General features: G+C 38.4%; 4 protein-coding genes across 5 annotated transcripts; 3 read left to right on the top strand and 1 right to left on the bottom strand.

Annotated features, from left to right (window-relative positions):
- The first annotated feature begins 5,423 nt into the window (after positions 1-5,423).
- Positions 5,424-36,711, top strand: LOC140160538 (short coiled-coil protein-like). Its single transcript, XM_072183778.1, has 5 exons — positions 5,424-5,557; positions 10,532-10,614; positions 24,113-24,274; positions 27,074-27,212; positions 34,169-36,711. The coding sequence occupies exons 2-5, from the start codon at positions 10,533-10,535 to the stop codon at positions 34,200-34,202; spliced, it is 417 nt and encodes a 138-aa protein (XP_072039879.1). The 5' UTR covers positions 5,424-5,557; position 10,532; the 3' UTR covers positions 34,203-36,711.
- Positions 36,712-44,963: 8,252 nt separating this feature from the next.
- On the bottom strand, positions 44,964-64,991 carry LOC140160551 (protein unc-50 homolog B-like). 2 transcript variants are annotated; one of them, XM_072183794.1, is made up of 8 exons: positions 64,873-64,991; positions 61,968-62,177; positions 60,688-60,713; positions 59,046-59,111; positions 57,729-57,849; positions 55,453-55,592; positions 49,681-49,785; positions 44,964-47,742 (listed from the first exon to the last, which is right to left on the bottom strand). In XM_072183794.1, exons 2-8 carry the CDS (start codon positions 62,174-62,176, stop codon positions 47,585-47,587), a joined length of 825 nt encoding a protein of 274 aa, XP_072039895.1. In that variant the 5' UTR covers position 62,177; positions 64,873-64,991; the 3' UTR covers positions 44,964-47,584. The 2 variants fall into 2 exon arrangements, with proteins under 2 accessions (XP_072039895.1, XP_072039896.1); XM_072183795.1 differs by having other exon boundaries at positions 64,921-64,989.
- A 202-nt stretch (positions 64,992-65,193) lies between these two features.
- Positions 65,194-106,756, top strand: LOC140160537 (cytochrome c oxidase assembly factor 5-like). Its single transcript, XM_072183777.1, has 4 exons — positions 65,194-65,279; positions 104,594-104,774; positions 105,582-105,680; positions 106,641-106,756. The coding sequence occupies exons 2-4, from the start codon at positions 104,673-104,675 to the stop codon at positions 106,683-106,685; spliced, it is 246 nt and encodes an 81-aa protein (XP_072039878.1). The 5' UTR covers positions 65,194-65,279; positions 104,594-104,672; the 3' UTR covers positions 106,686-106,756.
- Positions 106,757-106,857: 101 nt separating this feature from the next.
- LOC140160536 (Golgi pH regulator-like) lies at positions 106,858-112,646 on the top strand. Its single transcript, XM_072183776.1, is given in 2 exon segments — positions 106,858-107,472; positions 107,475-112,646. Coding segments are annotated over 2 exon segments (1,368 nt in total). The 3' UTR covers positions 108,228-112,646.
- The last annotated feature ends 11,231 nt before the right edge of the window (positions 112,647-123,877 follow it).

The raw sequence follows: 123,877 nt of genomic DNA, 5'->3' as shown, positions 1-123,877 counted from the left end.
TTTAGTCAATTGCTACAAATGAGGTGTCAAAATATGCAGAAATAAACTCTGCTTCCAACGCATTTTTCAGATTTGTAATACAATTACCCGTTTTTGAATAATGGTCATTATTTAAGGGGGGCTAGTTACTTTTTTTGAGATGTTTACATAATTTTTGCAGGCTGACATACAATCCACAACTTGACCAAGTTCCCTCTTAACATTTTATAGTAAATTGAAAAAAAAAACATTTTACAAAATGTAATAATGTAAAAGGTATGTGTATCCTTATTTGTTTTACACATCTGGACCAATTTACAGCATCGCACATCATTGCATTCGATTACAATGGCTCATTACGTTAAAAAAACAGGCTGTTTTAAAAGTTGCACCGGAGTCAATAGGAATCAACATTCCTTAACAAATACATGAATAGGGCGTGGCCTACTGTATTGTTCGCAAGTTTACTCTTATGGACTCGGATGAAACTTTAAAATTGCCTCTTTTTAACATAATGAACCATAAATTGTGAGTGACTGAATGCAATGATGCATGGTGTTATAAATTTGTCCTAATGTGTACAACAAATAAGGCTACGCATTATGTGTAAAATATATTTTCGACTTATTTCCAAATTATTAGGGAGAACTTAGAAGCTGTGGATCGTATACTTCTTTACTCCCTGGAGGAGTTGAGAAAAATTACTATTTCATGTAAATATATCATTGATATGATTTATAATGACAATGTAATATAAAATATGATAATATCATGATCAAAATACTGCCATAAAAGGGCTCTTCCCATTGATATCCATACACCCCAATGGAAGACATGACCTTAATCTCCCACATAGTGGGTGATGATTTCAAATGAAGACACCCATTCAGGTAACCTCATTTGAAATTCACACTCCCTGTGTGAATGATTAAGGTCATGTCTTCCACAGGGGGTGTATGGATGTCAACTGGAATTACCCAATATGAACACAAATCTGCCAGCTTTATTAATAAGTGTTTACTGTACATTTAGATGTGTAGTAGACTATAAATAAAGTAAATGTAATTAACATACAAAAAAATAACGTGAATATAAAAATTATTTTATGAATACTACTTTATGAGATATCTAATTAATGTAATGAAGTTAAATATTCATAGACTCAACAAAATGGTGCATTACTTGAATGTAAATCTGTATATAGTTCTGTTCGTACAAGAAAGAACACATGATGGTCATTCATGTGCAGCAATATAAAAGTATACATGTACTTTTTTTTTTTTTTTGAATAAAACATGACCTCATATGATATCTATGAAATGTGGAGCTAGTTGTATTCATTTTGTACATCGGGGTAGCTGCCCCCTGTGTGAGAAATCTTGTCCTTCCCCCACCTCGATATTTAAGATTTTTAGGCCTTTTTAATAATTTTAGCCCATTTTGAGATTGTTAGGCCTTGTGTGAGAAGTATTGCCCTTCCCCCACCTCGATATTTAAGATTTGTAGGCCTTTTTAATAATTTTAGCCCATTTTGAGATTGTTAGGCCTTCTTTTAGCCCATTGTTGTTAATTTCCGTCAAATTTTGCCCACCTGCCCCCACCCCCAGAAAAAGTCCTGGCTACACTACTGTCTGGATCATATTCTTATGGAGGGGCGATGGAATCTAGTTTAAAAGGCACTATCGGTAATCATAGCAAAAGCATTTTATTTCATTTGTGGGAACAGCTTATAAATGAACAATGAGTTCAATTTCTTTATCAAAATAATTTGCTGTAATCAGGCCCGACGCAGTGTTTATTTCCACAGTTAACATTTGCATAGGAACCGCACAGTCCGAGGCAAGGTTCATTATTTGCATATTCATTGGTAATAATACTAGTAATAGTATATTATGTGTATGCGCATTATTCCATAATCAATAAGTTTGATAAACAAACACCTTTCTGGCAGAACAGTGGCGTGCGCAAATGGGGGCATCCCCCCCCCACACTTTTGTTGGTCATTCGGGGGAAAAATGTTAAAAACGTCAAATCACTCTCTAGGCAAATCGCTCTCTAGGTCTGATGAAAGATCATTCGTACCAATATAAAACACTTTATTCCACATTGTATTTGCGAAATTAAGGCTAATTTATTACGATAAATCAAATATATTGAAAGTGCTGAAACAAGAATGTATTTGGATTCAATTTTGGGTGATTCGCAGCTCGCGGTGAGTGGAAATTCGCTCACTAGAAATTGAGTTTGGGCGAGTGGTGGCAATCGAGAGTAACCACTCGCCTCAAACAGCAAGGCCTGGACTATGGGTCCAGAGATTGTGGGTTGACTGGGTGCGAGCCCTTGTAGAATTTTAATTCTAATCAATTTTTTTTTCATTTTGTTAAGAGGAAAACATAATCCAGCCTCATATACTTCAGTATAATTATTGTATGTATAATTATGTGATGCAAATGTTAATTATGGATAAAAATATTGTGGCTTTTTTGCTTGTGTGTTTCAAATTTGTAAAATAGGTCAAGTATTAATTTATTATAATTATTTATTTATCAAGTTTGCAACATGTGAGGAAAAGGCTCATGCACGCAAGACTAAAATTACTGAAAGCCAAACATGCAAGAAAAAATCCCTTGCACTCTATTCATCAATAAAACAGGGTTTTATTTGTTTTTAATTTCCTAAATTCTTTGAAAGTTTTCCCTTTATTTTATATAGAACTGATTAGCAGATTATAATTTAAATATGTGTCATTTGGCAAAAAAAAGATAATATTTATTTAGTTCCAAAAAGTTAGTGCCGTATTTTTCTGGAATCAGTAAAGTTTTCATTGACTTATTCATCAATTCACTTAAAATTGCTATTCTAACTGGTAATAAAAGTGAAATGCGTATATTTTTGCAATTTGAGTGGAAATGGACAAAAATTATTGTAGACACAAAATTGTAGGCCAAACCCCCCCCCCCCCCCACCCCCCGAAAATGTGTCGTTAAAATGACTAAAAATGGGGTAAACCATTGGCAAATGGGATAAAAACTTGGTTCCCCCCTCCCACTTCCCATGGCCAGTAGCGGCACCAGAAGTTTTGCGGGGCATGGCAAAGTGAATTTCAGGGGGGGGAATCAAATTTTGGGCAAATTGGCGCAAAAAATGGAAATTTTCGAAATTTTGGGCTTTCACTGAGGGCATCTGCAGTGGTGTGGCTAGGGCCTGATGTGACCTGGGGGCCAAATCGACCAATTCGTTGCCTCCTATATCGATTCTGCGCCCTCTCCAAGCAGCAAAAATCAAAATTTTCCTGTGCATTAGGGCCTACAGCATCAATTTGAAAGACCGTTTTAAGACAAAATTCAACTTGATTATAGGGAGTGTTCATTAATACCTTGGTAGGGGGCTGGTCTTCCTCAAATTTTTTGCTCGACAACTTTTTTGACCCCCCTTGATGGACCGCTAAACTTTTTTGACCCCCCATTATCGTATAATAAACATTATACGTAATAGGCCTAGTGTTGTTTCAAGTGGTGTGATATCTGGGTCACATGATCATTGAGGGAGGCAAATGTTTGAAACATTCCCGGTGGCAGACGATGGTGGACTACATTATTCAATGTGGCAACAGCCAAAAGCGTAAACAAAACAGACAATATGACGGCAACACTGCCTGCACGATGGACGCAATTATTTTTTCCCAAAGCCAAGATCCGTTTTTAGCTCTATTGGCCGGGTGGCCCCATTACAGAAAAAAAATGCACAAAATATATTTCCCAGTGCAATATATACATTTTCACATGAAAATAAATAATTTTAAATTCAAAGAAAAGAGAAGAAGAAAAAATTCTATTCATCGGCGGGGATGGGAATCGATCTCGGACCCTTTGCGTGGGGGCGAACTCCATAACCACTACACTACGTATACTCGCTGATACACGTGGGGAAATTTTCAGTATATATAGTAACATATCGTGCGTTATTCATACAAAAAAATTTAAAAAAAAAGTACTTACAATGAGGTTCACTTGCGAACCTCAACGGATTTAGACTGATAAAATAGTGCTTAATAACATACGTACAGTTTTGGAATAATTTGAGACATTTTTGTGTTTACGTGTAAAACCAATGACAACGTCAAAATTGAGCCAATCTTGGCCGGCCCCCCCTGCCCGGTGGGACAATTGCGCTTGAAATAGGCCTACAAGCACAAGGAAATTTTCATTTTATACTTAGGCCTAATTTAGATTTGTCCCAAATCAAGGTGTTTAAGGCCTATCTGATTTTACAGGGATAGGGCCTAAATGAAATAGAGGATTTATTTGGAGGTAGGCCTACATCAGCATAATTTGGATCAGTGGCTATTATGATAGTACAAGTGCCCCCCCCCCACCAAAGTATTTCTGAACACTCCCTTAGTAGTAGGCCTATTTGTGCAAATTATTTCAGGGCTGCCATTCTGTATCGTTTACCCCAGGTGCCACAACTCCTAACTACGCCACTGGACATAGGGGAGGGGGCAGTAGTTCACTGGGCGCATTTACCCCCGATGCCCTCCCCGTGGCTTCCCCCCCCCCTCACAAAAAAGCTGGCTACGCATACGCCCCTGCGGAATGATGTAGGCCCTACCGTATGTGAATTAAATTAGGCCTAGTTAAGCCATTTCATGAACCCAAACCTATGGAAACCAGTGTTTACTATAAAAAGAATTAGCTCACAAATTTAAATATTTTGCGTTATTTTTTATCATTGTTTAATATGTTTTCCATGAGAATAGCCTACACAACAATAACATTAAATTAACTTTGTGCAAGGCTCTGTGCATGCGTGATTGTAGGCCACGAAAACGCATGTTTTTTTACTTTCTTTCTTTCTTTCTTTCTCATCAATTTCTTTCTTTCCGATTTTTCTTTTTTTTTCTTTCTTTCTTTTCTTTCTTTCTTTCTTTCTTCAATTCTTTCTTTCCGGTGGCGTAGATTTCTTTTTGACATTGGGGGGATGAAGTTGGAAAAAATCTTGAAGTAGGCCTAGGCCTAGGCCTATAGTCAATCCAGCACCCTTTGGCGACAGAATTAGTTTATGATATAAATGCGTGCGAAGCGCACGAAATTTTTTGCTATTTTGAAGCTAAACTGATTAAATATGGTGTAAAAGTAGATTAAATGCGCGCGAAGCGCGCGAAAATTTGCACTTTTGGGGCTAAAATGGGCAAATAGGCCTATGAGGTTAATTTGGTCAGAAACCCAATATCAGGCGTCAACATTGGGGGGGGGATGATTGTATGCACCATCCCCCTGGCAAAATATTGGGGGATAAATCCCCATCCACCCCCCCCACCCCCGGATCTACGCCTATGTTTCTTTCTTTCTTTCTTTCTTTCCTTTTGAACTTGGAAGTTGCAGCAGACGACGTGAGTGACACACCCCCATTAAAGCGCATGCGCCAGTCAATATTTACCCACAATTCTTCTGGATGTCTACAAAATGGCTGTACTTCCTGTGTAAATTCTGACGAGTGATCTGCACGAATTTTCTTGAAATTTCTTGTTTCTGTGGAAAAGTTTCATTTAAGGATCCAAGGGGCTGTTAAATAACAGGTAAGGCGTCGTACTAAGTAAGTATTAATGAATCAAAATGTCCCTAATCAGTCTTTGAAAGCTTGACTAATGACGATATTGTGTGTTTTCATGTTTTGATCATTCGTATACACTGATAATAAAAAGTGATATATGCATGCATATGTACATGTGTACATGTATCGCAAAAAAGTGGGTGATTCATATTTGAATCATTATTGTTTACAATATACTATCTTATATATGTTGCAATCCAAGTGGAATGATTCAGAACAAAATTATATTTATTATATTAGCCATGTAAACATGTTAGCAAGACTGATAATGATGTGAATCTGAGTTCTGACTAAGTCTAAGAAGAAAGAACTTATCATTTTTTGTGATTGTAATGTTGTAGGTATGCCAGGTGAATTTAAATTTGCCATCAAACTGCATCATTTTATATATCAAATTAAAGCCCTTGAGTAAAGAAAGCCAAAACTGAAAACCTTTTTGTCATAGCACTTTCCGTGGCAAAGTTACCTCTTTTCAAAGATCGACTTTCATCAAAAAGATTCTGCTAAAATCGTTTTCTTTAAACTTCCGTGGTCCGGGTACGCGCTGGTGAATTGCGATCGCGTAGGTCGCCTACTACGCGCAGCGCCGGAGACCAATGGGTCAGCCGGCTTGTTGTCAAGTGCATTGATCAGCCAATCAGCGTGATTGTTTATTGCTTTTGCATTTACGCTCGTGTACGCGATACGCACAGGCACGACCACGGAAGTTTAAAGAAAACGATTTTAGTGCTAGCAAAATTCCCCAAAACAGCATTAGTACGGGGTTGTTTCTGACTTTCTAGATCTTAGTCTCATGATGACAGCAGCTTTTTTTAATGGAACTGCTATCAAAATCCCTCTAAAATTCCATGTGTGAGTGTCTCATCACCATAAAAAATCATATATTTGGGTCAAGTGAAGTATAGAAAACATATTTATGTAGGTTTCCTTGACCGACCTGTTCTTGAAAAAAATTGAAATTTCTATGTAAATATGTATTGTGTTTGGTCCCCGGTCTAGGCGAATTTCGCTGACTAGCAAATGTGTTAACTAAGGTTTGCCTGGCATACAGGTCTAATTGTTGTCAAGTTGATTTGAATTTTGATGATTGATTGTAAGTTTTACAGTTTTTGTCAAAGACAGAGAAAAACGGCACTTATTTACATTTTGTGAGCGTGCAGAGCGTATACACGGAAGTGGGGTTCTGATTGGCTGAATTAATCATCTGACGATAACAGCAACAGACCAATAACTCAGATTGTGCGTCAAATCATTGGTTGGCGCAGTGAACACAAAGCTCTGCGTATGTCTCTCATACATGTACGTTAACAGGGCGCTCACATCAATCTGAGCAAGGGACTGCCGTTCTTCTCTGAAACCACTGTCGTTCTTCTCTGAAACCTAGCGTAAACAAAGTCCAGTCATGACAGTAGGAAACGAGACCATGTCAGTTCTGAGTTCAAGAACACCATCGCGCAAGCGTATGGTCATTTTAGCGTATCCTACTATCGCTCAAGAACGCCACCACGCATGTGTATGACCCCTTTTAGGCAGCCCTCGAATTAACCCACGGCACCGACGGCATATTGCCGTGGGTGCCCACCCCCATTGCCGCAATGCCCTCAAAATATGTCCTTTACCGACGGCAGTCACTTGTCGTGCCCTAAATGAAGTTGCCGTGGTGCCCTAGCCGCCAGCCCTGCCCCTTCATTATAAAATCATTAACCAGTACTGGTTAAATCCCAGCAAAATTGTGGAAAATTAAATCGAAAACCAGCTATCAATCACAGTATACACAATAGTTTGTTGTGAATTAATATTCATTACCCCTCCGTAAGCTTACACATTCAACCAATCACATCGGCTTTTATACAAAATGTACATTATCTGGTTGCTAGAAATCTGACTTCATTTTCTCGATTGGTCAGAGAAATACCTTCAACGTACTATCGATCAATCAGAAACGCTGTTAAGTAACTAAGCTTCCTCGACCTCGTGTCGTGAACAAAATCTGAGTGCTGGGCAAATCAATTCTCTCGATTATCAAACATTGACTTCCCATTGCGAACCGATGGCGATACCCTTCCGGTATCGCTTATTATCTTGTACATGTGAGCCCATCTCTAGATATGTTTTGCACGAAATAGTTTTTATCCCGGCGAATTTGATCAATATTATTACCAAAGTTACAGCTGTTTCCAGTCAGTTTTGCAGCTCAGAACTAGGGATCGCAAAATTTAAGTAAATTAAACTGTTGATTTTTGATTGTTTTGTGTTATAAAGCAGGTTTAATTTTAAGCAATCAGGTTAGTTTTAGTGTAAAGTTGAGAGTCGAATTTTACTTTGGTGTCGAATTCAGCTGACGGTAATGCATCTATTCGCTTTTGAAAAATTGCCTTGGTGCCCTTCTCAAATTTTCAACAGTTGCCTTGATGCCCTTTTGATATATTACAAATTGCCGTGCTGCCTTGCATTTTCAGTGAAAATCCACGGCAATTATCAACTTGCCCTAAAAAAGTTGCTGTGCCCCTTCAGATCCTTAATTCGAGGGCTGCTTTTAGGTTACGTCTCGTATCCTGCTATCAAGGAAACCCATCACGAATTCACTCACCTTGCGATCCTACAGTACACCACCAGTTGAAATAAACTCAAAACTTCCTGAAAAAAGCTTTGTTATTCCTCAAACCAATACAAATGTACGTAAACTTCATTAAAAAATTGAAATCCTAGTATGACCCTTTAATCAAAAATTTTGTTTGAAAAACGTCAACAAAAAGTAAGATTTCTCACCCGCTATATCTAGCAGGCTGGTCTAAGAACTCCATCGCGCATGTATATGACTCATGAAAAGGGTCGAGTTCTAGACTGCTGCCCTCATTCGTCAACCATATTGTCACAACAAAGCATACAAGTACATGACATGTCCTGTCATATTTGAAATGGACAGGAGGCAGGGGTGGCGCTAAGTTGCGTTTTTGCGTGTACAGCGCTATTTTTTTAGTTTGGACGCAAAAAGAACCCTTTTCATAGAAGTACAGGGGCGCCCCGTTGACGCAACAAATTTGACCATAATAAATTTGTATTTCTGTGTTTTTGACTGGAAATACAAATTTATATGACACTCACTTCAGATAAAATGTCGTAAATAAACACTCCAAGAATTGTATGAACATCAATCTTTCTGAATACCGATCTGTTTAAACAGTGTGCAAGTAAAGGCTCTGTGAACAAAATAGTGTGACAATCCACAACTTCAGGGTGTCTGCCTTATGTAGAATGCCTGACGGAATACCTCTATGCATTTTTACTTTTTATTTATTAATTTCTCTGCATTTTTAAGCATGCAATGCCACTCGGTATAAAGAAAACCATCATTTGACTAAATATTCAAGTCATGCAGAGTAAAAATTTGAAGTTTTCTCAACACCTAAAAGTCAAAGTTGTATTTCTTACTTACTTACAACATGTACAGTAAGGTATAAATTAGCAATGAATTAGTGGCTCACATACGATCTTTGGGGAACTGAGTTCTGCACCGTTGACCAATGATTAACTTTACACAACATAGTCAAATTGTGTGATCAGAATTTTTCAGAATTTTTCAGTTTCTAAGGGTTTGAATTATTTTAGTTTTATAGGGTCAGGGTTAGGGTTTGGTTAACATGATGGTAGGGCTTTACATGTAGGAGGAGACGGCTGGAGTTAGGTTTAGGTCAGGACTTTGTTTTTGGTAAGGGGTGTTCTCACTGTTCTTCTGGCTATTCTGGCTATAAAAAGCTCCTAAAACAGGATTGCAAATAAAAAGCCTCGGGTTTTTGGTTTGCGCCCCCCACGTTTTGGATTTTCTGGGGGTTCAGAGGTTTTCAGAACCCCTGGTTTTAAAAGCTTGTGCTACCCCTGACAGGAGGACGGTAGGACTGAGGAGACATAATTTAAAGATTATGAGAAGTGATGAGAAGCAAAGACACACTTACATGTAGAAGAAATTGTTTCACCCAAAGGGTCGTAAATGCTTGGAATAGACTGCCAGCAAACGTAGTGCATGCTAAGTCTGCCAACTGCTTTAAAAACAGTATTGACACCTTCCTAGAGAACCATATTGACAAGTACGAATACAGGGAGAGCACCACCCTGGAGCAAATTACTTGCAGTCCACATTAATTTCTCTCTCTGTTGTAGTCAAGTAATGATGAAATTGGATGGGCGTTATAAGGCTTCACAGCCTTCCAATAGAGTGCCTAAGACGACAGGTAAATGCACAGTAAATTGGGTAGTGTACTAACTACTTAGAAGGCACTGCGACTGTAGACTAGTTCTTTTGCAGGTGGTTGTTTATTGCTTTCTTGAAGCAATTTTTTTTGCTTCACATCACAACAATTTCAGAATTTTGAAATCGTAGATTGGCCTTGCCGATCTTGGACTGGATCGGCCAACACTATTATGAACTGCTAACTGTATTTTAAACTCGACCACAAATGATCCTAGCACCTGGCTCTACATGTAGGCCACAGGGACTCTCCAAATCTGCAAAAAAACAAAAACAAAAGAAGAAACCAAGAGCAACAACAAATAAATCAGGCCCTCCCTACAATCCCGGCCATAAATAGTTCAAACACATACATGTGTCAAAGTAGGACTAGTTTGAAACCGTATAAACTGTTATACTTGACATTAAAATTTTGCTTTCTTTGGTGTGAAGTCTGAACCTTTCACTACTACTACAACCTCCCCTGCCCAACCAAAATTAATCAATGTTGGATGTTTCTAGGGGTGCATGACCCCTCCCCCCCCCAAAAAAAACCTACCAACATTGATCGGGGGAATGGGGGCATATTTGAAGTATCCATGTTGAATTGTTCGAACAATTATGACCGGGATTGTAGGCAATTAAAAAGTGAATGTCTTTTTTTGATGACAGTGCAAATTATAAACTCCAAACTGTTTTAATTTCTTCTTGTAGGATGAGTGCCGGAGCTTTATCACCAGCTACTCCAGGTTCAGACGACGGCATGGCTAGTGTACCATTGGGAGAGAGAGAAAATGGTAAGTTGATTTCAAATACAATAATTGATTTCATGTTAAAAAAGTACATAAGGCTAGCCTTAAGGTGGTACTACATGTACACCCCTGATAAATTTTATGACTAATTTTGCATTTTTCTCAAAAATAACTACACACTGGTAACAAAAGTTATGTATATTATAGGGGCAAGGAATCAATTACTTCACTGAAATTTCAGTGATTCAAGACAAATGGTTCATTTATGTTAAAAAATGAGGTACATTCTAGCGGTACCTCTTTTCTTATAAATAACGTACCGCTTGTCTTGAGTCACTGAAATTCCAGTGTAGTAACTGGATTCCTTGCCCCATAATATACATAACTTTTACCAGTGTGTTATTATTTATTGAGAAAATGCAAAAATAGTCACAAATTTATCAAGGGGTGTACATGTAGTACCACCTTTTAAAAGTGCTCTCAGATGAAGGGTTCAAATCTCATTGCAATTTGCAAACTCAGGCCGCTCATCTGAGATCAAATTGGTAAAGATTGTTAGCTTATCATCTGGGGAGGGGATTGAAGATTGACTAGATTTTGAAATTTGATGTTGTCATTGGTTTACCACGTAAACACAAAACTATGACAAATAATTCCAAAAGTGTATTGTATTATCAAGTAATATATTACTGCTGTGCATTCAATTAACTTAGACTTATTTTTTAATTCGTTCCTCAAACGCTAATAAATTGTTTTCATTGCCGCCTTCGCTCTTATTTGCGACCCCACACCCCGCCCGCCATTCTGAAATAGAAGCATTAAGCATAATGACAATACGTAGTGGAAATCCGAACTTCGGCGCAAGCGTGGGCAGACCCGCACGCTCACCCATGCTCAGGCACTATAAAGAACGGGCAGTAGGTACAGTTTTCCATACTTGAGACTAAATTAGTCATTTTATTATATTATTAATATTTGTGTATCTATTACAAAACTTTAACAATACAATATATATATATCTCTTCAGTACTACAATCCCAAATTTAGGGATACAGATTGCATTGATTTGAATGCATTTTGATATCATTAATAGATTATGACATGAAAACAAACTAACAAAGTATCAATTTTCATATTAAAAACACAAAACATCATGCAAATTTTTTTTTTAATTTTTAGGTCAACCATGAATGATCCTAGCATTTAGGTCTAGGTCCAGGGCAGTGCTGTACGGTGCAAAAACTGATTGAGGAGCCAATGGCGCCTAACTTTATCAATTCAGGCGCCCATCAATTTTGCTCACAAGTAAAAAAAAATGTTTTCCAGAATGCATATTCATAGGCATACATTCATACTATTAGATGGTACGGTATGTACACATTTTGCATTTGCTGGCGATTAAAAGCTTCAACAGTTGGTCGCCATTGAGCTCATAATCAATCTTCTCCTCCGTGATTTCATTTTGCTTCACAAATCCAACAGCTACCGCCGATTTAGATATAGTTGGGCTAAGAAAGGCATACACACATTGTTGATGATGTTTACTTCCAGAATGTTTATTTAGAGTTTCACGTTTGAACGATGTAGATCCTGACACCAAATCACTTCTGAATTCTGCCTGCTAATTTGGGATACGCCCGGCAGTATTTACAACCCATCGTGTCCTTGGCTTCATCATACTCCAACCAATCGAAGTCATCGGCCCATATTGGTTGGAAGGTTGAGCGGGTTGGGTAGAAGAATCTGCATTTCCCCCACTGCTTCCATCATCAGTTTCAACACGAACAACAGTATTTCCCGATTTGCCTCCAAACAAATCCAACAATGTCCGCTTCGTTGCCATTATTAAACTCCTACTCCTGATAAACTTTCAGCCTATCACACAACATAAATACACCAGCACACCCTCGATGTATTCACATGCAAAACACTCGACCGTACACTCTGCATTGGCTCACTGTGTAGCACATGTACACTTCACGATGTCAGCCTGTATAGCCACGTGCGTTGAATATTCATTGTGCATGTGAGTGACACAGCACGACATGCACAGGTGGTACAGTAGTGAGGCACAGCGCCGTTGTGCAGTGTACGTGCTGAACAGTACATGCTCGCGGGGTCACTGGGAATCCCGGGAATGATGAATATTAATGATTACCCCTACCCGGAAGTGTTGAACACTCGTGTTTACGAAAAAATATGTGCCAATTCACCCGAATGCCAGTCGATTTGTGTGTACAAAATGAGCATTCAATGGATACTTTATGGATCACTCATCATCACTGTATATTTTTTGTTTAGTCTGTGAGGTAAATATTGATTAGCCCTGGCGACTAACATGTGAAATGTTTAGTCGCCATTGGCGGTAAGAATTTGGCTTTTGGTCGCATGGGCAAAATGTTAGTTGCCAATGCGACCAATTTAGTCGCACCGTACAGCACTGGTCCAGGGACACTCCAAAACCAAAAAAAACACACTTAAATTTCGGGCACCCAGGGGTATTTCCTGCCCGGGTAATGTAATCTTGGGCAGGCCCGAAAATGCCAGCCTTAGTCTACACCTACAGAACGTAGTGCCACTTTGAACAATTCAAGGCATCTAGAATATGAAAGATGATTATCACCCGCTTTCAATCTGTATGTATTAACAGCTTTACAAAAGTTTAATGGACATCACGTCTGCATATACTAATTAATTCTTAAATAAATAAAATAAATTGATTATCTACAGGTATTGAGGTTACCTTATTCTGCTCACACCAACTCTCCCATGCGGAAAATGTTTTATCATATTATATTTTATAAGCAGTGCTAGATGCCCTGGAGGCTTTCAGAATCTCACTCAATGTCACCTTGTATTCTTTATCTAACTTCTTCATCTCTAACATTAAAAGAGAAAACAATACACAAACCCCATCTTTAACACCTTTTCAGTGCTTCACAGGCGAGATTGTACGATTTGATACATGAGATCTTTCCAATACTGAGATCATCCATCACATGTTTTTTCTGCCATTACCACTCGGCTCCTTGGCATTGCTATGCAGCTTCTCTACTACATGGTATATCAGCTTATTACCATGCGGTTAAGCTGTATTATCATTGCACCTCCTTACCGTGCAAAAAGTCTAATACAAAGCACTTCAGATTTTAGCAATGGGGGTCCAAAAATTGATTTCTTATTCCTCCCTTGCACAAACACTCCCTTGGGGTCTGAAAACTTCATGACGTACCGTACTTAACCAGTTTACTGAACGAGCTATACTGAGAAAAAAGTAGAGGCCAGAATGTTGCTGAAGGCCACGCCGGAATAACCAACGTACCTTCTGCATGACATGATCTTAAATGCCTCCCCGACAAGATAAGTGGAGGGAACTAGCCAATTGTTTTCGGCTCTCCAATCACACACAAATGCATCTACATGCTGAACGCCTGGGGTCCAATATTTTGAAATGAACTTTGGAAGCCTAGTATTAAGCTCATCGGCAAAGTGATCAACTGTATGTGGTCTCCATATATTGTCTATAAACTGGAAAAATTCTGATGAAACTCCCCAGTCATCCAAATCTATCTCTCAGCTGATTGCATCAGCGCGTGCATTTTGGACTCTAGGAACCCATTGTACTTCCAGACCAATGCAATGCTGCATATATACAAAACTCAAAAATATTCAAGCTTTTAACTGTAAGAGCTCTTCTACCATGCTACCTTTGTTCACTACTGAAACAACTCCTTTGTTCAGTAAATAGTTTCACTACTTTACCGGATAAGTTGGGTGCAAATGCTTGCAAAGATAAGAATACCGCCTTTAACTCTCTCCAAGTGGAGCTCTTCATTTGTTCATCAGAATCCCAATTCCGTTGTGTAATCATCTCACCAGAACACACGCTTGTTCAGACTCAGTACACGGTCGATCTTACCGCTTCCGATGTTGATTAAGATACTTCTTGCATCGATCCCGAGATGCGGAAAAACCAATAGTCATTTTGTCCCACATAAATGAATAAATAACAAAAAAACCCCGATCCCCCGAGTGGACTCACCCATCCGGTGACGTCACACACGATAATCATCCCTTATCCTCCTTGGTTTCTAGATGAGATAGACGTGTGGATTTTTCTTTACCAACGCTAAGTATCATTACGAACCAAAGGATTTAGATATACAGTTTGTTTGTTACACCTGAGGTAAAAACCAACCAGTATAGTACGCTAGGGAGATAGTTTTGACGACATTTTTCGACTAGAAAAGTGACAAAAACGATCCAAAAACTTAGCTTGTATGAGAGTTTCCGTTAGATACGGGACATATCGTTTTCAAAATGGCCGCCCTTAGGGCGCCATTTTATTTTTGTTCTCACGTAAAACAACTATAGCAGACTAGTAAGTTACAATAGATGTTTGTACAGTACTGTGTATACATGTATGGTGAGTGATTATCGCTATGTTTATTGTGTGCTCTATGGTTATATCTTTCTGTACGCGTCTGATGACGAGTTACTGCTAAGAGTTCGTGGGTTTCGAAGGACCAGCCTGACAAATCTATAGCAAAAGGTTTTCAGTTTTCATCCCTTTGTACATATATTTTTATACCATACCACTACATCAGCGACAGCCACTGTGCGTGTGGGTCTGTTTATTGGGCTTGAGCTTGTGTTCGGGGGTAGTGCTATACGCTCCCGATTACTACAATGTCCGGCCTTGTCAATCATGCCCTTCCTTGTGGCAGAGTGGGACCCGCATCCACTCTGCTACACCCACAGGGATTGCTCTAAATCGAATAAGTGTGCTTCTTTTTGCATAGGCTTATCGGACATTCACTTGAGGATTTAGAAAGTAGCGCTGCTTTGGGTCTTCGACACAGACAGAAGACGAAGACCAAGAAACAGAAGCCTACAGGTAAGATTGATATGGTAGGTACTAGCGCGGCCGGCAAGGGCCACGCTAAGGTAACCTCTGGGGCTCCGGTCCCGGCAAGCAGGCGGACCCTCCGGGACTGCTAAGCGAGCCCGAAGGCCTAGCAGCCAGCGAAAGCACTGACATAACGTCTAAGCTAGTAGCAGGCAGCAGGGCGGTACTTGCCCTAACAGGCGAGTACCAGTCTACCAGTGAGATCTCTAGCGAGTTTCTTGCAGGTGGACACCCGTCTATTGCTGGCGAACAGCGGGTCTAGCACCCGCTGAAGTAGCCGGCGACGGACAGTATGCCAAGGGTACCCGGGCTTGCCTGGGTTGAATCCTAGCATACAGCGTGCGAACGGACCTCCGGGCTTGCCTCGGCCGGTCTGTAGCACGCAGCGTGCCAGTGGAACCCGGGCTTGCCTGGGTTGATCCACGCACGCAGCACGCTTTCGTTCCCGCAAGGGCGAATGAAAACGTGCATGGGTTTAGCAGAGACGATACCGGGGCTAACGCTTCGGGTGTAGTCTTAGCAGAACCAACTGGGGTTGTCACACGGCAGCGTTCCCATGGCGGGACCGCCGAGTGATGCCCTGGGCCTTGGAATGGCTGCCGGCTGTCCTCCGGGACTGGCTAGCGGCTATATCGGGTTGGGCTCGCAGTCTCTCACGGGACAGCGACCCAAGTGCAAACGGTGGCAGCTACCGAGACGAGCTACGGCTCGACTTCAGTGGTAGCCACTATGCACGCGCCCATAGCTGCCGTGAGTGGTCCGCCACACACAGCGACCTTGGGCGAGGCTCAAGAGGTTAGGGTAGGTAGTTTGAACAGCCTGGCTGATCAACAACCCACTTATGTCCTCGAGAGCCAGCAGAGCGTGGGTGATCCATTACAGTTAATGGGTCGAGTGCCTCTTATGATCGATCACTATCTATTCAGCGGAGCATGGCTCCATTGATTGATACTGCCTATTCAGGTAGCGAGGTGACTGATCGAGGGTATACACGCTCAGCTACCCGTGATACTAGGCAAGCTCCTTCTAGCCAAGGGACAGCCAGTATAGCGGGTACCCATACACACGCAACTTGATCCTCTAGCGGGGAACGCTGTGAGGCATGGGTACAGTGGTGCGCAGCCGGGAGCCCTACCGGGCACCTACGCTACAACCACGCAGGTACCGCAGTACTGTCCTGGTTGCCACAGTCTCTGTGGCAACAGGGGGCGGAGGCGGTGCTGGTACTGCCGTTCCATGGGGTTTCCCTGGTGGCGGATCCTTTCAGGGTCAGCTACCGACAGGGTATCCCCGTGGTATCCGCCGCAGGGTGGTTTCTTCCACGGTCTAGCACCGTGGCAAGTGCCGCCTAGCGATGGGCAAGCAGTACCACCAGCTGTTACCCAGGCTGGGCGGCGAGTGGCTAACCCTGATACAGCTCAGGGTAGGCCGCACGCTGCTATGGCTAGGGCGACAGCAGCGAGAGCGGGCGGATCCCGGGGTGCGATGGCTAGCATCTCGGGGTCTGGCGGGAGTACTCCCTCTTCTGCTGGTGTTCGGTTGGCTAGCCACACGGTGGCGACACCTCCCTGTCCACCTTCAGATGCCCGTCGTCAGATCTCTTCCTCATCAGAGAGTGAGTCAGAGTCTGAAGGCGAGGGAAAGGAGTCGGAAGATGAAACCAGTAGCGACTCACAGTCTGATGAGGCTGTGCAGGTAGCTTCAGGTATCCTTCCCCGCTTCCCGTGAGGAACTCGCTAGCAATGGTCTGCCTGCGGACACCGCTGAGGTGATGAGCCGTGTGGCCCAAGGTTTGGGCCTGGCTGTTTCTCAGGAGGAGTCCGTTCAGGAGGACCAGGGCATCTTTTCAGTAGGATGCCCAGCTAGCTGCGTCCACACAAGGGTCGCCTGCACTTGCATTCCCCGGCGGACCTCAAGGGTAGGTTTCGTGGGGCTGTCAGGCTCGCTGGAGCTGCGACGCCGCGTGCGGGCACGCTGCCGCTGCGTGTGTCGCGGGAGGACTACGACACCTACCTCAGGGTCCCTGACATGGATCCAGACGTTGCCAAGCGCCTGCCGCTAGTGGCCAAGGCGCACGGGCCGTTCTCCCCCCAGTGGGAGGAGGAGCTAAAGCTCATCGATAAGCGAGCACGCCGCTTATCAGAGTCTCTAAGCGTCGCTACCACGCTTGCCGAGCACCTCGGTAGGAAGGTAGCGAACGACCACGGAACGGGCAACGTCGAACTCTTCCGCGAGGTTAATCTGTTAGCGGTGCTAACAGCTAACCTCAACGAGAGGTCTATGGGCCTAGCCCATAGGATGTCATCTCGCCGCCAGGAGAATGCCTGTCTGTCCCTCCAGTCAACTTATGGCTCCGACTTTGCTGAAGCAATGAAGAAGTCAGACTCGGTGGGACAGGGGCTACTCTTTGGACAGGCCTTTTGCGCTACGGTTGAGGACCGGGCAAAGAAGGCCACCAATGAGAGCACTCTGAAGAAGTCGGAGGCTGCCCTGACCAAGGGAAGGGCAGTAAGGCGAAGAAGAAGAACAACAAGCAGAAAACAACTAGGAGTGCGAAAGCGCAACTTCCGGCTACGGCAGGACGCCACACCACAGACTACACCCGAGCCCGAGGCTACTCCAGCACCTCCCAAAAAACTGGGAAGCGCAAGAGTAGTGCTGGATCGTATGGCAAGCCCCCAAGAAGAGCCGTTCTTCTAAGGGTGGCAAACCAGATCGGTCCTGAGGGCACGGGCGGTCGACAGTCCATGCCGGCAGGTTTTGGACTTCCCACAGGGATTCCCCTGTGGGCGGCCGCTGTGCATTACATGCCCAGAGATGGCATGCCATCTCACCGGGCGCCTGGGTATTGTCAGTGGTCAGTGGGGGTTACAGGCTGGAATTTACCAGCCACCCTCGTGCGCCTGCACGATTCAGAGGTCCACGGTAGTGCGCCAGACGGCCCCCAGCGTCGGGCACTACTGTCAGAGGTCACTCAGCTTCTCACGGCAAGCGATTGTCCCGGTCTACCCCCCTTTCACCAAGGGGTTTTGGAGCACTTTTTTCTGGCTCCAAAGAAGACCGGCGATTGAGGCCCATTCTGAACCTCAAGCCGTTGAACGAGTTCATCAGGCCCAAGAGGTTCAGAATGGAGACTCTCGCTTCGGTGCTAGCCTGCCCCATCAAGGGTATGTGGGCGGCATCGCTAGATCTCTCGGACGATATCTGCATGTTCCGATCGCACCTCAAGATCAGAGGTTTCTACGCTTCAAGGTACAGGGTCAAACTTACCAGTTTCGATGCCTGCCATTCGCTTGTCCACCTCCCCCAGAGTGTTTACACTCCTGGTCAGGGCGGTGGCAGCGTACATCTGAAGCGCAGGGGAGTCAACATGTGTTGCTGCCTGGACGATTGGTTCATTTACGGACGCACCCGCTGGAGACACAGTGTCTCGTGGAGTTAGTAGTCCGTGACGGTGCGGGACCTGGGATTTCTGATCAACGTCAAGAAATCCAATTTGGTCCCGACGCAGACACCACTATTCTTAGGGGCCCAGATCAACCTCAAGGAGGGGATCGCGGCGCCCTCACCCGAGAGGGTGACGAACATGGCGAGGTGTGCCCGACTCTTGGCCGAGTCAGAGGGGCACCCGCTGTGGCATGGATGAAGGTTTTGGGCCTTATGGCCAGTATGGTAGACCTCGTAACGTACTGCCGCTTTCACATGAGGCCTATACAACTACACCTTCTAGCCTTTTACAGGCCCAGTCGTCACCCAATATCCCTCGCGGTTCGATGTCGGAGATCGCGCGAGAGAACTCTGGTGGTGGACCCATCAGCCCAATTTGACTCAAGGTGTCAGGTTTCCTGCACCAGCGGTCGTCACGTAGTGACGACCGGCGCGCGTCAAAGCTGGGCTGGGGGGCCACATCCACGGGACTCAGTCTCGGGCCTATGGTCGGCCACGGAGACGGAGTTCCATATCAACCTTCTCGAACTTTGGGCAGTGGAGAGAACTCTCCAGCATTTCGAGAAGGTGATCGTGGGATCTCATATCGTTGTCCAAACAGACAACACAACCGTGGTGGCCTACCTCAACAGACAAGGGGCACCAGGTCACCACGGTTGTGCCTGCACGCACTACGCCTGATAGGGTGGTGCAAGGCCAGGCAGATTACGTTGAGAGCGATGCACATAGCGGGAGTCACCAACATCCTCGCGGACGATCTGTCACGAGGAAAGGTGTCGGGACCTACAGAATGGTCCCTTGCTCCGCAGGTCGCCCAGACGATCTTCGAGGTGATGTACCACCCCTCGATAGATTTGTTCGCATCTCATCGAAATCATCAGCTGCCGGTGTACTGCTCGAGGGTCGCAGACCCACAGGCATTCGCCGTGGACGCTCTGTCCGTGACTGGGAGGAATGACTGCTTACGCTTTCCCCGATCTCACTGCTCGCAAGGGTGGTGACCAAGATCGGGAGGGAGGATTGCAACGTCATTCTGATAGCACCGTTCTGGCCGAAACACCGGTGGTTTCGACCGATGGTGGATCTACTAGCGGCACAGCCGCGAGTACTCCCCGAGTTACCAAATCTACTCCGGATGCCCGGAGGAGAGGTACCAAGTCTACCACTAGAGCACCTGCAGTTAGCTGCATGGCCCTTATCAGGGAACGTCGCGGCGGAGGGAGGCTTTTCATCAGAAGCTGCTTCTCTCATCGCCGGGGGTAGCCGAGAGTCTACCCTCCGTACGTATAGTCAGCGTTTGGCTCCCTACTACGCATGGTGCGATGAGAGAAATACATCTCCCACTAGAGCCCCTGTGCCTCTAGTGGCAGATTTTCTGACAGAAAAGTTCAGGTCAGGACTTCAGCAGGCAACGATAGCCAACTACAAGTCAGCCATTCTCTCGATTCATCGGGATTTGAAGACGGGTCGACTATCAATTCAGATGGGTCCCTAAGTCTTCTTCTCGACGGTATGTTCAACGGCGCCCGCCGAAAGGAAGGTGGTCCCTCCATGGGACCTCAACACAGTCTTGGAGTATATTAAGGGTCCCCTTTTGAGCCCCTGTCAAAAGCAACCCTTAAATACGTCACTCTTAAGGCGGCCTTTCTTCTGGCGTTGGCTTCGGGACGGCGCTGCTCGGAGTTGCACGCAATCTCGAAGTCAGCCTCCGTATTTACTAACAACGGAGCGACGCTGTTTCTTCGCCCGGATTTCCTTGCAAAAAATGAGCGAAGTACATTCCGACACTCGCCCCTCTTCCTACCCAGTATTGGGCAGGGTTCGTCAATAGCCGAAGACAGGTTGTGGTGCCCGGTGAGGGCGCTACAGCACTACCTTGGCGAACACAAACCTTAAGAGGGGCTCATGACCGCTTATTTATCACCCACGCAGAACCGCACGGTCCAGCCGCTAAGCAGACTCTGGCACGGTGGCTGGTCCAGGTGTTGGTGGACTCGGGGCGGCAAAAGACGCTTCGCCCCAAGGCCCACTCAACCAGATCTATCTCATCATCGTGGGCCTACCATAGGGGGTCCCCATTGAAGAGATTTGTCAGGCTGTGTCCTGGAAGAACCTGTCGTCCTTTTCCACGGTTTACTACAAAAACGTAAACCAACGACCAGGCGATAAGTTCACCAGGGCTGTTCTTGGGAGATAACATGGTGGTTGGGTATCAGGTGTTTTATGGACAATCAGAATTCCAACATGGTAAGAACCAGTGTTTCTATTCTTAACCACTGCACTTTCAGTTCAGGGTTTTTGTCTGTTCACGTAGTCTTTCTGTTTCCGGCCGTGAGGGGGGAAATAGTTTGACCTCGCGATTACCATGCTACCCACTCCCGATCCTTATCAGATGCTGGCCAATCTTGTACCTCCATCCGTCGGTTACTTGCTAGATCGATCTTTCAGATGTTGATGCAAGAAGTATCTTAATCAACATCGAAGCGGTAAGATCGACCGGTGTACTGAGTCTAGTCCCAAACAAAAATGTTTGGTAGACTCATAACCGGTGCGATCTTACCTTTCCGATGTTGATTATCCCGACCCGCCGCCCCTACAAGTTTGGCCGAGTAGGGGCTGCCCAAGTCGGATAAGGATGATTATCGTGTGTGGCGTCACCGGATGGGTGAGTCCACTCGGGGATCGGGGTTTTTGTTATTTATTCATTTATGTGGGACAAAATGACTATTGGTTTTTTCCGCATCTCGGGATCGATGCAAGAAGTATCTTAATCAACATCGGAAAGGTAAGATCACACCGGTTATGAGTCTACCAAACATTTTTGTTTGGGACTATTTTCTGTACTCTCATTTTCCAGAACACTAACTCTTCTATCACTTTGCTTGTACTACTTACTCTATATGGTCCCAGTATACTGTAAAAATCTTGATTTCAGCTGTGAATTTGTGAAACCCCTCCTACAACTGGGCCAAGTGATATTATCTTGCCTGTTAGAGAGGCTAATTTACGAGCACAAACTAAAGGAAGCCATTTCTGCATGTCTTCTATAGAATTCAGAAGGTCTTTAATTCTCCTGTCTGTTATCTTTTAAAATAGAGCATTTGGCTGAATCCAATTCTAATCCCCACTTCCCCAGCCATGTCAGATATTGTGTTGGTTTCCAGACTGATAACAAAATTTCCGGCTGATATAAGATTATTCTTTACCGTCTCTGAGATCTTACCACAAAGCTCCTCTGAATGAGCCCTACACCAACCGTTATCTACATGTAGGTAGATAACTACATGTACGCCAGTGTTTTACTAAAGGTCTTATAAGCATTTCGTAAACAAAAAAGGTGCCGTTGAGAGGCCAAAGGGCATTACGAGGAATGAATAATATTTTGTACAATGGCCCGCTGACCATGCAAAACTAAGATACTTACAATGATCAGGATAAATTTCTATGTGATGGTATCCAGATTTCAGGTCAAACAAAAATAAGAAATCGCCTTTCTCTAAAAATGACACTGCTACTTTCCAGTCATCAAACTTAATCTTATCTTTCCATAGAAACTGATTTACATATCTTAGGTCTAAAATCAAACGTTTCTTACCAGAATTTTGAACCGAAACTGAGAGTGGGTTCACTTAGTTCTAAGGGAATTTCATTGCATTCTGATACCAAATCTTGAACTCCAAAAGTTCTGTAATAGCTTGAGAAACAAATTCAGAATTATGAGATGCTGATTTATTGTTAACACACATTCCGTGTGGAGTAGATATAATAAGAGGAAGTTTGTATCTGTTACTAATTATGTCTAATACAACTGGGTTTGCGCCAATATTCCTCTAAAAAAACCAATAGCTGCCTTTAATCTACCTTTTACGATAGGTTCATCATTACCTTGCTCATAGTCATAAAAATTCTCAACGAAAAAGTCCATTGTACCCAAAGTTCAAGTAAGTACCTCCTCGCCTTTTAATTTACCTTGAGACAAAATGTTACTTCCACTGATTGGTGGTGCCAGCATTATCTGCTTTTGTGGTGTTGAACCCTTGCTGTGCACAACCTCTCCTTCAATGTCCAGTTTTTCCGCAATTGAAGCAGATGTCTGTTTGTTTGGGACCATACCCCCATCTGGTTGAGGTGTTTGCTGAATACCCAGCATAATGTCTACGGTTGTATTGTAGGCCACGAGAAAGATCAGACCCAGTACTAGGACCATCCACTGGAAATGCCACGCCCTGCTGCTGACGCTTTGCTGGGGCCATATTGGTTTTGTTCGCCCGCTGCACTGCTCTTGCTTGGGCTTGTCTAATTCTTTTCTTATCATCAGAATCGCTTGCGAGCTCATCACTGAGGTGTCCACTGCAGCCCAACCTAATCAAACCATTGAAACAAAATTCAATAGAAAAAGAACACGCTTCAGCTTCTTAGCTGAATAACACTTGTTAATCGGGAACTATTGAAAACATAGTATTGATTGAATACATTATAACGCATGATCCAAACTGATCTGCGCTTGGCTTGAACCATTCTCATTCATAGTAAATTATATAATAATGATCAGTCATTCACATTAGACCATCTTAATTTAACAGTACGTCTCAAAGCCCTTCCCAAGTTAAAAACCTAATGTGGAATGCAGTTTTTAGAGGGTTTTTTTTTTACTTTAATTTTTTATAGTGGGACAAGCTTTTTAACAATAGACTGGTCACCTTTTCATCTCTCAAGGAGGTTTCACTGTGGTCAAGAATTTTATTGAGATTTATAATTTAGGCTATTTTGACCTCATGAGATTTTTGTGTGAATTTGACAAAACTGAATAGCGTACAAAAAGCTGGCAATTTTACTAATGTGCATGAGGGCTTTGATTTAGATGAACTATTAAATTAAGATGGCCTTATTGGTCAATAACATCGAGATGCTGTGATCAGATGGGGGCCTATAGATTCTTCTTGTGACTGACATTCAACACCTGATGTGTAAAATATCTTGATTTTTGTTGGTAACATAAATAATGCTTTCTTACTTAGATGTGTAGTGACCTGTCATTTGTCAAAAATATTTCCTCCCATGTTTTCACAACTGAATTATTAAGTTCAAGGAAAATTTTCTTCAATACCACCTTCTCCCCCCCACCCCGTGGAATTTTTTTTTTAATGATGCCATATAAATGTCGTAAAATGTTGATGTGCATTTCAGGTCAGGGTTTGGTGAGTGACATTAGACACACAGGTGGCAGTAATGGAGACTTGCCTAGTACATTAAGAGGTGGAGACTTTTCACCAGACGCAGACAGCGAAGATGCAGAGGAAAAAGCCAGGCTCATCTGTCAAGTACTAGAACTTCAAAATACACTAGATGGTAAGGAACGCTCACTTGGAGAATACCACTACTTATAGTAAGGACAGGGAAAATGTGTGATGTGCAAAAATGCTAAAAATTTCGCATTTTGGGTAAAATCATACATTTTAGGTCGGACCGCAAATTTTCCAAAAACCTGAAGTTTTCCCCAAAATCAAAGAATCTATAATGATCTGCAACTCAATCCATGTTAAAAAAGTATAGAAAATTAGCAGTCGGGCAATTTTAAAAAAAATGAAGCCATAAGTGGACATTTTGTCCAAAAATAGGATATTGATATATCAATCCATTTTGGGTGTTATTGTGAGCTTAGGATGTTAAATTGTGTGAAACAAGTTGAGGATCAGACAAAATCAGTCAGATTTTTTTTATTTTTTACAGATTTATAACAAAAAAAATAACATAAACTTGGTCTTGGTGTATCTTACAGAATGCATGTTTCTAAATGCTACTTTTTGGTTCCAGTATACCTATAAAGATTGTTTAACATAAAAAATGCTACCTCATTACAGCAACACCTATGAAAGTGAAAAAATACCACCAAATTGGCCAACACATGCCCTTTTTTAAACATTTGAGAATAAAAAGTTTTTGGTTTTCCAAATTGGCCAGTTTTTTAAGATTGTTAATAGTTTTTATCATCAGAGAGTGGTATTACCTAAATGTACTGAAAATTTGGAGTCTATATGACAATCGATGACAAAGTGGCGATCCATCAAAAAAGCATTTATGTATATTTCTACACATGGTGTTACACTCCTGACACTGTTATATTTATAAAAATATGAATTTATAAGAAGCACAAATCATTTCCCTTCAACAGTAAGGTAGTTATAATGACATTACACAAATTAGGAGTGTCTGTTCATACATAAAACTAAAAAATATGTTAACATTTAGATTTTTATGTGTTGTTTGTTACCATTCTCAGTTTAAATTGTGATGAACAGGTAGTATTTTTTGGGCAGGCAATACAACAATATGGTACTAGAGTGTTTGAAACTTGTTTTAAATATCACTCTTTGGAATACCAACATAAAAAAAACCAATATTGGGGTACATGTTATATTCTATGTTATGGGAAGGAAGATGCCAATAATTCAACCACTTTTGTTACACTCCTGACAGATAATGTTTACAGGCACAGTCTCAAGTTATGTAAGCAAAGAAACTTAAAATATGCCTCTAAAGTATTATAGATGGGTATATAGTATACATGCTAAAAGTATTTTGGTAAATACAATATGCCCATTTAATTCCATCTGAACATTTACTTCCAATATACTTTTGTTACACTCCTGACAGATAATGTTCAGTCAATGTAAGCAAACAAACTGAACATATGAAAGAATAATATCCAATTTAGTATATTGAATAAATATGAATTATATTTACAAGGCATCACCTGTATTATTATAGTCAGAATGTTCAATATTTTACATGCCTTTGTTCTTATTGTGATGAATCTTAGCACAATTGACAAAATGTGTTACACTCCTGACGCAACATTTTATGAAATGTATAATAAACATACCCAACCCAACACAATTGTATTTGTTATTATTAGTTTCTATATATCTTATACTATTATTAAAAAAATATTTTAAGTAATTAAATCTATAAAACAATTACTAAATTTAAGATAGAATGCCAATGTTACACTCCTGACATTTTTGGGTTCTCTCAGTAAAAGCTTCACTTCAACTGCAACAATGCAGATTATTAAAATCAGTTGGCTATTTATGATAGGTCAAAGGGATACTTATAAACATGCATGAAGAAAGAAATGTGTAACATTGTACCATATAATTTCCAATGATCATTTCTGCAACTAGTTGAGTTAGGCTTCAAATTTCAAAAAGTCATACTGTAATGTTATAAAAAATATTTTGAGGAACTTAAGCAACATAGATATCACTGGGATTAGTTTTGAATGAAAGTAGACCCTTTAGCCTTCCAAAATATACATCACATAGTTACATATACACCCTGATCTTTTGTACTAGCTCTCTGAAAACTTGCTGTTGATTTTCATTGCAAAAAAAAGTGTTACACTCCTGACAATTTTAGCATTATAATCGGCTGGTATTTTTTTCGACAAAACGCGAGGGCTAAAATCTTTTGTCACAAATAAATGACTATCTAAGCACACATTTTACAATCAGTGGGGTTTCTGGAAAGGACTTTATTTATGAAATAACAAGTAAAAAGTGAAGGGCTTCATTTTTTTTTAAATTGCCCAGTCGCAAAAATGTGCAAGAAATTATAGGAGAAAAACAGTAACATTTTTTAAAATTGCACATATTTGAACTTATTGGGGAGAAAAATCACGCATTTTGGTTTTTAAAAAAGGCGCAAATTGCACATTTGCAAAAACTGGCAGACGCAGACAGCGAAGATGCAGAGGAAATAGCGCATTTTCCCTATGCTTTAAAACTTATAGCATCCTCCTCCAGGAATCAGATGTTGCTTATTTCAATCGTTGGGAAGTTGATTCCTCTTAGGCCTAAAAAATATTGTTTGATCGGCGTACCCCGACTTAGCCTAAAATTAGGCCAATTTAGCCTTATATACATGATTTAAAAGTTTAAAAAATTGTTGTGTATTTCTATTTCTTAATATTATAACTCACCAAAGTGTAAAACCTCTGAATCAGGTGTCTGATTAATAAATTGAAAAAAAAATGATGACATTGGTAAAAAAGTGGTCATTTTTGCACCAAGTTCGTTCAGTTGCAGTTTAAATCCCAGGTGGTAACCCAGACTCTTGCTTCTTTTGTGTTTTTTTAATCCTTTACAGATTTATCAGTGAGAGTAGACAAAGTAAAGGAGGAGAATCTTAAGTTAAAATCAGAAAACCAAGTGCTTGGTCAGTACATCGAGAACCTTATGTCAGCCTCTAGTGTTTTCCAATCAACATCGCCCAAGAACAAGAAGAAGTATGTATATCAGTTTATCCTCAGTTGATAAGAATTTTTAATCTCATTGGTCAAACACCACTTGGATAAAAATCCGTATTACCTGCGTAGTCCTCATTAATATACAGGCAGGTAATATTTCCCATATTGGGCAATATCCTAAAACTCGCCCACATACTTCACGCGTGACATGGCTGCACTGTTACAAAGCAAGGAAGAAACTGGCCTACTTTTTAGTAAGATTATCAAACAAAATTCCTTTAGCAAAGTTTATGAACAAGTCGGAAGATTATAAAATTCCATGTTCACTAAAGGATAAAATTATTACCCCCTGTTTGTTCTCACAAAATACAGGAAAATATCTATGGTCTGTTGCCGTATTCCATTCAGCCTTTGGCTTCATAGAATATGGCACCAGACTGTAGATATTTTCCCATATTTCGTGAGCAACCAGGGGGTAACTAATAGTATGTCACTAGAATTTTGACACACATTTTTCGATCAAGTCATACATACTAGGGGTGGTTTTGTTGGAGCATTTAGGGGTACCATGTGTTACCCACTCCCACTGTGCTCCAGGGGAGGAACCAGCAAAACTGCTTTGCAGTTCTGTCTTTTCCTTTTAGGTTTATCATAGACCACCTAGATTCATTTGCTCCACAAACTTGTAGTTGACTTGTTTTTAGAGACTGGACTTCAAACTGTAAAGTCTTAAAAAAACTAAGCGAACAAACCAGTAACGTCCTTTAAACAAAGTACTTTCATTAGGAGACTGACCCCTTCCTCCTTTCCTGAAATACAAACTTGTGAATTTAAACCAGAAAGATCAACTTCGACCAATAATTTATTTATTTTTTATCAAAATTGTTTGAGCCCCTGTAATGAAAGGATTTTCATTTAAAGGACGTCATCAAACTTTTGGTTTGTTGTAAGGCTGGCATTTTCGGGCGGGCTAGCGGGTACCCGCCCGAGATTACATTACCCGGGCAGGAAATACATTGCCTGGGTACCCGAAATGTCCCTGGACCTAGACCTAAATGTTAGGATCATTCATGGTTGACCTAAAAAAAAAAAAATTCAAGATGTTTTGTATTTTAATATGAAAATTGATAATTTGTATTCATGTCATAGTCTAATAATGATTTCAAAATGCATTGAATTTGAATGCATTTTGAAATCATTAATAGAGTATGACATGAATACAAAGTATCAATTTTCATATTAAAAATACAAAACATCTTGACATTTTTTTTTTACATTTTTTTTTTTAGGTCAACCATGTTTGTTGCCTAAATACGATGCTAACAAGTTTCAATGCACCTTAACAGTTCATCTTTGCTTGCACAGCATCAGCACAAACAGTATATTGTGATGCAAGAGTAGTACTTTTTTCCCTTGATATTAAAAACCTGCACAAGCCGCCTCCACAGGCAACAGTTTGCTTGACATTCATCACATGCATACTGTTACCCACTTGAATACATATGCAGCATTCAGACACCCAAACAAAACTACAAAATGTTATTTTGAGCCATAGCTGTTTCAGTTTGCATATTATTATATAAGCACTTGGTATTTAAGATTGTTAACTCTTTTCAGTACATCTTATTTATGTTATATGCAGGGTTATAGCTAGCCCAAGTTGAGTGCCGGGTAATTTTACTATCCAATTAGAGCGCTGGCTCGGGGTACAGTCTTTTTAGTGAACACGAGTTATCTGGGAATAAGCTCTGGGGTATCACCCCTAATTTTTTATTTTTTTTTTTGCTCTTCTTATGATGAAAAATCATTTGCTAAAAAAAAAATTAAATTAAATTTTTTTTTTTTTTTAAATTTTTTTTTTGTGTGTGCCGGGCGGACAGCGCCAGTCCCGGGCAGGGCCGCCCACCGTAGCTATAACCCTGGTTATATGATTAGGAACTATACAAGTGTATATTAAAATTGAACAAGTTGGAAGTGATTTTATTGCAGTTTTATGAAAACATTGTTATCACATTATTTTCTCATATTTCTAACTTGTAGAGAGTAGCAAGATCATATTACTTGTTTTCTACAATATTATTCTCCTGAACGTACAAGAATATGCCAGTTTATTAAAGATTTTCTACCAGTTCAATCTACATGAGTGCAGCTGTAGTAAGTGTATGATTATCACTGTAAACATTTGGACTGAAAATAGGGATGCTATAATATTCTTAGCTTATATTTCACCAAATTATATGTAAGGCAACCAAAAAAAAATTTTACGGGCCAGACTGACTTAAGGTCCGTTCATACTACCACCGCATTTGCGATGCAGTGCTTTGCGATGCGGTGCGTTGCCGCACTGCATCGTACTGCAAACTACTGCATGCGATATCGCAATGAAGTTAAATACATTTTAACTTGGAAATGCGACAGGTTGCGTTGAGTTGCGGCAAAAGGTAATTGATATATCGGCATCGCAAAGCAACAATTATTTTTATTATTTTGCTAAAATCATGTATCAACCAAAGTTGATTTTGACTGATTTTTTTTTTCAAAATATGTTGCAAAACATTTTTGCCAAATGTTTCTAGCTTTTTGCGATGTTTTAGAATCATTTTAACCTTTAACAATGAAAAAAAATATCCTGACCAAAGCTACTTCAAAAAGTATGTCTGTCCATAAAACGGTTTTTTGGGGGTTTTTTGTCACCTAATCTAAAATATTTTTAAGTTGTTATCAAAACCACACAAAATCCTCTGAAAACTGTACATAGTTTAAATTGGATATGTAATTGTACAAGTTTAAATCATTCATGCATCTCGTAACAAGGCAAGTGGTTATCTGAACTGATGATTATTCTCTAGTCATATGTTGAATTAATTTGAGTAATAAATTGTAATTTTTAAGCAAGCAACCACCACCATCATCTAGATGGCACCGGTGGTGATGATGCGATGACTCGCAAGTGTCTGTTGGCATTTTGCCAAAGCAGTCCTCTCTATTGCAGTCAGGCAGACTGGATCGTGTAAATGAGGTGTTGCGAGTTCATGATTCATATGTATGACATATGGGCTAGCTAGCTAGTAGCTGGCTGGCTACAGAGTAAGCGAGCGCTAGAATCATGAGTTCAGACAAACATCCTCAGGAGGAGTTTGATGCACAACATCAATTGGTACTAGTAGGGCTTATAACACTTCATCTGTTTACATGGACAGCTTTTACTCCTTGACACATTGTGTTTACATTGACAGTAATGTTTTGCCCCTTCCTCGTATCTTGTCGTTTGAAGTGGAATGCCATCAAATCAATATGTCCATAATAATATTATCCCTTTTAACTTGATAAATAATTATTTTAAAATGAAATAAGTTTGGAAAGTACTTACTGTAAATTTCCTGATGCTGTATACTGATTTTGTTTAAATCTTGTAATACTAGTTTGATTGTTGCTTATTACCAGCAGGGGGGGGGGTACTCAAGTTTGATTTTGGTAGGGACGTGCCGCTGAGAATTTGACAGTGGACCCATTGATATACCAAAAGTCAAAATTTTCGGGGGAAATTTAACCCAAATTGTCTTAGTTTTTCAAATTTTCCCAATTTCTTTTTGGAAAATTTCGAAATTTTGGCTAGATTGAGGGAAAATTGGGTTATTTTTCAAAGAAATTGAAAATTTTTTGAAAAAAAGGACCCATTCATATACCAAAATTGGCTTAGAAAAAGGGGTCATTGATATACCAAAAGGCCGAAAATGTTACCCATATTAGCGGCATGTCCCTGTATTGTCATTTGTACTAAGTACCCCCCCCCCCCCTTGAGGCTTATTATTTCTGGTCAACAAAATTGTTGACCTACATGCATGTCACAGTGATGAAACGATACAATGTATGGAACATTTTTGCAGTAGGGTTCAGGTGGTATGCGCATGCACTCTCTAAATTCAGTATATTTCCATTGTCAACCGTGTAATTGAATGGGATTATTTTGAAATTTTAAAACGCTTGAAATATCACAAACAAATAGGCCTATGTTAATAAATAATAGAAATACAAGCTAAAACCGTTGGGGTTCGATAATGAACCCCACAAAACTAACTGAGTTTATGGAAAATGCCATACGGCCGATCAGTTTTGCCAGCTCTGCCGACCATCATGCCACTCGCCGCCTGGTAGGGTTGGTAATATAATGCTAGCCCACTTGATGTGCTATCAAATTGGACATTTTTGCGCTACATTTATTTCTGCGCTACATTTATTTTCACGCTACATTAATTTTTATATTCTTCTCCTTCCAAGCATCTGCTGTGAAAATTACAACATGCGAATATATGCCGGTTTTTTTAAGTCAGTGTAACTTAAGGTAGCTTAGAATTGCAAATTTTAAAAACTTGGGGAAATGGAGTAAAATGGTTAAAAATTGGCAAGATGTGAAAAATAAATCACACGAAAAATTCTATGTTTACAGTACTTTAAAATTCAGTACAGGTGTATGCATTCCCTCCTTGATATCCAGTACTTCAAACCAATATTCCTCATATTAAAAAATCTCCCTTCATTTATGTCCCCTTCCACAAAACCCCTAATGGATGCATCTGACGATTTACTAAGGTCTGCCCTTTGTGCCAATTTATTTTGTACTAGTAAAAATGTTCTTTTTGATACGGTACTGTTTGTTCAGTTAAATTCATGTTATTTAATAATTTTCTGTAACCACATTTATAATGGCGAAGCTGTCTCATTTACTTTGCAGTTAGAATCTTGTCTAGACACATCCTTTTGTTTTGATAATCACCATGTACATTGATACATTAATAGTGTGCATATGTTTAAGATGTGCAGCATCTTGGTTTTATGGAAACTCTCATGTCTAGACGCCTATATAGACTCAAATGCAATCCAATACGTGTTAGTATGATCAAGAAAAAGAGTAGTAGGGAAAAAATGATTATAAGATGTTTTTGCTACAGGTTGGTGCAAGTGACTCTATGGAATGTGCTGTATTAATTAAAATAAGTAACTCAGATGAGGGGACTTTATGTAAAATTGAATTGTACTGACTTTTTTTCACAGATATGCTAATCACCCATGTTGCATCATACAAACCCATATGTTTTTAAAACCAGGCATCTACAAAATTAATATATTTTTTGTAGCACAGGCCATGCACCATTTACGGTAAACATTGTGGCCCAGAAATACTGAATTAATACAATCAAAGTGTTGATAATAATATTAATTTGGTAGTTAAGTAGTATTTAGTAAAGTGCCTATTTTAAACCATTTCATAAAATTTTAATTTCTAACTAAAACATATCTAAGGTGTAAAGTGACCTGCATTGTATTATGCCAGTGATACTAAAAATAATTATTAATCTTTACCAAACTATAGCATTTGATAATTCAGTATCGAAGTTACGTAATGTTACTATGTCAACGGGATCACACGCTAGAGTAATGAACCACGATCGAATGATGATCACCACATAAAGTATATGGCACTCGAAGGCATACCAAAGTAGCGTGATCCGGTAACCAAGAGAATTACGTAACCACTTCGATGCTGAATTGCAAAAGGCACATAAATTTTTTATTACCTTGAGTTTGGATTTCTAGAAATGATCTCAATTCAATTATGTGGCATCATTATGACCATTGGTGTCTGTGGGACAAAGCACTGAAAAAATTGAGAAAAGTTATCCCAATTTGTGGCAAAATGGTAGCATGTAATGTGCAAAACTGATTTCTGCATGATATTAGGGTTTACATGTACAATAATGATAGCCATAGGCCACACTCAGCCAGGCACAGATGGTTTCAAATGGATTAAATCTATATTTAGAGTATGTGGTTGGTGCCGTATCTTTCACTGCTTTGGGAATTTGTGAGAAATCTGCATTGTAGTGAATAATTACAAGAACATAATTTCACTTTTACCATCATGTTTTTGTTTGATTGTGTTTGGTGCAAAATTGTAATGTTACTTAACTATTCTACACAAATCAAGACACACAAGATAGATTCCAGAACGTAAGCAGGTGGTTGTATTTTTTTTTTCATTTAGATGTCATAAATTCTATGCTTCTATACCATCTTCCCTTACACTTTTAAGCAAATAAAGTTGAGGTTCTGATGGAATATAAAAACAATCTCGGGAATCGGGATCCATCTCTCCGAGTTCAGGGATTGAGTTTTGAAAATAACAGGCGTGCTATAAATCACACTTCTGGAAATGTTATGGTGGGCTCTCAGGTGTGCTATTAAATTGCACTCTGTAAGAAGTTTAAAAATTGAGGTGTGCATTCACACTCGCAATCCTTAAACCTCAATCCATGGGTGTTCTAATGCAATTGTCTACACCATTTTGCAAAGACTATTGCACTGGCCAACCAATTGCATAAAATCATGACTATGTAGATTGATCGGCGAATGAGATGCTGATGATGTGATTCAATTAGCTAATCAGAACCCAACTTCATGTTCACGCCATAAACTGCCAAATCGGGCAATGCGAAAGATCTTTGCAAATAATGTGTAAATTTGATCTTGTGGCACATGCTCCATACTTTTGTAATATGTATTTTTAACTACCCATCATGTTTAAATTTGATGTACCATATTCGTTCCAATAAGCGCCCATGCCCCAATAAGCGCCCACCCAGTGTATTTTCAATTTGCTAAAGGGTGCCATTCATGTTGATGTGACAGATAGATGTCGATACAGTGAAATTGCTGCAGGACTACAAGTCCTTCGTAAACTTGTAATACATTTTCTGCATCAGAAAAGCTATTAGAATGTCTCAGAACCCTTTATAACATACGTAAATTTGTCTCTAATAAACGCCCTACAAAAAAAATAGGTAAACAAGGTAAAAAAATAAAAGCCCACCCAAAATGACTTTGTTAAGCGCCCTGGGCGCTTATTGGAATTAATACGGTACTCTAGTTCTCCTCAATTTTTGATAATACAGTCTGACCAAGGTTCATTTTTCATTTGTTTTCTTTGTTTCTTACAGATCGGGAGGCAAGGGTAAGAAATCCGACAAGTGATGATAGATAGACTGTCAAAGTTGCAGAACACTTAGATAGGCATTCATTTTACATTGATGATTTTATCATGGACAAGTTATTCACTGTTGCTGTCATGATATTTTTGAAGGCCAGCTTTCAGCCACTGCATTACACCTTCTCCAAATTTGCTATTTTATCATCGTCATCAAATGCCATTCTACAAGTGTGAACACAAGACTTTATAGTGTGATGCATAACCAACGTAGGTTTTATAAGTCTCCTGCGTGATGAGCTGTGTTAAACAAGAATCGTGAAACATTTTGTATCTAGTCGTCCGTCATTGCAAACCATCATCAAAGTCCATTTTCATATGTGATTATTGTGTAAGTAAGTGAGAAACAGTTACATGTGTGGTGCATTTTGCTGTGTAAAGTTGGATTGCTGTAACGACACAGATCAAGCTATGTGATGATTATAACCAGCTTTTTGAATACATGTGTGCTCAGTACTTTGCCCGTCTCGTCCAAGATGAAAATTTGTGGATTCAGTGAAATAAGGAACATATACTATCTATAAGAAAGTACAGACTTTGTTTCCCTATGAAATTATATTCGCTATCACAAAGGATATAAAATGGAATAGACTTGTAAAGAATAATTGTCGTCATAGTGCCAAGATGTAACATTGAGGCAATTAAAAAAAAAAAAAAAAACCTAGCATTCCAACTGGAACTTCAACTTCAGAATTTCTGATGACACTCTAATATATTTCATCAGAGAGAGGGAGAGTGCAAACTGCTTCAGGTCACCTTTCTGGCCATACAATGGATCACAGACATGTAAACTCTTGGATGGTTCACACTTTCAGGATTTTACCAGTCTGTGTTCAAGTCTATAGATCAGAAGACCTGATGTAGATTACAATTGCTGATGATATGGAGTGATATGCAAATTTTGAGCTATGAAAATTAATACATTGAGCTTAATTTCTACACAAAAATGCTTAAAAAATATGAAGAATTCAGGTGCAAAAACTGATATATCCCGTTTTAGGTCGTGCCATAGCTGCACTATTGGAACTTTCATGTAATAGTGGTGTTCAAGGTCACACACTTTGGTCAAAGGTCATTTGAGGTCAACTTTTAAAAAAGGCTGAAAATGAAAAATAAAGTCTCATATCTTCGGATGACCTATCTTGGAGCACCGTTCCCACTTTTTCTCAATTGTGAGATAGTGTCAAATTTATAGAAAATGATAAGAAAATATATGTGCTACTTCTTATTCTTTACCTTGGAATTTTAAAAGTAGGGTGTCAATTTAAGCCAGCATTATACCTGGCAGATGGTGGCCTTAAAAAGTTTGAAAATGGCATTTATCCGCATTTGCATCTGAAGACTTCATGTTACCATTAAATCACTGCACATTGATATCTTGTAATCTAGCTAATTGGATATTTGCAAGTGTTAAAAATGTCCTTCAAATTATTCTCTGACTTCAAAAGAACAGACTAAAATTAGTGTTGTACTCTAATTCAAATTATGTGTGTGTCGGTCAAAGCAAGTCAGTCAGCATATAAGACTAGGTCAGTGTGATATTTGGGACAGCAGGCTATCATTTCAGTAGGGTGGTTAAACAGCTAAGTTGTCTGTGTCAGATGTGTACCTTGAGTTATCCAAATTGAGAAGGTGGCATCAAGATTTTTTTATGAAATTAATCAAATTTTAAGTTGGGGTGGGAAGAGGACTGACATTATGTTCAAGCCATCAGATAAACATTTTGTTTAGATGTGCAATCATGGGAAATAGCTAACATTTTATTTTCAAGTATTTTTAATGTCCTTTTCAGCATGTAAAAAGCTGCTGTTTTTCTATATCCCTGCTATTGACACAAAGTGGTCTTCTAAGAAATAAATTATAATTAAGAGTTACTAATGATACTGTAAGAAAGAGATGTAGAGTACATGTAGTAGTAAGTCACTAAATCGTTGTATTATCTCACTTTTCGCTGAAGTTGTCTTTGTCATGACGGACGGTACCACTTTGTACGTACCAGTGGTGAGTTCTGTTTAGGATTACGGGACCGAATAAGTACTGTTAATTGTGGTGTGTATGCACACATGGAGTCTGAAGGAATGTTACACTGTACTTCTTTATGTACAAAGTATATATGCAAACACAGTTGTACATGTGCAGGTACAACATGCTTACATACATTTTGTACTTGTACAAAGTTTCAGCTGATGACAAAATTAAGGACATCGTGGTATGCTGGTCAAGGTCTTTTCCTTAAGGTGTAACAGTGTCCTGATTCAAAATCTCCATTAATATTGGACCATAAAAATCAACTAAAAGTCACTCTTCCTATGGCTCATCTTGTGAAAGGCTGTACAGATGAACCCCATTACAGTCAGTTCCAATCAGGTAACGTCCAATTGCCAGGTACACTTGCCTGACCTGTTAAGATGTCCCAACACGCTATCTACAGCGACCCTTTCACCCGGTCACTTGGTGTAGTTGATGTTTTCGTCAGGGTTATGGACCTGCTTGACACGCTATCTACAGCGACCCTTTCACCCGGTCAACTTGGTGTAGTTGATGTTTTCGTCAGGGTTATGCATGGACCTGCTTGACATATTTAAAAAAAAAAAAAAAAAATTAAATTAAAATAAAAAGGTGGTTTGAAGAGTGAGATGATACTGGTAATTTGTGGCATTTTAATGTAATAATTAGGTAGAAACCTATAATCGACATTAACCATTACTATTTTTATAGCTCCAAGCTGTTACATTAGGTGCAATAAATGTAGGTCCTTAGTTCAAAGCTAGCAATACCCAAATTTATATTGTGTACCATCTGTGACATTATAGCATAAAATGCTGTCGGGTGGTGTACTCTTGCAAATATGTAGACTATTGAGATCTAAATTACATAACAATGGAGATGCTGTGTCTTAGATAATCTATAAAAACACATGTATTTAAGCTTACTTACAACGATCTGAAGTTCACAGATCAGCTTTTATTTCACAGTAGCCAGGCTGAGGTTAGTATGTCATTTGTTAGCATTGAATGTATGAATGAAACATAACTGCATAATGATAGACTTTGGCTCACATCAAGTGTGGTAGAGCGCATTTTCGTAGTTGTACCACAAGCATGCCAACACACTGCCCTTGTATGTGTGCATGCATGATTCGATACTGCAACCAGCAAAGTGGGGACCACATCACTACCGAACTAGAGTGGAACCAAAGTTTAGAAAAGAAAAACTACCCAAACTTGCTTGTAGATTTCTAATTTGGAAGAGTTTTCTTTTGCAGTAGAAATCTCATTGCTTTTCATGCTTTTCTATATCTATGCAGTAAACTGTTACATATTACATTGTAACTCCTTTTTGTCTGGCTGATTGTTGCCTAAAAATATGAAATATTTACAAAATAAATGTCACTTTTTTGAACCTGTGTACACTGTACACGTAAATTTATTGCACAACCTTTCCCTTTGGATCCGGCAAAATTGCTAAGTAACTATCTTTGGAGGTAATTCAAAAACTGAATATATAAATATTTCATGGGTACGTATTTTGATTACATAATGCACAGGTTCAAAGCTGTATAATTACTATTGATGTAAATAATGTATTTTGCAAAAACTGAATGTGTTTGTAATATATCAAATTTTCATTTTATTTTCCAAAGGTGATTTTGAGTCATTATTTCAACCATTCCTTTTGTGGTTTCTTTGGGTCATCAACAAAATTTGGCTAAAATGTTGAATGCAACATAAATATGTATTACAATATTATTGTACACTCAAATACCATTTTGTATTAGTGTGAATTCATTCAGGTAACTGCATTTGAAATTTACACCCCTGTGTGGGAGATTGAAGTAATGTCTTCCATTGGAGGTGTATGGATTTCATTTGTAATTGCACTCTTTATGCTCCTAACTCAAAGTTGAGAAAGAAGAACAGTTGACAAATTAAAAGCTTGATGTCACATCAATTTCAAAAATATAGCCAAGGAATCTCAAATGAATGGGCTCCAATCAATATAACTAGTAATTTCTAGTGACTAAAATTTATCATCAAGAAAAGATTAAAGCAAACCAACTGATAGTTTTAATAATTTTTCCTGAATATTAATTACTATAAAAATGTTTTTTTTATTTTTTATCTGAAGGTTCCACGGTTCTTTTTGAAAAGGGTGATTTTTTTAAATGTTTGTTGGAAAAATTGCAATTGTTTTGATAAAATATTGATTTTCATGTAATAAAATGATGTTAACAATACTTCTGCATAGCACAAGATGAAAAGGAGATTGGTCACATGCACTTGCACATGAGCATTGCTCATGCATGACTTTACCTTACCGTAGGCCTAACTTGTAAACAAAAAGTTTGTATTGCCCCAAAGCTTCAAGGTCAGGGTCGGTCGGTCACTACTAATTTGCAAATTTTATGCCACATACGAAAATTCAAATTTGGGGAAGAAAAAAAATGTGTCCCTATTTTTTCAGGTAAGGGCAATGCAAATCTTTTTAGGCCCTACCTTTTCATATTTAGGGTGTACTAATCCGTCTTCAGTCTTTTGTCATTCAGAAGTGATGTTTACTGTTTAATAATATAAATATTTTTGACTTGAAATCGTAACCAAAAAATTACTTGTTAATATTATTATCATATATATACATATAGCAATCTATTTGTGTACACTATTAGCTAGTATCAGATGTTGTGATAGTTGAAACTTGTGCTAGGCCTGTAGATTACAGTATTACAGTGAAGGTAGTAAATATATGGGATAACAATTTGATTTTATAAAGTTGGGTCTTTTTCTATTGAGTTATAACATGTAAAACCATTTCCCCATTCATGATTATTAGCATCTCCCACTTTTGTTGAGAGAACGTAATTAATTTGACTATCTTTTATGATGAGCCATGATCATGTATTACTCTGTTTGCGGTTCATTCAAATGTGTAATATATAACATCATGTAGTTGTGTAACTTGGGGATAACTCTTAAAGAAACAGAGGATAAGCAAGTGGTATTGGCAAACCAGACTAAATATATTGTTGCACATGTGGCACACATTTGTGATGACAGTGTGTCTATGATCTCTGAAAAATCATGAAAACAATTTTAGTACTCACCTGAAAGATGGTAAGGTATTGACAATAATTTTTGTCGAGAGGTATAATATATTAGTTGAAAGCTGCGTCAAAATGATTGGTACCCATCAGTTTCCGAGTGAATATGGATACATATGCAATAAATTAGTAGCTTAATGGTATAACTGGTCATGAGCCACAAGTTCTGATCATTAAGAGTTTCCAATGTTACATTTAGTAGAAACCGACTTCATTAATCATACATCAGCGTTGGGCAGGAAAAATTGCCAATGTACTTGTGGCCCTTGAACATGTTAAAAGCAAAACTGCCAAGAGGTTACATAGGTTTAGCTTTAAACATGTTCAGGGGCCAATGAGGCATAGGTTTTTCCTGCCCAATGACATGTGAAACCAGAAAGGTACCAAGCATTTTTGACACATCTTGTATATATATCAGTATTCTCAATTTCTCATCACATAATGCTCCTATAGTGGGTCAATATTGCATTGGGGTGGTAGGTCTTGTTAACCCGTAATTAAATCTCAGTTTACGATTGGAGACATTTTCTGTCAATAATAATTGAAACAACGGAATGAAAAATTAAGACCATAGGCCTGTTTGATACTCAGCAGTAAAATTTTATTATACTGCATCTCATCTCAAGTTGAGAGTGTCATCATTACACAATTGCATCGCCAGCATGCGGAGGAAACAGCCCTTCTACATGCGTGCACAATTCAAAACTGCCACTGCAAAACACGCACATGGCATCACTCAACATGAGACAAGATGCACTATAGTTAGTGTAAATATGATTTGGTCTTTGAGCAGGTCTGCTGTTAGAGATATTCTGTGGCCTTTAACAGAGTACACAACAGGCTAAAAGATGTGCGCATAGGTGGGTCTCTGGTAGTGTGAGGATTTGGAATAAGACCCAAGTAAATAACAAATTTTGAGAGTGTGTATCTTAAATTTGCTGGGTGATGAAGAGATATGTTGCTATTGAAGTGGGAATTGTGCAATACAATATTTTTTTCAAACTTTTTTTATTAAATTTTGTTTGTGTAGCTATAGGTATTGATTTTTATGTTAAGTGTAGACATAGGTGTAGAGGTATTTATGTAGGAATATTATTTTTAACATTTTGTGTTATAAAATGCCACAATAGCAACACTTTAAGATTAATACATGTTACTTTTGAAGAACTGGTCATGTTAGCTAACTTGTTATAAGGTCTACTGTATTTCCTAGACAACCTTGTTATCCTGATTCAGATGTCATAAAATGTATCGTATAGTGTATACATTTTCCTCATAATTTCTTTCTTAATTTGTTTTTACCCCATATTTATTTGGTATCTGCTTAAACTTTTTTATTTATGTATATCAATATTATTTTGTACTTCATACTTGCATGGTGCTATATCATGATATTGCAAGAAACATTAACAATGAAAGTATTGGGCTATTCTATTTAAATCCACACTACCCCTGAGTATGAATTTCAGATGGAATGAACACATTAGGCAGCTCCATTTGAATGTCATACTCCCTCTGAGAAAGATTCAACCTGAATCTTCCACAGAGGGAGGGAGAGTTTCAATTGGAGCTGCCTAATGTGTTCATTCCATCTGAAATTCATACTCCCCCTGTGGAATATATTTCCAAAATCTTCCACAGGGAAGTGTGGATTTTAAATGGAATAGCCCAATTTTCCTGTAAGATATGACAATTCCAAATGAAGAGGGAATAAAGGAATCGACTGTGTAAAAGTCTATAACGTTCAGTAAAGTTGGGAAATTGGGAATGCTGTCAGTTATCTTTTAACCAACACTTGTCACATGTTTAAGTTTTCCTTAACGTCTTTGTCATCTATCAAAATGTTTTTAGCGGAAGATCATGCTTCCAAACTCACTCAGTTTGGAAATAACGCCATTATATGTGTTGTAAATTCCGCTGTCATATGTGTTGTGATTGTGCCTTGTCAACATCACGGAAATACACTCTCGTCAAATCATCAAAGGTTTACTGCAATTTACTAGACAAATATTGGCTCTATATTTGTGGTGTCATGTCGTAAGCATGGCTGTGTGAACGAAGCATCCTAAGTGAGTTAGAAAGCGTACTTCATTTTACAGGCATGAGAATTTTCAGGCATTTGCCTGAATGCAGGCCATTTTGTTGTCCAAATTTATGCATTTTTAAAAACATTCTCTTGCCTGATTTTAACAAAAAGATAATTTCAGCTTAACATTGTCAAAAGGCAACACAATATAAAAACTTACGGCTAACACAAGAACAAAAAGCAGTGTAGTATCACCCGATAGTGATATGCATAATGATGTGTATATTAAAAAATAACCAATTTAATGTTATGAATTGTACAAGAAGGTTATAAATGTACTGCCAGATTGTTCATTATTATTTATTCATGACTGGTTGGAAATTGCCATAGAATCACAATTGTATTAAACTTTGTATATAATATTTATTGAATTTCAAACCATGACTAGGAAAGTAGTTTTCCAGAAATTGTAAATGTACAATCAATCTTTCATATCAAATTAAACAACTTATTGGTTCATGATGCAATTCTGGACACATTCTAATTTTCCCAAATTATGATTAAAATGAGTAAAATGCATTTTGCCCTTAAAGAAGCACTTTGTGAGCCACAGCCTTATCCCCCAACTTAATCCAAAAAAGGATTTTTTATACCATGAGAAATCTAGGACTATGTAATGTTTGTTGACAGCCCGAAATTCCAACACATGGTGGGTGTGCTGTAATGTACTGTAAAAGTAGAAATTTTCGCGAGGTTTTTATTTTCGCGAATTTCGCGAGTGGACATAAAACCGCGAAAATAAAAACTCGTGAAAATAACCTTTTGTATTAGGTTTCTATTGTATCAATATCAAAACCGCGAAATTTAATTCTCGCACAATTGACAAAATCTTCAAAATCGCGAAAATATCTTCTCGCGAAAATATTGACGTTTACAGTAATCATGCGTATTTCGCAAATTCAATGTCTGAATCGTCTGAAATTTTAAAAATAAGCTTTTTTTTCATGGATACCCTAACCCTAACCCGCCAGGGACGTTTTGGCGACGGGAAGGGAAAGAATAAAGAGAGAAAACAAAGAAAGAAGTTGTTTGCTCGGGTGGGATTCGAACCCGAGACCCCTAGCATGCCAACCACTGGCTTGGCGACACTTTGCCACGGGTCTCGGGCTTCGCTGGCCTGCGAAACCGTGCCTATCACTTAGGGCAATTGCGTCATCACACCACATGGGATGCATGCACGGACAGTGCATATATCAAGTAGTATTTTGTAGTACTCATGCGTGTTAGAGTTAAAAAGAGGTTGCTAAAATCACAAAATCCCCCTTAAATGAAAGGCAAAACTTGAAATTTGTGATGTTATCGTTTTCCCTCTTTCAATCACTTTATGTCCTGAATTGTTCACTTAAATTAAAAATAAGGAAATTAAAAGAATGCATCACAACTATATTTGCTTATTTAACTAATTTCCTCACTTATACAAGGTAAGTGACACAAGGAGTGCTACCATAATTTTTGGTAGTGGTGTAATTTAAAGTTTGGAAACTAATCCTAATCATGAACTCCATATCATGAAATGTCAGTAGATGTAATCACAGTACAATAGATTTCTCAGTTTTGTAATCGTAGCTACTATTTATGTTGTACTTGTAGTCTATTAAACAGCTCCAATTGTTAACAATAAAATCATGGTATAAAACTATATAGATTTCTTTCATGTCAATCATTTGGTTGTGATTTGATATAGAGGTATAGAGCTTGTTCTGTGTGTTCATGCGTCGGACAGTATGCACTGGGCGCAGCTTGCCACGCCGCTGTTATCACGTACAACGCTGTGATTTTCACGCATGGAGATCGAACGGCCATCGCAGCGTGTACCCACAAGATGGCGGCATATGACGTCACGCTGACGGCCTCTAATAAGAAATTTCTAAATGTCAATTAGGGGAAAACAGGTTTCCACTGATAGTGGGAAAATGGGGATGAGGTTGTTGATCAGACCATCCTAATTCCTTCTTTATAGCATTTTTAGGTTAAAGGGATGTTTCTTCACAATTAATAGTCAAAGAAAGTACACATTTTTCATTACGATTGAAGTAACCAGTGGTAATAACTATGCATTTTAGATTACTGGGCTTACTTTTTATAAGTGGCAATATTTTACACCCTCTCCTGGATGCATCATTCCTTTGATAACATGACTAAAGATTTCAGACCGAGAAAGAAGGTATAGCGTGGTGTCATGGAAGTGATTAATGTGAAACAAGAGGAATTTTCACTCCATAGAGGAGATGATCTACGTCACAACTTGGTTCAGCGATTAAGAAGATAGCTCAGAGGTTTAACTCAACTGTGACTTACAAAATCAACAAACTTTTGCTGCCAGAAAAAGTCGGCCTGATGACTGATTTCTAAGTCCTGAACACAAGTATATTTAGGGGTCACTTTTCCTTCAAATTTGGTTTTGATGTCATGACAGTATGTGCAGCTGGAGAGGGAGGGTTCCCCATACCAAAAGCGCTTAACCCACCACTGCCCAGGATCAGATTTTGGAATCTAAACCCCGCATCCCACAAATTCCAAAATCAAGACCCCCACCTCCATATGTGTGTGTTCACTCCAAGGAATATACTGCAGGATGGACAAACCCAGGAATGTAATAAACACTTTTTTACTTTCCTTGTCAAATAAGTATTTATTTTACACAATGTACATTTTATTATACAGCATATAATAATAACAAATAATACATCTAAACATGTAGGTAATATTGCATCTACACTTATCAGCAATTTGTTCATAAACACGTTCCCAGTTTTCCAACTCATTACACACCAACAGCATTTGAAGAGACTACACCATTGTGAGTAACCACAAACCATTAACCATTACGGACAAACCTTGGTAGAATTAAGGACAGTTCAAGTCACATTGAGTGCATTTTGAGAAAAATGGCAAAGAAGATTGCTATATCCATGTAGTTTCAATGAAAACTGGTGGTTATATCCATGAAGTTTCAATGCTCTACCACATGATTTCACTTTCAAACTTTCACAGTGGGTGTAGATAACCCCCTTGTAGCAGAAACTGACACAAGCTCTATTTTTATGATTTTGTAACTTGATCACAGTTTAGGACTAGCATCCTCAATTAACCCGGGGGTACTCAGTACAAATGACCATACGGGGACGTGCATAAACATGGGTAGCATTTTCAGCCTTCTGGTATATCAATGACCCCTTTTTCAAAGCCTATTTTGGTATATGAATGGGTCCTTTTTTCAAAATTTTCTCAATTTTTTCAGAAAACAGCCCAATTTTTCCTTAATCTAGTAAAAATTTGTAAAAACTAAGACAATTTTGGGTAAATTCGGCCGAGAATTTTGACTTTTGGTATATCAATGGGTCCAAATTTTTTGAAAAATTGGTATATTTATGGGTCTACTTCCAAAATCTCAGTGGCACGTCCCTACCAAAACCAAACTTTTTTTTAGGTCAACCATGAATGATCCTAGCATTTAGGTCTAGGTCCACCGACACTACAAAACCGAAAAAAAAAAAAACTTTAAAAAAACTTTAAAAAATGCGCCGGTACCCGGTACAAAATTACCGAAAATGCCAGGCCTAGTAATTATATTAACATATTTCATGTATACACAAGAAAAAGTCAGATTTTGGCCATTTTTATAACAAATTTGTTGGAAATGTGAGCAAATATAAATTATGGATCAACCTGTTAGAAAAATAAATTAATTCTACTCAATGCAAATGCATCTGAAAGCACTGCTCGTAAGTGCACAGAGCGTGCATCTATGTAATTATCCACAATTAATACACTCCTTGCATTTGTCTAACATATGCTCTTATTGGTTCTCGCTGTCTAAGAGTGTATGAGAACATCTTTACACACAATTATTGACTTCATATTTTTAGAGTACAAAGATCTCCTTCACACTTCATCAAATTTAAATAATTTATTTGGGGACTCAATTATAATGCAAAAATAATTGTCACGTTTATGTCACATAAGTGATCAACTGACTACCATATATTTACAACTTCCCTGTGTAGTAAACAAAAGTCACAACCCCCACACTCACACCCACACACACTCCCCCCCCCCTAAGATTAAACAAACAGACAGAATAGATTCCAGGTGTGTTTAACCATCACACAACATTGAAAACAATGAGCACAAGCCTGTTTGACAGAATATTTTATACAAAGTACAAACTTTTAAATAAAAATATAAATGCTTCATATAAGGACTATGAAACTATGTATACATAACTTATTCTCTATGAATGCCAGTTGGTGACATGATATTTGCCCAAATTTACATAATATTAAAATTGTATGACATTTCTTCATCAAAATTGTGACCGTCCAGGTCGAAACGCTCGTAAAGTCGGCCCTGGTCAAATTTGTTTTCTTCCGTGTTTAGAAAATATATATCATAAGCTTTACAATGATATATCATTTGACTTCAAACGATATCCAGAAGCGGAGTTATAACTTGTTAAACTTTGCTCCTTCAGTAAAAAGGTACATTATTTTGGCACTACATTATTTCTTTAATTGGCGGTCACTTAAAATCATCCCCAACTGAACGAGGTTCAGGATTGTCCTCTCATTGTTAATTGTTGGTTAACCCACCACTTGAACAGGATTTAAGACTTAGCTTTTTACTAATGCTATACATAAGTATAAGCTTATTATCCTCTTCAACAACAGGATTAAAGATTGGTGTTTGACATGAGAAACATGAGAAACATGTCAGACAAATATTAGGGACATATGAATACAACCTCCATGCATATTTTGCACTGTAACTTGAAATACAATTTGCCGACTTTACGAGCAGTTTGAGATGGATGGTCACAATTAGTTGTTCATTCAGTACTACTCTTGCTATGCAATATATCCAACTAAAATGTGTCCCAAATGATTTGTTCCAAATAGCTTATTAATACTACAATAACCAAACATTCAATTTTGCTCTTGATCAAATTATCATTTACAGCATATCATTTTCATATGAGTCTTTTAAAGATTAAGCAGAGCTTGAAATAATTATTCTAAACAGATTACCATTAGATTCAATAACATCATTAATGAATAATAAAAAGTGACCGTTTGCAGAACCGATGTTGTTTATAGTAATTTTAGCATAGCATAGTCAATTACAACAACAACACATTGAAGTACCTGTTTCATGTTTGTATCTGTACAACGTCTACACATTAAATGCATGCGTGTTGAAGCTGCACCCATGAGAAAGTGCACTGACTTAACCTTACTTGGTGATCCCCTCAAGTCCCGGAGTGACATTCATGCTTTTTAGTGGTTGTGCCACAAGCATGCCGACAAGCCGACAAACTGACCAGCCTGTGTGCGTGTATGCTCTGCGCAATTTATAACTTTACACGCCCAATTCGATACTGTGACCATCAACATGTCACTACTGAACTTGAGGTGACCCAAAGTATATAGAGTACTACTATACTCTGATCAGCTCGTAATAGGCAGGACTCATAACATCGTGGATTGATACAGAATGGCGTACCTACGCGAACTGCGCTTTGCGTTTTGCGTGAATGACACACGCTTTTGTGAATTTACGTGTGCGTAAGTTGGAACTTTATTGACTCGCGCAGTAACAAAAACCAAATAATTCCCGCCTATTAAGAGCTGATCATAGTATATAGCGTATCAGCTTGTAGTGTCCAAGTGTGTAGTAGCTGATTTTACTTTTTCTACTTGCTTGTCTTCCATGGTAAGTGCCTCAGAAATAACAGACATGAATAAGTGAAAAGTGTATGCAAACCTGGTGAACCTTGATAGGAGTTTTGGCTTGCCTCTGAAAAACCACACACCCATTTGCGAAAAAACAGTAGTGAATGAGTGAGTGAACTGTACCTTTTGGCATTATGTCAACTATGATTGCATGTCATCATGTTCCAGCTAGAAACCCATACCTTAAGTAGCAACATCCTTGAATAATGGAGCATTTCCAGCAGCCGGCACGGTAATTATATTTCCTCTAGAAACGCATTCCTACCACATAAAATACCCAAATCCAGATGCTCCAAATTTAATCAAATCTTCATTATCACCAAAATCTCATCGGACTTTGAGATACATCCCCTCATCTATATAAATAAAAGTTGCTCTTCATCATCCACACAGTCACTGTCTGTTGTTAAAGATGAGTTTATTTACATCACACAGTCTCTATCTGTAGATGTGTTATTTACATGAATGTTCATGGAGTACCCTGTACTCATAAAAGCACATAACTTGTCTACTAATATTCCACTTGAAGATAACTGTGAACAAATAACAGGTGACTAGGACCAGAAAGGGTGGGTACAGTAGTATAATGGTACGTCTTAAGAACGGCAATGCTGCAGGAGAAAACAGACAAAAAGAATGGTGTGAAGTCAACACTTTTTATTATTTTTAAAAGATTTTGAGGCACAGATCTTAATTTTATAAGGATAAGCAGACTAGACTCAAGAACCCTACATTTAGAAATTAAAAGAAATCAGATATAAAAAAATTAATATTTTCAGCTGAATATCTTGACTTGATTAAAATTGAGGCTACACATGTACCACACTCAGCATTTATAAGTGCTTTTAAATGTGAATTTTGTAGTTAAAATTCATAGACGATTCCAAAATATCCACTATACTTGGATCAACCTATAAGTAGGGATAACCATCAAAATTTCATGTTGACCCTATTGCTACAAAAGATTGTTTTCTGAGTAGAACTAATCAACAGAAGTATTTTCGTGCTTACACTGTCAAAATCGGTCAAACACTTTTCAATTATGAATTATCAAAGTTTCCCATTCTGACCGGTCATTGGAGCGAAATAAAATGACAAGGTCCAAAAATAGCAGTTGGGAGCAAAATTGGCATAAGCATATATTTACCTTTATATATTTCTTTATTTTAACATATTTGCAAACATGAAACAAGCATATTGTGAAAGTATCAAAGGGTTTCTTATGAAATGGCACTTAACTAGTCACTGGCATAACTTATTTTTTCAAACCAAGGCATTGAAATCATGCATTTAGAGGACATTGCCAAAAATCATCCAAGATAGCCGATATGGCACAAAATCAAAATTGCACTAAGTAGGTGAACTTTTTTTTCACAACCAAGAATTTCAATGTTATTGGGTTTAATATGACCAATTAGTAGGTGTATGTAAACAAAATCTTAAGTTTTGAAGGTCATTGACTCATTCACAACAATAGAGATTATCCTCATCATGCTCATGTGTATTCCTGTAGTATTCCTCATTCAAACCAAAGTAGCACTCAATACATTATGAGTATCTTTGTTCAAACCAATTCAATGCTTGACCTCGGAGTTACCTGCATGACTATCGCGGGCTATTTTGAAACAGTTATGGTTGCACATTCAGGTACTTCTTTTGAAAGTCCTAAACAAGGTATAGCCAGCAGCAAGTTGTAGATGTTATAGGCCTAAATATAAGAAAACGCGTTTAGGGTTAAGATCAGGTGAACAATACATCGAATGAGCACGAAACTTCACATTTATGTTCAGAAAGGTGTCTTCTTAACATGATTTGAAAGGAATATAAAAATTCCAAAGGGAAGCTGGTGATTTAATTTGTAACTCGAGATCTACTTGTTCAATTTTTTAACCTTTTTACAGAGGGTATGATAGAGGTATTACTGGCAACTCTGCCAAATTACAGCTCAGTAGGCCACGTTTTTCACCTGATCTTACTGATTTGAATATTTTGTGCCATTCTTGAGCAGTGCTAAACTCAGCCACTGGCAATTAAGCGCACTGTGGCGATGGACCAATTTTGACTCGCACTTACAGAAAAACAAAATAAGTTATGTTGCTGTAATTTGCAAGATAGTTACAAAATATAATTGGCAGTAACTTCCCCAAATTTTACAGAAAAATATTGAAAAATAAAAGAATGAGATCAATTTAGAAATGTATGTGCAAGCAGTGCACAGTTGAGCTCCCTGCATGTCTATGGGAGTGTTCTAATCAAGTTGATGGTTCATTGGTCATCCCTACTATAAGTGAAAAGACATATTGTAGATTGACATAGAATGTCATGTAGACAGTAGGACACCACCTACCTTAAATGCCCTTTAGGAATTGTGTTTTTGGACAGCCATACCTATGTTTGTCCCTGGGTGAATGACACAAGTTGAGATATGCACATCCTTACATTATACATTTTGACTAATTTCAATACTATTAATAATAGGGAAACTTTTAAATATCAAAAAATGCAACAACTTGCTTTAAGGTATCAAAAACACACAAATTGCTACTTACCACTATAACCTAGAAAAGTAATATAGATGTAATAGCCTATAGCTAGTAACCACAGTGTGTTACCAAAGATACAAGCTGGATAGGAATCTTCATAATCTATCAATGCTGTACAAAGAAAGCATAATATACATTTTTAGAAGAAAAGTATACAAGATTGGGCAAGCATTTTGGACCGGTGAGCCACATATTTGCAAAGTTCACACAGTTTGATGGGTCACATACAGTGTTATTACCATAACCACACGGCTTTAAGCCCACCCCCTATTTTTCTAAACATTCTAGAAACATACACTGGTATAAGCCCAGTAATACTTTTGGCCTAGTTTTTAAATCAAATCAATGCCTTGCTCTCACATTTAAGAACAAATAAAAACAGATATCAGTTAAAGTTGACATTCAATATTTAAAACATCGACATAGATGATACAAATTACTGGTACATCAGGCATGAAAGTTAAACAAATTGGGAAAATTAATTATTTGTTTGTTTTTAAATTCAAGAACTAGCCACTCCCTGGTTATAAGCCCACCCCCATTTTTGGAGTGAAATTGGCAATCTACATGTGGGGAGGTGGGCTTATACCCAAGTGATTACGGTACTAGCCGATGTTTATATATTCAGGGTTTTTTGCAAGTCTTAGTAAAGGTTTTGTGGACCGCATTGGACATCATCAAAAGTTGCATTGAAAATTGTTCATGGCTGCTTGTGGCCCCTACGTAGGCCATTCCTGCAATACAGTCTGTCCACCTAGAAGTACAAACCAAATCTGTGGCATCAGGGGTTGATGCTTTGCGTCACATGCACTGCGTGTTAAAAAGGCGACGCTTAAAGAGCGTGGTGCGCCCAGCAATTACAAAATGCGCAGCAGTTGGCGCGCCAAAGAAGCATTTACACACGCATTGCACTGAAATAATTATTCTCATACCTCCAGTTTCTGAGGTCTATTTACTTTGTACTTCTATGTGGACAGACTGAAGAGCATTGCAGCACTGCCAGTGCTGAGTGATAGAGTTGTAGTAGAAACACAGTGGTTGATCAAAAAGATAATGGCCCCTGCTATTTTGGGGCTTTAAATTTTGTTATTTCAATTAGTGACCACATATCTGCCAAGATGACATTTGGTCACCACTTCTTCTTGGTATAGCTATAGACTTTGTACCAAGATTTGCTGAGGATGACCTGGGCCTCATGGAAGAACAGAGGATACCTTAAAGGGACCATTGAAAGAAAATATGATTTGGTATCAAAATAAAGCCCATAAAATATAGAATCAATATCTAAAACAATTGAAGAACTAACTATTTTAGAAATAAAAATACAATGAAAACATCGTACTCGATTTACCCCCTTCCGACGTTACATCGCGCGTCACTTATCAAAAGTAGAAAATTGGGCGCTTTCCGGATGACGTCATTGTGGTTACGCGTTTTGTGTTGCGTTGACATTTTGCCGGATAATTTGAAAACAGCGATCGCGATCTAAATATCAGATGCAATAATCATGGTAATACAACCACTTATAATTATTTAAAGGTCAAGTAAAAACAAAATTCCAGTTGATTGTCCACGTGTTATCAAAAAGAGGAAGTGGAGGGCCATTTTATTTATCATTTATTAGTTATTTTTTACAATGCAAATGGATCATTTAGGCCTATTATTCCCGGACATTATTACTAGTTGTGTAATTTGTAGAGGAGGATGATAGGATCGATGCTCTTGTTATTTGATGGTTCTCTGAGAGGATGATTAAAACAAAGCCCCTAAATTGATATGCTTATACTAGACAGAAGCAAATATAAACTATTGACAATATTATTAACTTTTGAAACATTAAAAAAAAGAAGTTTTCCCTTATAATAAAGAAAATAGCATTAAACATTTCATACTCCCTCAATTGCAATGCCATATGCGAAAGGAAGCGGGCGGGACGATGAATTGGGTTTTTTTTATCATCATCAAGCATGCAGCTTCTTATTTTACCGTAAATTCAATCCCGGTCAACATAACTAAGATATGATTCCGATGTAGGCCCTACATGGCATATATAAAACCATAAAACTAATTATGAGTATACCTATAGGCCTATGATATAGTGACGATGTTGAGGGGAATATCGCCAAGATTTGTCGCAACACATAAATTGCAGATGATGTGCCGGCGCGAGCACCTCCCATGGGTATTATTATTATAGGCCTATGTATTTTTTCCGTAGGACGTACATGTACCTACCTTAAAAAATATTCAAGAGATGATTATTTTTTCCAAAACCGGACAATTGGTATACAAAAGCTTTTTCTTCCATAAGTTAACTTTCAAAAGTGCTTATTTTCATACCCCAAACAATGCAAAGTAGGCCTATGCCCTTTTATTTTGCAAATTTATTCCCCTATAGGCCTACCATGTGTTATACGGGAGACTTGCCAATATTATTGGAGCCGTTGGCACTGGGGCAGTAGTTGAACGGCAGATGAAGAAGTTGGTTCAGAAGAACATGACATGCAAGCTGTTCTTGAAATAAATTACGAGGAGCGCCTACAAACATACATAGCCCTTCAAAAAGCCTATATGCTACAAACATAAAATGGGAAATATTATAGGCCTACAATTATTTTAATCCATGGATGGTTAGGACGGGTAGGCCTACATGTAGGCAATGCTGAAATTGATGTCAGTCATTTCTAAAACGAAATATCCAGCCAGGCGCTGTATTTTACAAGATTTACCCAATCAACATAAACTTTGTAACTGTAGGCCTACCTTTGATAAAAGCGCTCGGACACTTTGCACTTTCAAGTATCAGTGGGAGTTGAGATTGGATTAGGCCTATAAGCATTTCCATAACGTAAACTAAAGGCTGACAGTAAATATTGTTCATATGGTTGTTTCGAGTGACCTTTATATGTTCCTCTCGTGGTTCTTTATCTTCAAATTTGTTTCTCATTTTTCATAGGCTTTTAAAAATAAATAAAAATAAATTTCGGCTTTTATATAATAACGCCTTTTCCAAGATCTCGGAGGGTTCAAAGCGCTGTAATTTCGCTGCCATGTACAATCAGATCGCATCATCTATAGGCTGGATGCTGCCAAACTTGTCGCAAATCTAGCCGCACTTGGATTGTAACATCCACCGATTATCTTTTCAGCTCCCCAAATTTCATTGGGTGAAGGAAGTTTTTGATCACCAAACAACTAATCACCGATTTTTGAGAAGCAGGAGGAAACTGGAGATCCCGAAGAAAACCTGCGGGATCGAGATAAACCAAGTTCACATGAGTCTTTGGGCGCAAGCGCCAGGCTTGAAGTTGAACCGGGACCTCAGTAGTGATGCAAGGCGAGGAAACAGCCGCGCCAACTCGCTCTCCCGAGCCTGACTTTTGTTTTGAACCTGGTCCCATAAGTGTAGTGTCTCTACACGGAGCGACCTTTTAGAAACAAGTAACACACTTTAGCCAAACTTCGGAGTCAGGATCGGCTTGCGTTTTAGGCCTGGCCAGGCCCGTACGCAGGGGGGGGGTGCAGGGGTGCGACCGCACCTCCCCAAATTTGCAAAAGTATACAAAAAGTCTCAAAATTTAAGAATCAGGTTTTTTACGGTTTTTGGTCAAAAAAGGTCCAAATTTGGGGGGAAAGTCCACTTTTCACAAAATCGCACCCCCCCTTTTGGAAAAAAAGTCCACTTTTTCAAAATCCTGCGTACGGGCCTGGGCCTGGCGGTTAAGGCCGAAAATTAATGTTTTGGTTCTCGTCCCTCCTCCTCAATTTCTGGGATTTGTCAGATTTTTTTTTTAGATTTTTCAATTATTTTAGACTTTGGAATGATTGATGAATTTTTCATACATAGGCCTATAAATAAGGTTTATTAGAGAACAAGGACCACTTCCAAGTCTTTTTGTGGTAGGGCCTACTCAAGGGGGTTTATCCCTCAGAATCTCACATTTGAAAAAAAAAAATGTGTCATCGTTTCCTCGAGCACTGTTGGAAAAGACCGAAAACTGCAGACAATGCTGATTTTACACTGAAAAAAAACACCTCCCTCCATCATCAATTCATGAAAATCCTCTGGACGAGAACCAAAATATTAATTTTATACGGCCTAACCTAGGCCGCGCCCGGGAGTTAGGCTAATTAGGCCTAAAGAAATTAAGTCGCATGCCAACCCGAAATATCATTGCCTTCTCTTTCCTATCCTCACCAGATATTTCAGAGGAAATATAAGTAAAGAGTTGCTATATATATTATCAGAATGCCTCAGTCAAAACAAATGATACTCTCTTGCAAACGCCGAGCAGCTAGCACTGACAGCTTTGACTTTGTCAATATGAAGGCCTAGGCCTAACTTACTTACCGTATGTTTCCCGTTGTTGGCCAATTTTGTAGGCCTAGCTAGAATTTATATATAGGCCGATCATAGAAGTCATTGTAGCTTTGTAATTTATATTATAATATCCTTTTTAATATACTTGTTAGGCCTAAAAGGCACATAAAAGTTCATTGCTGTAAACACGTTCATGCGTTGGTTTAGGACCAAGTCTGGACTATGCAGTGTTGCCATGCAGCGGAAAGGATAACCACTTTGACGTCACAGGGGTTGCCACGTGTCTCTGCACATATGAATTGGGCGAAACAACGCGACATTGGGCGCTTTGTCTTTATTTGCTGATTTGAGGGTAAAATAAAGGAAAATTGCGTTTATCATTTTAGAAATTGATTCTATTTGTTATTAGCTTTATTTTGATACCAAATCATATTTTCTTTCAATGGTCCCTTTAAGGGGAGGCGATCGTTTGTGCATAATTATAGAGGGCCAGGGGATTCACTCTATCATTATAAAAAAATATTTGAAGAAATCAAAGAGCCCCAGGAATAAAAATTGTAGTTAAATTCATGCCAGACACAATTTCTTTTAATGACAAAAATTAGTTTTTGTAATCGATCAAAAACCAAACGTTTTATACCAATTTTGAATTTAGCCCGAATCCGTAAATATGGCACCTCTCGCCCTTTTTTTAGGTCAAGGCTGTTTTGACCATTATGCAGCGAACCATTGTTGAAGCTATTTCACATACATGTTCAAAACACTCTAGAGAAAGAATGTGGCCATATACTGCTGAAATATCTTTTGTTGATTTCGAATGATTAGGTCTTAACGTCGTAAATTCAAAGGTCAAATTCCTGAAATCAAAACAAAACATTGCGACACAGATATTCCCCAACTTATGAATTTCATCATCGTATCAGTGTCTTTATTATTTGTTTGAGGCATTTTACAAACGTTCGTGCTATTTATGCATAAAACGGCCAATCTATCTTTACAAAATGCATCATTTTTATGGAAACAAAAGGCTAAAGATAGCATTATGAGATTTATCTTTTATTATTACACTCGTCTGTTCATCTGCCTCCGTGGCCGAGCGGTAAATGACGCGTGGAATCGTTGGTTCGAGTCCCATCGAAGCCTGTGGAAACTTTTTTTTTTTTCTTCAAAATTCATGATTGCATTCCGAAATGAGTAACTTGTCGGTAAATCGTGTATCGTATCCTTAAAACATCCACTGAATGAGTAACCCAGGCAAAAGAAGAAATAAAATTTTTTTTTTAATTTAAATAAACAAACAAGAATACCTGTCTGCCAATCACCTACTACGTTCAGGATGATATTCTGGCAGATTTCTTCCAATGACTGCCCTTTAGTTGTAATTATTGGTAATCCCTAGCTTCTCCTCAATAATGAACAAACCATATTAATGTAGATTAAGACACAACAATACTTACGAATATAAAGTAATAACTGCACAACATGGAGTACAATAAGCAATGGGAAGAATGCATTGAGATGGACATCAAACGCAAACGCCCACTCTACTTGCTGACTTTGTTTGCTAGATTCCTGCATGTACTTATTGGAAATCAACCTGAAACAAATTCATATTCAGAAATATTTACAACAAAATTTTAGTCTGCTAAGAAAATGACTTCATTCTTGGTAATAAAGATACATTCATACATACTTCAGATATATCGACGTTTCTGATTGGATTTGGGCCCTTTTTTGCTGGTCATAAATTCCGTTTATGACCAGTACGCAGGGCATAAACAAGCTGTGTCACACAGCGTTGGAACCCAATTAACACGATCCACGATTTGCTAGTGTTGCGTACAGCGCATGTCACAGCGCCCATCTCACGCGGGCAAAAGATGACACGTTGACTCCGGCCGTTGACCTCATGAGCCGAGCTGCTTCCTGCAAGTAGGCCTACTCATTTTCTCCCAATTTTTGAAGGAAAATGGTATGGAAATGTTATTTAAACTTGTAAACCCTTATTATTTTCATTTGTAATGAATTGCTAACAATGTTCAGAATGTTGGGTATATGTATGAACGGGGTTCATTCATAGGATTTCGGGCATGATCGTTGATTTATAAACAGCGATCATGCCCTCAATCCTATGAATGAACCCCTAAATACTCTTCAGCAAGATACTTTTGCACGAATCAAATCTTCTTGACTCTTAACTAATTTGATACTTATGAAGCAGTGATTGAAATGGGGCAAAATGTTCAAGGCCTATTCAGGTTTTTAATTTATAGGCCCCACATTCGTTTTCATGGTCCCAAACTTTGTAACATTTTATAAGGATTTTAGACTTTCAAATCAACAACAGGTAATTCCATTAATTGATGATGATGAAGTCATGCAGCGTTGTCTACATGGCCTTACTGTTTTTGGTGACAAAATAGCTTATCACCAGGGCTGCAGGGATTTTCACAAAATTGTGAACTGAGCGCCCACCTTATTTCTAACACTCCTGGTGAGTACTTCCTTTCCTTACAGACCTGTAGTAATTGGCAATATTTCAAATATGTATTCCTCAAGAAATATTTTCACACAGCAATGTCATGCTGTACAGTTATTTCATATGTGCTACAGACCAACAGAATAAATTTCCCATGTTCCAATAATTTGAATTCATTCATCCACTGAATGACCAGAAAGTAGAAGGTGTGATTTAGAATTCTGTCTCAGAAAACTACACAACGGGGGTGACGATGGTATGAAATCTTTAGCAAAGCTAATTTGCTTTACCTCTGAAGAATTTTGTAAGATTGTTCAACGATATCAGAATTAACCCACCTGCATCTGAGAGCAATTGTAGGCATAGTTCAGTGTCAAATAACAAGTTTCTTGTACGGCAATAATTAATTATCTCTCAAAGGAAAAGCTCTCAGAATGAGCTATTCCATTTGAAATCCATACACCCCCTGTGGAAGACACGACTTTAATCTCCCACAAAGGGAGTGTGAATTTCAAATAGAGTCACTCATTTGTGACCGCACAGCTCGAATGAGCCGTAAATTCCCTAAATTGTATTCTGAGTTACAGTGTAAAATGTCTATGAAGGTCGTATTCATCGGTAACTTAAGCTGGCGCGACATCTTTCTCATTTTGATAGTCAAACACCAATCAATAATCTTATTGTTGAAGTGGATAATAAGCTTCTACCTTAAATGGCTATAGAATTTTTAATAGCGCTGGTCTTTGTTTGTTTTGGCTAAATCCTGTTCAAGTGGTGGGTTACCAGGCAAAGTATTTTGTATAGGTATGTATAACCAACAATTAACAATGAGAGAACTTTCTTAAACCTCGTTGACTTAGGGATGATTTGAAATGACCACTAATTATGACTGTTTGATATTTATTGCCAGCAATGTGGAAAAAGAGTCACATGTAGAAACGAAAGAAGCTACCATTTTGTTGAAGGAGCAAAGTTTAACACACCATAACCCCGCTTCTGGATATCATTTGAAGTCAAATGATATACCATTTTAAAGCTTATGATGTATATTTTCTAAACACAAAATAAAACAAAATTGACCGGGGAGGAATTTACGGCTCATTCACCGTGTCGGGTCACATTTAGATAACCCCTTTTGAAATTCACTCCCTGAGTCCCTGTGTAGGAGATTTAAGGTTATGTCTTCTACAGAGGGTGTACGGATTTCAACGGGAATAACCCAATGCACAATGAAACAGGGGGAACAAATCTTACCATAACGATGTTGCCATGATCAAGCCCACTCCAATGCAATCCACAAATACAACCCATAAGAGGAATTTCAGGAAACCAATGAAACCTAACCTCAGCACAATAGCAAAGCCAACTGATGAGGCTGCAAAAAAACAGGACCAAACAAACACAAATTGGTTAAAAATAGCAGCAAACTAATATTACAGAGTCATTCAATGTGCATGATCATAATACAGATTTATGTACTACAATTATACAGTGTGAACACAACACGCCCTCATCAGGAGGACTTGTTCAAACTTCTATCAACCTTTGATGTACGTCCTATCTTTTAATCGGACCATGATATTGTATTCTATTACCCCCACGACCCATTATTCAAAATCGCGCACTGTGATTTGTTGAAACGTGTCACGTGAGAGCCCATTATTCTGCAATAATGGGTCGAGCCCCGTAATACATTATACGCACAGCATTACGCTTGGTTGCGCATGCAATATTTCCGCACTATGCGCTGTCACTTACGCGTACTCGCTTAACCTTGAAGTAAACAACTTGAAATATTTGGGCAAAAAATGTGATATTTTCTCTTTAAATCGCACTATTTTGTGGTAATAGAATAGAAATAAAGGGTGCAGCATTATCCTTTACGAAAATAATGTATCCTCAGCAGTAAAATGTTTAAATAATGGGTTCGGCGCCTCACCCATTATTTACGCTTTTACTGCCTCGACACATTATTTTTAAGTGTAAAGGATAATGCATTACCCTTTATTTCTTAAATATGAAACAAAGCCATTGGTCACTGTTGAGCACTGGAGTGTGCTTTTAATTTCTATGGCCTGTTATGTTATCAAATTACAATCTACAACATTATAAATCTGATATACCAGAAGTTGTAGATTTAAGTTTGTTCCTAAAGTATGTAGGTTTCAGTTTTGTACCATTTAAGATTTCTATTTTGTAAAGCACTGTGTTCAACCATTAACTAGAAAGCCCTATATTATGTACATGTTATGGTCTATTTTGTTATACACCTGGGATGTGTTTCAAATTCAAGTTACGATGTATCATAACAATTGATACACAAGGATTTGTTAAAGGAACACATCGTTCATTACTTTACAGTGCGTTAACGATTCTGTGACACAAAGACGTTTTGACATTGTGAAGCATGTCTAGCTTGTAATTTGCCATTTTTATGCCAGAAATCATCACTAGTTTCTAAGCCTCTTAACCTTCAATTGGACACTAAAGAAGGCAACAAACTCTCTAAACTGTAAGAATATGAGTGTTTTTACACAATTTACAAGTAAGTTTTGTTAAATGTGCACTTACCACACAAACAAATACTGAGAAGAACTAAAAAAGCTGGATCATCTCTAGCCCACTGGTCTTTTGTATCTGAAATCAGAAAATTCACAAAAACAAATTGAACTCAAATTTCTCGGCCATATACTGCATCTTAAAGACGACGAGCCTGTGAAAGAATATGCCCTTTATATTCCACCACACGGGAAGAGGAAACTGGGACGGCCACACACACTGTACTTACAGTATGTCCAGCACCTCCTGGGAGACACTGAAGGGATGCTGCAGCCAAACAAAATTGTTTCGCTTTCCCAAGATCGCAATAGTTGGAGAAAGTTGATGATGATGATGATGAAATTGAACACATTTTAGCAAAATATTTCTCTTGTTGCTCAATTTTATCACACAGAGAATGTTTAGTTTTTAATGGGGCATTTAGAGATCCATAAAACTTGGACTACACTACTGTACATATGCTGTTATTTTTGCAAGTTTTATATTTTGGCCAGCTTTGTGAGTGGACGTGCAGGAGTGAAATTATCAACACCCAAAAATACAGTTTTTATCTAAAATTACCTTACACTCACATAAATTCCGCCAAATAAACAACCCGCACAATTTCCAAAAATCCCAAAATTGTGAAAAAGTATGCGCATGAAAATATCTGCATATACAGTATTCCTCTCATTGCCATTTTTTTGCACATTTAGGTCCGTATGGACAAAAGAGTTAGACCGGGTCGAAAGTTAGACCTGGTCTAAGTGGAATTTAGTCCCAGGAGAAAGTATATTTTCTTTTTCATTATTTTGTATTATTTTTGAAATTTGCATTTAAATCTTTAGAATTTGCTAGCTACTCTAGGAAGGAAATAAGAGAAAAGGATCACTCCTGATGGAACTAAATTCCATTTTGACCAGGTCTAATTTAGACCCGGTCTAACTCTTTGTGCATACGAACCTTAGAATGTTCACTAATATAGTAACTAACCCCTGCAATGAATAAGCTAAATATCGTCACTGGGCGGAAAAAACCTCATATGTGACTCCTCGCCACAACTGAGCCCGGATGTAGCCAATCATCATTTTTGAGATATTCAACCAAAATATTCTGCTTGAAATTAGCTTTAAAATGATGTATATCATGTCTATAGTACTTGACATTTAAGTAGTGAAAAATCAATAAAACAGTCAATAAATCCTTTCTTTCCTATTGTTTATTGTTAAGTTCAATGGAGCATATCTCAATAGTGGCACTGGCGACATCCGGGCTCAGTACTTGTACTCATGTACTTTTTGCCCTTGAACATGGATAAAGCAAACCATTCAATATAAAGTCTATACCTACAAGGCTTTATCCATGTTCAAGGGCCAAAAGTAAATATATGAGGTATTTCCTGCATTTACTTTTGGCCCTTGAACATGGATGAAGCAATCTCTTCAATATAAAGTCTACACTTACAAGGCTTTATCCATGTTCAAGGGCCAAAAATACATATGAGGTTTTTCCCGCCCAGTGACGATATTAGATCTTTCTTTGTAATAGAAAGGCCATGCATAAAAAACTACATGGATGTGATTCTGCAAAGACAAAACAGTTGATATTTCTTCTTTACTTTTGTCGATATTCCCAAGAAGTTACAAATATTAAGATTTAAAAAGTGCATACTTACATTTTCTGTAATGAAAATTTCTGTACCTGTTTCAAAGAAGTAGAATACAAGATATCATCACATTCTTGATCAATAATAAAATAAAACACAAATTTATTAAAATGTAGAAGTAAAATGCACTACAATACAAGACACCTTGCAGAATGACTGTAAAATTATATTTTAATTTACTTTCAAAAGGTGAAAAAATAACTTTACTGGCACTTTGTGGCATATGTTCTCATTTTCATTTTGGATCCTGAGCTTTCACTTCAGCCAACCAGATTTACAGATACACACATACTTTCATTCACATCTAGTCACTGGGATTTTACCTTATTATGCTAGTTCAAAATTAAAATGGCACATTTTTAGATAGTGAAAATTAATATTTTGTGAAACATAAATACAATCTAATTTTATCTTTTTTTTCTACTTTTGAATTCTTACAAAATAATCAACCAGTTGACTTCACAGCAAATTTCTTGCACCATCGCTAGCCATGACTGAACACTACCTACATGTGTAGAACCATTTTACAATTGCTACAGTTTGTCCACTCTGAAGTACAAAGTGACAATGCGCGCGTATACAGTGCGTAAACAGTGCGCAGTGCTGCGTCTCTGCTGCAGGTATGCGTGCCTTCAAAGTCGGCACAATGCGTGCGTCCGCGTCGGTACTTTGTACTTCAGAGTGGACTGACTGTATCTGCTTATGCATGCTGTAATTGCTAGTATGATTTAGGCTAGGCACGGAGTTTCGCCTTGTGATTTAAAAGCGGCAAAATCGCTGGCCACTTTTCAAAATCTTGCGAAAATCGCCAAAAATAGGTCAAAATGCGCTAAAATGCGTGATCCCATGTTATCAATGCAAAACACGAGAAAAACATCGGTAAAACCATGGCCTGTCAATCAATTCTGAACGACTTCGGTTCATTTCCAGTTTCTGGAAAAATAAAAAAATAAAGATGGCGACCATCACAAATCGTCGATCGAAATGTCGAAAGCAAGGGCAAATTTCCCCACATTATGCTTGGTTTAATGATCTTTATTTGTATTTTGATGTACATAAGTGAAATTAGAACCAATATTGCGTGAATTTTCTTGTAAATGCTGCCGATTTGGGGCATAAAATCGTAAGTTTTAACTTTAAGCTTATCGATGGGTCAAAATCGTGAACATTCTCGATGGAACCCAAAATGCGCTTTGGACACCCAAATGCGCGAAAATGTGCGCTTTTGCGCGAACCGCGCAAAACTCCGGTGCCTAATTTAGGCATTACAGGTACGGTAACCAACTTACACTTTTTGTGGCGCAAACAATAAATAAAACATCTGCCACATGGCAAACTCAAAGTCCATCTGCTGAAATTTGAAGATCCGTCGCATGAATTTCCTCCTCTTGGCTTGGGCGGTGTGTCTGTTCTCCAGCATTGGATTGGGACTGCTAGGCCTGGAATTATCAGGGCTGGTTGGTGGAGACACCTTATCTACTAATACATTGGATAACATCCTGTATTGAATTTGAAACAAAAGAATACAATATAATGCCATGTACATGTATTAGTCTTGATTCAAACCTGTATCTACCCAAAGCCAAATGTTACTGTGTGGTGCTGGGCACAAGTTATCAGTGACAGATTTTCTAGTGCTGGATGCATGAATCTGATCCGCAAATAGATTCATCAGGATTGTCTGATTGAAATTATTTACAAGGTTCTAAAACAAATCCAATAAAATAGGTGATGTTGACATACTAGTACCTCAATGACTTTCGTGCTGTCTGCACTTTCTCAAATTGAATGACCAGCATTAACATTTTTCGTCTGTTGCTGCCAATTGGTAGCTGACGTAGATGGCGCTGTTAGTAACTGGTCATATATGTGCGGAAGGAAGTAGTTGCCACAATCGCTGTTGAGTGTATTAGCCTGCCCCCTCAACTGATTTTGCTTAATCGCATCACATATGGGAAAATCTGGCCTTTCTACATAGCACCAATTTTCTCAAAAAGTAGACCTAAAATGTAGTCATGATTTTTATGCAGAATTTTATTCCGATTAAGATGATATCAAATAGACCTTCAGATTCGTGGCTGGTTGGGAGAATCTGACTGGATTCTCATAGGTTGCGCGAATCCACCGATTCAGTCTTGAGTTAGTGACCCTGTGCGTTCGAAGCATGCACCGCGAGTGCCTTAAACAGCGGGGCAGCCATGTACAGTCAATGCAGGCAGTGTAACAGCAGCTGTTTCGCCACGCGTGTAAACATTACCATATTCCCGATGGCAATACTTGGATGTCACCTTATGTTTATTATTTGATCTTTATTATTTGAACATCATTTTTCATTCGATGACTATGGGTACTTGCAAATATAGCAAAATTTTGTGCCAATTTTTGCATTTTTCTCAAAAATTTTAGCGCATTGGTGACAAGGAAGCAAGGTCTTAGCCAGCCATGCGTCCACCCATCTTTAAGACGGCCTAATCTAATTTTAGACGGGTGGATTTAATGGATTTTACTGATGTGATAGCTCTAAAACAGATGATTTTAAGGTTATATGAACTTGAGACTAATTCAGAGTGACATGTAAAGGCCAAATCAGGACATATTTGACCCTAGTGACCCTTCCATGGGTATAGACAAGTTGTTTTATATTTGAGGGTCAAATTTTGGTGTCTGCTTGGACGGGTGGTTTCTGATTTCTGGCTAAGACTCTGCTGTTGAAGGAAGATATATGTATATAGGGGCAAAGACTACAACTACTGCACTGGAAATTCAGCAGCTCAAGGCAAGTAGTTATTGATTTATTGATCAAATATTGGTTTTCCCTCATTTTTGACTATAACTCCACAACTTCTGTCTGTGCTGAAATAAAATTCCCACAATGCATCACGATCGCTAGATTGCAACTTCCGTTTGACCACAGCAACACACACAGTGGCCTGATATTGATCAAAACAAGTGATATTTCAGGTCATTGGAGCTCATGTTTGAGGCCCTAAAAATTCCAGAAGATGTTCAATTTTCGGTGAGTTGTTGATTTTTTCTCGTAGATTTAGATCTTAAACTACACATATCAACGTAAGATCATTCAGATCACTGGCTTTTTTTTGCTGTCCATCCATGGAAAGGCCGGTCACGGAATTCAGTGACTGGAGATTTTAACGTGGTTGACCCCAGAAATATGACACTTGGTCACGAAAAAGCGTGATAACATAAGAGAATCATGTATTTGTGTGACTTAAGGGGGTACTACACCCTGGCCAATTTTGTGCCAATTTTTACATTTTTCTCAAAAATTATAGCGCATTGGTGACAAGTAAGATATGTATATTTAATATACTAGCACCCTCTATCTTCTATCCACACAATAACTATTGTGTCGTCGTGGATAGTATAGATTTCTCGATCCAGTTTTGCCCGGTTTTTTAAGTTTGCCTTGCGAACTAAAAGGCCTAAAACGCGACCCCTATTTAGCACGTAAAGAAGGGTCATAATTTCGTGCAGAATAAATTTGCTTGAATCATTTGATTCTCGCAAATCAACTTCTAGTACAACAAGTCATACCTAGAATATTTTCTCAATTTGACTGCTTTTACTGTAAAATTTGCGTCAGTTCCCGATGTCATCATGATATGTGCGCCACGTTTTGAAGGCTCCGACTGCCGATTAATACATAGAGGAGAACAACTGGTAACCAGCGGACAGCGGTGCGGCACTGTGCAGTGCCGCTCTACTATTCAATTGCGTGGTGCATGGGTGACATGTATTTTCAATGTAAAATGCCTATACGGGAATACGGTGATCCACCCAACAAAAAAAATCACCGTATAGATCCCTGTACTAAATCAACTTCTGTGTAAACTACAATACAAACATGCAAACGTAACGTTTGCGTGAATTTGTGAATCAACTTGAATTCACACAATTCGCAAATCTGTTTGTAAACGAGAATATTTGCGAGAATCGATTCTCTGATTCACGACGAAATTCTGACCCTGGTAAAGATGGAAAGCTTTACTGTGGTAAAAAGTGGTATGTACCCTCAATGATAAACTACCGGTATAAACAACTTTCCATCACTGCATCAGCAGTGGAGTGGGAGTGTCATGCTTCCGAATTCTGCTACGCTAAATTTTTCGTACCTGTTTTCGCTAAAATAAAGATAGTTTGACAGTCAAATTTACCTTGCAAAACCACACTTACTTGAAAATATCTCGGTGAAACTCGAATTCAACAAATCTTTTCCAATACCTTATAATTTGTTGCAAAAACTGGCAGATTAATCGACGTAAACAGTCATTTCTATCGTCGTGTCCTTTAGCCTCGACTAACTCAATTAATATATGTAATATTGTATATAAACAATGTAAATTAAATTAGAAAAGTCTTTCTACAGCTGTATTTTTTACCAATATCAAATAAATTTATTTTTATTCAAAACGTTCATATATTTAAAAAAATAAGCAAAAAATGTCAAGTAGGAAACTTTGCCAAGCGAACGAGCTCAAATATTTTCCCATAGTTCCTCATTCAAAATGTCAGCGCCCATGGTTGCAAAAGCTTACATTGCCACGTCTGTGTAGTGCATGTAAGGCTAAGCGAGTATTTTGGTAAGCTTTCTCTTATATTGCATTAATTTTTTATTTCACTTTCCTCTGTCCTGATTTCATATCGTCCTCTGGCGCAACTGCCAAGAAATGTGATGTGAACAAATACTGAATGAACATGAAAAAATTTAATCATCCAAATTTTTTTTTTTTACTTGTGTACTCTGTATCTGTATCTGTGTGACTGTGTGGATACTAGACTGCGGAACTCAGTCCTCAATGATAGTCAGTCATTTATCTTTTGGTCGTTATATGACTATCATTTGAGGGACTGAGTTGTTATAATATATCTTCCGAGGTGCAATTTCAGACAATAGCTGGGGATTAGTGGGGCAGAGGTTATCTATTGAATCCTTTCATGACCAAGCATAGTCAAGTCTGCCAAGGACACTCGGTACAAATTGAAAGACCATCACAAAAGAATGCATGCATGTCAGGTCATCGACACCAATTTGGTGTTTGTTATGGGCTATTTCATTATAAATGACAACATTGAGTCCCAAAAGGGGTCAAAATTCAAACTCATTTATTTCATGCAAATTCATTATCATTTCAAAGTTCAGATGGTGTGTCAATAATTCTCAAAATATTAGAGCGTCAAACCCTCAGGAACCATTAAAAAAATTAAATTGAATTTTTGCTGTGTAAAACATACAGTACCTGACACGTGTAAGTGACCGCGTGCCACGCTTTTTTTGCCGTGTTATTTGCGTGTTGAAAATCCTTATTATAACACGCGTGTTGACAATAAGTGGTCTCAAACGTCTGTCCCGAGAATTCTCGGGTGTTTGGCATCCGGCCCCAAGCTACCGCGATCTCACGGTACAACACGCGATCTCACGGTAGAACACGCTTTAGTGATAATGTAGCTGCTGACGAAATTACCAAGTGTGAAGTGCTAATTTGCTATGTCAATAAACACTTAAAAAGTTTTCGATAACATGATTTACCCGTTTATATGTTTATCATCGCCGGTCACCGTCCATTGAAATGCACCAACCAATCATGAATCTTCCATTCATCAAAAAAGGCATACGCCGGTAATTTTTAGTGCCGATTCATATGCATGTATAAATGTTCAGTTTTTCACGCAGGGTATTGAATTATGATATTTAATTTCAATCATGTTCACTCGCTACCTTGGAGAAATTCATGTTATCTATATCTGAGTAGCCAGCGCTCACAGAGCTCAATGCTGTGCAAAACACGGACCGAAAGTCCTACACATTATTTTCGTATTTCACTCTTTTTAGTTTTAAATGATAGTTTAAAACAGTCAATTTAACCATATTATGAACATGATTCTGCGAAATTTAATTTTTTTTTTTCGTAACATAAAAAAGTATTTAAAATAACACGGGCAGTACGCATGCATGGACACCGTCAGTTCGGACTGATAGGAAGGGGGAGATCCCCCATACACGCAATAATCAAAGCGGTGCGTCATGTAAACCCGCATGAAAGTTCCTTTCAAACTATGATAACCAGTGCCAATGTAGAAAGCAAATAAGGAGCCTTTTAAAGTACCGTACTGACGCGAGCATACATGTAGTCCCGCCTTTTTTGGGCGAGAAATTACCGAGAATGGAGGGAGGATTTATGTGACACGAGGATTTGTAGAAACGAAATGACGATGACGGTTTTTGTGTTTGTTTATGATTTATGCATCTGACCCTGGATGGAAGATAAGTCGAAAGACAATAGATGGGTCGGGTGGGGTGTGCCTATTTCCGCACGTGGTCGCGGCAATAATCAACATTAGGGCATACGTCATCCGAGAATAAAGAGATGTAATTGGTTGGATCACTAGATGGAGCCTCTTACCTGCACGTGATCACTCCAGGCGGCGGATGACATGATCGAGCCGGCAACTCGTGAAACCGCCCGGCCGTATGGCATTTTCCATATACTCGGTTAGTTTTGTGGGGTTCATTATCGAACCCCAACGGTTTTAGCTTGTATTTATATTATTTATCAACATAGGCCTATTTGTTTGTGATATTTCAAGCGTTTTAAAATTTCAAAATAATCCCATTCAAATACACGGTTGACGATGAAAATTTACTGAATTTAGGGAATGCACGTCATACACCACCTGTGATCACTCGATGCACTCGATGTTGGGTCAGTTGAAGGGTAATCAGGGGTGTCCGCAGGGTCTTAGCCAGGATATCAAAGTTATCCGTCCATTTTTCCCCCATAGATCAAGGTCTGATCTGATTTCCCGCGAACAACTGCGATGTAGCCATTGCGGTCGTTAGTGACCCCCCCCACACACACACACCCGTGATTTTCCATGCTCTATCTATCTAGCTCTTGAATTCGATGTTGAAACGAAATCTTGGGCCAGATAAACTGCGTATTATGAGATCATCATGTTACCTTTTACAATATAGGTTTACGCAAATTGTATGTATTTATTCCAAAATGCATTTTTATTTTATATTGAACAGAGGAACGAGTAATAGCCTAGGCCTATACTTGACTGTGCATGCTTTTGTCGCTGCTTCATCATTTACATTGTACCTGATGGTGGATGCAGGAGCAAAACGCAATCGCATTGGTGGTGTTAAAAATAGCTCACAACTTCCGTGGGAACTTCCAACTTCAAGTTGCTTAAGACATAGGCCTTCAAAACATTCACGTAAGATTTTGCTGCATGCGCCCAAACTGGGCGTAAACATAACGTACTGCAAAAAACCTTTGTGGAAGGGGCGGATTTTTGGGTGTTTTGTGCCACACTCTGGAATGTCTAATGTTGCCGTTTCTGTGCCCTTCATCCCCGCCCAATGCACGAATGACGCTAATAATTTGGGCGTGATATGTAGTTACATATAGTCATGGCAGCACACACGTGAATCGCAGACCCCTGGTAAAATTTTTCACAGGAATCCCAGGGTCTATTTCATCAACGTTCGCGAAAAACAACAACAAAAAAACAAAAAACAGGACTGCATTGATAACGATGTTTGGGGGTTGGTTGACAAGGAGATTTTTGAGAAGCAGAGACACAACAATTTGTTGCATCATTTGTGAAAGCCTTTTTTTCCTTTGGTTGTGAAACTGCTCTCTTTCAGACGGCTTTAAAATTTTTGTATCCCGGGTTTTGTATCCGTCCACTTTTTTAATTACCCGTCTTGGGAAGTAAGTCTCCAAAGCAGCCAGTTTGGTTCCGCTCCCCCACCCCCACATGGAGGGAGTGTAACCAATAAACCAAACTGGCTCATGGAGACCGATGGACGTATCGCAGGCTAAGACCTTGGGTGGGGTGGGGGGGAGGGGTAATTATGATGGGGAATTAATAAGCAGGGATTAAAAATAGGGGCCTAAAAGAAATTGGACATAACATTTAATTATATAGACCTCAAAAGTTAGATTTTTTTTGATTTTTTTTTTTTTTTTTTTTGCATAGGCCTACTCGATTTCATAAGACCTCAAAGTCAAAAGGTGAAAATTGTTTTTGTTTCACCCTCCAACCCTCCCCCCAATGGGGCAGGCTACACCTCAAAAGACGGAAGACTGTGCATATAGTATAACGGCCTGCTTCCTCCTTCTTTTGGCAAAGAAAAAAGGGGCAGGTCATTAGACCTCAAACGTAAATGGCCTGCCCCATGGGGGGGGGGGGTTTGTTAATTGTTGTTGTTTTAATCCACGGAAGAAAAACTCGAACAAGTAAATAAACAAATACCTCAAACGTAAATGGCCTGCCCCATGGGGGGGGGGTGTTTGTTAATTGTTGTTGTTTTAATCCACGTAAGAAAAACTCGAACAAGTAAATAAACAAATACCGGGAGGAGGGGTCTTAAACATGGTGTACGGGATGTCCCACGCAGACTTTCGGATGCTGACTTGATCTGTACTATTACTGTGCCAAAATGCGCCCATTTGGCGCATTGGTCTTCGCTGAAAACCCAGCCATCGATATACCAAAATCGCTGTAAAGGTACCCCAAACCCGTGGCACATGTATTCCCGTATACCTTCAACCAGGAAGAGACCCCTAGCCCTCCCTCTGGAGGGGTATTATCTAGCTTTCTTTTAAATGTTATATTAAAAACAAAATGAAGCCTGGCCACTTGATATATTCTTTGAAACATTTTTACAATTTTACAAATGGGTTGTTGACTATACCCAATGACCCCCTTTTTGAAAAGTCATACCCGATGACCCCCCCCCCCTTTTTTTTAAGGCGGCTACCCAATGACGCCTCTTTTTGGTCGCGGCTACCCAATGACCCAAGTAAAGTGTTTGGATGCGTGCCGTTAGACCAATAGTAAAAATTAGAAATACTCGGAGACTCGTTTCTGATTAGAAAACATTAGCACAAACGTGTATATCTAACCACTGGGGCCCGAGCACTGATGAAGACCTCAGCATCGTTGGATTTAGATGTTTTTGCTGACTTCGAGCTTTTGCCATGTTCAAAGACTTGTCTGACACGGCGTTTATTTTATAGGCCTATTGGTCTAACGGCTCGCATCCAAACACTTTACTTGAACCACTTTTAGAAATGCATCATCAAAATGCCGCCACAAAATTCAAAATGCCGCCACAAAATAATGCGGAAACTTTCAAAGTATCTTATTTTAGCAAATTTGTATTGGAAATTTGAAACCAGAAATAGAATTTTGCTGCATTTTTTCAAAATTTTCTACCCAATGACCCTTTTTTGAAAAGTTATAGGCCTACGTGCAATGACCCTTAATACTAGTATTCAAAATGTTATAGTACCCAATGATCCCTTTTTCATTCTGTTGTACCCAATGACCCCCAAACAACGTTTACCCTACTTGACGGAATATCGTATTTAGTTGCCATGGTTGCAATGACAACAAGTGCATGAATGCGTGTGTTATGTCGGCAACCACAAAGCCCTTTGCAATGTTTTTATCATGTTGATGGTCTACTTTGGCTTTTATAGATTGACACGTGTTGCGTGCTCAGATCAAGACGGGTTTTTTTGTTGTTGTGGATTTGATAAAACAAGTTAACAATTTTCTTTCATCAGAAGTGAACTATCCAAAACCAAACCATTTTCAAACAAAATACAAACAAAATCAAACTATATTTGATAAATCAAAACAAAACACAGTGATAAAACAAAATTAAACATTTTACAAAACAATCATCTATCTGAGATGACTTTTAACCAAAATAAAATAAAATAAAATAAAATGGTAATCTTTCTTTGATAAGTTTAAATTGAACGAAAGCAAACGAAATAGTCTTCTTTCTTTGATAAGTATATATAGAATCAAACCCTGTTTTTCTTTGGACCAGAAAAAATAATTTAGTAAAGGTAAAGCTAAAAACAATTTCATAAATATCGTATTTTAAACAAATCTTTCTTTGATGAGTTTGAAGAGCATAAGAAAATATGAAATCGTTCATCTATCTTTGATGAGTTGCAACAAATATGAAACAGTTTGCCTTTTGTACATTTATCTTTACAGGCCTTCATTTTTGAGAATTGCAGGAGCTCTGTTAATCACTCTCCTGAGTTTACTAAGGTGCTCAACAAGGAGCTCAATCTTTTAATATCTGTATTATTATAGTCAGGGAGTGAAGGCAGTTTAGGTAGAATTAATTCCTCAATCGACGATTTTTTTATCAATGGATGCAGAGTATATTGTAGTATTGTATAACAAAAATCGACTAAAATCTACTTTGGGCAAATTTTTTTATAACCCCTTGAAAGTTGCACTTATTCTAACTTTGGGCAAGTTTAATTCGAAGACGTAAATCAAAATACAATTGCGAAGCGTAATTCGCACGCGACTATCGCGACGGCATTACGCTGCTGACACATGAGCGACAAATTTTGCGTATAGTGCGCATACACCGTTTACAGCTGACTCACATTTTATTTATTATCCTTCCGCTGACACACGGTTTGCAGCATAGTAAAGTTGATTGCAAATACCACTCACCTGTTTACGTTTGTTTTACCAACGAAATGCGTTTGTTAGTTGGAATCTTCAGCATAATTATTATTTCAAAGGTATGTATACAAATTACAACAGTATGTATTATTAGTCTAAATGATTATAGGCGCTGCGCTGCCTGCTTTATGGAATTATATATTAATCATTGATAATTTTAGATGCGTAGCCTATAGACGGTTCAAAATTGATAAGCTTTTAAAGACCCACAATTGTAATAAATAAGGCCAAGTAGGCCTATTGCTCGTCCGAGTTTTTAAAACAACAAAGAGGAAAGGTTGCTTTTTTTATTTCTTATTTTGATCGCAAAATCAGTGCAAATGCAAATAAACTTATTATACGCTGTTTCAGCGTATATGTCTGTAAAAAGGAAGAGGGTTTAGTTATTTTGTTGTTCTGAGAAGTAGGCCCCCGGGGGGAGGCCACAAAACCTTCCAAAAGTGTTCATTGCAAGACCTAAAAGAAACATCACAACTGAATTTCAAAATAATAAGCTTGGACTAAAATTGAAAAAATCTCAAAAAAGGAATCGGGCTGAGACGAGAAACACTACAATAGGCCTACCGATATATTTATTTAGGCCTGTGTATATTTAACCTACAAATTAAACAGTAAACCTCCATTGGGTCTATTTCAAACCATGTAGCAAGAACACGTACAAAATATGACAGCTATATAGTATGTTTTAGATGTACCGTATTTATTTATTTCTTACAGTGGATTTTGTGAAAACAAATAGGCAAGGTTTACATAGGCCTATTAAAAAAATAATATTTAAATATTGAAGCTTTTGATAATGTAGGCCTATTCAATTTTTCTCAAAAGGGATATTGACTAAATCGTAGCCTCGAGCATGTTTGAAATTTCTTAGTCAGAGAACAAAACAAAATCAAAACTAGCCAAAATAAAAAAAAGTACACCAAAACGTAATATTTTCTTGCATTAATAATGTTGTAGGCCTATTATCATTGATATATAAATACAGATGGTTTTAATGGAAATCTGTATTGGGAACATATGGGATTTGTCAAATATTTAATGTAGTTATAAACTCCTTATTCGATTTGTATTTTGTGTACCCTGAAGAAAATACAAAAATATAGCACAAGGGGCACGTTAAGCCTTTTGAGGATGGGGCATGTTCGCGCCATGTCTTCCCCGCGCGGAGTTCCCCGAAACTGGAGGGCGGACATGCCCCATCAGCGTATTATGCAAACTATTGATAATTATACCATTAAACAAGGTAAAACTACTGAAAAGCATGTTTTTTAAAGTTATGTGGTATCAGTATTACTCATACTACCGCTTATGTCCTAATCCATAATCTCCCCGAAGTTGTAAACATGATACGTTTAAACTCACTTTGGACCCCTACATTTTACCCTGACCCGACCCCTGCAACAAATTTAGTGACTCCCCAGAAGAGAATGAATGCCCTGTATACTCTTGCTAAATGTTTGCATTTAATATGTTATTGCTATGCAATGTTTAAACCTTGTTTTGTGATTAGGGTGAACTTACCCCTGGGCGAACCTGCCCCAATATGGGGGCAAGTTCGCCACTTTGCAAAACTTTTTTGTTTGCTCTACCCTGTTGCTATTGTAAGGCCTATAGTTCTGGGATTGTGGCCGTATATAGGCCAAGACATATGGCTTTCACATGGGCAAATCAGGTTATCCCTAAACCTTAAAATTGGCATCGCTAGGCTGGTCAGAAAAATATAGGGCTAACACTCCCGCTCTCCCTACTGCATGCAAATCCACGCCTAGTTTTTCAAATCATCTGCAACCGCCAATTCTATCATAAAGAAAAAAAGCGGAATAGAGGTCCTAATTATGATAGGCCTACTATAATAATCCCAGCAAACACAAAACGTTTTCGATATTATTCGCAAAAGGTTCGAAAAGGTTTATATAAAGCATACACTAGAAAAGGTAGGCCTATAAATCGTGTTCATAACCAATGGCGGCACCAGAAGAATCTGGTGTAGGCTATAGGCCTATATACTTTAAGATCTTTTTCACAAAGTCAGATAGGCCTACATTTTCTACGGAAAGAAATATAATTACATTATTGCCGGGCGTTCCTCCAGCTGTTAAGTTTGTTTTTGTTTAGACCCTAATCGTATGCACAAACAAGTTAGACCAGGTCTAAAGTTAGACCTGGTCTAAAGTGGAATTTAGTTCCATCAGGAATGGCCCTTTACTAGCTCGTATTTCTTTCCCCAAGGCGCGTCATATTGAGATACACAGTCATGACAGTAAAAATTTGACCATAAAGTACACGGTAAAATGCCCATAATCATGTAAAAATAGGCGTAGAGTAGAAATCACTTACGTCTTACGGTAAAATACCTGGCAATTTTGTTGGCAACAGTATACCGTTAAAATTACTGTTGTTTTACATTTAAACACAATATATTGGGACAATACGGCTGTTTACCCGGGCTGTTTACTACCGTATTTAAAAATCGAAAATGCAACACTTTACACACCCACCCACCCCAAAAAAATTTAAACAACTACATTCTAAACGGTACTAACATGCCTATTTTTAGTGAAATAGTATTTCATTTTTACGGTAAATAGCGTAAAGTGTACGGGAAAGTCCCGAAAAATAACGGTAATATTTTACAGTGTATAGGCCTACATACTGTTATCATTATACTAACAATGAATCGTGGTTACGTGACGTTTTAGGACCGTTTTATTCTTAGTTACGATATTAAAAGAATAACTAAAAGTAATTAAAAGTTTTACCTTTTATGGAACTCCCGTCATTTAAGGGCACACTATAACAGGTGACAATCACAGGGCAATTATAGCGAAATCAATGCAAGCCGTCAATCAATTACATGTCAATCAATTAGTCACCGACTTTGTGTGTTGTGTGCATGACGCGACGCTTTGGTTTAAATTCGGTTTTACGCAGTACGCAACGCCAATACGCTCACTTATAGCGCGCACGCAAATACAAAACGATAAGCGGACGCATTGACCATGTTTGCGAAAATGCGGCTTACAGTCGGAAACGTTCGTGATTTGTTCATTTTACTGAAAATAGTGATTTTCAAATGCCTGTAGATTTTTTTGCCCAGGGTGGATTTTGGCGATTTTGGATATGTGATTGAATATTTAAGGCCACGTCTACCAGTACAAAATTGTCGATTGAGGAATTAATTCCAGCAGACACCCTATCTAGGGCTCTCACTCCCTCACTATTAGAACGTACTCCTGAAATGTTGTTAGGAGCTCTCTGGTGCAATCGAGCCCCTCAAAAATTAAGGTCCGCTTTCTTCGTTGATTTAAAACAAACTATATAACACTATATTTTTTATTAAATTTTGAGTTGAACTTAGAAACAGAACATTCATCTTTCTTTGATGATTTTAAAACAAACTACAAATTTCATAATGAGTTTACTAAAAAAAGCGAATCATTCATCTTTCTTTTGACGAAAAGAAAGATGAATGATTCGCTTGTTTGTTTGTTTGATTAGCTCGTTTGTTTGTTTGTTTAAAAACACTTTATGCCATTTATTGGAATAAAACAATGTTTTAAGTTATTGCACCTTTTCACTTTGATTTTATCGTTTGTCTAAACGATCAGGTACGGTGAAATCAATGTATTTCAAGATTAACACTCGTATATACAATGGTTGATACCACCCCCCCCCCCTTAAAAGAAAAGAGGCATGTTACCAGTGAACATTTCAAAAATTAGAACTAGGACAATAAAATCTGAGCTAATCTGAAGAGATATCTACATTCTATTTATAATCGCACCTTCTACTGTAAATTGCGTGACGTTGGCATAAACACGCACTCAACGAGTACACGCGGTGACGGCCTTGTCATCCAATTTCACGGTGGCGGCCGCTCCATGCGTACGATGCTCTCACCGATTTTTGGAGATTTTCAAATATTTTAGACCTTTTTCCTATTTGCTTCCTTACTTTGTTTCTCACATTGTTCTGAAAAAAAAAACATGTACAGAAGGTATTGGTTATCATTTACAACAAATACATTGCAAACACCTTTTTGAAGCTAGGACTTTTGGGAAATAAAAAAACAGGGACCATACTTTTTTATGATCATGTTGACAAGTTTCTTTTTTAACAAATCTATTGGACAGATATTTCGGTGCTTGATTGTTTACAATTTTATGCATTGTAACTGCTTCGTTCATGTATAACTTTTCTTCAAGATTTTTCCAGTTTAAAACATTTAACGCTTCTGTACTTGACTCGACCTGTAATCATTTTTGCTGCTCTGTTTTGTAAGACTTGAAGTTTGTTACTATACGGGTTTTGTTACATTCTTTATTACTAAGGGTTTTGTTACATCTTCCCCAAACAACATTGCAATTGCAATAGTCAAAATTCATTACTCATATTCATTTATCTAATTGACACATGCATCTCTCTTTTTGGATGTTTTGGTGGCTCTGAAAAGAGCCGTTTGGTTAATAATAGTGGCTATTGCTTAAAAGTAGAGACATCTGCGAGCTCTTCTAACATATGGCCTATCTGGTTGCAGCTTTGCCTTCTTCTCCAAATCCTGTAGAAACTGCGTGGAGACCTCCCCATAACTGAGCGGTGCTACTTCATTCTGGAGATCGTCGAATCCTTCATCAAAGGGTACTAGTTGTATCGGCGGATGTTAACAGTGGCGAACCTGCCGTCACTTTTTAGGGGGGAGGGGGAAGGACTACGTGTGTATTATATCACAGTGAACTTTCAACAAAGATGAATTATTACCATGTTGTAATTTATCTTCTAATTAGCCTTGTACTTTTGCTATTCATAAACACGCGCATGTCTTATATCACAGAGAACTTTCCAGCTAAATGATTTCTTGATGTTGACATTGTATTGAAGAACCTGTCATTTCCTCAGTAGCCTCATATTATAGTCTTATAAGTCTTATAGGAATTTTGATGACAAGCTGTTGAATGGAGATAACAAGAGTTTGCCCCAGACTGGACCATTTTGACCTCTGGATAACGCACGCAAATAAGGTCTTTACTAGCAATTGGGAGGGGGTCGGACATAACCCCCCTCTTGATATTTTGAAAAGGGATGATACATGTAGACCATACCATCATCCCCCCCCATGATGAGGTCTTATGGGTTTCTGACCAACTCAATCCCATATTTGGTCATTTCGTTACTCTAAAAAACATGCTAGGACCTTGTAGCAAATGGGAGGGGTGGACATAACCCACTCCCCCTCTCGATATTTTGAAAAGGGATGATAGACCATGCCATCATCGCCCCCCCCAATGATGAGGTCTATTTATCATGTGTATGGGTTTCTGACCAACTCAATCCCATATTTCATTTATTTGGTCATTTCGTTATTCTAAAAAACATACTACTTACTAGGACCTTGTACCGAACGTTAATTCAAAACGTTTTATTGAGTAACATAATTATGCTGGGCTATATAAAGATCGTGAAATTTTTTTAAAATAATATTGAAAAATATTTTGTCAACACTTAGGGGTCTAAAAAACATCATGTTTATAATGTTTTGCGGTAAGTTTCCTAAAAAGTTTTTGGAATGCTATTTTCAGATCCGTTTTCTGCCAAACGTTTTGTGTTTGTGCGTGATACGATGTAACTGCGTGCCAAACAAAACTACATGTACTCATTGGCACAGCTAGCTAATGCTGCCATTTTATCGCGTTTACCATGTTTAGAGAATACGAAAGCACGCAAATCAATGTGGTTTCTTGTAGGAAATTCCTTCTATCGACGGGGCACCATCAAAGGGTACTAGTTGTATCGGCGGATGTTAACAGTGGCGAACCCTGCCGTCACTTTTTAGGGGGGAGGGGCAGGACTACGTGTGTATTATATCACAGTGAACTTTCAACAAAGATGAATTATTACCATTTTGGCATGTTGTAAAATTTCCTTTATAATTTTGACATTTTAACGAAGAATCATGTTGTAATTTATCTTCTAATTAGCCTTGTACTTTTGCTATTCATAAACACGCGCATGTGCATGTCTTATATCATAGAGAACTTTCAAACTAAATAATTTCTTGATGTTGACATTGTATTGAAGAACCTGTCATTTCCTCTGTAGCCTCATATTATTCTGTTATGATCTCAGAAGTAAACACGCAAGTCTTATAGGAATTTTGATGACAAGCTGTTGAATGGAGATAACAAGAGTTTGTCCCAGACTGGGCCATTTTGACCTCTGGATAACGCATACGCAAATAAGGTCTTTACCCGTGTTCTTTACTAGCAAATGGGGGGTCGGACATAACCCCCTCTTGATATTTTGAAAAGGGATGATACATGTAGACCATACCATCATCCCCCCCATGATGAGGTCTGTTTATGGGTTTCTGACCAACTCAATCCCATATTTGGTCATTTCGTTACTCTAATGCTAGGACCTATAGCTGCGTGCCAAACAAATCTACTCATTGGCACAGCTAGCTAATGCTGCCATTTTACCGCTTTTACCATGTTTAGAGAATACGAAAGCACGCAAATCAATGTGGTTTCTTGTAGGAAATTCCTTCTATCGACGGGGCACCATCAAAGGGTACTAGTTGTATCGGCGGATGTTAACAGTGGCGAACCCTGTCACTTTTTAGGGGGGAGGGGCAGGACTACGTGTGTATTATATCACAGTGAACTTTCAACAAAGATGAATTATTACCATGTTGGCATGTTGTAAAATTTCCTTTATAATTTTGACATTTTAACGAAGAATCATGTTGTAATTTATCTTCTAATTAGCCTTGTACTTTTGCTATTCATAAACACGCGCATGTGCATGTCTTATATCATAGAGAACTTTCAAACTAAATAATTTCTTGATATTGACATTGTATTGAAGAACCTGTCATTTCCTCTGTAGCCTCATATTATTCTGTTATGATCTCAGAAGTAAACACGCAAGTCTTATAGGAATTTTGATGACAAGCTGTTGAATGGAGATAACAAGAGTTTGTCCCAGACTGGGCCATTTTGACCTCTGGATAACGCATACGCAAATAAGGTCTTTACCCGTGTTCTTTACTAGCAAATGGGGGGGTCGGACATAACCCCCTCTTGATATTTTGAAAAGGGATGATACATGTAGACCATACCATCATCCCCCCATGATGAGGTCTGTTTATGGGTTTCTGACCAACTCAATCCCATATTTGGTCATTTCGTTACTCTAATGCTAGGACCTATAGCTGCGTGCCAAACAAATCTACTCATTGGCACAGCTAGCTAATGCTGCCATTTTACCGCTTTTACCATGTTTAGGGAATACGAACGCACGCAAATCAATGTGGTTTCTTGTAGGAAATTCCTTCTATCGACGGGCACCATCAAAGGGTACTAGTTGTATCGGCGGATGTTAACAGTGGCGAACCCTGTCACTTTTTAGGGGGGAGGGGCAGGACTACGTGTGTATTTATCACAGTGAACTTTCAACAAAGATGAATTATTACCATGTTGACATGTTGTAAAATTTCCTTTATAATTTTGACATTTTAACGAAGAACCATGTTGTAATTTATCTTCTAATTAGCCTTGTACTTTTGCTATTCATAAACACGCGCATGTGCATGTCTTATATCACAGAGAACTTTCAAACTAAATAATTTCTTGATGTTGACATTGTATTGAAGAACCTGTCATTTCCTCTGTAGCCTCATATTATTCTGTTATGATCTCAGAGAAGTAAACACGCAAGTCTTATAGGAATTTTGATGACAAGCTGTTGAATGGCGATAACAAGAGTTTGTTCCATGCAGACTGGGCCATTTTGACCTCTGGATAACGCATACGCAAATAAGGTCTTTACCCGTGTTCTTTACTAGCAAATGGGGGGGTCGGACATAACCCCCTCTTGATATTTTGAAAAGGGATGATACATGTAGACCATACCATCATCCCCCCCATGATGAGGTCTTATGGGTTTCTGACCAACTCAATCCCATATTTGGTCATTTCGTTACTCTAAAAAACATGCTAGGACCTGGTAGCTGCGTGCCAAACAAATCTACTAATTGGCACAGCTAGCTAATGCTGCCATTTTACCGCTTTTACCAGGTTTAGAGAATACGAAAGCACGCAAATCAATGTGGTTTCTTGTAGGAAATTCCTTTTATCGACGGGGCACCATCAAAGGGTACTAGTTGTATCGGCGGATGTTAACAGTGGCGAACCCTGCCGTCACTTTTTTAGGGGAGGGCAGGACTACGTGTGTATTATATCACAGTGAACTTTCAACAAAGATGAATTATTACCATGTTGACATGTTGTAAAATTTCCTTTATAATTTTGACATTTTAACGAAGAACCATGTTGTAATTTATCTTCTAATTAGCCTTGTACTTTTGCTATTCATAAACACGCGCATGTGCATGTCTTATATCACAGAGAACTTTCAAACTAAATAATTTCATGATGTTGACATTGTATTGAAGAACCTGTCATTTCCTCTGTAGCCTCATATTATTCTGTTATGATCTCAGAGAAGTAAACACGCAAGTCTTATAGGAATTTTGATGACAAGCTGTTGAATGGAGATAACAAGAGTTTGTTCCATGCAGACTGGGCCATTTTGACCTCTGGATAACGCACGCAAATAAGGTCTTTACCCCGTGTTCTTTACTAGCAAATGGGGGGGGGGGTCGGACATAACCCCCCTCTTGATATTTTGAAAAGGGATGATACATGTAGACCATACCATCATCCCTCCCCCCCCCCCCCATGATGAGGTCTGTTTATGGGTTTCTGACCAACTCAATCCCATATTTGGTCATTTAGTAAAAAAAAAAAACATGCTAGGACCTGGTAGCTGCGTGCCAAACAAATCTACTCATTGGCACAGCTAGCTAATGCTGCCATTTTACCGCTTTTACCAGGTTTAGAGAATACGAAAACACGCAAATCAATGTGGTTTCTTGTAGGAAATTCCTTTTATCGACGGGGCACCATCAAAGGGTACTAGTTGTATCGGCGGATGTTAACAGTGGCGAACCCTGCCGTCACTTTTTAGGGGGGAGGGGCAGGACTACGTGTGTATTATATCACAGTGAACTTTCAACAAAGATGAATTATTACCATGTTGACATGTTGTAAAATTTCCTTTATAATTTTGACATTTTAACGAAGAACCATGTTGTAATTTATCTTCTAATTAGCCTTGTACTTTTGCTATTCATAAACACGTGCATGTGCATGTCTTATATCACAGAGAACTTTCAAACTAAATAATTTCTTGATGTTGACATTGTATTGAAGAACCTGTCATTACACAGCCGTGACGTTAGTCACGGCTGTGTCTTTTTTCTTACAGGTTCTTTCTTCTTTCTTTCTGTCAACCATTACATTTGCTCTAGCACTCACACGCTTACATCGATTTTGACCTAACTTGGTCACAATAATCATTGACCCTGCCCCTACATGTCATATGAAACTTGCGGGGTCAAAGGTCACGCAGGGGTCACAGGGGTCAAAAACGTGATTTCAACTAAAAATGCATCTTCTCCCACAACTTACGTCGGACAGCAACCCCACTTGCACACATGTATTGCTATTACCCAGTGTCTATGTGGTGTACACAGATTTGGGGTCAAAAGGTCATTCAGGGTCACTTCCGGTATAAAACGAAAAACCTTCAAAATTTGTATTAGCTAAATAAAACATAGCACAGTAACGGTATGTTCACACATGAACTGCAGTTACCCAATGTATATGTGGTATTTTTTTATTTGGGGTCAAATCTCATTAAGGGGTCACTTCCGGTATAAAACGAAATACCTTTAAAATGCATCTTCTTCCACAGATTCTGTAGGACAGAGACGCCACTTGCACACATGCCTTGTTATTACCCAGTGTCTATGGGGTGTACACAGATTTGGGGTCAAAGGTCAATAAGGGGTCACTTCCGGTATAAAACGAAAAACCTTCAAAATTTTTTATTTGCTAAGAAAAACATAGGACAGTAACGGTATGTTCACACATGAATTGTGGTTACCCAGTTTATATGTGGTATTATTTTATTTGGGGTCAAAGGTCATTAAGGGGTCACTTCCGGTATAAAACGAAATACCTTTAAAATGCTTCTTCTTCCACAAATTACGTAGGACAGTGACGCCACTTGCACACATGCATTGTTATAACACAGTGTCTATATGGTGTACACACATTTGGGGTCAATGGTCAATAAGGGGTCACTTCCAGTATAAAACGATATACCTTCAAAATGTCCCTTCTGGCACAAAAAGCATAGCAAAGTGATGCCACGTGGACACGTGCATTGACATTAGCCAATGTCTATGGGGTTTTCATATATTTTGGGGTCAAAGGTGATTAAGGGGTCACCACACGGCTGTGTTCGTGGTCTTAGACCACAGCTAAGTCTAGTTTCCTCTGTAGCCTCATATGATTCTGTTATGATCTCAGAGAAGTAAACATGCAAGTCTTTTTTTTGTCATTGTGTTTTTATTGAAAAAAGCAAATCACAAACACATGATTGGAAAAAATTAGAACAAGTATACATAAATCATTAAACATCAATCAAATCACAAATTGACATCAAACATACACAAAAGTTCTGTGACCAAACATATCAGATTGAACCATGCGAACATACAAGATTTACCTGCCACCACAAAAGTGGGCCTACTTAAATTACATGTACATGTACAGGAAGAGCATGTAAAGGTGATTTATAAACAGTACATTACAACCAAAAAAAAAAAAAAAAAATCAACACTCCATTTACGCAAGTGTTGAGATAGTTTCCCTTTTTTCAAAGCAATTTGATACTCAATCTTCTTGAGCGCTCTGGAATAAAAATCGGGGTCAACAATTCACAACTTCCGTCACCAAATTACAAGTTGTGCCCCCCCCCCCTCTGTCCCGAAAACCTTGCTACGCCACTGTGTAGTAGACAAATTAACTAGACATTACATATTATTAGCCAGCAATATTGTTGGGAAACTGTGACAACGTGACTGCCTCAACCCCCCCCCCCCTAGACTATGCCATAGTCGAATTTTATTTAAAATATGTTATTATTAGTCATGATGAACCCATTTCGTTGAACTCAAAATTATACTGATGTTTATTAAAATTAAAGTATTCAATAGTAAAATGGTCATAAAGAGTTAAAATATCAGACGATTAGTGACAATAAAAGTAATTGAATGCAACATTATCTTGCATAATTATAACGGCTCGCTCAATCTACCAGTTTATTGATAGAGAACCCCGAAATTTCAAACAAACAGAGGGAGTAGGGTGACTGATCAGATGTGAAAATCTATCAATTGTGCACACATTAATTAAATCAGAGTTTTAAGCTTAAATACAATATCCAGAGTATGCACAATGGGCAAGTGGACTACAGGGTAGTCTACCCCCCCGTCATTAATATCATAAATCTGATACCCCAATAACAATCTGACCAATTAGGGCGCAGTATATGAATCGTGTAACACGTTTTAATGAAATAAAAATGATGAGGGGCTGTGCAATAATTTTGAGCCGGGGAGGGGGTAAAAGTTTTCAAAAATGCCCCCCTGCGCCTGCCAACAAATCTTTTCCCCCTCCTTAAAGATGCCAAAAATGTCGGGATCCCAATTTGAAAAAAAAAAAAAAACCAACTTTTTAAGAGCATTTTATTTTATTTAAAAGGCGCCCCACGAATGTGTGTCAACCCCCGGCTTGCCAAAAATCGCCCCACCCGGGTTTCCCTTCTTCTTCCGGCTGGCCAAAAAATTCTTACCCCTCCCCCCGGGCTCATTATTATTGCACAGTCCCTTATGTGAACTCGCTTCTCACAGGATTGTCCCGAACGGCTGTACACATTGACCACAAAGACCACCGCCCGGCGTTACCATGGTTACAACTCGATGCATGGTACCAGGGATGTGAGAGTAGACTCACATCCCTGATGTAAATAACATACTTGACCCGTTGATTACCTATCATCATGATCATAATTAATGGGGAGCGGTTGGGGACCATGTGCATGTAACCATGGTAACCAGACGGAACGGCGACAACACAGGTGTGCGTGTAAACATAGTTTTGATATTGACTTTTAAAATTCAATATCAAAATGTTTATCCGCATGCCGCAGTGACGGTATCGGGAATTGGGAGGGGAGCAGCAAGAGGGAGGGAAACAGATATTGGTATATAGGGGCTGGCATTTTCTTCGGAAGAGGGTAGGTCCCATATACTGGGGCTCATATTAACTTTTGAAAAAAAGGGGGGAGGGAGTCATAAATTGTTGATGGCCAAAATGTATAGGGAGTCACAAGATGACAATAGATAGTGTTTTAAGCATGTTTAGGGGTGGGGGGTGGGGGAGGTCATAAAATATTTGTTGTCAAATAGGGGTCGCAATTTTATTGGCGCCGACTTTTTATAAATTTGGACCCCCCCCCCCTTCCGATGAAAATGCCAGCCCCATAAACGTGCGGTGAAAAATTGTTGGAAAAGTTTCCTCTGCACCCCAATCTCCCCCTTTTTTTTTAGATTCTTGAGCTCTGCCCCCCCCCAAAAAAATCGGGTTCTGTTGGCAAAAAATATAGCAAGTCTGTGGCCATTCCCCCTCCGTCCGTTCCGATAAACTGGCTACACACCACTGTGTAGTACAACTAGATATTTTAATACTTAAAAATATTGGCCAGCATTATTAGTTGGGAAACAACGCGCCGGGCGCCTGCCTCCCCCTCCCCCGTCATTAGTATAAAGCATCAGGGAAGATGTAAGGAAGGAAACATGGAAGGCTAGTACTTCCATGGTATAGTAACATGCAGTGGCATAGATTTGTTTTTTACATGGGGGGGATGGGGTTGGAAAAAAGTATAGTGAATCAGCACCTTTTGGCAACAGAATAAGTTTATGGTACAAATGAAAAATGGTGCCCTATTAAAGCTAAACTGGTGAAAATACCCGTAAAAATATGGTGCAAAACTGTGGAATAATTTCAATCAATTGGGGGGGGGGGGAGGACACGTGCCCCTATGACGCGACGCCACTGGGAGGATGTATGGACCATCCCCCATGGCAAAATATTGGGAGGACATATCCCCACCCCGGGATCTACGCCTATGGTGGCATAGATTTCTAATGGGGAAAAATTCTTGGAAGTAAAGTGAATCCGAAAAATTCTTATCCCCACCCCCTCCCCGGCTCATAATTATTGCACAGCCCTAAATAGTGATATGAACTCGTTTCCCACACTGATTGGTTGAACGTCCCGGGTTGTAATGTATACCCATGATATACCAGACATCGACCACATCACCACAAAGACCACCGCCCGGCGTTACCATGGTTACAACTCCATGCTTGGTACATACGTGTACCACTGAATGGTATGGACATGGACCACAAAGACCACCGCCCGGCGTTATCATGGTTACAACTCCATGCATGGTACATACATGTACCAATGGTATGGACATGGACCACAAAGACCACCGCCCGGCGTTACCATGGTTACAACTCGATGCATGTACCAATGGTATGGGCTTGTTGGCAATATTCCAGAGAAAAGCAGCTGTTGCCATGTCATGGTGTGCTAAATACTAAATTGTACATGTACTGCAAGTGAGGCCTGGTGTACTGGTTCCCGGGGCATATTTCAAAATTCCAAGCCATTTTTGCGATGGATGTTTAAATCCGATGATGTACCGGCTGAACCCTGTGAATGATAGTGAACTGGGATTCCATGCGGGATCTATGTCAAGGCTAGCTGTGTTCATTGAATTGAATTTTCTAGTGTGGTCAGCCAGAATATTAGAGATGCGAACTTTTTGAAACAATATCAGCCCGAAAGGCTGCCTTCACCCTGATTTTCACAGATATCTCCGATAGGCTTCGAGTGAGGTTGAGAGAGATGGTGTTTCGGCTCATGGTAGGCATCAGGCAGGCGAGCTGCAGTGCAGGGAAATGTCCATGGATCGCGCAAGGGATCACTGAGCGTCCATGCATGGTCCATCCATCCATTTTTGGACAGGATATATATAATACCAAAGATAAAACTATGACTCGCCTACGTTTTAAAATGGAAATACGATGCAACATTCACTCTAGGGTCTATGCAAAATGGAAAAAATAAATTAATGACCCTATACCATCGGTGCGCATGTGTTGTCATGATGAGATGGAGAACAAGCATGACGTATCTGACAAGAAAATGCCGTCACGCGTCATCGGACGCTTGTAAAAAAATGTAGTGGGAACCCTAAAATGTGCCAAAAGTACGAAAAACACTGCTGAAATGTACAAAAATTATGTCTTGAAATGATTTAAAGCAATACAAGCAATATAAATCAGGTAAGAAATGTGCAAGATAGGCCTATAAAATGTACAAGTCTTGTGATAATATCTTGCACATAAGTATGCATATCAAAATACATTTACCTTCAACTTGATTCCCTTGATGTTTCAAGGTGATTTTTAAAGCGGGAAGACCTACACGATGTGTCAATCGAATATACAAATTACTTGTTCAACCTTCAAGGATCGAATCATCAATTGGACCTTTTAAGAAACTACTTTCATTTTTATTTAATTTTAGCATTCCTAGAGTGCAACGACTGAGTGGATATTCAACACGGCGAAAACCCAGGGCGAAAATATAGGCCTATCTAACGACCTGAAGAGTTTGGCTACCTGGCCAGCATCGGGCCGCTATCTAGGCTCGCTATAGCTCATCAGCTGGCCGGGGTTTCGCGGCCGGGTAGTGTCGATGTTTCCACGAGTCCCTGTATTGCCCATTTTTTCCACTATGCCTGATCTGGCTTATAATATAATTATTTCAGTATTATGTCGAAAAGGGGAACACTTGTGGTTTAAAAACAAAATTGGATAATTGCCCGCGTACCATTTATTTTTGACGAGGGGTTTTGAAGATCAAAACATGCACATATGAAATTATCAGTGCTTTCTATTGTGCATTCCACGTGAAATATCTGGGGCGTCGCGAGCACCCTGGCTATGCACGGTGTCAGGGGAGCTGAACTTGCGTAAAGCAAGCTTGACTTTGAAAGGCCGTCAACGCAAAAATAAAAGTTAAAATACACTTTTATGATGATTGGTTGTTTATTTCATCTATGGTGAGGGTTTAGTCAATTTTAGAGCTATACTTTAAATTTGAAATAAATAGGAGCGATTTTAAAATGCCGAGTTTTGGGGTATTTTCGGCCCGCCGCGTGCGGTGTGTGTATCTGTATCCCTGTTACTGTAAGTGAGTGTAAACACAAAGGGCAAGCAGTCGTTCAGTCCCAGTGTACTAGAGGCTTCGTTGAGTCTGTCTATCCCTGGTTGAGTTGACCATAATTACATTACGGTAATTACACAACAATTACGTTAATCGTCATCTTGTTTGGTTTTAAGTACATGCACTTAACAGAACAAACACAACGATATTGATTTTGAGACAAGAATTCACAACACGCTACAACACGATACACGACGCGATCACACGGAAGACCACGGGTAATTTGCAGAGTTGTATCTCCTCGACCGACATCATGCCTCCCAGGCGGATTACAACACGCATTCAACCGCGATCAGTAATTCCCACGCGGGAGTTTTGCGTGGAAAAATTCGCGGGGCACGCGTGTTTTGGTCACTTACACGCGTCAGGTACTGTAGCTGCCGTCTGGAGGGGACATTTTTTTAAACAATTTAATACACAACTTTGAAAGAGTATATGTAACCAACATTGGGTTCATACTTATTCATATTTAGTCTGTAATAATTGTTGTATGTTCCTTTACACTTCAGTGTCTTAAATATGCCAGTTTCAATATAAAACAATTAGTAAATTGATACTAATCCAGATAAATGGTGCAAAATTACTACATATTTTAAGGATAAACTTTATCTTCACATGAAAAATTCATGAAATAGTCATTTTGTCCTGCCCAATAGCTACACTGATGCATAAGTGAGTATTCTGCGTCAATCTGTTGTACTAGTCATGGAAAACCTAAAATAAAAGACCCCTCCTGTGTCATTTGTTCTGGATAGGACATTTTTTAACACATAATAAAGCATACTTAAACTTTAGAAATAGCTGCATCAATATTATTGCATCAATATTATTGCATAAAAGATCCCCAGCATTTAAAATCCACTACAAACAGGGTTAATATTCTGGTTAAATTAGGAATATTGCAATTTTTAGCTAACCAAGTTCAATGCAGAATAATATCATATGTGTTCTCAACAACTGGACAATAATTTGAACACTAAAGTGGTTTGTAAGCATAATTTGCAATAAAATGCAAAAATTTCTTGTGGGTTTGGCTCTTTGAAATTTTTATTTTTTAGTTTGTTTACCAATTCATGGAAATGACATAATTGTGCTGGAGAGGACATTTGTTAAATTGCAAACAGAATCGTGAATACAGGCTTGCAAAAATGCAACAAATACCAAATCATGTGCCACCTTGGTAGAAGGAAGACCACTCTTCCTCTACAAATTTCACATTCTATGATATAATCCTTCTTATTTCAACAATTAGTAATTAACTTCAGTTCTGGAGCATGTATGTACGTCATCCACCAGTGGAGCTCCTCGCCCCTCCATAGAACTTCCGGTAGTGGATGTTCTGCGCCGAGGCGCAGAGAATCCACTGTCGGAGTTGCTGCGCTCGGAAGTAAAATAATAGATTTTCGTATTATAATAACGGTGGATCATTGCTGGAACATCCACTGTCGGAGTTGATGCGCCCGGGCGCAGTCCCTTATATGTAACGGTGGATCATTGCTGCGCTCGGGCGCAGAACATCCACTGTCGGAGTAACTGCGCTCGGGAGTAAAATCATACATTTTTTTGTATTATAATAACGGTGGATCATTTCTGCGCTCGGGCGCAGAACATCCACTGTCGGAGTTGCTGCGCCCGGGCGCAGTCCCTTATATGTAACGGTGGATCATTGCTGCGCTCGGGCGCAGAGAATCCACTGTCGGAGTTGCTGCGCCGGAAGTAAAATAATAGATTTTCGATTATAATAAGCGGTGGATCATTGCTGCGCCGGGCGCAGAACATCCACTGTCGGAGTTGATGCGCCCGGGCGCAGGCCCTTATATGTAACGGTGGATCATTGCTGCGCTCGGCGCAGAACATCCACTGTTGGAGTAACTGCGCTCGGAAGCAATATAATACATTTTCTTATTATAATAACGGTCTTATTATAATAACGCTCGGGCGCAGAAAATCCACTGTCGGAGCTTCTGCGCTCGGAAGTCAAATAAATTATTTTATTATTTTATTAATAAAATACAATATGCATGCGTATAATAGCTAATATTTTCTTATTATATTAATAAAAATAATCAAAATAATAGATTTTCGTATTATAATAACGGTGGATCATTGCTGCGCTCGGGCGCAGACCATCCACTGTCGGAGTTGCTGCGCCCGGCGCAGTCCCTTATATGTAACGGTGGATCATTGCTGCGCCGGGCGCAGAACATCCACTGTTGGAGTAACTGCGCCGGAAGCAATATAATACATTTTCTTATTATAATAACGGTCTTATTATAATAACGCTCGGGCGCAGAAAATCCACTGTCGGAGCTTCTGCGCTCGGAAGTCAAATAAATTATTTTATTATTTTATTAATAAAATACAATATGCATGCGTATAATAGCTAATATTTTCTTATTATATTAATAAAAATAATCAAAATAATAGATTTTCGTATTATAATAACGGTGGATCATTGCTGCGCTCGGGCGCAGACCATCCACTGTCGGAGTTGCTGCGCCCGGGCGCAGTCCCTTATATGTAACGGTGGATCATTGCTGCGCTCGGGCGCAGAACATCCACTGTTGGAGTAACTGCGCTCGGAAGCAATATAATACATTTTCTTATTATAATAACGGTGGATCATTTCTGCGCTCATCCACTGTCGGAGTTGATGCGCTCGGAAGTGAATTATTTTCTTATTTTATTAATAAAATGCAATATGCATGCGTATAATAACTAATATTTTCTTATTATATTAATAAAAAATAATATGCATGCTTATAATAACTAAACTCCGAGAAGTTAATTGCTATTAGTATAACCGAATTGACAGCAAATAATATATTTTCTTATTATAATAACGGTGGATCATTTCTGCGCTCGGGCGCAGAACATCCATTGTTGAGTAACTGCGCTCGAAGTAAAATAATAGATTTTCTTATTAGGCCTATTATTTCTTATTAATAAATATACATGCGTATAATAACTAGTATTAGGCCTATTATAATAACTATAACTCCAAATTGACAGCAAAATAATGCATTTTCTTATTGAAATTACGGTGGATCATTGCTGCGCTTCGGGCGCAGAAAATCCACTGTCGAAGCTTCTAAGCTCGAAGTCAAATAAATTATTTTATAAAATAAAATACAATATGCATGCGTATAATAACTAATATTTTCTTATTATATTAATAACAAATAATCAAAACAATAGATTTTCGTATTATAATAACGGTGGATCATTGCTGCGCTCGGGCGCAGAACATCCACTGTCGGAGTTGCTGCGCCCGGGCGCAGTCCCTTATATGTAACGGTGGATCATTTCTCCACTGTCGGAGTAACTGCGCTTTCGAAGTAAAAAAAAAGAAGGAGTCTAGAGTCTAATATAATATAATATGTTTTTCTCATTTTACGTTTATTTTCTGTTTTCTTTCATCTACATTCTTTTCTTCTTTTGTCTTTTTTTTTCTTTCCCTTTTTTTTCCGTTCACGTTTCCTTGTCGGTACTTTTCATGTAACCGCAATTGCTCTCTCAGATAATTCCTATTCAAATATAATTCTGATTGACACATGACCACTTGCAATTCGGCCTTTGTTAGTCAACAGATAAGGGGCGCACTCATTAGATTCTCAGGGGGGCATGGGAGTTTGGGTCAGGCAGAATTTTTTTTTTTTTTACCGCCCGGGCGCGGAATTTTTTTTTTTGCCTCCAAGAGCACCAAATTTTTTTTTTTTCGCCGCCTTTGGCGGCGAAGTTATTTTTTTTCAATTTTAATGTACATTTTTATACAAAGTTGGGTGGGGGAAATTTTTTTTTTTACTCATCAGTGAGGCAAAGTTTTTGTTTTTTTTCTCACTAGTGGGCCAAGTTTTTTTTTTTTCTCACTAGTGGGCAAAGTTTTTTTTTTTCAAAAAACTCCCATGCCCCCCTGGAAATCTAATGGTGCGCCCCTAAGTAGGTGGATTCCCAAACAAGCGGAGGGGGTCCAAAAATTAGCATAAGCGAAGATCAATGTCAATTTTAAATCCACGGCAGAGGATAATTATGGGCCGTCATTTTGTGGTTAGAGATTAAAGGAACCGATAAACGTGGTTTCATGTCGCGGCAGCTAGGCTACACCAAGGCCTACGATATATAGACGAATAAGGAAATCACAAACGCTATTTTTTTATTATGTTAATAAAATATAATATGCATGCGTATAATAACTTAATTCCGAGAAGTTTATTGCTATTAGTATATTTATTTTATTTATTCATTGGAACATACACTTTTTTGTATCAGTGGCACACGCCTAACCAGCGATGCGTTCAAAAACAACAAATATACATTATATATAAACAAGAAACAAAATTATAACACAATTGAATATAGTCCTACATACAAAATTATGGCCTTAGTACGAAAATTAAGGGGTACTACACCCCTCGATAAATTTGTGTCTATTTTTGCATTTTTCTCACAAACTAATAACACACTGGTAACAAAATTAATGTATATTATAGGGGGAAAAAATTGGGGAAAAATCTTTCTTTTTTTTTTGTATTTTCTCAAATTTTGTATTTTCTCAAATTGCAAATTATTTACAGATTTCGGTGATATTTTTTGGGTTATTTCGTCGCGACCTTATCGGTTCCTTTTATCTATTAACCACAAAATAACGCCGCATAATTATCCCCATTGACATTTTTCTGAATGTTTTGTGTGCCGTGGATTAAAATTGACATTGATCTTCGGTTATGCTAATTTTAGACCCCCTCCGCTTGTTTGGGAATCCGATGGATTTAATACACCTACTTAAAAAGGCCGAATTGCAAGTGGTCATGTGTCAATCAGAATTATATTTGAATAGGAGTTATTTGCGGTTACATGAAAAGTACCGACAAGGAAACGTGAACGGAAAAAAAGGAAAGAAAAAAAAAAAAAAAAAACAAAAGAAGAAAAGAATGAAGAAGAAAGAAAACAGTAAAGAAATGAAACTTGTAAAAATTGCTTATATTCTTTGTAATTATTATTATAGTTATATTATTATAATTATTATTGGTATTAAAGTTGTCCTATATTTTGTGCAATGAGATGAGATAAACTATGAAACTCCGTTTAGTGGATTCTCACTTTGACAACAAACTTTTTTTTAAAGCGGCCTGGAATGTTCTTGACAATTATATTAGGAATAAACATGACAAAAAACCTCGAATACACACCAATATATTTGGAACAAGAAAATCAATATATACTTATTGTAATGATAATGTCAATACATTCGGAGTTATAGTTATTATACGCATGCCTATATATTATTTTGTTTTATTATAATCTGAGCTTCCAAACGCAGCAACTGCGACAGTGGATGTTCTGCGCCGAGCGCAGCAATGATCCACCGTTACAACTGCGCCCATCAGGCGCAGCAACTCCGCAGTGGATTCTCTGCGCTCGAGCGCAAAAATGATCCACTGATATTATAATATTAAGAAAATATGTAATTTTATTTCCGGCGCAGTTATTTCCAAAAAAACAACAACAAAATGGCCGACCCTACTTGAAAGGTCCGTCCGCCCGTAGAACAGGGTTTCTTTTTTTTTCGCCTTATCGGTTCCTTTTATCTATTAACCACAAAATGACACCTACTTATCTGGTGACTAACAAAGGCCGAATTGCAAGTGGTCATGTGTCAATCAGAATTATATTTGAATAGGAATTATTTGCGGTTACATGAGAAGTACCGACAAGGAAACGTGAACGAAAAAAAAAGATGAAGAAAAAAGAATGAAGAAGAAAGAAAACAGTAAAGAAATGAAACTTGTAAGACCAATAGACCTAATAGTGATAAACTTCTCCGTGGCGCTAATATAATAAGTTTTATTATAATCTGAGCTTATGAAGCATTATATAGACCTAATAGTAAATATCAATAAACTTCTCGGAGTTATAGTTATTATTATACGCATGCATAGGCCTAATAGTAATAAACTTCTCCGTGAGAGCTATTACAATAAAAAGATATTATTAATATAATAAGAAAATAATTTATTAAGCTTCCGAGCGCATCAACTCCGACAGTGGATTCTTTGCGCTCGAACGCATCAATGATCCACCGTTATTTTAATAAGAAAATCCATTATTTTGCTTTCGAGCGCAGACCTAATAGTAAATATCAATAAACTTCTCGGAGGAAGTTATTATTATACGCATGCATAGGCCTAATAGAAATAATAAGAAAATACTTTATTTTGCTTCCGAGCGCATCAACTCCGACAGTGGATTCTCTGCGCTCGAACGCAGAAATGATCCACCGTTATTTTAATAAGAAAATCCATTATTTTGCTTCCGAGCGCAGTTTCTCCAACAGTGGATGTTCTGCGCCCGGCGCAGCAATGATCCACCGTTACATATAAGGGACTGCGCCCGGGCGCATCAACTCCGACAGTGGATGTTCTGCGCCCGAGCGCAGCAATGATCCACCGTTATTATAATAAGAAAATCTATTATTTTGCTGTCAATTCGGTTATACTATAGCAATAAACTTCCCGGAGTTTAGTTATTATACGCATGCATAATTATGTTTTATTAATAAAATAAGAAAATAATTTATTTGAATTTCGAGCGCAGAAGCTCCGACAGTGAATTTTCTGCGCCCGAGCGCAGCAATGATCCGCCGTAATTTCAATAAGAAAACGTATTATTTTGCTTTCAATTTGGAGTTATAATAGGCCTAATACTAGTTATTATACGCATGTATATTTATTAATATAGGCCTAATAAGAAATTGTATTATTTTGCTTCCGAGCGCATCAACTCCGACAGTGGATGTTCTGCGCATCAACTCCGACAGTGGATGTTCTGCGCCCGAGCGCAGCAATGATCAACCGTTATTATAATAAGAAAATTTATTATTTTGCTGTCAATTCGGTTATATAGCAATAAACTTCTCGGAGTTTAGTTATTATACGCATGTATAATTATATTTTATTAATAAAATAAGAAAATAATTTATTTGACTTCCGAGCGCAGAAGCTCCGACAGTGGATTTTCTGCGCCCGAGCGCAGCAATGATCCACCGTTACATATAAGGGACTGCGCCCGGCGCATCAACTCCGACAGTGGATGTTCTGCGCCGAGCGCAGCAATGATCCACCGTTATTATAATACGAAAATCTATTATTTTACTTCCGGCGCGCAACTCCGACAGTGGATTCTCTGCGCCGGCGCAGCAATGATCCACCGTTACATATAAGGGACTGCGCCCGGCGCAGCAACTCCGACAGTGGATGTTCTGCGCCCGGGCGCAGAAATGATCCACCGTTATTATAATACGAAAATCTATTATTTTACTTCCGGCGCAGCAACTCCGACAGTGGATGTTCTGCGCCCGGCGCAGCAATGATCCACCGTTACATATAAGGGACTGCGCCCGGGCAGCAAACTCCAACAGTGGATGTTCTGCGCCCGAGCGCAGCAATGATCCACCGTTATGATAATAAGAAAATCTATTATTTTGCTTCCGGCGCAGCAACTCCGACAGTGGATTCTCTGCGCTCGAAGCGCAGAACATCCACTACCGGAAGTTCTGCGGAGGGGCGCAGGAGCTCCACTGGTGGATGACGTACATAACTCTCTGGAGAGGACAAATTTTTAACGCGGAACTGTGGTATCAAGAACAAGTGGTCTACTGTATGTAAAATAAATGAATTCCTCAATCAGTGCCCTGTCCCATCAATTGGTAATATAACACAGATTATACAGGTAGGGTAAGGTTTATATTTCCTCTTTAATGTTAACAAAAATGGAGGCATGAATTGGAGAGGACACTCATTTTTTTATTTAACGCAAAATGCCAATTTTGCAAGAATCTACGGAATTTTAACATTTTTGCACCAATTTTCACCATTCAACTTGCATGATGTTCCACACATATCATATTTTCATTGCAACAAGCACATTGCCATAGAATGTACCTAATTTTTCAAAGAATTAATTCAGAATACATGGGCAAAATGAAATGGGACTCCAAAATTGGGTTAAAATGTACCTTTTGGCAATTTTTTATACAAAAATAGACAGAATTCTGTAAAAATGCTCATGTAGCTTGTAGTTTGTGGCATACTTAGAATTAAGTTAATAACACTGCATTATCACCCTAATTATATCAACCAGATATGATAAAAGCCATTTTTGTGAACGTGTCATTTATAATGAAATAGCCCTTATGACACAAATTTTGTGTCTGTTATGCACCTCGAAATATGTACCTTAAAGTCTGTATCTATGTGGATACTGCACAACGCTCCGTGCGGAACAATACGAGCAGGAATTGGTGTGTGCCCGTAGGTGATTAGTCTAGTCACGATTATCGCACTTTCAGTTTCCCACGCGTTTGAACGGGAATTGGATTGCGTACTTTTTCGATGTCTAGTGAGCAAATTTTTTCAATATTTTGAGAAAATGATGTCAAATTTTCTATTCTATATTGTTTGGTAATAATGTCTTTTGCCAATAGTATGTTTAAAGTTGTAATTTTGTGTTTTTGATCGCAAAGATCGGATATTTTCGTTCCCGATTCGAATTCTGAACCCTTCGCTAGGGTGCCGATTTCGGCAGAACTTTGACGATAATTTTGCCTTTTTGGAATGCATTCGATCCTTAATTTTGTTTCAACCGAGTCTTAAATTAGCAAGCACAATAAGGTTGGTACCACTTTTATATACATTGATAAAATTTTTAAGATTTTTTTTCAAGTTTCTAACCGGCGCAAATCGTTAAGTGTGTATTTCCCATTGACATCCAAAATGGGAAATACGAGTCTGATGGACATAGGAACGGCGTCCATGAGACTCAGCGAGTCTAGATTAGTCTTGCTTGAGGAATTCTTGCACAGCTGTTTTGAAGCTGGTTGAGTCTTGAATGTTGATGATTGATTGTGGTAGTTGGTTCCAGTCTATTACAGTTTTGGGGAAGTATGAATATTTATAACAATCCTTTGCACAAGTGATGATTTGGTATGAATCAGAGTGAGTATGCCGAGATTGACGCAGGCTTGGTTTAAGTAGGTGTTCAACCGGCAGGGCCAGGAGGCCCTGTCTGGCTTTGTGGAGAACACATAATCTGTTGGCAGTTCTTCTATTTTGTAGAGTGTCCCAGTTTAAGTTCTTGATGACTTTGGTAATGCTGGTTGTTCTGTTATATGTGTTTGTTGTGAACCGGGCAGCCCGTTTTTGGATCATTTCGATTTTATACCTTGTACCTTGTAGAAATCACTCCCGAAGAGTCCACCAGGGACTATACTGGAAGTTGACGAGAGTGGTCCGGTGGTCTAACGGGGGCTGTGAAGTTGGTGGTCTTGGTCTTGGATGGAAGTCTTGAAGGTGGCGTGGGTGGGCATGTCAACTGAAGATTGAGGAAGAGGCGTTCCAAGGGAAATGGCTTCGGGGAAAAAAGACTGGATGGAGGGTGTGGAGGTGTGGTGTTGCACGTCGAATTGCTTGTCGTGGCTTCGTCTGGATCTGGAGGCTTTCTTCTTGGTGTATAAGTCGGCGTCGAGGTCGATGTCCTGGTTGATGATTTTATGAAGGGTAGTTAGTCGGAGCGTCTGGCGTCTGGTTTCGATGAGGTCCCATTTAAGGTCGGTGAGCATTTTGTGACACTTGATTTTCGCCTAAAGTCGCTGCACACAAAGCGAGCTGCTCTTCGTTGGACTTTCTGAAGAATTTGTTTATTTTTCTTCGTACCAGGGTTCCAAGCAGCGGAGGCATACTCAAGTCGCGGTTGTACAATGGTTTGGTACAGGTTTTCTTTAACAGTTTTGGAACAATGATGAAAGTTTCTCTGAACAAAGTTTAGCATCTTTGTTGCTTTATTTGCAGCATGTTGCGACTGCTTGTCCCATTTCAGGTTATTTTGTATGAAGACACCGAGGTACTTATCCTCCGTGGTTTCTTCCAGGGTTTCACCATCATAGAATACTTCGCAGAACCTGGTTGTCTTTTCCTGGACACCCTCATTACTTTGCATTTGGATGCGTTAAATCTCATGCCCCAGTCTTTGGACCAATTAACAAGACGTGTGAGGTCGGACTGAAGAGAACTTTCGTCTGCTTGCGAATTGATGGCTTTATATATAATGCAGTCGTCTGCAAACAGTCTTGTAGTCGATTCAACAGTATCGGCGATGTCATTTATAAATAAAATGAAAAGGTGCGGGCCCAAGACTGTGCCTTGAGGCACACCGCTCAGGACTGGTTTCCAGGCTGAAGTACAACCGTTGACCCTTACCCTCTGGAGACGGTCGGTGAGAAAAGCTTCAATCCACCGGGAAGTTTTATTTCTAATACCATAAAACTTAAGCTTCTGCAGTAAGCGCTGGTGGGGCACAACGTCAAACGCCTTACTGAAGTCTAAGATGGCGATGTCAGTCGTCTGATGATTATTATGGTTTGTAGTAAGGTCATGAAGAGTTGCGATGAGTTGTGTGTCGCATGATCTAGATTTTCTAAATGCATGTTGAGCATCTGTGAGGATGTTTTGGGAACTGAGAAACTTCATAATCTGGATATCAATGATGTGCTCCATCAGCTTGCAACAGACACAAGTCAGCGAAATGGGGATGTAGTTTGCGGGTCTGACTTTGGCCCTTTTTATGAATGGGTGAAATGTTCGCTCTCTTCCAGTCATCAGGCAATGTGCTTTGGTCCAAACTCTGTTCAAAAATAAACTGCAGGGCTGGTGCTAATTCAGCTGAAGCAATTTTCAATGCAGCATTTGGAAGTTCATCCGGTCCAACAGCTTTATTTGTCTGAAGCGACGAAAGAAGTTTCTCAACACCATCAACGGTGATTTCAATGTCAGGGATATCTGGGTATGGACTAGTTGGTAATGAAGGAATATTTGGATCTTCAATTGAAAACACACTTTGGAATTGGTCAGCTAGTTTATCAGCTTTAGATTGGTCGTCAACAAATGTCTCGTTTCCGATCTTCAATGTCTGGATGCCAACATTATCTTTTCTCACGGGATCTAATGTAGTTCCAAAATTTCTTTGTGTCTTCAGCGGCGGAAAGGTCAGCAACATACTCTCTGCTGGCTTTTCGGAGTTCCTTGTCAACTTCTTTCCTAATTGTCTTAAATTTGTCCCAGTGTTTCTGGTCGTTGTGCTTCACGGCCTTCAAGTAGTAGCGTTCTTTCTTTCTACAGAGTCTTTTGTGGTTTTGTGTAAACCAGGGCGGGCGTTGATGTCCTTTAACTTGCTTATTAGGAACATGTTTCTCGACCAAGTTGGAAATAGCATTTTAAAGGTGCACCAATTTTCATTTACAGTCAAGTCTTCCGGTTTGCTATCCAGAAATTCATTTGTGAAATCTTGTGCATCTTTCTTAATACTTTGCTCGTCTACTTTGTTCCAGAGATAAACAGTTCTTGGTGGTTTCACAGGGAGAGGAGTCTGAGTCTTTATTTCAACCATAACAGTACTGTGGTCGGCGAAAGGAGTGTAGGGATAAACATTGGCAACATACGACGGACGCGTTGTGAGGCAGAGGTTTAGGAAATTTTCTGTCCCGCTTACATCTCTACGCGTTGGGAAAGTCACAATTTGATCCATACAGTGATCGTCTCTGATATCGACTATCTTTTCTTGGAGGGAACCATGGGGACAATGGTTTGGTGCTCCAATCCATATTTGGAATATTAAAGTCTCCGCCTACTACTAAAATGTAGGGTGATTTGCATTCTTGCTTAATTTTGCTTAAGCTTTTCGTCTAACAGGTCGAGGTCGTCGGTGGCAGTTTGGGGTCGATAGTAACTTCCAATAAAAATGTTTTCAGGGCTAGTCTGTAACTGACACCAAACTTGTTCACTTCCTTCTGGAATCAAGTCGGTTCTTTCAATATACGGGATGGTGTCTTTGATGGCGATGAACACACCTCCACCTCTCTTGGTGGTTCTGTCATTTCTTGTCACCCGGTAGTGGCTGGGAAAGTATTCTGAAGAGAAATGCTTCTCGCCTAACCATGATTCAGTGCCGAGTATTATGTCGGGCGATTTACTCTCGATGAAGGCATGGAATTCAGAAGCCTTTTGTACAATGCTCTGAAAGTTTATGATTGTTACGATTAAGCTTCTACATCTAGGTTGTTTTGGTTTGGCCTGGTTTTTGTTTTTACGACCAGTGGTTTTAGGTGATGACGTGCACGCAGGAGTTGTGTCAGCCATAGGATTTTCAGAACTAACACTAGACACGCTAACAAAACTATGGTCACGGGACGATGATTCGTGAATGTTCATGATTTCACAACATGGGCAATACCAAAGTTCATCTTGTTGTTGTTGGTGGTATTCATAGGATAAATCAGAAACATCGGTGCAGTCCGATGTCATACCACAAATCACATCCATTACATTGCATGGCCTTATCATTGTTCTTCACAGAAAATGTACACATGGCACAGGGAAATTTTGGTTTACGGCCCCGCTTGGTTGGGCCTGGGTTTAGTTCTATATCTCCACTAAGCAGATTTACTAGTAAAACAGTGGCATAAAGCCCCTTTGGTAGTCTTTGAGGGTTCACAAAATGTTTTACTCCTTTTCCAAATCCCGGTCGGGATGCACATGAAAACGAAATAAAGTACACAGTTTGCAGTCTTGGTCTAACAGCATGGTAGAGCTCGGTACAAGGATAAGAAAATGGAACATTCCTACCGTAGTTTTGGTGTTTCATTACTACGTTGATACTCCCATTATCAGCATTGGCAAGTCTTGTGGCAAGTAGTGAAAGTCCAAACAGTGCGTGTAGTCCAGATGAATAAAACAACATGGCGGTTTCAAGGCAAGAAAGGGGTGTGGCAGGCAACAAAATCGTCAAAGAATTTCAGAGTTCCAAAGTAAATTTAAACATCAAAAATGTGCTCCACAAGTTCACAAGGGACTAAGGTTTACAAGTTTAGGTAAAATAAACTAAGATGTGCGAGTAAAAGGTGGGATAAAAAGGGATAAAAATCGTGGATGTCGGAGCGATGTGAAAACACGTCCACTCTCGTCGCTGGCGCTCGTTGATTATTAATGAGATCTTTCTGATGGGGGTCCCATACCGAGCTTGAGTACTCGATAAGAGGTCTCACAAGAGACATGTCATGTAGGCTGTTTGTTTGATTGGTTTGGGACATGCATAAAGGTTTCTCCTTATGAAACCTAGAGATCTATTGGCAGATGAAGTTATGTTATTGATGTGAGTAGACCAGTTTAAATTATTAGAGATGTTAACACCCAAATATGGGTAGTTTTTCACTTCCTCCAGTGTGTGTCCTCCAAGATCGTAATTATATATTTTTGGATTTCTGACATGCGTTATACGCATTGTAAAACACTTCTTGACATTAAAACATAACTGCCAGTCCTCCTGCCACTTCACTAAGGTGTCAAGATCCTTTTGGAGAAGTGAGTGGTCTATGTCGTTGATGATTTGACGGTATACGACACAGTCGTCAGCAAATAATCTGACATGGGAACTGATGTTAAGGGGCAGGTCATTTATGTAGGTCAAAAAGAGGAGGGGCCAAGCACCGTGCCCTGAGGGACGCCAGATTCCACTACTGTCCAAGTCGAGTGTTCTCCACCGACAACGACCCTCTGTTCACGGTGCTTGAGGAAATTTGAAATCCAAATGAGAAGGGTATTTTTAATGCCATAATTACTGAGTTTTAAAAGGAGTCGGTTGTGGGGGACAGTGTCGAATGCTTTTGAAAAATCCATTATTATCATGTCGGTTTGGGATTTGTTGTTTAATGAGAGGGCCAGGTCATTGATGGTGAGGAGTAATTGGGATTCACAGGAATGTTTGGTACGGAAGCCATGTTGCTTGTCGGTAAGAACGGAAAATTTATCGAAGTGATTCATGATTTGGGAGTGGATTATGTGTTCCAAGACTTTACTGCAGACTGATGTTAGTGATATGGGGCGATAATTAGAAGCGTCGGTCCGGTCACCTTTTTTAAAGATTGGGGAAATATTGGCACGCAGCCAGGATGATGGTATCTCGCCGGTCTCTAAGGATTTTTGAAACAATATTGTCAGGGCCGGGGCTATTTCCTCGGCAGCTACCTTGAGGATCCGGGCGGGGACACCATCAGGGCCTGAAGCTTTGTGTGGATTTAAGCCAGAAAGAAGTTTATAAACACCATCAACAGAAATTGTAAAGTCAGGGATAGGAGGGATATTACTGGGTGGGATGTCAGGTAATTCTTTTTTCTCCTGTGTGAAAACTGATCGTAATTGTTTATTAGAATACTGGCTTTGATTGTATTGTCAGATTCAGACTTACCATGTTGTTTCAGTGTTGGGATACCACAGAGTCTTTTTTGAGACTTTTTATGTGGGTCCAAAACTTCTTAGAAGATTCCGTACAGATGGAACTTATGTAGTTCCTATATGGTCATTTTCACGGTAAAGGGTGTAACTTTGGATTTTTAACATTTTGATCCGTAGTTTTCTAATAAAGCCACAGAATTCCATGATTTTTGGCCACATAAGTCATCTAGTTAGCAGCTACCTTGGGTAGCATAATCATCTTCGGGAGTTACTACGTTCAGTTTTAGCAGGCTTAAATGTACCTAATATTGCCATTTTGAAAAACTGTAAAAACAGTAACATTTTTGTAAAACCCTGTGTTTTCTTCAGTTAGTTCATGGATAATTTTCTTATCCTGAAAGCGGTCATATGTTCAGTAAACACTGCCACATTAGATTTAATTGTGAACAGCCCTGTATTTTTGAGAACCGGACTTGATATTTGTCGTTTCGAGGCTTCATTTTCCGTTAACAATTGTTAACAAACTTTGTGGGTATAGCTTTGGTTCATAATTCTTGGTTATTTCTTCACTTCTTCTTGATTCATAACAGTTGATATCTTAACTTGAAATGGGTAACAAAAATTAGTTGATTTGCAAGCTTTTAAAATTTTTATAAAATCTTGACTTCAAAGAGCCGATTTTCCGTTAACTTTTTGAAGCCTCCGAAACAAACTGTTCAGCAAGCTTGGGCAAATATAAATAAAAGAGCTCATCCAATCTATTTATCAAAATGTAGCAAAGTAGATCCTCAAGTCACTTGTTTTTAAATCATGGAGATATATATCACCGTTTGAAAATGGGACCCAATACAAACTTTCCGTTAACAATTGAAGCCTCCGAAACAAATGAAGCCTCCGAAACAACAGTAAACTTAATTATCATCTATGCATATCTAAATTGGTATGTTCCATATTGATATCTGCATTGTAATTGTTGCATGATATGTGCAGAATGTCATAAATTTAAAAAAAAATTGATATTATGGTTAATGCTTGAAAAATATACTGATATCCAAGAAAGCCCGTTTTGTAGGCTTAAAATGCAAATAACACCATACTTAACAAAAAAAAAAAAAAATTATCATGTTATAAATCTGCAATATCTGCCGCATAGAATCATTGATTCAATACACACAAGAAAATAACAGCTTAGATGATCCCAACAGTGTTGTTTTCAAAAAAAACTACTTTTGCCATGTTTAACCATTGTAAACATGAAGCCTCCGAAACAAAAAAAATGACTTGCTGTGATAATTTAATTTTTGTCACAACTGAAATTCAATACTTAGAAGCAAAGCATGAAAATTGGTAATTGTGATATTTTTTACCTATTTTTTCATGTCAACTTGTAGTAGTTAGCCAAATATTTTACTTTTATGATCACCTGTGTTGTTAACTGAAGCCTCCGAAACACAAATCGCTTGAATTGCCAATTCTAAAAATAACTCCAATTTCTGTGAAACTTGGCTGGGAGGTTCCTTTCATCAAGTAGTATTTGTACATGAAGTTAGACATTTAAATTATTTTAGGAACCCAATTAAAACTTAAAAAAATATGTTTAAGGTTGGGAAATTTCCATTGCAAATGACCCTTGATGTTAAAAATTTTCAAAATTGCAATTACAAACATAGCAAAACATGGTATAAAATTTAACTTATATCTGTTGACTTACTTTGGAATGGGATTTCACATGTATTCCAGCTTTCATGTCATAATTTTCTGAGCTTATGTAAAATACATTTTTTCTTAGATTTTAACCAAAATGTTATGGAAATGTCAAATTTTTATCAGAAATCAAAAGGTTTAAGCCTTGAAACACTATTTTACTGGAATTTAAGTTGCTTCTATGCATGATTACAGTAAACAGAAACATATTTAAGTGGTTTGAAATTTTGACCCTAAAAATCAAAAGTTACACCCTTTACCGTGAAAATGACCATATACTACCACAATCACAGAATTAGAGTTCGAGAATTTTTTTAATTCGAGTATAGTCCCACCCCCCAATTTTGAAAAATGTTCACCCAAAAACGGGGTGGGACTATACTCGCGTCAGTACGGTACTAGCACAGTCACAGTAGACTGTAAAATCGCACCAGCCAAATTTGCACGCTACAGAGCCTGAAAAAAGATCCCGCGAACCACAAATTGACACACGTATGGGCGCTGCCATGGCGTGCTAATGGGGTGCTGCGTAGACTGCGGAACTCAGTCGAGATCATCAATGATAGTCAGTCATGTATCTTTTGGTCATTATATGACTATCATTTGAGGACTGAGTTCTTATGATACATCTATTGAGGTGCAGTTTCAGACAATCATGACAATAGCTTGGGATTATTGGGGCAGAGGTTATCTATTGAATCCTTTCATGATCACTGAAGCATAGTAGTCAAGTCTGCCCAGGACACTCGGCACGAATTGAAAGACCATGTCACTCTCGACAAAAGAATGCATGCATGTCAAAGGTCATACGACACCAATTTGGTGCTGGGGTGCTAATGAACGCGTCACCAGCAGCACAAGTCCAACGCGATGTCCAACGCGATCAATAACGCGTATAGGGCGCATACAAGCAGACATAGACCTTAAGGTACATATTTCGAGGAGCATAACAAACACCAAATTGGTGTCGTATGACCTTTGACATGCATGCATTCTTTTGTCAAGAGTGACATGGTCTTTCAATTTGTGCCGAGTGTCCTTGGCAGACTTGACTATGCTTCAGTGGTCATGAAAGGATTCAATTATAGATAACCTCTGCCCCAATAATCCCAAGCTATTGCCTGAAACTGCACCTCGAAAGATGTATCGTAAGAACTCAGTCCTCAAATGATAGTCATATAATGACCAAAAGATAAATGACTGACTATCATTGAGGACTGAGTTCCGCAGTCTAGCATACAAGTGCGCCTACGCGGCCGGTAGTTCCTGGATATGCGATTACAGGGTCAATGGCCGCTTCCACGCAGTAACATACTTCTGAACTGAGTGTCAGGGCCCTGGTACTAGTGAATTTATATGGTGATGAATGTTCCACACCATGAGTTCCAATTATTGGAACTAGTCAAATTTGCCATCAAGATTTCGAATGGAAACAGTTCAGACCCAAAACAAGATTACAGTCAGTAAATGAATATTTTGATCAGGGACTAATTTAATTATTGCACATTAGGCCTGTCATTTTCGGGTAATTTTGTGCCCGGGTACCCGGCGCATTTTTCGGGCAGGTAACCGGGTACCCGAAATTGCAACAACAAAAATTGAATTTTGCACGGTGTTTTGTGTTTTTAATATGAAAATTGATACTTTGTTTTCATGTCATACTCTATTAATGATATCAAAATGCATTGAATTTGAATGCATTTTGATATCATACTTTTTTTTTAATTTTTTTTTAGGTCAACCATGAATGATCCTAGCATTTTTCAATTTGGGTACCTGGGCAGGGTATTTCCTGCCCGGGTAATGTAATCTCGGGTGGGTACCCGCAAGCCCGCCAAAATGCCAATTATTGCACATTTTACTTGAGAACTATTAAATATGAAAAATAACAATCATGTTTAATATTAATTGCCATAACATTTGTATTATAATATTGGTGCTAATTTCAAAAAATCAAAATTATTTGATATCAGAAGAACATTCCTTGTATTCAAAATACGATATGGCTGATGTACAATGTACATGTACTCTCATGTCCCACATAAAATACTGTACAAACGTTGTTAGTAATATTATAACATACAAATCACATCATCTGTTTTATAATTTCATTTCAAGGTCACCATTTGAAGTACAATCAAGGGGACAATCAAGGTACTGTACTGCTGTTGATGGTATATGAAGCTAATGCTAAATCATGCCTAAGTACTTTGAAGGCAAAGAAGAGTCTAACCGGCCATGTGCAGCATTGAGGGAGGACCTTAAGCAGTGCTTGTTGGAAAGCCCTTGTGTGAAAATTGTAAGTATCAATATCGTGTGACCCATCATGCAATCAAATACTAGACAGGTTTAATGGTGGTACAATAAAATAATAGATGATACAAGTTATCAAGTTACAGAGTAGATTCCGATTGGCTAATTGAAACACGTCAGTATCAGATCAGCATCTCATTCGCCATTCAATCTGCATAGCATCGTGTGACGCAGGCGTGACATAGTTCTTTTTTCCAGTTCTCAGCCAGTGCAAAAGGTCCTTGCAAAATAGTATACAGACTTAGTTATCTTACACATGCTTTACCTGGGGTCCATTTCACTCAAAACTCTTCGTAACTCAAATAACCGTTCGTAAAGTTACGAATACCCAACACTAGATGTAACTTTACGAACGGTCCCTGTAGTAAAGGGTACCGATCTTCTCACAGGTGCTGGTGAAGCAAAAAGGATAATGGCTGAGCACAATATCTTTGGAAATTAATTAAGAGTAACCTAACGATGATTAGAAAGAAGAAGACTAAACTGGGTGGGTCATCTATACAGACTAGCTGAATTTCAAAGAAAAACTAGGCGTCCTGTCGGACGACCAAAACCAACATGGGTGGCGCAAATGCAGAAAGAAATAGATGAACAAACTCTTACACAGACCAATGACAGAATAGCCTGGAGAGCAGTAGTAGTGTGCGCAATGGCAACATAGCCGGAAAGCGTAGACAATGACAATGATAATGATGATTGGATTTAAATATTAGCTTTGATAACTGAAACAATTAACTGATTCATTTTCATGCAAAAATTTTTAACCTTGTTTTTATGTTGCGATTTTAAACAGGATAAGAAAACACCAAGGGAATGTCTTCAACCAAATACCAGAATTGATCAAGACTGCAGAGAACTTTCTCAGGCATTTTTTGAATGCAAGAGATCATTGGTATGTATCGAATTCATTTGAAATGGGACAGATAAAACATTGTCACTTGTGACATTAAACACATTAATAAGCCCAATCGGCATTATAACATCTGCTTTTTAAGAGCAGTTATGGGACACTTTAACCTCTGACATATCGGGGAAATTGTTGTAATTATTATTCATTCATTTGTTATTGTAATAATGTTATCCTTTTACACATATTTTGACAAATTAGTTTATGTAATCATGTTTTTTAAACACTTTTTTATTCTAGTAAAACATTTTCAATAATATTATATACTCACAAAAAAACTGTCCCACAATGCATGGCAAATTGCAATGCCGATTTGGCTTATTTAACACTGCAATATGGGATTATAGAAAAGGGAACATGGCTCAAATTGTCTTCACATTATCTTCACATTACAATTGATTCATTCTATAAATCAAAGATTAGTTCATGAAGATCGAATGAAGAGATATGCGTTCACATTAGGAAAATCTAGTTTTTAATCTTCATCAAATCTTCATTGAATGTTCGCAATTGAATACCCTACTTAGCCAGTCTGTCTGCCTGTAAAACAGCATTGTTTTTTTTGTGCCTTAGAAAGATAGCAAATTCTCCCTCTTGCCATCTTGCCATATTCCCCTGGTTGATCAGGATTTGGTTTTCTGAAAGAAACTAAATTACCCTAAAATATCACACAAATTGTGAAAAAATCTTTAAAATGTTTGCAAACATACATGTATTTTGACAATTTTCTGAAATTTTTCAAAACATTTCAGCTGTTCAATTACCAAAATGCAAAATCGGGGTCAGTCTGTTTTTGTCTCCTAAACAACATTTAACTTTCCCACAAATACCTCAATTCAATTGTGGACGTTAAATGTCCCTTCTGCTCAAAAACATCTTTATGTATGCTCTTGTCAAAGCTATTAATAAGTTAACTCATGAATCTTTTGTCTTTTGATCTCACAGCTTGATATGAGAACAAGATTTCGAGGAAGAAAGACTCAATACTAGATGTACATGTTCCATGTGACTGTTACCAGAACACAGAGTGTTTGTTTCATGACATTAGTTCAACTGTAGCTGTTTGTTTACAGTGACTTGTATTAAACTGTGTATTTAGTGTGCTACAGTAACTGTAATCATTGTTTCTTGATAACTATTCAAGAATTTAAAAAAATTCAAAATGGCGTTCATTTTGGATTCCTTTGTCATGTTTAGCACCATGATCATGTTTTTCCTTGGAGGATGGATATTCTTCATGAGGCAGCTCTTCAAGAACTATGAGGTGCATCATGGGATTGTACAGACATTGTTCTCTGTGACCTTTGCCCTCAGTTGTACTCTGTTTGAGTTGATCATCTTTGAGATTCTTGGAGTGTTGAATTCCAATTCACGATTCTTCCATTGGAAGCTTGACTTATACTCCATCTTGGTGCTCTTGATCGTAGTGCTACCATGGTATATTGGCTACCTGTGCTTCAACAATTTAAGAATGGTCCAAAAGAGGCACGTGGCTGTCGCTATGTCCGTTGCATCGTGGTTGATCTTCATGTACTTCTTCTGGAAGATCGGGGATCCGTTCCCTATTCTAAGCCCCAAGCATGGCATCTTGTCCATAGAGCAGGCAATAAGTCGAATTGGAGTGGTTGGAGTCACTATCATGGCCGTGCTGTCAGGTTTTGGTGCCGTCAACTGTCCATACACCTACATGACCTACTTCATGAGGTACGTCAGCGACGCAGATATTGACTCCCATGAGAGGAAGCTTACCCAAGTCATGGATATGATCATAACCAAGAAAAAAAGCGTTTGGCTCTAGCGAGGCGAGACATGCTGCAGCGAGCATCAAGCAGTCCTAGTCGCAAGTCAAGTCTGTGGAACATGTTCTCATCCAGTAACTCATCATCCAATGTGGGCCAACTGCAGCAGGAGATCAGCGGCTACGAAGAGTTAAGCCGACAACTCTTCTTAGAACTCGTAGATCTGCACAACACTAAAGAACGCATGGATTATTCCAAGACATTAAAGGGCAAATACTTCAATCTTATGGGATATGTGTTTTCCCTCTACTGTATGTGGAAGATCTTCATTTGCACCGTCAACATCATATTTGACCGCGTCGGGAAAACTGACCCCATCAGCAAAGGAGTTGAGATTTTAGTCTACTGGTTCGGAATTGAATTTGACGTCAAATTCTGGTCTCAGCAAGTGTCCTTCATCCTCGTGGGTATCATCATCGTGACTTCCATCAGAGGTTTGCTGATCAAGCTCACCAAGTTCTTCTACACAATGTCAAGCAGTAAGTCCTCCAACGTCATCGTCCTCTGTCTGGCGCAGATCATGGGGATGTACTTCATCTCATGCGTGCTGCTTATGCGCATGAATGTACCGCCGCAATATCGTTTGATAATCACAGAGGTTCTGGGCGATCTGCAATTCAATTTCTATCATCGCTGGTTTGATGTGATCTTCCTGATCAGTGCTTTATCAAGCATAGGGTTTTTATATCTGGCACACAAGCAAGCACCAGAGAAACATACATTGACCACTTGAATTTTTAAACAGACTGTGCTGCTAGATATTTTACAGGAATGTGTTTTTGTTTACTTAAAAGACAATAAATGATGAAATGGTGATCAATAATTAATTACTTTATACAGGATTATCCAGTGCTGTAGTATATGACATTCTAGTGGTATATTACAGTTTGATTTTGAAGAGCTAGGAGTACAGCAATTTTATAGAGGTTGTGCATATGACGTATCATACCGTAAATATGGCGGACTACTCAAATGCATTCAACAAAAACATGATTGCAATCTACCATGACAGTTCATCTCACACGATCAAATAGGTTGATCACAACATTTGATTGAATGGACTGCACTGCGCCATGATTACGGTGAATGACACCGTTCAAATCCTTTGTTTGGAGCCAATCAATGATTTCATGCACAACCTCTGATACAGGGCTGTCAACTTTTTGGAATTCCTTGGTGTGAGACAGAGGCGTACTGGGATTTGCCAACTCCAATATTCATTTTGTACCATGATTATTTGAGGTACCGGATTTGGAGTCCCAAAGGGATGAGGGAATGGACAGGAATGGGAATGACTATCACGAAATGAACCAGATGAAACAGAAATTAAGTTTAACAATTTATTAGGAATTTACATCATCAGACAAACTGATCAAAATACATCATGTGTGTTTTAATAATAAGTCTTACCAGAGTTACATCGCATCATAATAAGTATAATTGAATATGATTCACGTGCAAGACATGACAATATAATCGCCATCATGTTGACCAATCTAACTAAACATCATGAGCCAATCCTAGGCACGTCTGTCTCGGTTGCAGGGTTAACAAGGAGTGAAGTCTTTATCAAAGCACAAACAAAACATCGCTTCAGTCCGTTCAATTGATGCACGGATATAAAAACGTTCACTTGATGAATGGTTATCATGGCTTACTGCACTATGATCAATATTCAATTATCGAATGAATTATCGTCACAACAATAGGTTAAATTTGCAACATAAGTGATGATGCATTGTAAATGATCTTAGCCTGCAGTAGAGCTACGTGTAAATTTGAGATGTAATCATCATTCGAAAAGGAACTGATCAGTTTCAAAACAACATCTTTTTCATTAGAATGGGATTTGCTAGCGTAAATGGCAGACTTTGAAAACAAAAGATTATGGGAAGTGCTAAATCACCCTCATGGTAAAGTTCATGCCTAGAAGTTCTCAGGCTCAAAGTTCCTGTGGTGGGTCCACTTCTCCTCCCATACAATGAGAGTATTGCCTTCCCAGGCAGGATAAGCTGATACCCATTTACCCCTGGGTGAAGTGTAGCAAACAGGATTAAGTGTATTGTCCAGAGACATAATATATTGACTGCAATGTGACTCGAACCTGTAACCTTATGATCAAAAGTCAGATCACTGGCCCACTGAACCAACATACTGTGTATACTCAGTAAATTTTGATTGGTCCAAATTTATGGAGAATATTGGGGCACCTTGCAATATATTGTAAGGTATTAACACACAAAGCCAGTTTTGATATTATATTCAGGGTTGGTCAACTGTGCTCAAATTTGTATGTATATGTGAAAATGACTATACCTCCATTTGATGAGGACTTGTAACAGACATTTGTAAAAAATACAAAATGCTACTATTGTGTACTCAAGAATATCATCTTATGTTATACAAGTTTTGTGAATCAGAATTAGACCGACACCAAAGAAGTTTTGTCTTAGACAATGTTCTTTGTTTCAACTCAAGTTTGGTAGTGACATTTGTGTGGTTGTGCTGCAAATATCAGATATGCCTGTTTTCAGGAAATTCCCTGATTTCAGGAAATTTGTTACTCTGAATTTATACGTTTTTATTTATTTTCAGCCCTTTTTAAAGCTTTTTTGCCCAAATTTACGCACCTTTTCAGGATTTTTTGCAAGTTTCAGGCTTTTTTTAGTGGTACTGACAGGCATCTCTGGAATATGCAGATAAACCACCATGGTATATCCATCCAGCGGAGGTAGGTTATCACACACTTTGATACTGCAACCGGCAAAATAGGCATCAATGTCACTACCAAACTCAAGGTGAAACAAAGTGTAGTTTTCAATGTGTGGAATATGTCGGAGAATATGTAGGACAATACCAGAATTCAATTTTTTACTTTTGATTTTTTTTTTAATATTCCAGAATTAAGAAGTGGTCTTAAAGATTTAAATTTGAATTTGGTTTGATTTAAAAAATCACTTTAATTACTAATAATGTAATACATGCATGCTTATTAATTAAAAAGAAAGTATAACAATGGTGTATTTGTATTTCAATTTAATCACAATTATTTAATGTATGACTATAAAATATCCAAAATAATGTAAATTTCAAGGATTTCAAGGATTCAATGTAAACCAAAATAACAAGTGAAAGGTAAAGTTTGAAACTGGCTTGTTTCACAAAGTCTTACAATTGATTTACTGTATTGGTAAACATTTCTAAATCAATCATAAGATCAATCATAAGTCATTGTGACACTGGTCCATAAATAATCTTTCCAATCATTGTAAACAATATGCATGTGCATGTATTAGTACACATAGTAAAATTTGTCTGAGAAGGTCATAAAGTTATTTACAGCCATCAATTGAATTACCAAATTAAATGTCAACTACCTTGAAATTGATAACATATGTGCATGTCAGTGTGTTCACATTTGGAAGGGTAATGGGTACAAGAATATAGATGTATTTGTGTCTTGTTTTATATCAGATCAAATCAAACCCTTAAGTTTTTTATTGTGTTTAACAAGATTTTGCATTGTTAAACTTGACCATTGTAGGTCATATTTTGATGGAAGTAAGTGAATCAAAATATAAATTCCTGAACTTGGTCCTCACTTTCCATCATCAGGGGCAGATTTCACAAAATCTGCAGTGCATCGCAAGTCCGTTAAGGTATTAACCCATCTTAAGTCCAAACCCATTTAACTTCCATAAATTATATGGAAGAGGTATGATGGGTCGGGAGTTACAATGGCATTAAGCTATTCTAGTTGAAATATGTACTTCCCCTATGGAAGACATGACCTTAATCTCCAAAGCAGGGTGTAGATTTCTAATGGAGTCGCCCATTTAGGTAATTCAATTTGAAATTCACACTCCACGTGTGGAAGATTAAGGTCATGTCCAGAGACAAGTGATTTACACAGAAAAAAAGTGCCAATCATGTATCCCTGCCCATAGGAAAAAAATAGCCAGAGATGCGCGGAAAAAAAGTTCCACGCAAATCACTTGTCCCTGGTTATGTCTTCCATAATAGGTGTATGGATTTCAGCTGGAATAGCCCATTCTGTCTGTCGGCATGACGTCACTTGCAATAGATCGCTTCTTCCCATTGGTTGCTTTTGCCAAGATTTGGCTGTTCCATCTCACCCCCCTAGGACATGAAAGAGACACTTACCGTTGCACTCAATGGGGGATATCACAAAACATGCCACAAATTAAATACCTCTTGAGGAAACAATTCCAAAAGTTTGATTTCTTATTAGGGAAATCAACTATTAAATAATTTACCAGAGACAAGGCAAATTGGTATTTTCTTTGTTGAGATAATTGACTTGGAACTGAAAGGCCATGTACAAACCAATAGGGATTTTGCAAGTGTGTCCCCTTTGACAGACGTGAGAAGTGGGTAAGTGCAATAGATGGAACAACCCTGACTGAGATAATTGTTAACTCTTTGTGAAATTGATCCCCCGGTCATGTTCTTAGGATACATAGTGGTGTGTATGTGATATTTTCTTTAGTGCAGGGGTCAGCATTTAGTGGCAACCTTACCACTACATTTAGCATGCAGATTGTCGTAAAAAAGGAAGAGAATGATTAAAAAAACACCAATTCTTGTACCATAGGCCCTATACCTTTTACAACATTATGATGTAAGCTAAAGAAAAGTGTTAAGAATCAGCTTTGGTTATTCAGAAAGACTGATACCCAAGAAGGTTCAATGCTTGCAAAAAGGGGCTTGCGTAAAACAGAGTCTGTCTGCAGCTTGTGGCACAGTACCTCAACTATTTTTTAATAGCTGCCCTTTGACACGGGTTAATTATTATAACTAAATGTAGTACAGTACCACAGGTTGAGGATATGAATGAATAGCTGCCTTGTAAGACAAGTTTATTAATTACAGTACTGTGCCACAAGTTGTGGATGGAATATTGGACATGTGACCTTGCTTGGGTGCTTTGATAGGAATATACCTATTCATGACTTAATGGCACATAAATAGATAGCTCTTTGGCAATGACACTGGGTTTGAAAAGGGTTGCTGACCCCTGCTTATAGTGAATTGTGTGAATGTGACGTTCTTGTTAGTCTCATACATACTTGTATGTAAGCATTCAGATGAAATTACACAATAAAAGAGATTTGTGACACTGGTTAAGAAATTTACTGGGCTGTTTTGTTTCTTGATATTGTTGTACAAATTTACAAGTTTGCAAAACAAATATGTCCCCCTTTAGTAATTTTGGTTTTTCCAAATATTAAAACATTTTGACCCCACTTTCGTCAGATTGGAGCATTTTCATGTTTTTCACCCCATGAACCTCAAATGCGGGTTTGGTATCACTGGGGGAGGGGGGAACTGCACTGCCATCATGTGGCACACAATAATGCATGATGGCAATTGAAATGGAGCAACTTTTGGCAGGATATCAAAACTTTATACAGCAAGTTTGGAACTTCCTCAAATTATATTGAAATCCACACCATGTATTCCTCCACATCCCATGCCAAGTTGCAGTACCAAAATAAACATCTCAAAAAAAGTAACTAACCCCCCTTAAACAATGGCCATTGGGACACACGCTAAAAGATAGGATGTAATCTGATGCCAGGGCGTCATACATCTTGCTGTGGCGTTCACGTGCTGTATGCAGAGATAGTCACGATATCTTCTCTTACGGCCATTATTCAAAAAGGGGCTGTTGTATTTCAAATCTGAAAAATGTGTTGGAAGCAGAATTTATTTCTGCGTATTTTGACACCTCGTTTAATACGATAGCCCAGAAAACAATAAAACAACGGTCAATTGAGGTCCAGATTTGAAAGTTGCACTTGCATAAAATTTTTACAATACAAAAACACTCGGATATCATTACACAGATTTCCTTCCATTACACTGAATGCAAAATCAACAGAATTTACTGCAACTTTAAGATCTTGGGTTACATTGATTTAAATGTACGCTGTGACGTCAATATCTAGTCAAATGCTACAAATGAGGTGTCAAAATGTGCAGGAATAAATTCTGCTTCCAACACATTTTACAGATTTGTAATACAATCACTCGTTTTTGAATAATGGTCATTATTTAAAGGGGGTCAGTTTTTTTTAAGGTATTTAGAACTGCATGTGCCATAGACAATGTACATAAATTCCCCGATTTGAACAATTAAAAAACTATAAAATTTATTAATAGCCTATCATGTTTTACACACCTAGTACCAATTTGCAATGTCACACATCATTGCGTTCAGTCACGATGGCTCATTGCATATATGCAGTTTTGAAACTTGTACTTCTGTCCATTCAATTCTCACAAAGCATGCAGAATGTAATCAGGCCTACTGCATTGTTTAAAAGTTGAATGGCCCAAAATGCAACTTTTGAAATTGTATCTTTTTATATTTTTTTTGTAATGACCAATTTGTGGTGGAATGCAACAATGTGTGACATTGTAATTTGGACAAGTTGTGTCAAACAAAATATGCTACAATTGCTTTTATGATATTTTAAGTCTTTGGGGGACATGCAATTCACTGATCATCTCAAAACGAGGTTTTACCGCAAAGTGCGTGCCGTGTGTGCATAGTGCGATCACCTGTCAAGTGCATGCTTTAATTACCATGTACGCTGCTAGAAAAGTGCAAGAAAAAAATGCACATTTTGCGCATGCGTTTGCAGGGAGAACCTCGTTTTGGCAGCAAGATGGTGGATCTGTTCAAAGGGCCGAATACCATGATGATTCACCTTATAATGTGCATATAGGCTCCCTGTGACATATCTGGAATGTTAGGCACAAACTAAAAGTGCCCCCAGATAAAAATTCCCACAGACCCTTACTACTTGTTTTATTGATCAAAACACACACTTGGTAGCAGAAGCAAATTACACTCTGACAATAATGAAGTATGGTTGTTCAATAATTTATTTCTAAAACCTTCCATCTGTATAATATATTAATGGTTCATTATAACACAATACAAAATATACATATATTAAGAACCTTTTGAGCAAATAGTACATGTAGTTTACAAAAGGCAATCCTGCTGCAATGTATAAAATGTTACATTCAAGATAAAACAAGGATATCTACACGTCACACTACATTTAGGTTTGAACAAATAGTGTAATTAGTATAAGGCCAAAAAAAAATTGTTTGTTTGTCCACGTCCGACCGACCGTGTACTCTGGTCCTGACCGTGTCTTTTTTTTTTTTTAATTTGCGTTGAATGTGCTAGTAAAACAGTGGTTAGTATAAATTTAAAGAAAGAAAATGTAAAGAAAATGAACAGTATAACATGCAGAACCATCTCAAGAGTTAAACCAGTAAAGTGCTGTGTGTTTTGACTTATTTACCAGTCTTCAAATTGTCAGTTTCAAGTGCAATATCTGTAAAAAAAATTTTTTTTTTAATCCGACCTACCGACCCAACTGTTTCATAAGCCTCTATGGACAAACAAACCTTTTTTTTTTTGGCCTAATCGTCTATTCCAGTTGAAATCCATACACCTATGGAAGACATGACCTTAATCTCTCACACAGGGGGTGTAGATTTTAAATGGAGTCACCCCTTCAGGTAACCCCATTTGAAATTCACACTTCCTGTGTGGGAGATTAGATTTTGTCTTCCATAGGGGGTATATGGATTACCCATTGCAGGAACAGAGCAATTGAGTTCACCATTACAACTGCATTAATGTACATATTCAAATTAGGCAAGACATCCAGTTAGTGCCTATAAAGCCGTCAGTCGGCCGGTCAGCTATACCCTTTTGTAATGGTGGGCCAGAGTAGCCAGCAGAGCTTGATACATTTAATAATTACATCCTTTTTGCTATAAGAAAAGATGTGCAGCACTATAGGTTTAGCCATCTGGGGTGTATCCAGAATTCAAAGGTTGAAAACTTTTCAGTGAATATCAGGGAGTGGCACATGTGATGAATATGTCCCTCCTAGATTGGGAAAGTTGAAAAAGAAAGAAAATATAGCAGTACCTAGAGTATAGTATGTATTCTTGTTTTTGAGCATTCATATGAGATGATTTAGTAGTAACATTTTTCACTAGAACAATAACAGAAATTTTTATTGCTAGAGGTCCCTTTTAATTCTGGATACACCTGTGACAATTGAATGAATATCAATAGTAGCATTGTGAGTAATGTGACCCAATTGATACAAAAATGCCAGGTTCTTTGATCTCTCAAGTCTCAGCAGCTATTTCACATTTAGTATTTATATACTAAAATCTTAGTTGATAGCCTAAACCGCTTCAACTAGCAGGGCATTTATTGTCATCCATATGCCCTGCCCAATATGAAACATTTACCCTTTCCAATTTAATCTTTTACTCAACTTGCAATACTTGTTTCAATTCAAAGAACATAGATAACACTCAGAACATGGAGTGGATCAACATTGTTTTAAACATGAATAACGCATATACATTTTTAGTACAAAGATCCATTTAAACTTTCATTGGTAGTAACATTGTATTCTAATATACTTTTAAACTACTTTACATCACCATTGGCCTTTAATTTTGTGGGAACTTACTTTTCATTATCTAGAAATTTAATGTTACAAGTTTATCAACTGGTCAAAATTGATCAAACTGAAGGCTTCACACTTAGGGGCTGCATGTGCAATACTTATGTGCCCAAGGAAGGGTAAAATTGGGGGAGGGGCAATTTTTTTTGGCATGCCAAAAGGGGGAGGGCAAGCAATTTTAACAGGTCAAAAGAGGGGAAAGAAATTTGTGGCACAATTATGGGGCACCTTTTTAAGTAAACAGTACAGAAACATATAAATATGCAAAATGTCCTGTTTGCTACGCTTGCATGACATTTTAGGTTTCAAAATTAAGAACAAAAAAAATTGGCAAGTGTATAGTGGGGGGAAAGGGTTTTTGGTAGGCTGAGAGGGTGGGGTGGATCAAGAAGGGGGTTAAATCTATTTTGGCACATTGTTTAAAAAAATCATAATTATTAAACTGCCCCTAAATTAGCCAAAAAATACAGCTCAACACATATTAATATCAAAATTTTAATTAGAATCATAACAAACATAAAACTGTATATTGCACTAATAGAAACAAGGCACAAATTGGCAAAGTTACATATACATTATTTTATTCTAATTCTAACCCCGCAAAAATATTTAGTACTTAATGTGAATATATTTGGACATGCGAATTAAATACCCACTAAACTGTCCAGAATTGATAAAAATCACACAAAAATTAACCCAACGAAAATATCCTACTATACAGTATTATTTTTTGCTGTTACTTAAAGCTTTAAGAGACCATCATACTCACACTATATGGAAATGCTTCAGTTTAGCATGCATGTGATAAAAACTGACATTGAAACATTTTGGCTAACTACTTTTTAGACCCACCCCTTCATACACCTACTATCCCCTAGTTCAATATCAAATAAGTGCATCAAACCTCCAAAGCATTCATGAATAAATAACAGTTAGTTTAGTTTGAAACGGATCAAAAGGTGTGTAAATGTGTATATGTACAAGGTAAATGATCTTACAGGAACAGTTTGAGGAGTTAATAGCTGGGGAATGGGGGATGTGTACATTTACCTGACATGATGACAAGGAAGAAGTACCAGAATTGGAAGTTAACCCTATGAGAACTACCTGCCGATTGGTCAAAAACAAGCTTTCATTATCAATTGACCCAATCAGCAACATTGTTAGAATAATTTCACCACACAAAAAAATTGGGGTGAATTATTTGCAAAGCTACATTTTGATTGGTGATTAAAGTGAAAATATCATGTAATTGGCCAATCAGAGGCAATGTTAGATCGGCAGGTAGTGCTCAGGGGGTTAACCGATTTCTGATAAGTTTTCTGATAAGTTTTTTCACAATCACTAAGGACAAGGACTTGTAACTGCTTCAAGTTTTGTTACCTGAAAACGTTGTTCAGATTTTTCACTGTGGGGGAAGTTCCAGATCTAATAGTCTGTACACATAGGTTTTTCATTGTCTCAATTGGCAATTTAGCATTTTTGAAAAAATGACATTTTTACCCCATCTTTGAAGTCAAAAAACTAAATTTGCTTGAGCAGCCAGAGTTTTTTTTTCTCTTTGGTGGTACTTAAGCAGACATTGCCCCATCCAAATCTGGAAAAAAAATCTCTGGGGCTAGGCCTATTTGTCCTGTAAAGCCAGTGTTGCCTGAAAGTTTGCCAATTTAAAAAAAAATGCATTTTTTTGAAATTGTGCATTTTCTACATCTATACTTACTCATATAACTTTTTATACAACTAAAATACTTTTAGTATTTACCCTTTGCGTACAAGATTTAACACACAACTGCATCCGGAAGTAACACTTAAAGGCTGCAAAAGAGTTATGTCCTGCAAAAACCGGTATTGCCAGAAAATCTGTACATTTGTAGCACCATCTCATACAGGTTTCGAAACTTTACCAATACCCGTAATTAGTGAGTGCTTCAAAACATGCATGCATGCATTTGTGTAAAAAAAACATAACGTGGTAAAATGAATTTAGAAAATATACACACAGTATAAACTTTCAACTTCAAAGGTCCTTGTGACCGCATGGCGGCATCAATCAAGGCCCATGTTCGAATCCACATAGATGAAGGCCATGATGTGGAGATGCCTCATTAATTTAAAATGGCTGTAGAGAGCCATGGAGGGATGGATAGTGTCCTAGTCTTTCTCTGTGAAGTTAATGAAAAGGCTGCATGCAGGTGCAAAACCGATTGATGACATAACCCAACTAACTAACTTTGAGTTTGGAGAGGAGGAGGTGCATGCCTGGAAAGGATATCGAATAGAAAGACCAATTGTTCCCCCAGCTTCTGATTTCAGGCATGTACCGGAAGCACTGACTATACTCAGTGTACCGTCAAGACGACACAGCTTTAAGAGAATACAGCCACGAAAGAAGAAAACAGTGAGCATCGATAGTCATCAGGAAGGTGAAAGTTCTGTTAATCTCTTTCCGTGTCCTGAAGAAGGCTGCTTAACATCGTACAATACTGTTGCAGAGCTGAACAATCATGTGTTGTGCGACACCCATACCAGGATTAGAGACAAATATACTCTACATGATAAAGCAAAGTTGATGTATGCAGGAAAACTAGAAATGCCTGCACAGCAAGTACCGAGCTTGAAATCCACCAGCACTTTATCAAGCAGAGAAGTGGTACCAAATGGCTGGGCCATTCAGAAAAGAAAGCCTGCCAAACGTTTCACAGAGAAACAGAAGGAGTATTTAAAAAAAATTTAACGAAGGTGAGGTGAGTGGTGTAAAATGTGATCCTGTGGAGGTTGCCAAAGAAATGCGTTCCAAGAAGGATGTCCAAGGAAATAGACTTTTCCAGTCTACCGAATTCCTGACATCACAGCAAATCTCCAGTTACTTCAGCCGTGTAGCTGCCAAGGTTAGAGGAATTGCTCCAACAGCAGATGATCAAAATGCAGAAGCACAGAGAAGACTTGTTAGTTCTGTTCTTGACCAAGTTGGTCTGCACCATCCAATTGTATCAAACACACATAACATTTATGAACTATTCGCAATAGGGAAGCTGAACTCACTTGGATTGAAAGTACTCAAAAGTATTTGCAGTGATTTGAACATTGAGACAAAGGACATTAGAAATAAGAGACGCAAAAAAGCCTATGTAATCAAGCTACAGGATCTTGTTAAACAGTGTTCATGTACATCTTAAATGTACATCTTTTTAACCAAATGTGTAATACATTGTACTTAAATGAACAATGTTACTTGTTTGCAAGAGTTAGATACCTATGCAGAGATCCTTATTGTTCATGAAGTAAATAGGGGTGAGTCTGTGTATGTTTGAGTATCAAAGTTTAACAAGTAGGTATACCTGTTTTAACGTTTACTGTTGTATTTTTAAAGATCTGCATATTCGAACATTTTGATGAAACAAACATTCTAAAACACAATTTCGTCTTTTCCCACTAACTATCAAAATATTGAAGTTGGTAATACAACGAGTATGCTTAAGGGATCCAAAATGAGCGTTTATTGCGTTTCGACAGTATTTTTTGTGAGACATGAGAGCACCTCAGACCTATCGAATTGCATTCTGAATACGAAGCATGTCTTTCTGATATCAAATAATTTTCATTTTTCAAAAATCACAATATAATACAAATTTTTTGATAAATTATAAAAATTTGATATTTTTTCACATTTTTGATATATAACAGTCCTCGAAGTAAATTCTATAAATCTAATGATATATTCTTAAAGTGTATGTAGCAGGGAGGAAAAGCCGACGGTCAATTGAAAATTTTGACCTTTCATATTGAAGATATGGATTTTTTCCCAAAAAGACCTTATTTTTGTTTGGTGTTTTGGGAAAAAAATCCATATCTTCAATACGAAAGGTCAACATTTTGAATTGATCGTCTGCTTTTTATCCCACCTACATACACTTTAAGTATAAATCATCAGATTTATAAAGTTAACTTCAAGTACTGTTAAATATCAAAAATATCAATTTTTAATGATTTGCCATAAAATGTGTATTAAATTGCGAATTTCAAAAAATCAAAATTATTTGATATCAGAATGACATTCTTCGTATTCAGAATGCAATTCGATATGTCTGATGTGCTCTAATGTCCCAAAATAAATACTGTCCAAACGCTCATACCCCAGCCCTTAACGTGTGAATTTATATAATTTAGAAGGAAACCATGTAAAACTACCAACTGCAAAACATACACTGAATAGGTTTGAACTCCGCTGAAAACATATAACACTCACAACACTAACACGGGAGCTTGTTTGGACAAAAATAAAAATCTTGAATCGAACAAACAAAAATACAAAATGGATTTATGTGTCTACATTCAGCATTTTCAAAAGCAGTTGACAGTTGAAAAAAGAATGCAAGTCTGAAGAAAATATTGTGTGTTTAAGATGTATGTGTTATACTTTCTGGTAATTTAACAATGGGTGGTGTCATTTTTAAATACCTTGAATATTGTTAAAACATCACTATGTCAATTTGAAGAGCTAGACTAGCATGGAAAGTAGATATAAATTAAATCTGTATAAATAAAACATTCCCAAATTGTAAAACGTACTGATTTGAAATATGGAATAAAAAAATCAGATTTTCTGGCAACACCTGTTTTTGCAGGACATGACTCTTACGCAGCTTCAAAGTGTTGCTCCCGTTGCAGTTAATCATACAAAAGTTTATATGAGTAAATATGTAGAAAATGCATTATTTCAAAAAATGTGTTTTTTGAAAATTGTCAAACTTTCTGGCAATGTCTGCTCAAGTACCATTTTTTGAAAGAAAATCCAGAACGGGCCAATTGATAAATAAAAGAGTTAAAAAGTTGATAAAAAAGAGAAAATGCAGAATTATTAATCCTTGATAGGCCCTACCCATTCATGTCATTCAATAATATTTTCTAATGTTTTGGTTGTCAAATTAACTTTAAAGGGAAACATACATGTCATTTAAATTTGGTGATGTTTAAAAATTGGTAATGAAAATAATTAACATTCTGCAGAAACAGGCAAGAAATTAAGACAGTTAAATTTAGTTTCTATGAAAAACTTATTAGGCAAAAAAAAAAAGGTTTGTCTCAAAGCTCACAAGCGGTTTGAAAACAAATGCGAAATGCAATTTTTTATTTTTTATTTTATTTATTTATTTTTTATTTCCGACTTGGTATTTTTATGGTATTTTGAGAAAAAAAATCTGATTTTCGCCAAATTTTTCCGGAAAAAACTAAAAAAAATTTTTTTTGAAATAAAAAAAATTCCGCATTTCTTTTTCTTCAAATTGCGTGAGTTTACAAATGCGCGCGCAAGCTTTCAGACAAACCTCTTTTTTTGGCCTTATGTAAAATGTTGATGTTCACCTCCATGAGTATTATTTTTGAGTGACATCTAAACCTATTAATGTTTTTATTTTTTTTCCTGAAATCTCTTTTCAGGTTTTGCATTCCCAGGCCATCAGAGAGAAGGGTTTGGCACCATGGGTAATCATAACAAATGGGAGGGTATGCAGCGCGCACTGCAACTGCAAGGCTGGTCTTGGCGAAGTTTGTACGCACGTAGCAACACTTCTGTTTGGGATCGACGCAGGTGTACGCGTTCGAGAGAAAAAGACAGTGATGCAGGTGAAGGCCTATTGGATGGAGCCTACCAGGAAGCAGGTGACATCTGCCCCTGTTGCAAGTATGGACTTCACATCCGCTGCAAAACGAAAGCGAAAACTGGATCAGCGATAGATGGAACAGCACCACCAGACAAGCCAGCCACAAAGCAACATCCCCATTTCTTCCACTTGCTGTCCAGCGTCAGACCTATCAAAGGACAGCGACCTCAGTGACCTGCTACACGGTCTGTCTTTAACCACCACCAAATCAGTAATCCTGAGTGCTGTTGATCCATACACGGATAAGTTCATACCCCCTGAGACTGTAAAGGTGTTTCCCCCCATCCTAACTAACATGAAAGACAGAACAACATTTGATTTTTCATATGCAGAAGTCGGTGTGATGTCACTGCCCAAGACTGCACATGCCGATCCTTCATCGGTAGCCTTCATGAAGATTAGACAAATACTGCCTTTTCTACAGGATGCACTGAATATTCATATTGATAATGGGGACATGTGCAATAATTGTAATGGGGAAGTATGGGTAAATATTGGGGGGGGCAAAGAGGGAGTATCAGCAGCACAAATTGTAAATATCGTTAATCCAAATTCAGCAACCACAACTTAAATAACTGCAATGTACAAGGCTGTGTACACATATGCAAACATGGAAGAGGCATTTGGTCCATACCGCCAACAATTTATCGATCTCCAAACACATATTTCATTTGCAAAGAGAAGAGCGTGCATGTGTTTCTGAAGCTGTGATTGCTGAATGGAGTTTAATGAACTTTGGCGAACAAAGTGAGACCATTTGAGCTCCAGTGACAGGATCTGGTCACTAAACATCTGGTGAAATCATCAACTAGTGTGAGAGGACAGTCCACTTGAACTGATGTGAACTCTTGTAGTGCAAAGTCCAGTAGTTTACAGCAAAGTATCTAGTTCTAGTAAAAAGTTGAAAGTACTGCTACTTAAAGTGCTGATCAATAAGTTCCAGGACCTGAGGACTTACACTGTTAACCATGGCATTGCAGTCTTGGCCAGTGATCGACAAGTATATAAAGAATTACAGACCTGACAAAGTCTCACTGAAGACGTCATTGAAGTCGATGATGTCACTGCCCAAGACTGCACATGCCTATCCTTCATCGATAGCCTTTGTGAAAGTTAGAGAAATTTTGCCTTTTCTACAGGATGTAGTAAATATTGATATTGACAATGGGAACATGTGCAATAATTGTAATGGGGTAGTATGGGTAAAAATTGAGGAGGACAAAGGGGGAGTATCAACTAAATTGACAGCACAAATTGCAAATATCGTTAATCCAAATTCAGCAACCACAACTGAAATAATCGCAATGTACGAGGCTGTGGACACATATGCAAACATGGAAGAGGTATTTGGTGTATACCTTCAATAATTTATCGATCTCCAGACAGAAGCACATATTTCTTTTGGAGAGGAAGAGAAGAGCATGTTTTATGAGTTTCTGACAAGGATTGTTGGCCACAATAGTCCAGCTTCCATCTATCCATGTTTGTGGTGCTATGTATATAAGGATGAGCTTGCAAAAAGATATGCTGAGTCTGAAAATACCCTAGCCCAAAATCTTCAACCCCGAATCTAATCAATGGGAGGACAATCCAGATTGGCCAAAGGAGCGGACTCCATGCCCAGATCACAATTGTAGGGCAAGTTAAATCTCATGGTGCCAAGGTTAAGTCAAGCAATTTCAAAATTCCTCTTAAAAATTGGGACATTGTCACCAGACAAATAAACTGTGGCAGGGATGCAAGAAAAGTCATAAAGAACGTAGCTGAAGAGTTCGGGGACCTGAGGACCTCATTAACCATGGACATTTCAGTCTTGGCCATTGATCGGCAAGTATATAAAGAATTAAAGACCCGACGAAGTCTCACTGAAGACGTTATTGAAGTCAGTGTGGTGTCACTGCCCAAGACTGCACATGCCGATCCTTCATCGATAGCTTTTCTGAAAGTTAGACAAATACTACCTTTTCTGCAGGATGTTGTAAATATACATATAGATAATGGGAACATGTGTAATAATTGTAATGGGGAAGTATTGGTAAAAATTGGGTGGACAAAGGGGGAGTATCAACTAAATTGACAGCACAAATTGCAAATATCGTGAATCCAAATTCAGCAACCACAACTGAAGTAATCGCAATGTACAAGGCTGTGAACAACATATGCAAACATGGAAGAGGTATTTGGTC

This window comes from Amphiura filiformis, chromosome 9 (assembly GCF_039555335.1).
Source record: "Amphiura filiformis chromosome 9, Afil_fr2py, whole genome shotgun sequence".
NCBI lineage: Eukaryota > Metazoa > Echinodermata > Ophiuroidea > Amphilepidida > Amphiuridae > Amphiura > Amphiura filiformis.
Note: the sequence above shows the minus strand (reverse complement) of the source record. Positions and strands in the feature narration are given on the sequence as shown.

Excerpts from the sequence above, each read along its gene's own strand:
- LOC140160538 (XM_072183778.1), top strand. The coding sequence starts at position 10,533 with ATGAGTGCCGGAGCTTTATCACCAGCTACTCCAGGTTCAGACGACGGC. Across the intron at positions 10,615-24,112 it reads ATTGGGAGAGAGAGAAAATG|GTCAGGGTTTGGTGAGTGAC; the intron begins GTAAGTTGATTT and ends TGTGCATTTCAG. Across the intron at positions 27,213-34,168 it reads TCGCCCAAGAACAAGAAGAA|ATCGGGAGGCAAGGGTAAGA; the intron begins GTATGTATATCA and ends TGTTTCTTACAG.
- LOC140160551 (XM_072183794.1), bottom strand. The coding sequence starts at position 62,176 with ATGTTATCCAATGTATTAGTAGATAAGGTGTCTCCACCAACCAGCCCT. Across the intron at positions 49,786-55,452 it reads GCAGTTATTACTTTATATTC|CATTGATAGATTATGAAGAT; the intron begins GTAAGTATTGTT and ends TTCTTTGTACAG. Across the intron at positions 47,743-49,680 it reads TACTTTTCTAGGTTATAGTG|CATTGCCGTTCTTAAGACGT; the intron begins GTAAGTAGCAAT and ends TTTCTCCTGCAG.
- LOC140160537 (XM_072183777.1), top strand. The coding sequence starts at position 104,673 with ATGCCTAAGTACTTTGAAGGCAAAGAAGAGTCTAACCGGCCATGTGCA. Across the intron at positions 104,775-105,581 it reads AAAGCCCTTGTGTGAAAATT|GATAAGAAAACACCAAGGGA; the intron begins GTAAGTATCAAT and ends GATTTTAAACAG. Across the intron at positions 105,681-106,640 it reads TTGAATGCAAGAGATCATTG|CTTGATATGAGAACAAGATT; the intron begins GTATGTATCGAA and ends TTGATCTCACAG.